The sequence below is a fragment of the Leptidea sinapis genome, chromosome 46, assembly GCF_905404315.1.
Source record: "Leptidea sinapis chromosome 46, ilLepSina1.1, whole genome shotgun sequence".
Classification (NCBI taxonomy): Eukaryota; Metazoa; Arthropoda; class Insecta; order Lepidoptera; family Pieridae; genus Leptidea; species Leptidea sinapis.
Window position 1 is genome coordinate 4,987,733 of NC_066310.1, and position 121,896 is coordinate 5,109,628.

At 35.4% G+C, this 121,896-nt stretch overlaps 3 protein-coding genes across 3 annotated transcripts; 1 reads left to right on the plus strand and 2 right to left on the minus strand.

The window, feature by feature from the left end:
- Positions 1-29,855: 29,855 nt before the first annotated feature.
- On the minus strand, positions 29,856-96,553 carry LOC126977918 (atrial natriuretic peptide receptor 1-like). The gene is made up of 11 exons (XM_050826606.1): positions 96,334-96,553; positions 81,828-81,993; positions 57,118-57,201; positions 55,131-55,293; positions 50,428-50,547; positions 43,589-43,698; positions 41,738-41,926; positions 40,045-40,180; positions 37,221-37,312; positions 36,244-36,385; positions 29,856-29,976 (listed from the first exon to the last, which is right to left on the minus strand). The coding sequence occupies exons 1-11, from the start codon at positions 96,489-96,491 to the stop codon at positions 29,969-29,971; spliced, it is 1,368 nt and encodes a 455-aa protein (XP_050682563.1). The 5' UTR covers positions 96,492-96,553; the 3' UTR covers positions 29,856-29,968.
- A 10,967-nt stretch (positions 96,554-107,520) lies between these two features.
- LOC126978014 (GTP-binding protein Rit2) lies at positions 107,521-115,968 on the minus strand. Its single transcript, XM_050826748.1, has 5 exons — positions 115,527-115,968; positions 114,069-114,142; positions 112,329-112,523; positions 111,539-111,679; positions 107,521-110,646 (listed from the first exon to the last, which is right to left on the minus strand). Exons 1-5 carry the CDS (start codon positions 115,663-115,665, stop codon positions 110,536-110,538), a joined length of 660 nt encoding a protein of 219 aa, XP_050682705.1. The 5' UTR covers positions 115,666-115,968; the 3' UTR covers positions 107,521-110,535.
- A 1,060-nt stretch (positions 115,969-117,028) lies between these two features.
- On the plus strand, positions 117,029-121,304 carry LOC126978006 (WD repeat-containing protein 91). The gene is made up of 4 exons (XM_050826740.1): positions 117,029-117,494; positions 117,571-117,720; positions 119,102-119,307; positions 120,957-121,304. Exons 1-4 carry the CDS (start codon positions 117,251-117,253, stop codon positions 121,185-121,187), a joined length of 831 nt encoding a protein of 276 aa, XP_050682697.1. The 5' UTR covers positions 117,029-117,250; the 3' UTR covers positions 121,188-121,304.
- The last annotated feature ends 592 nt before the right edge of the window (positions 121,305-121,896 follow it).

Genomic DNA, 121,896 nt, shown 5'->3' on the forward strand with positions numbered 1-121,896 from the left:
TCGGGAAGATCGCTGTACGAACATGAATATTTTTATAAGCTCTACAATACTGTCTTTGATACTTTACATATTCTGTAAGCAGTCAGATTTTCAAAAAATTATGTTTCTGTATTTTTTTGAAGAATTAGTGATTTTTAAGTTCATCTCTAAATATAAGGTCTATATTAAATCGACATCGGGTCAAAATCCAAATTCAAGATGGTGCCTATGAAATTTACCAACCTCTCTTCATGGGTGTCATTTTCATGGTTTTCGGGGTCAACAATAACGAATATCGGGTCAAAATCGAAATCCAAGATGGCGCCTATGTATTTTACCAAATTCTCTTCATGGGTGTCATTTTCATGGTTTTCGGGGTCAACAATAACGAATATCGGGTCAAAATCCAAATCCAAGATGGCGCCTATGTATTTTACCAAATTCTCTTCATGGGTGTCATTTTCATGGTTTTCGGGGTCAACAATAACGAATATCGGGTCAAAATCCAAATCCAAGATGGCGCTTATGAAATTTACCAACCTCTCTTCATGGGTGTCATTTGCATGGTTTTTGGGGTCAACAATAACGAATATCAGGTCAAAATCGAAATCCAAGATGGCGCCTATGAAATTTACCAACTTCTCTTCATGGGTGTCATTTTCATGGTTTTCGGGGTCAACAATAACGAATATCGGGTCAAAATCCAAATCCAAGATGGCGCCTATGAAATTTACCAACCTCTCTTCATGGGTATCATTTGCATGGTTTTTGGGGTCAACAATAACGAATATCAGGTCAAAATCGAAACCCAAGCTGGCGCCTATGAAATTTACCAACTTCTCTTCATGGGTGTCATTGCCATGGTTTTCGGGGTCAACAATACGAATATCGGGTCAAAATCCAAATCCAAGATGGCGCCTATGAAATTTACCAACTTCTCTTCATGGGTGTCATTTTCGTGGTTTTCGGAGTCAACAATACGAATATCAGGTCAAAATCCAAATCCAAGATGGCGCCTATGAAATTTACCAACTTCTCTTCATGGGTGTCATTTTCGTGGTTTTCGGAGTCAACAATACGAATATCGGGTCAAAATCCAAATCCAAGATGGCGCCTATGAAATTTACCAACTTCTCTTCATGGGTGTCATTTTCGTGGTTTTCGGGGTCAACTATAACGAATTTCGGGTCAAAATCGAATTTCAAGATGGCGCCTATGAAATTCACCAACTTCTTATCATGGGTGTCATTTTCATGGTTTACGGGATCGAATATAACGAATATCAGGTCAAAATCGAAATCCAAGATGGCGCCTATGAAATTTACCAACTTCTCTTCATGGGTGTAATTTTTAGGGTTTTCGGGGTCAACAATAACGAATATAGGGTCAAAATCGAAATCCAAGATGGTATGAAATTTACCAACTTCTCTTCATGGGTATCATTTTCATGGTTTTCGGGGTCAACAATAACGAATATCGGGTCAAAAATCGAAATCCATGATGGCGCCTATGAAATCTACAAAATTTTCTTCATGGGTGTCATTTACACCGTCAAAATTAGAATTCATTCATTCATTTGAGGTTACTGATCCCGTAACTTTATGATTATTTTAATACTAGATAAAGAAAATAACTAATGCCATATAAAAGTTCAGTGACTATTATAAAACTTTTAAAACTATCAGACTTCAAAGCATATTAAACCTAAATTAGTTTGTTTTTTATTTTATAGAAAAGGAGGACAAATAGCGTACCGGGCACCTGGTGTTAAGTGATCACCGCCGCCCACATTCTCTTGCAACACCAGAGTGATCACAGGAGCGTTGCCGGCCTTTAAGGAAGGTAGCTTAGCTGAAGGTACATTGAAAATTTAAACACTTTAACTAACTTTAACTATTCTTAATCTTGTTTCTCTGCTGCTAGCTAATAATCATCATCATTTAAAATCACTGACCTGAATAAATACCACTGTAGATGTCAGTGTTTAAGACCCATTCAGAGCGATATTTTCCACACAAATAAACAAATTTTCACCACCAACAGGAGTCAAAGGTTTATTCTGGAGAATTGTGTAGCATAAATTGATAATATTTTCTCCGATGCAAACCAAATTAATAAATCATTTTATTTCAGGCTACAAGGCCCATAAAATAAATACCTTATAATCTAACATATATATTTATATATATATTAGATTTATTTATATATAAAATATATATATATATATATATATATATATATATATATATATATATATATATATATATATATAATTTAAATCTACGTTACATTTTCGCGGCGATGTGAGGCGTGGGTTCGGTAATTTCCGGCGGTCGGGGACGTCGGCGATACTTGATGCTTGCGACCCCCTTCGGCCACAGCTTCACGTCCACGAAGGTCGATTCTGTCGGGACGCGAACAACAAAAGAAATAGTCTACTGCGTGACGCATCACCAACTTTTGGACCCCCAACCGGAACCTTGTCTTCTCCACCAAGTACTTAACAATGTCGGACGCCTTGGTGGCGTGGTGAAAGCGAGAGACGTAGATATACGTCGCTGGGACTACGGGACGCAGGAGCTGGTTCTATCCTATCGTTCTGTGACACATTGATTATGACTAGGAGGCCTCCTCTTCTTCCGCTCCACCTTAATTAAAATCTCTCTATTCGAATTCGCTCGAATTAGAATTATTATGATAAATTAACTCATACATGACCTAGTTTATTTCGTCGCTATCTTCACACATGTGTATAAAAAAGACACAATAAACTTGAACACACATTACCTTTCATATTGAAGGCTTTCTTTACTTCAGACATGAAGTGCATAGTAAGTAGTTATAGGTATGCAGTATACTACAATTTTGCTTATCCTATGTAAGTACTGTTAGTTGTTATTGTTTAATAAGTATATATCAGTTTATCAAGCCAGTTTCAATCTTAATCCAGCACCTCTGTACGGAGCAGTCAGATCTCGCAGCCATAATCTTCAGGATGCTGTTGTCACTGTTCGTTAGACGCTGTAGAAGTGAGGGTGCTTTTTGAAAACCATCTGTATGGGAATCAGCAAACTATATACTTACTACAGCATACTATAAAAAATATATACGAAAAGTTAAGTTATTTCTGCCGTGGAGCAGTAATGTGTAAACATTCCTGAGTTTCGGACTGAAGGGCGTCGTAGCTAGTGAAATTACTGGGCAAATACTGAGCTCAGCTGAGCGTCCTGCTCGTCTCGTCCCTTATTTTCATAAAATAATATAAATAAGAATTCTTTAAGACTCACCAGTTATTCTGGCCAGCCTATCTATTAAGCAAAGACAATTTATTTAAATCGTCTAACGCATAGTTTCTCAACCTTAGTTTGCTCACCGCCCACTTTGAGAATATGTTTTCTTCTAGAGTATTTTCGTGTATTTTTTTGCCTTTTTAGACTATATTTTTTAATCTACCCACGCTCCATCTGCGCCATCTTAATGCTCCCTAATTTTCTCTGGGTCTTCTACTGTCCCTCCGAAAGTCTCAAACGCCCACAAGGGGGCGTTATCGCCCACATTGAGAACCTATGGTCTAACGGGTACGCCAAATTACTTAACCCCTAATGGGTCAAATATAGAGCGCTGACACGAAAATAGACGGCCAGAAAGCGGACTCCATTCAAATTCAAATTACAAAGGGTTGCACACGTTAAACATGTAACACCTTTCTTTTAATTCATTGTATAGGATTCTTAGAGTATTGCACGGTTAGGTAGTATTTGACTTTATTCAATAAAATGAAGTATACAGAAAATCGTCTGCCTTGGTGAGCACTGTTTAAATTTGCTTCATTTAATAATTTATTTTTTCTTCCTTATATATTTACACACACACGTTTTTTATAATTTTTGTTTTTGTTATTGTCATTGTTTTTTAGTAACATTTTTTGTAAATCTATTTTTGTATAATATTTATTTTAGTTCCACATTTAATTATATTTTGCTTTTAAAATATTTCAAACGTCACACAATGGGGTCACTGAAAATCAGTGTGCTCATAATGTTTGGACAACTATAACTGAGTGGACTCCAGTTTTGGAAGACCATTGCCACATTAAGTTTTGCTTTTGTTCCTTTGTATTAAGTAAGTTAAGAATGAGATTAAGCATATATTTTTCATTTACTTTTTTGTGTGAATGTGTCAGTTATTCTTCCAACATAAATTCATTTTCAGTTTTAATTTTCAGAAAATCATATTTTCTTTACTCTTATTATAATTTAACACGTTTGGTTAGATACAAAACATTTATCGTACTTAAAATGTATATTGGTATATGCTTCATTATTTTGACTATATTGCATGCCGCAACTTAGTAGAATATGCTTTTATTATGAGTATATATTTTATATCGGTGTGATCTTGATTAATCTTCTGGACGAATAACAAAACAAGATTGATGGTTTTGCTTATTGTGTAAAACGGCTTTCAATATGCTTTAAACAGTTTAATGGTTGCACATAAGTGCAACACAATTATCAGTTGAATTGTAAAAGGGAACGATGAATCATATTTATCTTTCTTTGTGCATTGTATGGCATTGTGCATTTGCCGAGTTATTTTTCACGAAAGAATTAGATAAGGAGGAAGATGTTATTCAAACAGCAATCAAAATAGCAAATGCTAACTTTGATTATAGATTACAAACAGTTGTAATTTCTAAAGATGTGGATAAGGAAGTAGTTGACGAATTCCTTCAACATTACAAAGGAGCTGTTATAGTAGAAATCAAGAGAGACGGCCCGCTTCCCAGTCACGTTGTTATGATCGTGAATACATACTATTCTTTTACATTAAAAACAGATGTATTAAAACCAGATCTAAAGGGGAATAATTTAATTCGGGGCAGTGTGAAATTTTTAATCGTTATTATGACACCTCCATATAAATTGGATAGAATCAATGGGCTTCTTTGGAGTCATCATGCTGCAGACGTAGTTGTAATTGTCAACAACAATAATGGGAAAACAGTATTATATACATTTTTCCCGTATAAAAATGAATCAAATTGTGCAGACGTTGAGCCATATTTAATTGGTTTTTGGGATGACGCTTTAAAGATTGATGAACTATATGCGAATAAAGTGTCCGATATGAAAGGTTGCCCAATGTACATATCAACGAATAAAGTTTATCATCCAGCAACGGAAGCAAAGATTCCGCTACAAGTTACGAGAAGGAATCTTCATAGAATGTTAGGAGATATCATGAATTATAAGAAAAAACTATTAATAAGTGAATATATTAGTATAGATTCCGATAGCGCAAGAAACTGGACCTCATCTCTCAGTGACGTAATCTTAGGAAATGCCAATATATCAACATGCAGCATACCCCTTGGAAGTGAACCAGCATCTTTGTTACACTACACTATGCCATACTTCCGGATAAGATTGGCTTGGTTCGCTCCTCCTACAACCACTGGCTCAATGTGGTGGAAGCTTTTCTCTCCTTTAAACGGATATTTATGGCTAGCAATAATAACAGTTTTATTTTTAGTAAAGTTAATTCCGTTCTTGCGATCACTTCAGAGTGTAAAAAAATTTTGTTCCCGGTATCTTAAAAATGCAAATAATTTACAAGGAGTTCCATTTCGAATATGGGGTGTCTTTGTTGGGCAGCCTATACGAGTTAAACCAAGAAAATTTAGAGATTTTTACGTAATAAGCCTGTGGATATGGTTTACTTTTGTAATCAGAAGTGTTTATCAAATCGTTTTGATTGGAGCTCTAAAAACTGATACCATCGTTGGAAATTTTGCTAACCTTAAAGAAGCTTTTGACGATGGAATAAAATTTGGTGGTAGATCAGGTATTCTACTATATTTTGAATACGATCCACTTATAAGAGAGAATTTCCAAGTCATCAACGAGTCTGCTTTTGAAAAATTATTTCGAAATGTTCTAGAACGTAAAAGTAAATTCATCATTGCTACATCGCTGGAGTACTCTTGGACTTTATGTCTTTCGGAGGCGATAAGTGAGAGTAAATGTGGGTACATTTTACCGGATTCTATATTAATGGTACCTTTAGTAATTTGGACGAGAAATAATTCACCTTTCATTAAATCTCTCTCAATTTGGTTACCAAGAATATTTGAAAGCGGTTTGCTGGAAAAAGATTCGGTTCAGAAACCACTACGTGCCTTATCAATATCACCTGAACCTTCGCCAATAACGCTCAAGCAACTTTCTAGTTGCTTACTGTGTTTATTAATCGGATACATAATATCAATCACTGTGTTTATTTGCGAAGTGTTAAAGCAACAAGTAGATAATAAGAAAAAACAAAATGAACAAAAAACTTATTGCACGCGGCCAAACAATGTACTCAAAGATTATAACTTCTAAGTATTTAATAAGATACAGGGTAGGGATAGATACTAATTGAACTATTTTACCCCAGTTTTGGAGTTTGGCCCAAAAATTTATTTTGATCATCACTATGATGATGTAGGTATTTCATTATTATTGAGATTCTTATTGAAAATATTTAATTTATTTACATAGTCGATTTTATTTTCCTATAAGATGTTCACGTGATGCCGCTCAGGATTTTTGAATATTCAAAATTCTGAGTAGCAATCAGGCATAAGATAATAAATCTCATCAGCCCGGTAAATTCTCTAGCTAGGATCAACTATATTATATTAAATATTATTAGTGCATACCCGTCGGCCCCTTGGTCACACTTAATTCATTCTATGGAACGTCTAATAATGTTGTTGTGATATCATAGTGGGTTTTAAATAAAACAAAAACCTTGTTATTAAACAATAAGTTTATTTCTTATATGATAATTTCTGTATTTATCTATAAAACATATTTATCTTAACTAATTGACTACAAAATGTGTATAATAATATGATATTATCAACACACTGATGCGATGGCTTTATTGTAAATTACGACTTCGGCAGGATTTTGTGTTACAAGGTAGAAAGGAAAATATTAGCGAAAATATGAGTAGCCATTAAGTAGGATTAGAACTTAGCACGACCGCGAGACTACTACACATAATAAATTTTGATTTCGTATAGATAATAAGAAGATAGCGGTCTACTTTGTAATATTATAGTAAATAATAATAAATATCTCTACGTGAACAGATTTTATTTTTGTTTAGCCTGATCATATTTGTATTATCGTACCGACTTTGAGACCTATCAGCATCTATTGAAATACGAGAGTTGGCCAGAACTCAACGCGGGGATATTTCAATTACCATCAGCCATTTGCGGGTTTACCTTAATATTAAAATATTAAGATAATATGATTATTTCATCAATGATACAATATTTATAGTAAAAAGATTGCACTAGTATTATATCATTGTAAATAACATTATAATCATTAGTAATAATTGAACATTCACATAATATTATGTTGTAAAAATACATTTGATTAATTTAAACATTTATTACACAATATTAAAATATTTTTATTATTACATAATATTAAAAATATTTTCATAATATTAAAAATATTTTCAATAAATTTCACCAAGTAACTCCAGTTGAGCTACTTAAAGACAGTTTTAGCTTTCACTCTTAGTCACTACGAATATGTAGTTATTTCCGGGAAATCTTTGCTGAAGGGGGTGATTTTTCAGCCGAATGTTACACAACAAATTAGCGGATCAAAATATAAATAAATATTTGCCCTAAATAAATCTAACTATAACGGCCGTTCCCAATATTCAGTCTAACTCCGGTTGTGGCCTACTTGAGATAAAAATCGTAACTATCGTTGACTTTTCTGTCCCAATAAACTTATCGATGGTAACTCACCTTATCCCGTACACGCTGTCTGTCAATGGGACGATGTATATCTTATCAGCGATAGAAGTTTGGAATTTTTGGATGGAAATTGCAATTCACGCGACCCAATATAAGGCGATAAGAATGACTTATCAGGTATATTGGGACAGCTTTAGATTATTGAGTGATTGATTTTTCTCTACCTGTAGATAGTATATTGGGAACGGCCGTTAATAAACCCTCAATCGCCAATGAATCCTTGTACATGGCACTTGTAATTTAAGAGGATATCTCGTAAGTGAGTAAGTGATTAAGTCAAGCAGCCAGCGTAGGTGGTTCTACTACAAGGTAGGGTGCGTGTATGATAGCCGGCTGGATGGCTGGGAACAGTATGGGGTACTGCGGCTGGGGTTGGGGCTCTTGTACATAGCGCGCTTCGGGCTCCGAGCAGTGCAGCAAGAAGTGGGTGAGCATCCGGCCGCGACCCTTCAGTTCCACCTCCCCCCGACGCTCCACCACGAACGTTCCCCACTGCTCTAACAAAGCGCGCGTACTCTCACTCAGGTGAATGCGGAGAGCTATAATAAAACATACAGGACAATAATCATAATTCTGTCACAAAGCTGAATGCTATTGTGTTACGTTGAACAACCCCCGCGCATTTGAATTAGGATGAAATCTTGTCATTAAAATTATGATTTTATCTTCACCCATGCTTTAAATCCTCTATTAAAGATTCTGAAACAGTTAGCTTATTGCCAACATTAAAACATTGGGTATGTTCTAATAACCATTACATCATCCAAAAGAGTGTTGTAATGTTGTACTGAATTTCATAACAACACTCCTGTTTTTTTTAATCCCTTCATGCGCAAAGAGTTTCAACAGACAGCCACATTCTTATTGCTCGATGCGTGGTATCTGTATGAATTTAAAATAAGAACATTTTCGTTTACGCGCGTTCCACACTACTAGAACGTCGCGCGCCGTAAAAAAAAAGTGGGTTATTCGTGTCCCCGCCATTTTCTTCGATATTTTTATTGTTTTGTTTACAAAAAATGAGCGAATCATTTTAAACGCGCACTGCAAAAGAACAAAATATTCGAGTGAAATTTAATTTTTGCACTATACAAAATGTAAATTACTACTATAATATATAATTGTTTCATTAATACTTACTTTATTTGTATAATCACTACTTATGTACTTTATTTGTATAATCAGTAATGAATGATATTCGGTTACTACTAGGACTGGTATTTTAATGTTAGCAGTAAGCTAAATGTTCCATAATCTTTTAGAGGATTCATATTCTGGGTGTAGATAAAGTCTTGTATGCAACTGTTGATAATTAAAACACTCATGTGATACTATTACCACATTCGTGTTTTAATACCCCTTATTACACAACAGTTGCATAAATAACTATTAAAGAACGAATATTTATTAAAGTCTGCATGACGTCAGCAAGCGATTGCAAACGGTACTTTTGTTTGGTATTTTTGATGTGTACCCACCATCTTAACCTCGAATTCAACAATTTCTTCAAACTCAGTTTTACTTAAACTAGTTCAATAGTCAATCTTGATCTAGATTAAAGACTAACGGCCTCACTAATAAACTAAATATAAAATTATAAACGAGAATAACCCAAGGATATGCAAAATGTTTACAATCGAAAACTTCAGAATTATTGTATTGACAGTGTTGTCAGCGATGTAGTCAATATTTTGCATATTCTTGGTTTATCAGGTTTAACTTTATACCATTATTATTTATGTCAAAGTTTTTGTTACGACACGACAGTGACAGCTCTTGAACGCGATCAAATATGTTAAACGAGCAAAAATCGGCAGTCAGCCTTTAAGCGCGTTTTGGCTAAAACTACGTTTTGTCTGTGTTGATAAAATGCGATTTAAATCTGTGAACTCGTTTTGAGGCGAAAATTTAGTTCAAAGTGTTCTCATCGCGGTCTACTTCAATAGTGAAATCAGCCCTTAGTGACGTCACAAGGGCTGGCTGTTCCGATAACATCGTGAGTGTATCGCTTATGGCTCCAAAAAAGCTTCACGAGTTTTAAAAGAAATCTCTAGAACAAGCTGTGTCTAAATCAAAGCCAAAGGTAGTTTTATTAAGATTACATTACGTCATAAAAAAGTTAACGCATCATTATTAGTGACAGAAGTTATGTGCGGACTAGGTCAACATTAACACCTGGATTTGCAAATCTCTTTTAGTTTTTAAAGCGAGGTCTTAAAATATATATAATCTTACGATGTCCTGTGGATTCCATTCTGCTTGCAGTATTAACGGTATCACCAAAGAGACAATAGTGAGGCATCTTCACACCAACCACCCCTGCGCAAACTGGACCGGAGTGTACTCCCACACGGACCTTATTAATAGATGATAAATTAAAATTCAAGAAACACCCTTATAGCAAAAACAAGGTGGGCCTAAAATGGGACCTTGTGGAACTCCTAGTGAAAATGTATGACAATGCACATTTAAAGCTGAAAGATTTACGACTTCATTACTGCCATTATTACTCATACTATATACATTTTGCTTAGATTTTTATGATTATATGTAATGTTTGAGTATCAAAATTACCAAAAGCATCAGGTAAAAAATTTAAAAATTCACAACATGAAATTATTTATATATTAATACAACGTATTGCATTTTGTATCACGTTAATACCTCAAGTCTATGTGTTGGTCTGTGCCTCACTACAAATGACCGAACAGCGTCAACTATGGCGAGAGCCATGAGACAGATCTCACGAGCATGCTGGTCGCCGTTACGCTCCGGTAGTCCGGATACCACCATGTATGCATCTCCTATTGTCTCCACCTAATATAATATTAATAAAAAAATGTGTTAGTTTTTGTTCGGACCTGTTTTGAGGCAGGAATATATTAGTAACCCGTGACTGTTACGGGCAGATGATCCCGCTTAGTAAAATGTGGGTGGTAGGTTCAGTAAGTAAGAGCGTTCTCGCACTACGTCCGATCCGAATCCGATCCGTACCCGTGAAAACACGGTTCTAAGTAGTCGTAGAACTATTTCTATGATAGTTTACGCACTAGGTCCGGCTTCCGTCATCCGATTTATCTCCGTCAACCGTCAGAAATAGTTCTACGACTACACCGGACCGTTTTTTCACGGGTACGGATCAGACGTACTGCGAAAGCGCTCTTACTCCAAAAAAAACTGAAGGAATATCAAAAACAGTATGCCAGAAAAGTGTCTTTTAAACCATTCATATTTTGATCGGTTTGAGGCCTTTCAAACTCAACAACAGTATAAATAGTCAAATGCATTAATTCTATTAGTAATTTTTAATACAATTAAAACACAAAATAATACCTTGTACACATCATAGAATCCGATGATCCTGTCAAACGTGCTGTACAAATCGTTCAAGAGGTCAACCACTTGCATGGGAGTGGATGCGGCGCATAGTTCCGTAAAGCCGACAATATCGCTGAAGTAGACGGTAACACATTCGAAACTTTCCGGTTGGACAACTTCGCCTGCCATTAGCTGTTGCGCTACTGGTCTGCAAATATAATAATTTACCAGACAAAATTCGAAACGTCGACAGCGAAAATTTAACAAAGTATTAAAAAACTATTTATTAGAAAAGTGCTTCTATGTTATAAATGATTTTGAATTTAAGGCCTGATGAAGTCGCAGCAATCTACTATTTATTAATAAGTTTTAATATGAACCTGGGTAACACTTGATAGAGCAACTCCTCAGACCTCCTCTTCTCTAGAGACAATTGTTCTGTTTTCTCTTCGACCAGTGACTCCAGATTGTTCGCATATTGTTCCATACGACGAAGCAAATCATCCATCAAGTTATCGCAGTAGCCTCTGAAGAATAAACAAGCTCAATTAGATAATGCGGTAACTTTAAAAAAAAATATTTATCACTCATTAATACATTATCGAGAATTTAAAATACTTTCTAAAGTTCTATTTAGTTTATATTGTTTTCATGAATGTAATCATTCATAGGCAGTTCGTGAAACATTTGGATAATTTTAAGAACTTGAGTGGCGGACTAGACGCAGGTTAGGGTAAAAAAATCCAACCTAACTTTAACACTAAACCTCAAGCATAGTAAATATAAGGAAATAATAATAACTCACACCACTAAAGAGCTCAAAAGAGATCATAATTTGACCGTAGTTTATTTTTTTTTTATTTTAATTACTAAATAATAATTGCATTACAAATTTAAATAAATTTTGTTAATTTTTTTACAACTGCGAATATAAGTATTTAAAGTTAAAACTAAGACGTATATAAGCTTTTTATTGGTTTTTTACATTAGTTATTTAGTATGAATTAGCATTAAGTATTTATCCTTTCATTTCGTTTACTTTACAATAAATGTTTAATCCCTTCAATATGTTCTATTTAACTTAATGAAATTATTAAAATCGAAAGCCGAAGTTTCGGTCCGAAACGAAAGCACAATGAACTTCGAATTAAGTCCTATTACCGAAGTGCTTCGGATCCGAATAGCGCGGACAGATTTCGTTTCGGAACCATTTACATAATAAAGTAATAAGTTGTAGTTACGATCATAATAATGTCAAACAACGAAAAAGTAAATGTCTAATCGCGAACTTCGTATCCGAAATACTTTCGTAACAGGAGCCCTATTACAAAAATCGAAATACGAAGTTTCGGTTGACGGATCGTACATTTTTCTATTACGAAAGTGTTTCGAATCCGAAGATCGAAACGAAGTTCGAGATTAGACATTTTGTCTTTCGTTTACCTTATTCCCAAATTCACTCGACACTTACGTTTTCGTTGTTTGACATTTTTATGGTCGTAACAACAACGTCACTTTTAACGACAGACTTATATGTTTCGTTTTAGATAAAACATATTTATTTTATTATAAAATGGCACGTTTTCAATGTACGAAGAGGTCTTCTTGTACGAAGAAAACCTTGAAAGAGCAAGAGAGCGACGTCGACTCCGGCAATATTTATTAAATAAACAAATTCCCGATGGTTGATTCCCTAATTTGTTATGAATTATCGCCATAATCATACTTTATTTGAAAAACTTTGTGAAGAGATTATAGTAATAAAGCCACTATAAAAATACGAGAGGGATTGATCCGTCTATCAAGGTAAGTTATATTAGTTATAAAGGAGCTCCATTACAAGCCAGGAATGGTCGCAAAGATCACAAATCACAATCGCATGTTGTGTTTTACATAACATGTGTGTTCAGTCGGGGAAGATGAAATGCAAAGCAGGATGAACCAATATTTTACTGGACCACCACGCACACGAAATGAGGTAATACAATAATTACTCAACAGAAATTTAAGAATAATAATCTACTAGATATAACTATTATTGCAATCTGCCTGTAAGTGATAAAATAAAAAGATAAGATGAAGACTAGTCTGTTCAATATTCAACAAATTATATTCTAATAAATCATAAAAATTTGTGTATAGTCGTGTAAACACAAAAAAATATTATTTCTTTTGTTGCAGATAAAGAGAGAGATTTTTGTACATATAAATAAAAAAAGGGATTAAATTTATCATATATTATATTTTTAAAATTATTATTTAGTTCTTTTACTTTCGCCCAGGATGCCTTCAAAATTTTTCTGAAATCTATAAGTATTTCTTGTTATATATTAATAATTAAATACTACTATACTAAATAATATTATAAATTGTTTTTTTTTTGTGTGAGTGTTTTTTTTATTGCTAATAAAGTGTTTCTATTCTATTCTAAATAATACTTACTCGCATATAACTTACACATTACTTCTGAAAAAATTTAAACTAAAAAACCGCGAAAGTATGTTAAAGTACCAGAGACTAAATAAAAATATAATGCAGTAGATGACATGATACGGCAAATTTAATTTAACTAATAAAGCATATTTTCTTGCAGTAAAATAGGATTATTTTTTAAATAGATAACTTAAACGGAATATAAAGCAATTCCATTATTTAAATACATGTTAACACAACGAAAAACTTATTTTTAAATTTCTAATTTGTTATCGGTTTTGGCACGATTTACCGGTAATATAAGTATGTACATTCATATCATCTTTGTACAATTTTTTTATGTCTACGGTTCCGAAACGAATTACGTCCGCACTATTCGGATCCGAAGTACTTTGGTAATAGGATTTAAATCGAAGTTCGTCGTTCTTTCGTTTCGGACCGAAACTACGTATTTCGGTTTTCGTAATAGGTGCCCAGAACAATGTACGATCCGTCAACCGAAACTTCGTATTTTGGTTCAATTTTGGTAATACCACACCCGATCATTCCATGTAGCAGTCAAATTCAAATTCAAATATTTTTATTCAAAATAGGATTTATAATCACTTATTGAGCGTCAAAATCTACCACCCATTCAAAAGAGACTGCCTCAGACCTGAGAAGAATGGGCGCAAGAAACTCAGCGGGCTTTTTTTTTTATATAAAATATGGATTACAATGTAATATCGTACAATAAACATTAATAATTAAAGAGCCTGAGGGTGTTCGCTTTAGTCCCAGTCCGTGGTGTCATTAAGAAAATCGTTTATGCTATAATAACCTTTCCCACACAAACGTATTTTAACAATTCTTTTAAATTTCGTAACACATTTGTTTTGTACATTTTCTGGAATCATATTGTAGAAGCATATACATCGCCCAACAAAAGACTTACTAACTCGACCCAACCGAGTAGTAGGCATAACAAGTTTATGTTTGTTCCTCGTGTTAACATTATTATGAATGTCACAGTTTCTAGAAAATTCCTCAATGTGCTTATGAACATACAAAACATTAACGAAAATGTATTGAGAAGCAACAGTCAAAATATTTATTTCTTTAAATTTTTTCTCTTAATGATTCTTTAAGTAAGTCAGTAGTCTTTGAAAGCGATCTGATATATTTATTTTTGCCTATGTATATAAGTCGGTACTATTAATACTCACTTTATGTAATTAGCATTGATAGTATCAAAGGTAGGTCTGTCATCTGGCAGCTCAGCCCAGCAGCGTTCAGCCAACTCCAGCAGTTCAGCGGCAGCACTTCCACCAGAACCAGCGCTCACTTCAGACAGACCCACAACAGGCCGGAATGGAGGTGATTCGTGATTGCATACGCGAGTTACAATATCTAAAGATTGTAATTAGAGTAAGAAAACTTAAGTGGAGTTTGAAAGTCCTAACATTTTAAAGAGAAAAAAATACAGTAGTACAATACCACAATGAAATAAAAAAGAAGGAAATTAGAGAAATTGAAAGTTGAAAAAAAAAAACAGAGAAACTAGCATTTATCACGAAAAATAACAGTGTGACTGATTATGAATATTTCTAAAACAAATAAATATCAAATACTAAAAACAATGAGAAGAGAACCGAAATTTCTCCTTGATTACCTTCGAGCATTTTCCATTATACATTGAAATAAAAGGGTGAAACCCTCAAAGTTTACTAGCAATTGTTCTCGAGACAACAATGTTACGAAATAAATAATGGGACAATGATTTACGAACAAATAATAAAACAATGCCACAGTTATTATATCAAATAAAACTTTGTATTCTGTTTGTTGTCGAGAAAACAGTTTGCAAACATCATAAGAATAGTAATTTATCTGTATAAATATGTATTTTAGGCATGTTATTTTTTATGTATTGAAATCGATAAATGTACAATGATTTCAAATCTAGCAGATTGTGTGATGGTACGTTTATTATCCGAGATTTGGCTCCTCAAGATGTTTATCGATGCATAAAAATTTTGTCCTACCATTTCTGGCTGCTTTAGCACACTTGCAAAATAGGTAAACCTAGCATATTATTGGTTTCTTTTATAACATTTACAAGTTCACTTAATAGTGAAACACCATCTTTGCCTATGGTTCTGGACAGGCTAGATTCAAGTTTACTGTTACAAACTTCGAGAAGACCAATATCTAAGAGATTTAAAGCGAGTTCTTAAAGGGACTTTCAAAATGAGATTTCAAAAGTAAATAATTAAAAGATACTTTTGGAATGCAATATTTTCCATTAGAACTCTAAAAATGATATCTCCCATGTGACCTTGTCTCTCTTGCGTATCTACAGGACCTGGCATAGTTTAAGCAAGAATAATATCTGCTTTCAAAGCTTCGACATTTCAAGAATTATCTTTCTAGACACGTGTTTTCACATGGCCCCAGAGAATGAAGTCTATCAGTGTCAATCAGGATCTTGAAGGCCAATTCGCGTCACCGAATCTGGAAATAATATGGTCTGGATACTTTGTATGCAGTAATTGCAAATTTTCTCGGACTGTAGCCACATCTTGGTGAAACCACATGTCCTCAGTATCAATATTTTCCAGTTGTGACCATCACGATGTCTAGTACCGTGAACGGCTATGGCTCTTCCAACATTACTTTAACAAATTTGGAAAATTTGAAAAAAATCGACCAATCAAACCACCAGACCACAATAAATTATGCTCAACAAACAGTGACTCTTTGTAGATGCGTAGACCTATCTTGGATAACGCGAGGGTTGTCCTCTCCCCAAATACTGTAGTTTTGTTCATTAACGTAGCCACCGATCTAGAAATTGGCATTTTGTTCCAGTATCCAATTTGCAAAGTCTCGACTATGGAATGATCTTGTGGCAGCAAATCTTGTGTCAATTCAACTGCGTAGGCCTTCAAAGCTAAATCTTTGTGCATAATACGCCATAAAATTGACTCAGAAAGTCTATTCTCTCCTCAACGATTGGCACGAGCATACTGACGAATTTATTGATCTTGTCACCAGTTTCTCGAAATTTCCGCACAATATTACCAATTTCTTGTTCAGATGGACGATTGTGTCGACCATTAGCATTGCGTAATTTGCGAAATATATCTTTTAAAAATCGACTTTTCATAAAATAATTCAATAATCTTATTACGCTGTTGTAATGTATATAGAATATGTACAAATAAATACAATATATAGACATATAACATGGGTGCGTCCGATGTTTGAAGTGTGAAGAAGTTACATAGACGCGTAGGTACTTTTCAAAACTCAATTTGAAAGACCCTTTACATCTCAAGAGTTCTGTCTTTTAAATACTTGAGCTTCCTCTATGCTCACAAAGCCTTGCCCTTCAATTGTGATTTCAACCTATTTCTGAGGTTGAAGATTATTTTCCAGGACAGGGTTTCCGTTGTTTAGAATGAAGGGTATTTTATTCTATAGACGCTTACAATATTTTTGCTTTATTATGCTAAATGCCATTAGTTATATCAATTGCGTTGAAAATCATACTTTTTTATTCACTCGTGTATGCGAGGGTTTTTGTTTCCCTTCGGCTGTAAAGGCAATTATTGGCAATAGATTGAAACAGACTTAGCTTAAGCCTGTAATAATCCGTTTCATCTCAATACCAATTACGAAGCAATTTACGTAAGTGACATTAAACATCTTTTCAATTTGTGATTATATTGATGAATTAATTTTAAAGTATTTTTGTGTACACTTTTTATGTTGAAAGCTTGAAGAGTTCATAGTGTTTTTCTTGTAAATATTTTAGATAATATAGTCATAGTATCAAATCTAATCAAATCTTTCAGTATAACTAATAGTGATAAATAGAGAAAAAAGAATAACTTCTACTGAAATCGGATAACTTAATGCTTATAAACCTTTTTAGATTCACAAACAACCTTCAAATTACTACGCAGGGGTTTGTATTTATACTAAGGAAATTTTTTCACCGCAAGAGCTTAAAATAAACGTACAAATTTATTATTCAATAAATAGTAGTTAAAAAAAACTAAAAAACGCCCGTTTATAGAAAACCGAATTAAAAATGAGAAAATCTATTTTGATATTTAAAATTAATATCAATCCCTGCCTTATAGACAATAGATGAAAATGATATAAAGGAGAATGGCGAGAATGCATGTATTTTGGGACCCACTGAAAGAAATAGAAATATAACATTACAAAAATATTATTTTGCAAATTGTAAAATGGAATAATTTTATAAAATTAATGTATTGTCGTCGGTCCTCAATAAATCTATGAAGTTTGAACGAAATCTGGCCGTTTAGAGTGGGTCAAAATCGCGCCCAAATGAGTCGGTTACAAACAAACATACATCCTGTATGTAGCTAATAAAAAGCGTGTAAAAATAGAAAACTCGTTGGACGGCGGCGGAGATCGAGGGACAGACAACTCTATCATTCGTGCCACCGACTCTTGTCTGTTTGAGTTTGTTATCAAATCTATATTTGAGTCCTGTACTAATTCAATTCTTACCTTTCTATCTTTTATCTCTCCTTAATAATTGCTCGAATTATACCTTTACTTATTTAGAAAGAAAGAAAAGTTATTAATTGAAACGTATATCTAGTAGGTACACAATACACATAAGACTTAAAATAAAGTTTTAAAAGAGGCAAAATATAAATAAAAATGTGTGTATATATGCACGCAAGAAGTTATACTTTTTTGGCCTACCGAAGCAAAAATTATCAAAATGATTTATTCCTACGTTTTCGGAAAGAACAATTTTGCAAAGATTGCTTTGACAATTAATTAATAAATAATGAATACGGCTGTATGGGCTTGAACCCTTTGCCTTTTCCCAGTCACTGTTCAGGCATTATCTATAAATAAATTTAAATGTTTATTTACAAAATGGCTCTGTCGTAAATCCTAATACTTCACAGTTGAATATCTAAGTTATCGGACAGCCTGGGACTAGATAATCACTATTTTATAACAATAACAATTACAGTACAATATTGTTTATATTATTAAAAAGAACATAAAAAAAAGAATTACTTTCATCTTTTCTTACCTTTATTAGTCATTGTGGCTGTATAGTGATGAAATGGTCCAGCTCTGAGCACAATTTCCTCCAGAATTATCCCGAAGCTGTACACGTCTCCCTTCAACGAGGAGACAATGCCGGGATATACGCTGCCCGCCACTAACTCCGGAGCAGTCCATAATAATTCTATAAAACATTTAACTTTAAAATATTTATATTTATTCAAACAAAACTCATCATCATCATCATCAGCCGGAAGACTTCCACTGCTTGACAAAGGCCTCCCCCAAAGATCGCCATGACGATCGGTCCTGCGCTGCCCTCATCTAACGTGGTCCTATCTTGACCAGATCGTCAGTCCGTCTTGTGGTGAGCCTACCAACACTACGTCTTCCAGTACGTGGTCGCCATTCGAAGACTCTACTTGCCCAAACGACCATCTGTTCGACGAGCTATGTGCCCTGCCCACTGCCACTTCAGTTTCGCATGAGACACAATCAGGTAAATAGGATTCAACCAACGAGAGAATGAGATAGTAATTGCTTACATTAAAATATTAAACATTTTTTAAGATTGGTGATCTGTTATGTATTTATAAATATACAGTTTACATAAACAGACTGTTTATTTTTTCAATACTTTCAATGACTATTTTTACAGCGGGTACCTTTCAGAAGTTTCACGTCCGCCGTGTGTGAATTGCAACACACACATTTTTTCCTAATCTTAATTGAATAATAAGAAATAATACTTACTGTAGAAATAAGCGTCATCTTTGATGAGATCAGTTGGCGTGCAAAGGGTGTTGAGTCCATAGTCCGAAATCTTGAGCACGAAGCGACCGTCAATGAGACAGTTAGAGGATCGCAGCTTACCGTGGGCGCCCAGACCGCTGTGCAAGTAGCACATACCCTAATGCGGGAAGTTAATAATAATAAGTGTTCATACGAAGTACCAATGTTTGTAAACAACTATCCGATGTTTGTGATAAGTCGCGCCGAATCATGTTACGGATGTACAAGAGATCTTATTATCACAATACACAGGTCGTATTTGATACAGAATACATATTGAATGATCCGTGCGAATAATTCGCTCGCAATATAACGGTCACCACTGAAAGGATCTAACGGTAATAATAGATGGCATTTCCTAAAGTAACAACAAATTATGTTACAACTAGACAAGCTCTGTGGCCTTAAATAATTGTTCACTGAGTTTCAGTTCCTATGCCGCAACTCATTTAGTCCACTGTAATATTCAAAATTTCCCGCCGTTTATTACTGGTTAGTTCCGATGGCACAAACTGGCGCTAGTATCGTGCCCGCATTTGTCAAGTATGAAGTTGGCGTTCTTCTCGTTAGAGTAAAAGTGTTCTGTGGTCCACTGCGAGCAAGCAAGAAGACCAGTGCTCTGTTTTGTAAGCCGTGAGCGTTGTTTTCAACAAACTAACACCGATTTTGTTTAAAGTGACCAATAAAACACTGTCATTATTATTACATATGCGATTGCAAGACATATTCACCATACCTGACATAGCTGACACTGTTTAGAGCATATTGTCAATGTTTCTACACTAAAACTGCACGAAGCAGCATCAGAGTGCAGTATAATAATGCATACCACATCCTGATGAGACTGCCTAAATATTGCAGTGCCGTGGGGCATGTTTGCCGAGCCAGAGTCCCCGATTATTTCGCAGTGATAAGATTACGAATCCTATACTCCATTACTGGCTTTCGGTGCATCGTGACATTAACCGGAAATAGTATTATCAGTACATTACTTTTTGTACGAACCCCCCTTTGTTAAAATTTTAGTTTTAAGTTATTTTATTAAGTAGTCGTGTATAAAATTTTATTTGTTAAGTACATCTTATTCTATTTTATTGAATTTACTGTAATGAGTTTAAAATGCCTGAAATAAATGACATACAATTATTATTATTATACCTTCTCCCCTCTCTGCCCGTCCGCGCGATCCAAAATTGCGACACAATTGTTATTCCAAACTTGTTGTCTAGTAGTATAGAGAAGAAGTACATAGATGTCTTTAGATAACAATACAAAATATAACAAATTATTTGAATGTATCTATAATTATAATTAAAGTAGTGTGCAAACATGAGAAACAATTTACACAGAGTTTTCTTATTGATTGGTTCAAAAGATTTATCCTTCTATATTTTAGTGAACGGATATAAAACATATTGTGCGTTCAGTGATAACCAGCCTAGCGAAACTCTCTAAGAAAAAAGCGATTGTACGAAACGTGCAGTGATTGATAGATTGACAGATGACGGATATAATCTTATTAAAAATGGCGATAGTCGAAATCCACTACGTTTTAAGCAACTGTTCTCTTTTAAACTTAGCCGGATTACACTTCGTCGACCAATGGTAATTACTATTTCAAACTTATGTCAAATCTTACTGCACGTTTCATACTAAACTAAATTTAAATTTATACTTAAGCAGTCCCGCCTCTTTTACGTAATATTTACATCCTCTTTGGACCTAGTCTGTAAATATGAGACTATTTGGTATTAAAGCAACGGCGGCTAGCCTTCACTCGCGCATGTTGTGTTGATGATGGAAGTTTTAACAACTGCGCAAAGTTGCGGTTGACATCGCGCCGCGCGGCGTGCCGCATCTGAGGTTGCCGCCTAGTGCGCATAAGCCCTTAGATTTGAGACAGGCGGGCGCAAAAATCTCAGCGGGCTTGTTTTTTATTAAAATTTCGTAACAATATAATTTCAAACAATTAAATTTATTATTAAATAAGGGTAGTCGCATCATTCCCAATCTGTGGTATCATTTAGAAATTCATTTATTTTAACCTTTAATAAATTAAATTTTGTATGGTATAAACGTCTTGGTCTTTTAGAAATTCTTATAGGTTTAAACAACATTAACACATTTGTTTTGAACATTTTCTGGTATCACGTTGTCAAAGCTTATAATATTACTAGCTGACCCAGCAAACGTTGTATTGCCGATATTAAAATCGCGATACAAAAGTAACTGTTGATCGAAGATGGGTCAAAATTTGAAGTTGTATGTATTTTTTAATGCTGACTCATAATCAAACAAATTTAAAAAAATGTCAAAAAAATTAAAAAAAAAAATTCGTGTGGACCACCCTTTACATTAAGGGGTATGAAAAATAGATGTTGGCCGATTCTCAGACCTACTCAATATGCTCACAAAATTTCATAAGAATTCGTCAAACCGTTTCGGAGGAGTACGGGAACGAACATTGTGACACGAGAATTTTATATATAAGATGTATATTGTTGGTATGGTTTGAAAATTTAACATAACCATAAAGGTACTATAACATAATAGGTCGTATTGCATTTTTGTTGGAAGTGGAACATAATAAATAGGTTCCACTTTAATTTCTCATGTCATTTTTGCTCAAGTAATACAGCCAGACAAAATTCGAAGCGTAAAAGGCAAAAGGCATTTTTTTTCTCAAATTGATTCCCTTAGAATTCTTTTTGATGTCATTTCTAATATACTAGATACTACTACCGCTTCGGAAACAAATGGCGCTCTGAGAGAGTAGAAGCGACTCAAGAAATTCTCCCAGCATTCTTTTTATTGCGCTCTTTTTAATAAAAGTATACAATATTGCACTGTCATTGCTATTGCTATAAAATAATCAAAGCTAGTACCAGGCTGTCCGATCACTTAGATATTCAGCTGTGGAGTAATAGAATTTACGACAGAGCCATTTTATTATAAAACATTTAAATTTATGTATAGATAATGCCTGAACAGTGGCTGGGTCTATTTCATAAAAGTGTATACATTTCCCTTAAAGCTATTATGTATCTTATGAAGCCTACTAGAATTAGGTACAAGCACTGCCTTATTTCTAGTGTTATAATAATAAAAATGACTATTAAGAGCAAACAGGTGACGATTTTTGTGAACGTATATTAAATTTTCATAAATGTACTGACAATGAACAGTCATAATATTTATTTCTTTAAATTTTTCTTTGGGAGAGTGTCTATATTTAGTAGATAACGAAAATTTATTTATCAATATTCTAAAAAACTTTTTACTACTATGCCATTAATGATTTCCAAAACGACTCAAACGAAAAAAGAATATGTGTCTCTGTATGAAAAAAAAATTTGGTCTGTCAAATTGCGACACCCAAACTAGGTATCCATAATAGTGCCTTGTACAATTATAGTATTTACTCCAAATGTTATATTTAAGGAATGTATGGAATTGCAATAAATTTTAATTGAAATTAAAAAAATTAAACAATGCAAGAACTTACGCAAATGATTAAAGCGATTTCACATATTCTATTTAAATACCTGAACAATATCATGAACCAGCGAAGTCCTGAAGTTCCAGTCGAGTTGTAGTTCCTCGTTCGCGAGGACATCCTTCAACGATCCCTTGGGACAATACTCGGTGAGAATGAACACCAGAGGACAGTCCACACAGGCGCCGATGAACCGAGCCGTGTTCTCGTGGGATACGTTGCGAGCCTTCAGAATAATAAATTTAAAGAAAGAAAGAAAAAATGTTTATTGACGTCATTATACATTCTGATAATAGTTCTTAAAGTTATACTAATCTAATTATGATCTAATGACGCCAATGGGCCCCCAACTCAGCATAGTTGTGGTTTCGAAAGAATCCACAACGCTGGTCTTCCGTGGAAACCCAGAGAGCGCTACTAACGCACAGTTCTGTCACACGAAGGTGTACAAACTATTAATTCTCTATGAGCACAAAGCACAAAAAATAGTGAAACTCGGATCTAAAATTAAAACTAACAAAAAATAGGCTATTTTTTCAATTACAAAGACTATGAACTATATTTATGGTTTTAGTATTTTACAAAATAGTATAAAAGATATAATATCCAATACGACCTACATAAATTTAATTTAATTTATGCTATTTTGACAAAGAAGGCTTACTATTGTATCGTAGATTATATAGAGGATAGTGATGCATGGCTCTTAACTGGCCTCTTATAATTGTACAAAATTATATTAAGTAGACCAAGTTTTATAACATTATGATTTAAAAGATGGGCTGGCAGTTTCTTATCTGTTCTTCTCCCCGTGTCAAAGCCCCTTTACGAAACCAAGTCTTCTTTCATTATGCTATGTTATTGTCACTCCCTTTGGTAAATGTATTTAATCAAAACAAATCTTATAACTATATTGACAATACTACGACTCCATAAAATTAAAACTATCATTACGTGGAAGCATACCAAGAATACTGGCAGCATTACCGCGTTGGATAGCAAGGTTGATCCGTTGACCGAAATAGCTGCCAGCTCTTGGATTTCCAGTAGCCTTATTGAGGCGCGAAGAAAGTATTTTGAACATTCTCCGCGCCTCTGGGACCCACGGGCCAAGTGTCTCGACACCAAACGGCACAAAGATGTATGACTCACTGAGACCAACATATTTGCGACGCTTGTTGTCTTCGGCAGTCGAAGCAGCAGCCCCAGCACCAACTGACGTAACTTGGACATGAGAAGGAGCCAGAGTATCGACGCAAGTAGCGTCCCACACCAGCGCCCTTCCCCGTGCCCAAGCCACCAGCGTCATTCCATCAGGACGCTTGCCATCGCGGCGGGTAATACCATATTTGATAAATATTTCAATTTCTCTCTACTAATGCTATTAGTTTCCGAAGCGGTGGCAGCGGATTTTGATTTCGATCGTGCTTTTTTGCTCCACGTCGTTTAAAACTTCTATCTCTTTGTCGATAACAATTATTATTTTGCCCTGTGCTTCGCCGGGGCATAAACAGAATAGGAAAGTCCTAGACCCAATGGTGTCGTAAGAGGCGACTAAGGGTGTTTATCAGTGGGAGGCTTCTTTGCACAGGATGCCGGCTAGATTATGGGTCTTACAACGACGTCTATTTGTGCTGTGAATCATTATTGTGTTTCGGTCTGAAGGGCGCCGTAGCTGGTGAAATGAATAGGCAAATGAACCTTAACATCTTATGTATCAAGGTGAGGAGTGCACTTGTAGGTGCGCTAAGAATCTTTGGGTTTTTCAAGAACCCTGAGTTGCAGCTAAACGTCCTGCTCGTCTCGTTCTTTTTTGTCATAAAATAAATATATTATGAGTTAACAAACCTGCTTAATCTCCCACAGCAGTTTCTTGTTCAAATCGAGTTTCTTGCGGTGTATCTTCTTGACAGCCACTCTATTAGCCTTGTACAGGCCAACAGTGAACGAGGATAGTGTTACGGTACCAACGGCTGAGTTGGTGGTGTTGCGAATGTTCCAACCGAGAGACAGCTAAATTTTGAGTGTTTTAATATTTATGTCTAAGTTATTACATGACTTTATTCAAAACAAAGTAATACTTATAACTTAACTTTATTTATAACTAGCTGACCCGGCAAACGTTGTTTTGCCATATAAATTGTATTGATCTTTTTCTTGCTAGTTGATAAGAGATGGCGCTAGTTGTATTCATTAATAAAAATCACACTTCTTTTATATTTTGTATAATTCACACTATAGTTTTATAAATTATAGCCAATTTGTTATTCTGGTGTGTAAGCTATATTATTGTAAAGTTTCATCAAAATCTATTCAGTAGGTTTTGCGTTAAAGAAGTTCTAACATACATCCAGACATACAAACTTTCACATTTATAATATTATTATATTATACTTAATATGATTAGGTACATGAAATTTATTGAATTAGATAGGCCCTATTTTTATTGAATTTTATTTAATTGAAGTCCATAATTTTCTAAATTTTATGATGTATTTTAACCCCTTAGGCTTAACCCCTTTAAGACAGTCTCTTGATACGCTTTGGCTGAATTTTTCACTCTTTGAGAAAACGAGAGCAGAAAAATTACTACGTTGCTTTGTGTGAAGGTTTTATTATCTTAGTCAAAAGTATACATCTGAACTTTTCACTCGCGTGTCGGAAGGAAGCATTTTCGAGCCAGTCTGCTTAAACTAAAAGAGATTTACTTAGGACTCGTCTTGTATATCGACGAGAAGCACCAGATCTTCTTTCATGGTAATCAACAGTGTCCTAGCGGAAATCTTCATTCTCGTTATCTTATCATCTTTCTATTAATTGCTGTTTACTTCGATAGCCTGAACTATCTCCACTTAAATGATCCATAATGCTTCAATTTTTGGAGTAAAGTTTCATGATGGACGCTGTCGAATGCTTTGGATAGATCAAAAATGTCTTTGATTTAATAAGTCCCTCGTGAAAAGAAATATAATATTTTTTTACTGATGACTGCACTGAAATTTACCTAAAATTGGCAGGATTAAAAGAACAAAGAAAGGATAAAGCATGGCTGATCCGTTGGCCAAAATAGCTATTTGCTATTGTGGCAGCTGCCAGCGTTTCGGTTTTCACTAGCCCTATCGAGACACGTAGTAATATACTTTGTACATTCTTCGCGTCTCTGGATCCCACGCACCAAGTGTCTTAATACCAAACAGCACAAAGACTATTTAATATAAGACTCACTGGGACGTTTGCTGTCTTCGGTGATGGAAGCATGACCCCAGCAGTAATTGAAGTGGCTAACAAATGAGAAGGACCCAAAGTGTCCACGCAAGTCACGTCCCACATCAGCGAACTTCCCCGTGCCTAAGCCACTAGGGTCATTCCATCAGAACGCCTACCAACGCGACGTGTAATCATTTGGCTCTCAAATAGATATATTAAGAGCATTTGTCGCCCTGCTAATAAAATATTTATATGAGTTTAAATACAAAAATTTAGCTTTGGCGTAAGTCTTTGGATTTTGTAAATCAGATATTGACGAGCTTTAGATAGATTCGGTTTCTATTCAATCCACTTTATTTAAGGTCACCGTTAAAACTGCTAAGTATTAATTAATTCATTACCTCTAATACTATACGAATAAACCACGCCAGGTTTATCAAGTTCTGGAACTTGATAACCCTGTAAATCCCTGGGATTTTATTTAGATTCCGATAAGAAATAGATGTGGCTATATGATCTTCTTAATAATTCTCAGTGCGCTACCGCATACATATGAAGTACTTCCGTCAATATACGAATTGTATTCAACATTAAAATCGTTTTAAATATCAATTACTACATAGATACCTAGCACAAGTATTTAATCCTTAAAGGGATACACTAATTATTGCATTAAGCGTTGTTTGTTTTTGTATTGAAGTAATAAACAGCTTTAAATATCAATCATAAGGTGGTGACAAAACCCGGCTTGGTGTGAAAAATTGGAAAAGCCCATTTTCCACTGGTTTAAAAAATTTTCGCACCCAAAAACAATCGTGTAGATTTCATTAAAATTTCTAGTATCGATTCCAAAATACGCAAAAAAAGTGACAATAAATACTGATTTAAATATAAAATATTGATAAAAGTAAATAAACATTTATATCTGATAAACATAGCTAGGTTAAAGCTAATTGGACGAGTTTTCAATTAAGTAACAAGGTCTTCTAGTAATTGGCACAAAGGGAATGATAAAACAGAATGCACTTTCTGGTATCGAAATTAAATTAACTTAACACGCTCGCTTCATATGATCCATCCAATTAATTAACTGAGGCTCTCGTGTTTGTTTTTAACTGTTTTTAATACTCCATAGTGTATTCATGTATAACACATCTATTATATATACTTAATGGAGGGCCGTTTTTTTCTTTCGGTTATACTGCGAAAATAGCTGAACTGATCAGAATAATACATATACCATAAGATGCAGCGTGTTTTCGAAAACGTTTTAGTGTTTGTCTATATTTCAGTCTACCAGTAGGAGGCTCTCTTGCACAGGATGCCGGCTGGATTATGCAAGCAGTAATGTGTAAACATTGTCGTGTCATTGTTGTGTCGTGATACTTATATCTGTTTCAAAATGTATAAACGCAGAAAAAGAATTTGCTTCTGAATTTGAATAATTCTGAAATTCCAACTATCACAAAACCCCTGAATTCCTTACCAAAAGCAGCTTTTGTATTTAGGTCTGAAGGGCGCCGTAGCTAGTGAAATTACTGGGCAAATGAGACATAACATCTAATGTCTCAAGGTGACGAGCAAAGTTGTAGTGCCACTCAGAATTTTTGGGACTATCAAAAATCCTGAGCGGCACTGCATTGATTACAATTTACCTCTTATTTTAATTAAAAAAAAATAATTTATCTTGTTTCCTTATCCGGAACATATATTTTTTGACTAAGTAGTACCTATCTTTATAGCTAGGGAAGGATATTTTGTTACATACGAGTATTAAGACATTTCACACAATAAGCGGGTGTGGGGTACTTAATTTAAGTCGCAAAAAAACGTTTGCTGCGTCATATACTAGTATTGAATATAAATATTTGTTTAATATATAAAGTACAGCCAGGCATAGGCTGCAACTCCACCATGTGTGTATACAGCATGTTTATTAGAAATACTCGTTGTTAAGTAAGTATTTAGGAAACGGGTATGATATGAGTATACCACATACCACAACGGCGCCCATTTCTGCCATGAAGCAATAATCTCTAAACATTACTGTGTATCGGTCTGAAGGGCGCCGCAGCTAGTGGGCAAACGAGACTTAACATCTTAAGGTGACGAGCGTAATTGTAGCGGCGTTCAGAATTCTTAAGGTTTCCAAGAATCCTGAGAGCAGGGCGTATAAATTACCTTCAGCTTAACGTCCTGCTCATCTCATCCCTTATTTTAAATAAAAAAAAAAAACATAATGTGCAAGTCAGATAGTCCACGATTTTCGTGTAACAGGGTGTTGTATTGACGACAAATTGGAATGGAGAAAGGCTGTTCATGTCTTGAAGACCGATTGGGAACTTTTAGATGAATGTCCGAAAAGAGGGTAGTAGAAATTGTGAAAGAATCTCAATGATTATAGTATTATTCGATTATAATGCCACATTAAATCGAAATCCAAGTATCTTCCAAGAATCCTTAATCACACACACACAAAATTGCAGCTAAGTTGGTTTATCACAAACGTTTTAACTTTTCAATTGTTACTAAGCAAAATTATACGTTCACTAATTATAAGATTGCAGCGAGCTCATTCTCCGTCACGAAACAAGATAAGGAGACAGATTTAATTATTTCAATCTGTTACAAAAATAAAGACTTAAAAGTGAGACCTTACTTTGTTTGTTGTTGCCGCCTCAATATAAAGAGTTATCTAATATTTACATAACCCTTTCAGACGGATTATAGAATTCTGGATGAATTTGGTGGCTTATAAGATTTATCAGGAAAAATAAATATTTTGAAGCAACAGAATCTATTTCTCATAAACGTAATTGGTTTTTCCCTTGTTTATTAAAAGATAAAATACAAGCATAGACTGCAATAAAGAAATTGACATGTATGTAAATAGCTACTATAATTTTTTTAAGGTTATCTTTCAAACATTTTTTATGGAATAGGAGGACAAACGTGATCACTTAACACCAGGTGACGTACGCTACGGGTCACCTGGTGTTAAGTGATCACCGCCGCCCACATTCTCTGGCAACACCAACACTGATGAATCACAGGAGCGTTGCCAACCTTAAACTTTAAAAAACATGAAGCAAAGCCACGTTGCACTCCAGTAACGTAGTGTAGTACAAAAATATTTAAAATAAACCTTTAAAATAAAATTAACCTGAAAACTATAGAGTCATTCGATTAATATTGTAAAGAATTGGCAGTCGTTTTCTAATAAATATATATTTTATATTCGTATTGTCTATCTAACAATTGTAAGCGTGTGGATTTTAAAACTTCGCCTTAACTAGGCATTTCTTTTGACCTTGACATATTAAGGCAGATTTTAGTGCTGCCTGTCTTTAGTAAAACTTTGAAAATCGTTTAATTCACAAAATCAATTTGAATTGACTAGGGACTTATCAAGAATTAATGCTTTGACGCTTGGAGAGAGTCACAAAATGCATGAGGCATATTTGGGATTTCTCCAGAGCATTTGACTGAGTCCACAATGATATTTTACTTCTAAACCTGAAGCATTATGTAGTATCTAAGTCGTAATGCTTCAGGTAGTCAGCATAAACGGCAAATAATCATCGGATAAACCTGTAGGAATAGCTGTTACATTCTCGGTCCTTTCTTGTTTCTTATAACTTGTCTGATTAAAGTCGTATCAGGTTTTTCAACTGTTTTGATCAGACTTTTACCATCAGGTAGAACATCTACTATTTTCGTTACCTACGTAAAAATACTAACCTTAATAACTTCATTAATGCTATGCAACGTGGGGCTGGCTCCAATGCCCGTCGCAACTTCCACCAGTACCTCCTCCGGTCTGACCCGCCACGCCGTATTATTTAACTCCGCTTCTATTCTCACCTGTCTGAAATTGCTTTATGATAAAATGAAAAAATACATGCAAAGGTTTTTTTTCTGCATTCAAAATTTCGAAAATCGTATGATTTATAACATAGGAATAAACTTTCGAAAAGGCTTAATTGCAGAAGTGGTATATTATTTCAGTGTACTTCTAAAATTAAATTTCGAATCTAAAAAAATATAATACATAAGAGGCTACAATTTCACTTGTAACTTTAATTTTTATGTCTTGTTTAAGCCTTAATGAAATTTACTATCCATATTTAGAAATTCCTACTGCAGTATACTCAGAGTAAAAGAGAACAAATATATTTTTCCAAATTGTAGTCAATTGTAATAATCACAGAACAGAAACTGTTCCGTGGGTATAAAAATATTAATTTAATGTAAACAGCACATAATTTCAAAACAATGAAATATAAAAGAAGCATTTCTCTGACTATTATAATAAAACTATTAAAAAGTGGCACAAATTGAAATTATATTTTTCTGAATCACTAATGAAAGTCGGAATTTACAACCAGTTCAATGTAGCATGCACAGACATGGTATCAATACAGAGGCGATATGGTTAAAAATTTATAATCATTTATTTACTAGATAATATGTATGGTTAGTTACTTCCTTTATCAAATACACCCACAGTTGGAAAAGCTACTTTTCATTTCTCATACTCGGAAAGTAATGCTGTTTTGATCTGATTATTGGGTGGAAAATGCTGCTTCCGTCCATAGAGAGGGAAAAACTCATACAAATTACTTCCCACCTAAGGGCCGGAATGAACTTTGAAAATAGAACTGTTGTCAGCTGTGTAGAGTTTTATGTAAATACAAACTCATAAAAAAATATGCTGTGGCCATGTGACTTTCTAAACAGCCAGTGTGAACACAGCGTAAAATTCTTTGAGCGGAATAAGCCGCAACAATTACGCGGTGAATTCCATATTTAAAATTTAAAAAGTCGACATAAATTATTGTCCTAATTTGACAACTAATTGTAAATAGGTACTACTAATATTATTATATACTAGCTGACCCGGCAAACGTTGTTTTGCCATATAAAGTATAATTCACGCGATAGTTTTATAAGTAATAAAATATTGCCTATATTATAGCCTGTACATCATTTTGTTCTATTGTCAATAGTTTTTGCAGCGCACGCAAAAATAGGTTTTTGATTTGACACCTTGTGTTACAAAATACCAATTTTATTACGGATCCCTAATTTTGAAAAAAAAAAACATAGCCTATAGCCTTCCTCGATAAATGGACTACCCAACACTGAAAGAATCATTGAAATCGGACCAGTAGTACCAGAGATTAGCGCGTTCAAACAAACAAACAAACAAACGAACAAACGAACAAACACTGCAGCTTTATATATTAGTATAAATTATCAATAAATAGTTTAGATCAACAACTACTTTTATCTTCCTCATATTCGAAATGAAAAGTCAAGTGCCTAACACGGGTAAAAGAATCAATTCCAACTCGGACTATAGCCGCCCTTGTTGCGTTCGGGCGTCTAAATAGGTACCTCATGAATTGATTCTTTCGACCCTAGGTTAACAATCTACTATTTATAGACACTGAGGCATTTCTCATTATTAGCATAGTTAATTCTATGTTATCTAAATGTTATGATTTATCTATAGTGTTCATTCCGCTAGGATTTGGTGGTCTACACGCAGAATGCACCTCCTGCCCGCACTGCTTAGAGTTAGGGGTTATAGTCACAGTACAAGTAATGGAATAGTAGCGTTACTCAGCGGTCTCCTTAAAATTTATATCTACGTCTGGACGGAGCGCTAGGGTTGGTACAGACAAAAATATTAACGACGCGGACGCCGCAGCGCAGGCACTTTTTTTTTTGGAAATAAGGGATGAGACGAGCGAGACGTTGAGTTGATGATAATTGATACGCCCTGCACATTACAAGATACCGCTCAGGATTATTGAAAAATCCAGAAAGTCTGAGCGGCACTACAATTGCGCTAGTCACCTTGAGACAGTCTCATTTGCCCAGTAATTTCACTAGCTACGGCACCCTTCAGACCGAAACACAATAATGCTTACACATTACTGCTTCACGGCAGAAATAGGTGCCGTTGTGGTACCCATAATCTAGCTGGCATCCTGTGCAAAGGAACCTGGACCTTAACCTGGACAGCGACCAGACTCGCTAGATTCCCAAGATTGCTTAGCGGCCGTGTCAATAGTGTGTATGTGTGCGTTCGTCGATTCCATGTGTTCTTGTATACAGTTAAAGTACTGTACATACTGTATTGTGTTCATAGTCCTCCACTTACGAAGCAGCCACCTTAATCCCCGACCGAACGGGGTTTTCTTCAATTAGCCTTGTAACATTAGCCACATTATTTTCGTTGACGGCAGTTGAAGGCCGCCCTTCACGAAATTTGTCATGTAAAGAAACCCGACCTCTCCCGAATTCAGCAAACCATCGCCTCACGGTGCTCAAGCAAGGTGCTTCTCTCCCAAAAGCATTTTGAAGACGAGCGACGGCCGGGTAAGTCGGTAACGTAGACTAACAAATCTTATTCGAATTAACACTTAAAACAACTTATAACATTAAGATAGTTACGGATTTCCGCAAAATAACGCTTAAAGATATAATTGTTATTATATCTATTCTAATAAAGTAGCAGTTTCATTAAATCAACTCAACTGTTAATAACATTGTTATTTCATCGCATTTACATTCGCATCGTAATTAAATTATGTCAACGATTTCAAACGGGCTGCATAGCTTTATGAGCTAGGAGATAATACGCACAGAATTATAATTACGATTTTGTTTACAAACACAAATACATTTTGTTTAGAAACATACAGAATTAATACTTTTTGTTATGCAAAAACGTATATACAAATTGGCGGAGTTATTTTCATGTTATATAGGCTATATATAAAATGAACTAGGACGAGACTATAAGTTGGAAAAGCATGTCTTCACAGACGCAAATTGTCTAGTTACGACCAAAGAAATAAATCAAATCAAATCAAAATCACTTTATTCATGTATGTCACAGAAATGACACTTATGAATGTCAAAAAGATATTTTTCTTATTGAATCTACCGCTACTTCGTAAAGGGTTGAGCTAATGAGAGGAAGTAGCAAGAAACTCATTGCCACTCTTTTATATCAAGATTTACATTTCCATCGATTTGCAAATCATTTCAATTACAATATAATATGCAATGTATAATATAAAATTATGCAACAAACATACTCAAACTATAAATATAAATAAAAAGCCTCCCAGGAGACATACTCCTGCCACCAGTGGGAAAGTACTGTTTTAGTATAATTTGAAACGGCGTACGTGAAACTTAGAGTCACCTTTTGCACAACCTGAAACTATGCCAATCAAAATATTATATTTTAGTCTTTTTGTAACTATTTTTTTTAATGTGGTGGTAGTTTTTGAAGTGCAATCAAAAAAGAGTTGTAAAGGAATCAATTTTGAGGAAATAATTTTGTATGCCTTTTAAAATAAAATATATGATAATCGTTGTTCACAATGAGATTTTTAATTTATACGTATTGCCGTCGCTTTGCTGGATAAGTCCCTCAACATCCAGTATATTACAAGCGTATACGTAGCATTTTAATGTATATGCCTATGGGTATGTTCCGATATGCACTGCGACCACTGTACAGTGAGACGTCAAGTTAGTATACTGTGAAGCCGTTCCTTAATAGCCAGTTATATTGGTTACTATTTAAAACGGAACGCAATCCCGTATACTGTCAGCCGCATTTTTTGTCGCAGCATTGAAATGAGTGCATTAAAGTTTGCTAGTTCATTAAAAATATTTGGGATTAAACTGTAGGTATGGTTTATAAAACGTTAGGCACTCGAGTGGTTTTGACTGATCACGTGATCAAAGTACTGCGAGTACCTTACCTCGAGAACGCCAGTGCTCACAGTAAAATATGGGCACGATTTATGACGTCATATATTTCCCTAGGGTACTGCGGCAGTATACTGGCAGTCCATACGTATTCTTCTACAGTGATAGCACTGGGCAGTGCTCGCAGTGCATATCGGAACATACCCTATATTAAGCAATTGCCCACATCATTTCTATTACCTTTTTATTTATATTTCTATTGGTTATAACCTGGCTATAACCAATTACTTTCTATACATATAGACAAATCAAGTGGTATAAAAACGAAGCCGAAATATGGAAGATACCACAAATTACACCATAATAACCCACGACTACTGCTATATCTATACATTGCCGCATTTACTCCAGTTGCTCAAAACATTCTTGCTCAATAAGCAGCAATGTAAAACATTAATTCACTATATCACATTTACTCACTTTGCATATATTGTATTTGAAATGACTTGACTTAAAAGAGTGGCAATGAGTTTCTTCCTTTTCCTTCTCATTAGCTCAACTCTTTACGAAGTAGCGGTAAATTCAATAAGAAACAATATTTTTTTTTTTTTGACATTCATAAGTGTCATATCCGTGACCTACATGAATAAAGTGTTTTTGAATTTGAATTTGAATATACAGTTCAGCTTAGGTATGTTGAATTTAGAACCCGATTCGGACAGTGACAGTAATTGACACAAGAATAAGGGGTAAAATGTGCTTAGATTGTCTTTAAGCATACTTTTGCCTTTCCGCTTTCAAACTGCAAATGACATGTTGTTATATGTGTATAGTACTCCATTGGTAATAACACTCATGAATAATATATCTATCATTTGTCTACGTCTAACATAATATTGACGATTTCAATTTTTAAATAAAATTTTTTGAATAAATTAAATCGTAATTTTTTATCTGCTAACCGAACCAATCTTTAGGGCGCCCTGATCACTTTATTTCATGTATTGAATGAGACTGAACTGTCCGTCATCTAGTGAAAATGGCACTGGTATTAAAATACGTTTTAATATAATTCGCACGACACGCCACAAGTTAGGATATCATCCTCACCATCTGGATGTGTGGCGGTCCTCCACAGTGCGGTTTTCAAGGAGCTTTCTTCCACGTACTACAAAGCTGTGGAATGAGCTTCCTTGTGCGGTGTTTCCGGGACGATACGACATGGGTACCTTCAAAAAAAGCTTGTACACCTTCCTTAAAGGCCGGCAACGCTCCTGTGATTCCTCTGGTGTTGCAAGAGATTGTGGGCGGCGGTGATCACTTAACAAGAGGTGACCCGTACGCTCGTTTGTCCTCCTATTCCATAAAAAAAAATGGACTGACTGTAATACTAAAAATATTGACACACTTTAACACAAATTTTACACAAACAGGCACATTCTTATGCCTAGTTTGGGGCAATGCCTACTATGGGCACAAGACAGCGATATATTTATGACAATATACTACTTAAACATACAAAAATACATATAAACATCCATGACACGGAGACAAACACACATATTCATCATATAAATATTTGCATCTACCGGGATTCGAACCCTGGATCTCTAAGCAGTAGGCAGGGTCACTACCCACTGGGGTCGTCATATAATATACATATAAAACTATATAATAAAATACTTACTTGTAGGCAAAATATGAGGCCGTAACTGCAAGTGTAAGGAATACAGCCAAGCCAATGAAACAGTATATTATAACTGTCTGCGCCTCTGAGCCGCGTGAAATATCATAATTATTAATTAACCCCGAGCTTCCGAGATAAAACTTATCCAATTAAAATAATTTAATATGGACTTTCTCAGGGATTACGTCACAGCGGCAATACGCATATTGTACAGCAACATTTGTAAGTTTTAACAAGCGGTGTTCATAAGTATTCGCTTTTATTTTTAAGGCTTCTTAGAGCTACGACTTATCAAGTGATCACTTCCATAAAAAAATATGAAATAGCTTTTCTTAAAAAATTTAGTATAAATAAAGATATTTTTGAAATTATGCATCTTTCTACGTAATATGCATAATTTCAAAAATAAAGATATTTTTGAAATTATGCATATTATGCATCTTTGGTACGCTCCCTTTTTTGAACAGAGGAACTCCAATTCATATTAAGTAAACGTAGTTTAAGGGACTTGTTTAGATTTGCCTGTCAGCCAGTGAAAGTTTTGTCATAAGTTCAACCGTTTTGGAGATAAGCCCAAACAAAAAGACGGAGAGTAATTTGGATTACTGTTATAAGTAGATATTTCAATATAAAATACAAGCAATTAATCTATTGTATTATATGATAAGGTAAAGTGTTAGAATGTATATTTTATTTGTTGGCACTTACCACCCTGGCATATCGGGTCCGTCCCCAGGAAACCACATCTCGGCTTATCAGGAGGCGGGGCGCGTCGACCTCCCGGCCAATGTATCGCCTTGCCAGCCACTGGCTTATAACTGCTGTTTAGTCCGTGATAGAAAGCTACCACCTGTTGGGAATTTCCAAGAACATAAGCCAGGGCATAATGATATCGTATTTCACAAATGACACTTTAAACTGAGTTTAATAAAACAGTTTATGTATACGAATTCAAATTAAGTTGCCTTAAATACTATTGGCCAATTTTCGCGGGTTAAGGGGGAGTACAAATAGAAGTATTTAAATATAAATTATTATTTCGATTTTGTTTTGAAGTATTATATATACTTTATTTTAAACTTAATACATATTATTAATTAAGATTATAGTATAGCAAATTTTAATTTATTTAATATAATCTCTAATAGAGCTTTATTAAATATACAATATAATATATACCCACATCCTTAAATAATTTTTGTTCAGATATCAAACTCAAATAATCTTTATGCAAGGGAAATTAAATTAATAATTTATTAATAATTAAAGTATTTTAATAAACACGATGTTTGTGTCCAAACTAAAAGCTAAAAACACAAAATAATAAATTTATTTTTTAATTTCAAAATAATTAGTTCACTTTTTATTTTATATAAATTTATTTTTAAATTTCGAAGCAAAAAATGATTTTTGTTTTTCATGGGATTCCTTCTTATTTTTTTAATTATGTACCTACTCATAATTTTCCACATTAATTATTCTGTTAAAATAAGTGTGACTTTCTTATTTAAGTTTATACAAGATGAATCGATTATAAACATACACTTGGGAATCGAAAATGTATAAATATTTTATGAATTTCAATAGTGACTTATTTGTTCCGCTCAAAATAAATAAAATAAAGTTCAACTACCCGTCGTTACAGAGCTCCTTATTCATGCCATTTCACAAAAATATAGAATTACCTCAAATTTTCCTGTAACAGGATCCAAATCAAGGATAGCATAATCGGCGTCCCGGTCTCCCACTGCGTCGATGCGCACGTGTCCCGTTATTCCTGACGATATTTAAAGAGGAAACTTTCAAACATTTGCATTAGAATCTGGAAATCCCTTAATTATTTACTTAATAAAATCAAGGGACCATTAACACTCAAGAGCATTAGCATTCATCGACATAAAAGCTTATTTCATGTGTAAAGGAAAAGAGAAATTCTCATTATTAAAAATGAGAATTCCTCTTTTTGCATTACGGCACCTTAAAATGTATTTATTCAGTTATAAATATTAACTAGCAACTTTTGTGTGACATATTTCATGTGTCTCAAAAGGAGCTGTATCTATTTGGACTTTAGATAACGTTTTGCTTTTATGTAAAGTTATTTTTATTATGCGAACACAGAAATTAATTATAAATTCTTCATAATGCTTTTTTTAATTCCCTTTCGTAAATAAAACGGCTTTACTTTGGTATATGTTACTTTTGGAACTCATATTTATTTTCCATATCTAAACTATACGTACCTACCTACCAAATAATAATTATAATACTAGGGGTTTAAGTATGAAATTCCCGTTTTATTGTAATAAGTACTTCGAATTGACATAGAACCTTCATGGCTTGAGATTTTTGATTTAAACTTTTTTCACATGCTACTTGCGAAGTTCTTCTTTTAAAAAATATGCGACATTCGATTATCGACTTCCCACGCGGAACTAACGCGGCTGAAACAGCTCGCAACATCAATGTTGAGTTTGTAGAGGGGTCTACTAATTAATGCACCGTGCAATTTTGGTTTACACGCTTTCGTGATGGAAACTTTGATTTGAAGAACGAACCACGAGGAAGAGAGGTGAATAACAATAAAGAGAGAGAAGAGAATAAAGAGAATTATAATATTGACACACTTTAACACAAATTATCTCGCCCCAAATTAGGCATATAGCGAGTGTTAAGGATTGCAAGACAACGACATATTTAATGCAATATACTTACTTAAACATACATAATCACATATAATCATACATAAATACATTTAAACATCCATGACTCGGAGAGAACTTTTTTTAACCTGTTACCTGCCGCCGAATTCCATCTTCGGACGACACGCCACAATTTAGGATATCATCCCCACCATCTGGATGTGTGGCGGTCCTCCACAGTGCGGTTTTCAAGGAGCTTTCTTCCTCGTACTACTAAGCTGTGGAATGAACTTCCTCGTGCGGTGTTTCCGGGACGATAGGACATGGGTACCTTCAAAAAAAGCGCGTAGGTACACCTTCCTTAAACGCCGGCAACGCTCTTGTGATTCCTCTGGTGTTGCAAGAGAATGTAAGCGGCGATGATCACTTAACACCAGGTGACCCGTACGCTCGTTTGTCCTCCTATTCCATAAAAAAAAAATCCATATTCATCATATAAATGCTTGCCCCCTACCGGGATTCGAACCCGGGACCTCTAGCTTAGTAGGTAGGATCGCTAACCACTCGGCGAAATAGGTCGTCATGAATACAATGAATTGAAAGAGATGGTGGAAGCCGATCCGAACCAAACTACCCAGGACTTAGCGGCATAGTTTAACGTTACCTTACCAACAATATTGACTCATTTGCGTCAAATCAATAAAATAAAAAAATATGAAAAATGGGTGCTTCATGATTTGACTGGTCTGCGGAAAGAAAAGCGTGTCGAAACTTGTGTTGCCTTGTTGAATGGATACAGAAATGAAGGAATATTGAGATCGAATTGTGATATGCGATGAAAAATGGATTCTTTACGATAACGGTAAGCGAAAATTGCAATTAGCTGACCCCAGTTCGAACGCCGCAACAGTGTCCTACCAATAAAAAGGTAATGGCAACTGTTTGGTGGTCTCAGCATGGTGTTATTAACTATAGCTTTTTCCAATTTGGTAAAGCAATTACGGCAGATGTCTACTGTGCCGAACTCCGAACAATGATAGCAAAACTAGCAGTGAAACAGCCCAGATCTTCACCATTATTGCTCCATGATAATGAGACCTCAGTACATACATGCACGGGAAAGCGTTTTAACTGTCAATAGTAGAAATCATTCGTTACCCTCCGTATTCGCCAGATCTTGCTTCGTGATTTGGACAATTTTCTACATGATAAATAGTTTTCTTCTCAGGTGGCTTGCTTTCACACAGATTGTCGAATCTAGATCACCACAGTTCTATCGCAAAGGCATAAATGATCTTCCTATTATATGGCAGCAATGTATAGATAGTAATAGTAATTATTTTGATTAAATAAAAAGGTTAAATTACAAAAAAAAACAATTTTTCAGTACAAATTGGCAATTTCATACCTACTTTAACCACTAATATTTAGTTGATACTTAGAATCTAACAAACCCTATTAACCAATTAGAATTTAATTCCATCATAAATTGCCCCAAGAGAATTAGCAGACCTTATTCTTAAAGAAAATATTATTAAAAATCCCGTTATGTTCTCAAATTGAATGGATCGTGCTAAGATTAAGGATTGATCTCCGCTGCGCTCCAACTAGATACCAAAATTCCTAAAAACAATAGCTTTTTCATAACGGCAACTATTAGATGCTTGTGTGCGTGGCATCTTTCAAATTTTGTAACATACGCTTCGTGTTATTTTCCATTGAAATTGATAAAATACAAAATTCTTACTGATGTGGCACGTCAACGTCACACATTGTTCGAGACTGGCTCGAGTACGCCCACTTGGGCGTAGTATTAGTTAGTTAATGGCGCAATGAGAAAGATGAACTAACAGATTACGTAAAATACCGTGAAAATCTCGACCCCACATTCGACGCGTAATGTTCCTTCCGTTCCGGATATCACCGCCTTCTGTCAATGTCTCGTTCAGCGCCATACCAAGCAGATACACGCCGTCGTAAAACGCGCCGATGAAGAAATTTACCTAGAGTAACATTATCTGTAGTAGTAATGATGAATGAATGACGTTCACTGATCTCTACTATCTACCACTGGACTGGCGGCTGTCAAAGTGCTTTTGTGCCTGTTTGATTTGGCGAATATCAATTTGACGCTGTTGGCCATAGCGAGAGTCTGCGGTACTAAAACTAGTGTTGACAACCTCAGCAAACATCGATAGATGGTGGGAAACTATTTACAACAACAAAATTGTGTACTTTATGACGTTGATGCTTGAAGTATAAATAGCACGGAAAACGAACGAAATTAATACAAAATGCAAAAATACTTCAGAGTACTGTACGCTTCTCTCGCAGCCATTTGTATTATACGTCAAAATTAGTTCTCTGGACGCTCGCGAGTGGCGCTTCAAATAGGCACAATAATTTGCTGTCAAATATATGGAACAGCCTGTCCAGTGGTATATAAACAGGTCAGTGATAACGTTCTATACATATAGACAAATCTCCTCGTATAACATATAAACATGCCACAAATTACATCTATACATTGCCTCATTTACTCCAGCTGCTTAAAATATTCTTGGTCAATAAACAGCAGTGTAAAATATTTATTCAAATCAGGTTACGTATGTTGAATTTAGAACCTGATTATTCGGACAGTGACAGTTGACACACGACTGAGGAGAAAAGTGATCTTACATTGTCTTTAAGCACACTTTTGCCGTTCCGTTATCAGACTGCGAATGATATGTCCGTATGTATAGAACGTCATTGTGATGAATCGATAATATTACGATATTTTATTATCTAACTAAAAATTTAACAAAAAGTTTCGATGTTGTAATTCTTTTGGCATGTTAAGGAAACATTGTAAGAGTGACTTTTACACCTATTTAAGGAGCATATTATTAACTGCTGTGATGTCTAACAAAATATAATTGTTGAATTATACTCGTGTTTTACGAATGATATAGTACTGGCACGTAATAATATCAAATAACAATACTTTTAAAGGTACTTAATTATACCTGTATCAATTAATAACAATAACTGTGTTATTAATAAATGCTAAGTAAAGTTATTCCACATTTAAAACTATTTTTCTTTATGTATGTCACTACAGAATTACATGACAAGGAGAAGTAATTTTAAACTTTGAGTAACTTTACATTGCGTGTATGAATAAGACAGTATGTTTACCCACTAAGGGTACGCAGGATAAAACTTTTGGAATTACTGTTTCCGCAATTGCAATTGAAAATAAGGGACGAGACGAGCAGGACGTTCAGCTGATGGTAATTGATACGCCCTGCCCCATTACAATGCAGCAACGCTCAAGATTATTGAAAAACTCAAATCTGAGCGGTACTACAACTGCGCTCGTCACCTTGAGACATAAGGTGTCAAGTCTCATTTGCCCAGTAATTTCACTTGCTAGGGCGCCCTTCAGACCGAACCGCAGTAATGCTTACACATAATTGCTTCACGTCAGAAATAGGCGCCGTTGTGGTACCCATAATCTAGCCGGCATCCTGTGCAAAGGAGCCTGCCACTGGGAAAGCATCCTTTGTTTCACGTACCTCTTCTCCGTCTGAGAAGGTGTAGTTATAATGAAGCCTAGCTCGTGCCCGTACTCTGTCTGCGAACTCATCAAAGCGGTCTCCTGTGGGCAGCTTGAGTGACACCCGCAGCAGGGCCTCGTAGGCCGCTCGGGCTGCAGCGTCACGTTCGTCACCCGCTGCCCATCCAGTCTCCCCCCAGTACCCCCCCTGCATCATAACGGATACATAATAATAATATACCATACCTTATTCCTTACACATCCATCCTTCTCATACCTAAGCGTTATCCGTCTTCACGACCTACTTCACCTGGTGGAAGGCTGGCCAGAGAAAAGCCTCCGGTGCAAGAGCAATGGCAGTTTGTCCATGGCACCACGCGAGTGATCACAACGCCAGTCTGTCTGCGTTGACACACGAAAAAGACACCGCTAATACCACTTGCAAGAGAAGAACAAAGATATACCAGGTAGATCGTTCCGTCCTGTGCTTTAAAAGATTTAATTTCTTAGCACAAAACCGCTCCGCCTTCACGTGGTAATTGCCACACCCCTAAGCACGCACATACATTTGTGGTACACAATAAATACAGCACATTTATAATTTCCTCTCTTAGATTTCCATTCTCATACTGAAATATTCCATATTTAATTCATCATTAAAAAAATTCCGAATAATGAAATGAAGACACAAAATTATTATCATATACAGCGTGGCGCTGCAATGGCGAAATTAAATGAACACAAGCTACTTAACCGTAAAAATAAAAAATAAATAAAATTAAAGTAGGTAATTGACATTTTCAAACAAAGATATTACACATTTAGGAAGCAAAATTTTAATCATCCTTACGTGGGCGCTATTCACCTACGAGTTCTGATGGCTACGGCGCGTCGTGGAAGAATTGTCAGTGCCTACGCTCTCACGTGGGTGCTATTCACCTACGAGTTCTGACGGATACGGCGCGGCGTGGAATAAGTGTCAGTGCCTACGCTCTTACGTGGGCGCTATTCACCTACGAGTTCTGACGGCTACGGCGCGTCGTGGAAGAAGTGACAGTGCCTACGCTCTTACGTGGGTGTTATTCAACCACGAGTTCTGTCGGATACGGCGCGGCGTCGTAGAAGTGTCATTGCCTACGCTCTTACGTGGGTCTTATTCACCTACGAATTCTGACGGCTACGGCGCGCCGTGGAAGAAGTGACAGTGCCTACGCTCTTACGTGGGTGTTATTCAACTACGAGTTCTGTCGGATACGGCGCGGCGTCGTAGAAGTATCATTGCCTACGCTCTTACGTGGGTGTTATTCACCTACGAATTCTGACGGCTACGGCGCGCCGTGGAAGAAGTGACAGTGCCTAAGCTCTTACGTGGGCGTTCTTCACCTACGAGTTTTGTCGGCTACGGCGCGTCGTGGAAGAAGTGTCAGTGCCTACGCTCTTACGTGGGCGCTATTCAGTATTTACCTGCGAGTTCTGACGGCTACGGCGTGGCATGGAAGAAGTGTGTGTACTAGATTACTTATGTGATGTTCCGAAATGATGTTATAATAATTCATCCAATAATATTTCATTACATATGACAATCCATACAATGAGCGGGCGCGGGGTACTTAATTTATATGTGCAAAATAACGTTTACCGGGACAGCACTAGAACCAGAGAACTGTCTGCTTAATACAAAATATCACTGTTGAGTACTTTTGTACATCAGTTAGTGTTATTCACTGCTATTAATTCAACAGCGTATTTTTCATTTTATATTTCACTGCATTTTTTTAAAGTTTGGAATCACTCCTCAGCCACGCTATATCGTTTGATTGTTGTAGACATTTACAAATAATAATCAATAGGTTGCAGTCGCGATCCTCACCTGAAATATCTCCACATCCAGGAAGGCCCATTCTCCACGCGTCATACCCAAGGAGTGAGCAGCCAACAGGAATTCTCGTACCAGCGAACCACGCACGCTTAGTATTACAACTGTACACAAAGATTATAAAATCAGTCATAGATAATAATAACATTCTATTTTTGAATTGAAAACTTCGTTAGCGGCGTTGATTACTTTTCTTGGGATTGGGTATAAAATGTTAAACTCGCGGCAGGACACGTGACCTGATCTAAAATTCGTAAGACAGTCGTTGAAATTATGGATGGAGGTTGATTTATCTGAGACAAAAACTTTTAAATGTTAAATATTTTTTATGTGTTTTAACCACATAAATGCTAATGCTACTTTTATACTTTTTTTTTATGGAATAGGAGGACCAACGAGCGTACGGGTCACCTGGCGTTAAGTGATCACCGCCGCCCACACTCTCCTGCAACACCAGAGGTATCACAAGAGCGTTGCCGGCCTTTAAGGAAGGTGTACGCGCTTTTCTTGAAGGTACCCATGTCGTATCGTCCCGGAAACACCGCACAAGGAAGCTCATTCCACAGCTTCGTGGTACGAGGAAGAAAGCTCCTTGAAAACCGCACTGTGGAGGACCGTGTGCATTCCAAAATATTTAAAAATGCACAACGTTAATGTTCATGTTTTCACTTCTGCCGGCACTCCCGGAGTGCAACCCGTATTTTTTTTATTCAAATAGGCTTTGAAAAGCTCTTTCGTATCTTTATACATTTTCAATATGTCATAAACTTTTTCCTGCAAAAGTCGCCACAAGTGCAAATGTCGGGTTACATAAATAATAAGTAGTTTTATTTATTTCGAGCATTGGTAGTAAGAAGCTCAGACCAAAACACCATAAAAAGAAAATTAAAATCATTTTTCAATACAGGTCAATCATTTTTCAACTACGGTGCCTATTTCTGCCGTAGAGCAGTAATGTGTAAGCATTATTGTGTTTCGGTCTGAAGGGCGCCGTAGCTAGTGAAATTACTGGGCAAATCAGACTTAACATCTTATGACTCAAGGTGACGAGCGCATTTGTAGTGCCGCTCAGAATTTTTGGGGTTTTTCAAGAATCCTGAGCGGTACTGCATTGTAATGGGCAAGGCGTATCAATTACCATAAGCTGAACGTCGTGCTAGTCTCGTCCCTTATTTTCATAAAAAAAAAACCCATTAGGTTTATGAGCAAAAAAATTATTGATGAAGGGTAGGTTATACCTCCATTTTATCACAGTCATAATATAATATCGAAAATATTTTAAGTAACATAAATCAAAAAGATTAACAGTAAGCGACATTCAAGCCGGCCCACATTCTAGCGCTTAACAAAGCGCAGGTCCGGCCACACATGGAGTATTGCTGTCATCTCTGGTCTGGCGTACCCCAGTATCAGCTCGATCCATTTGACCGCGTGCAACGCAGAGCAGCTCGAATTGTCGGGGACCCAGTGCTCTGCGAACGGCTGCATCACTTGGCGTTGCGTAGAGACATCGCTTCATTGTGTGTCTTCTACCGCATTTATCACGGGGAGTGTTCCGAAGAGCTGTTTAACCTGATTCCTGCCGCCAAATTCCACCTTCGCACGACACGCCACAAGTTAGGATATCATCCCCACCATCTGGATGTGTGGCGGTCCTCCACAGTGCGGTTTTCAAGAAGCTTTCTTCCACGTACTACAACGCTGTGAAATGAGCTTCCTTGTGCGGTGTTTCCGGGACGATACGACATGGGTACCTTCAAAAAAAGCGCGTACACCTTCCTAAAAGGCCGGCAACGCTCTTGTGATTCCTCTGATGTTGCAAGAGAATGTGGGCGGCGGTGATCACTTAACACCAGGTGACCCGTACGCTCGTTTGTCCTCCTATTCCATAAAAAATACATGACAATTTTCATAGGTACTAGACTATATCAGGTCTTACGAGGAATATACTAGTGTCTAGACAACCCGACAGCCCGATAATACGAGAACAATTTTGATTTGTTAATGTATGCGTTAGTTAGTGGTTTAGTATTCGAAATACTAAGGAGCTAATTATTCCAAGCGTGGCTGACTTTTTACGACTTTTCAATCATAAAGGGTTACAGTTTAATAGATTAGTTTACTTTTTCTATCTTGCTGTAGCTGCTTTCGTGATGTTCTTCTCTCTCACATGCTTTGTTTGTTCTTTTTTTATGACAATAACGGATGAGACGAACAGGACTTTCATGGGAATTGATACGCCCTGCCCTATAGTATAATGCAGTGCCGCAGGATTCTTGAAAATCCAAAACTTCTGAGTGGAACTACAACTGCGCTCGTCACCTTGAGACATAAGATGTTAAGTCTAATTTGCCCAGTAATTTCACTAGCTACGACCGCGGCGCCCTTCAGACCGAAATACAGTAATGCTTATACATGACTACTTAGCACAGCTGCATAATATAGCCTGTATCCTGTGCAAATGAGCCTCCCTCTGGTCTTTACGCTATTATATTGTAAGTCTGTATATAATATAATCTAAGTACTTAAACAAATCCAATATAATGATTTGGTGTTTCGAATTTACAAAGCAATAACAGGCATAAACAGAGCGACTATTACAAGAGAGATATCTCAAGTCAATTTCCTAATATGCAAATATTGGGGTTGAGCAGGTTATCAACTGTAAAATAGATCCTGTAGATGAAGCCACAACCTGAGAGTTGAACAAAGCATACAAGAATTTACTCGAACTGTTAACTCAGTTTATTTAATCGGCACGGAACGCCGGAGGTAGTGGGTTCGATTCCCGCTTCGTTCATAAGATTTTGTGTTTCAAATTTTATTTGTGTAATAACAGGTATAATATACATATATTCAAAGAAAATTTATTGAATTAGGAGTTACTTTGCGGAAATCCATAATAATACAAATGATTTAAGTTTTCCTTAGTGTTAATTCCGCCAATATTTGTTTTTTTAAAACAATTCGACACGTGTTTCGCCTCCACACGAGGCATCCTCAGGACGTGTTGTCTCGCCAAAATCTGGCACGAGACTGCAATGTATAATTATGGATTTCCGCAAAGTAACGCCTAATTCAATAATAAATGTTCAGTAAGTGATTTTAAATCATATTTTGAATAGAATTATATGAATTTTAATATTATGAACACGTAATTCATATTCTATACCTTATTTAAAAAAAAAAAAAACAAAAAAAAAGCAGTCTCGTGCCAGATTTTGGCGAGACAACACGTCCTGAGGATGCCTCGTGTAGAGGCGAAGCACGTATGGTTGAATGGTTTAAAAAAAACAAATATTGGCGAATTAACACTAAAGACAAATTAAATCATTTGTATATATTCAAAGGTTCTTATTACTCATATATTCAGCATTTATATAGTAAGCTTTGGTTATTAACCTAGATTTACAATTCAATCATCTAAACGCTAAAAATATCAGTTAACTGTTGGCCTATAACCTTGTCTCGCCCACTCAGTGTTAAATTTTAGGTCGAGGTCTATAACGAATTGTAGTGAAAGAAAGCTATGAAAGGAAAGAGAATCATTTTCAAAGGCCTCAAAATGGCGTTCAATGAATGTGAGATCATTTTCGAAATCCAAGATGGCTGCCCCGTACTTAATAATTTTTCTCTACCCCTACCTAGACAATAATTATGCAAAATTTTAAAAACGGTTGAATAGCCAAGGCGGGAAAGCGTAAAAAACAAACCAATTACAGATACTCCAAGTCATCTTGACGCGCGACTCTTATGTGCGTGTGCTTGTAAATATGCAATCCAAAATCTGGCACGAGACTAACACGTCCTGAGGATGCCTCGTGTAGAGGCGAAACACGTGTTGAATTGTTTAAAAACAAATATTGGCGGAATTAACACTAAATAAAACTTAAATCATTTGTATTCCAATTAGCATAACAACATTCAGTTATGATAAAATTAATAGAATCATTTGTAACCTGTTAATATCATACTGTTTTAGTTATTATAATATTTAGTATATTTTTAAAATCTGTTTAAGATCTTAGTGCTGTCACTTTATAATGAAGTTGTCAGTTTCGTATTACTATTAGGTAACTATTACGAATGGCTCTCAGCTATTGGGCACTTCTTTTTGGGACAGTCGAAAGTATCTGACGTGTGCTGGCTGCTGGTCACCCGACCGCCCTATTGTTATAAAACATTTAGCGTTACTTGTATATATTTGTGATTATAGTGAAATAATATAATATACTATATTCCATTCAAGTGGTACGTAAAAGTGTTTTTATACGCTTTATATTAGCTTCACCTGTATGTTTGTAACCGACTTCTTTGGGCGCGATTTTGACCCACTTTAATTGGCTAGATTTCGTTCAAACTTTGTAGATTTATCGAAGACCGATGACATTACACTAATTTGATAAAATTATTAAATTTTTCAATTTGCAAAATATGATTTTTATTAATTTATATAATATTCATCTATAGTCGATAAGGCAGGAATTGATGTTAAAGTACTTAATAGTTTTAAAAATACGCTTTTATAGAAAATTTAACTAAAAAATTAAAACTAAATAATAGTTAAAAAAAACTAAAAAGCATGCTTTATATAAAATTCAACTAAAAAAAAAAATACTGTAAAAAAAGCGTGGGTTGCTTTTTAAGATATTATTAAAATAATAATTCTTCAACACCCCACGCTTTTTTTACAATATTTTTTTTTTACACTATTTTCAATTTAAATTTATTTTCTATTTTTTAATTGAATTTTATATAAAGCGTGCTTTTAGTTTTTTTTTTACTATTATTTTTAGTATAATAGATAGGTTGTTAAAAATGGCCGTAAAAGTATTAATGTATCTTCAGACAGAGATCCAATAACAGTGAGGAAATAACGTTAACGGAGCGAACATTTGTTCATGTCAGTTCATGTTCAATGTCACGCGTACGAAGCATAGCCGTCTGTCTGTTTACACATTACGTACGAACCACTGGACACGGTATTACACTCGCCGATAAATAAATACGATATATTGAAAGGATTATTTGTATTTCAGATTATTATATTACATTTAACAGTGGGAGGCTCATTTACACAGGATGCCGGCTAGATTATGGGTACCACACCGGCGCCTATTTCTGCTGTAAAGCAGTTATTGTGTTTCTGTCTGAAGGGCGCCGTACCTAGTGAAATCACTGGGCAAATGAGACTTAACATTTTATGTCTCAAGATGACAAGCACAATTGTAGTGCCGCTCAGAATTTTTGAGTTTTTTAAGAATCCTGAGCGGCATGCGTTGTAATGGGCAGGGCGTATCAATTACCATCAACTGAACGTCCTGCTCGTCTCGTCCGTTATTTTCATAAATAAAATTTCAGTGATATTGCCGATTTGTCTATCAAAAATGATACACATAGATAAATCAAATTTGTCATTATCGGCCTGTCAGGTGCTTAATACCCTAGTATACTCTAACTCCCTTATTCATAATAGTCTGCTAACTTAAAGCATTGCTAATTCTCACTCTGTCTTCTTCTATTGACCTAAGTCAGAATGAGAAAAAACACTCCTTAGCGGCTGTTTTATGTTAGCGGACCATTATGAATAAGGGGGTAACTGTCTTATTCATGATGAAGTCATCAATCAATGAAGAATCATCCGCTAAGTAGCGGAGATTTAAAAACGTGTCTAACATACGCTTGGTAAGAAATGGTATTCACAATCGCATATTAGAGCTAAAACGCTCTATAGTATAGTACGAAATGGCAACATTGCGTACTATAGAGACGTATTAGTTATGGGAGATTTATCTAACGAATATGAATAAGGAATTTTATCGAACGTTCGATAGGCTTAAAACACGTTTTAACTAATATAGCTTTATACCTTCGAAAAGCGTTTTATTATGAATAAGGCTTACGTTTACAACATTTCTATTATCTTCTTATTTCTATGGTGTAAGCATACGTTTTTTAAGACGCATCCTATTGACCTAAAAACAACGCACAAAGAAACTCATTCCTCAGTTTTGTTGTACGGAGAATAAAGTTCTTTAAAAACTGTACAGTGGACAAAAGCCACATATCCAGGTGTTGCTGGAGTATGAATTGGGTTTGAAGTCGCTATCAAGATATCATTATTGAGGTATCAGTTTTATACCTAAGTTATAGCCCAAACACATGGTCGGATTGGTACGTCCGGAACGACGGACGGTCCGGTGGGCGCAGTCGTCTCGCACCAATAGGTTATATTCTTCGATTTTTTTTTAATATATCCTAAAACGATCGTAAAAATTATATAGCCAATTGGTATTTTTATTTCCTCAAAATAATTCCACTTAATCCTAAGAAAAATTGTATTAAATTTAAACGACAAATATCGCGCTAAAAAGGAAGCCGCCATGATCGTGACGTCACAATAACATAAACAAAGAAACGTCAAATGTACGGCGCAAACTTTATTGAAAATAAAAATGACCTTTCATAGTCCATATCGTTAGTGTGTTGCTAAAAACAAATTGTTTCTTCTATAGTAACGTCACAAAATGGTGGTTGGCGTTTTCGGTCACGTGACATCCAGGATTTTAAATTTGCAAACATTAATAATTCGCATGTTTTTTATAACAAATTAGTATTGAATTTGCATTTGTTATGGTAAAAACTCTATAAATAATATACTTTCATAATTTAATTTTGATGGATGAAACTGACCAATTGGTCTGGCGTGCAATCGTGCAAATTTGCGGTGGACAATACGATATACCGCCGAAAATGGCTCGGCACCACACCGCGTCCAATGGTTCAGCCGGACCAAATCCGACTATGTGTTTAGGCTATTAGTGATTGCTTACCCCGTGCGTACATACTGACATCCCGTAACAAGGCCTCGCACGATTCCCGCTCGTTCCCATCCAACTCTCTGACCGCTTTCAACAATCCCTCTTTCCTTAATCCCCACTCTAAACTTTTACCTGAAAAAACACTTAAATTAATAAACGAACTTGAGCCCATCATCATAATCATCATCAGCCGGAAGACGTCCACTGCTGGACAAAGGCCTCCTCCAAAGATTTCCACGACGATCAGTCCTGCGCTGCCTTCATCCAACGTATAATTTATTGACCAGATCGTCGGTCCATCTTGTGGAGGGCCTACCAGTACAGCGTCTTCCGGTACGTGGTCGCCATTCGAGGACTTTACTGCCCCAACTGCCATCTGTCCGTCGAACTGCCCTGCCCACTGCTACTTCAGTTTCGCAATAATTTGGACTATGTCGGTAACTCTGATTCTTCTCCTCATTTCTGATTCGATCTCGCAGTGAAACTCCGAGCACAGCTCTATTTTCTATTTCTATTAGCTTTAGCCCGCAACTAGGTAAATACTTAAAATCAAATAAATCTTTTAAATAAATAATAGTTAAAAAAGAATAAATAGCACGGCATTATAGAAATTAGGCATTCAAATACATATTATGTGCGAAGAGAATGATGGCTGTGATTGAGGTGCTAGGTGGACCTGTTATATAAAAAATATGTATCTGTTGGGTGCGATTTCTAATTATGACAGTAATCACGACCATCATGTTTACGAAGCATCCAATACAAACAATGTATTCAAGCTCTAAAAAAATATGCTTAGATAATTTATACATCTAGATATAGTTTCTTGCTCTTAGACGACTAATAAAAACTAAGCCTAAAGCCTTTTATAAAGTTTACTTGAAAAATGTCTAACTAACATATAATATCGGTACAGATTCATGATATAATATCCGGACGACCGAGCCTTGCTCGGATTTTTAAGAAGGTACAAAACGTGAACCAAAAAGGACCTAGTAGGACATCTAAATTCTTCAAAAGGTCTTCTGCTTTCCGGATTACCCAATGCCCCATCCGAGCTATTATAGTCTTGTATAAAGTGGTGAAATTTACCTTTGTATTCTAATGTTAATGTAGCAGTTTCTCATTAAAACACAGATTAAACTACATTTTTCAAACCTAGATTAACTAGATTAATTTCTTGTCCCTGAAACTACCTGTATACTAAATTTCATTAAAATCGTAGCAGCCGTTTCCGAGATTCAGATATATATACAAGAATTGCTCGTTTAAAGAAGTAAGATAATAATAAAGTCATTCGTACATCACACACAGCAATTTTATTCGTAAAACGATACGAGACACGTGTACCTGATTTTCCGATACATTTAACATAAAGAAGTCCTTGTTACTCGTTATGTTCAATTTTTGAGAAAGTTTTCAATGTGTCCTATTTCTATATACACATACACTGTATGTGTATATAGAAATAAATAAATATAAATCATCCTGCCTAAAATCGTCAGGCCGTATCAGTCGTCACGCCAGAATTAATGAAGTCATCCGCAGGGCATTTGCCGCTCTTAATATACCAGCTGTTCTAGAGCCAAATGGTATTATCTGCCGCGATGGCAAGCGTCCTGATGGAATGACGCTGGTGGCTTGGGCACGGGGAAGGGCGCTGGTGCGGGACGCCACTTGCGTCGACACTCTGACTCCTTCTCATGTCCAAGTTACGTCAGTTGGTGCTGGGGCTGCTGCTTCGACTGCCAAAGACAGCAAGTGTCGCAAATATGATGGTCTCAGTGAGTCATGCATCTTTGTGCCGTTTGGTGTCAAGACACTTGACCCGTGGGGCCCAGAGGCGCGGAGAATGTTCAAAATACTATCTTCGCGCCTCAATAAGGCTACTGGAAACCCAAGCGCTGGCAGCTATTTCGGTCAACGGATCAGCCTTGCGATCCAACGCGGTAATGCTTCCAGTATTCTTGCCAGATTCTTCCACGTAATGATAGTTTTAATTTTATGTAGTCGTAGTTTGTAAATATAGTTGTAAGATTTGTTTTGTTTGAATAATAAATATACACATTGTACAAATATGAGGATATAAATCTATATCTATACAGTTTCTCAAAGAAAAATTTAATGAAATAAATATTATGACTGTTCATTCTTTTAATGGTGATTTTCATTATTATAACACTAGAAATAAGGGATTGTTTTTAAATCATTCTGGTAGGCTTCATAAGATAGATTAATAGCTTTAAGGGTAAATGTATACACTTTTATAATAAAGTCCCAGCCACTGTTCAAGCAGTATCTATAAATAAATTTAAATAGTTTATAATAAAAATGGCTCTGTCGTAAATCCTACTACTCCTGAATATCTAAGTGATCGGACAGCCTGGGACTAGATCATGATTGTTTTATAGCAAAAGCAATGACAGTACAATATTGTATATTTTATTGAAAAGAGCGCAAAAAAGAATGCTGAAAGGGTTTCTTGCGCCGGTTCTTCTGTCTCAGCGCACCATTTGTATCCGAAACGGTAGTAGTAATAGGAATGACATCAAAAAGAATTCTAAAGGAATCAATTTTGAGAAAATAAATGCCTTGTTAAGCCTTTTAATAATAAGTTACTAGAATTATAGTAAGTATATAGATACACAGCTGTGTTAAACGTATCGCCTCACAGGTTATTTATAGATTTCGCCAGCCTATCAAAACTCTTTAAGGAAAAACTGATTCACACGATTGTATGAAACGCGCAGTCATTGATAGATTGACATATGACAGCTGTAATCTTGTAAAAAACGGAGATAACCTATATCCACTACGTTTTAAGCAACTATTTGCTTTCAAACTTAGCTGGATTATACTTCGTCGCCAATAAATACTACAATTTCAAACTTATATTAAATCACTGCACGTTTCATACTAAGCCAATTTTCAAGTTTTTACTCAGGCAGACCCGCCTCTTATCACGTAGAATTTACATCCTTTTTCAGCGATTATGTAGGTATTAATTTAGTATTAGGTAATCGGACCTGCAAACAACTCGTATATATATTTTGTTACTTCGGAATTTTCCAGAATCTGCAACTATAATCACATTAAATATTATGTTTCATCGTCAAGTCTATTCTAAGTTAGATTTTCTAGCAATTCAACAAATGTGTCTTGATCAAAAAGTAGGTTTATCTACACCCGTGCTTTAAATCCTCTATTAAAGATTTTGAAACAGTTAGCTTATTACCAACATTAAAACACCCAATGTCCTAATAACCATTACATCATCCAAACGAGTGTTGTAATGGTGTACTGAATTTCATAACAACACTCCTTGGTTTTTTTTCGATCCCTTCATGCGCAAAGAGTTTCAACAAACAGCCACATTCTTATTGTTCGATGCGTGATATCTGTATGAATTAATTAAAAAAAAAATGTTTACGCGCGTTCCACACTACCAGAACGTGGCGCGCCGTAAAAAAAAGTAGGTTATTTGAAACCCCGCCATTTTTCTTGAAAAAATGAGAGATTCAAGTTTTGACAGCACACCACCGGATATTTTAAACACTGCAAAAGAACATAATATTCTAGTGAATTTTAATAATTGCACTATACAAAATGTAAATTACTACTAAAATAAATAATTCTTTCATTATTACTTAGTTTATTTGTATATTTAATCAGAAATGGATGATATTAGGTTATTACTAGGACGGGCTGTTTTAATGTTAGCAGTAAGCTAACTGTTTTAGAGGATTCATATTCTGGGTGTAGATAAAGTCTTGTATGCAACTGTTGATAATTAGGTATTTAAACACTTATGTGATACTATTATCACACTCGGCTTCGCCTCGTAAACTAAACCCACATTCGTGTTTTAATACCCCTTATTACACAACAGTTGCATAAATAACTATTACATACCTCGGTACTAGAGTCTAGCAAACGAAAGTACTGGAATTATTTACAAAATTTTGACATGACTTCTCTAACCCAACGTCAACTACAATTTGACAAACAATACGCAATAGTTTCTAATTCACTTCGATTTTTGTTTCATTAAATGAAATGAAATTTGAATTTAAATGAAATATTATTTGCAGGAAACATTGTACTTAAGATGTTAACAATATAATGGATAATCCAATATGTTTCGTCAATTGAAATGCAAAATATGTTACAAAATTGTCTAAACACTACAGTTATACTGAAACATGTCGGATTTCACAATGCTATCATTAATATTTATAAAATTTAAATTTAAAGATATTATTAATATGAGACGTAAATAGAGAGAAAGAGAAAAAAGAAGAATAACTTCTTGCATGCGTACATAAATACTAATACACACACGTTTAGATAGGTTAGGAAGTTCCAGAATAAATCTTAACTATATTTATCATATTAAATTATTTATTAAAGTGAAACTTTTATTACATCGTCTCACACTTTTTCGTCTGTGTGTTGCATGTCGCGTGACGGTCGGGCGGCGCCTATAGTTCGCAGCAGCTGACCGTGTAGTGCATAGACTATTACTCATTTGTGCAAGTGCTCCACGCTATTTCCCATTATCATTCAAATTTTCCAAGTATAAGTACCTTCACTGGAATATTATTCCAAAAATTTTTAGTTAAATGTCTATAATGTGAAAAAAAGTTTCACTTTTACCTTGGTTTCATAAACCGACACAATCATTTATTCATTAGTATTAAAGATAAATAAATTACCGACTGTCAAAGAGAACAGATCAGACTTGTCGAGGAGCAGAGCCACGTGGGTCCAGCCGAACCGCTCGAAGACGCTCGTGAAGACCCGAGGAACACGACACTGGCAGTAAGACATTCTGGTCAGCGTGGGGTACTTCCCCTTGTCGTTGAACAGAGTCTGGGGCTGATGACAAGTAAGAAGGATTTTTTAATGATTTTTTTTATGACAATAAGGGACGAGACGAGCAGGACGTTCAGCTGATGGTAATTGATACGCCCTGCCCAATACAATTCAGTGCCGTTCAGGATTCTTGAAAAACCCAAAAATTCTGAGCAGCACTACAACTGCGCTCGTCACCCTGATACGTGAGATGTTAAATCTCAATTTGCCCAGTAATTTCACTAGCTACGGCACCCTTCAGATCGAAACACAGTAATGCTCACACATTACTGCTTCACGGCAGAAATAGGCGCCGTTGTGGTACCCATAATCTAGCCGGCATCCTGTGCAAATGAGACCTCCTTTGCATAAGCAGATGGCTAACACTACCAGGAAAGCATAGACAGGAGATGCTAAATTAACGGTGTTTGCATACTTGCGTACATAGATAGAAGATGAACAATAGATACGTCACTAAAATAACAAAAGAGACACATAAATTAGATTGATATTGAGAGTAAGCAAGATACACTACAATTGATTTTTTGTTTGGACCCAGTTTATCGGCTCCCAACAAACAATGGCTGCCGTGGTGTAAGACTATTTAATTTAAATTCTGATTGAATAAATCCTGATTGTTAATACGTAATTGAGTGATTTGGTGTGAATTCTGTTATTATTAAAATATGAGAGGTTTTGTCTATTACGTTGAACAAATCGTAAATAACGAAAACATGAAAACATAATACACGTCACAGACTATTGCTATCTCATTTACATACGCTGACAGCGAATCTAGTGTTCATCCTCTATCTTCACTTGCGTATTAATTTTGCTGATCGCTAAAAAGCCGTGCCAAAGGCATATCTTACCACTAATTACCTATACTTGGCAATTTTCGGTTTACTTCGCACCTTTGTTATGTAGTTATCACGTAACCCGTTATGACTGTATTAAGCCCATAAGGAAGAGGTGTCGGAACATTGGTTAGATTTAAAAAAAAATGCATAGTTACAGTGTAATGCTGCTATACACTTATTATACCTTCGACATTAACTTTGTAATGTCTGGCATTTTTGGAAATTCTAACTTACGCATATAATTAAATTTACACGTCGAGACACTTAGCCTTTAGTTCCCAGAGGCACGTAGATAGTAACAAGGTACTTTATACTCAACTTAATAAAATTTAGGCTTGAGGTCAACATATCGGCCTAGATATTCATATCCATCCAGATAGAAAATGCGAAAATTCTGCCAGTATTCTTATTAATTTATTTATATGGATCTCCAACAGTTGTACATATTAACATCTTACATCTACCACATACCTTATAACTAAACATTTGTATGTACTACTAATTATAGGAGAACACATCATTCCATAAAATAACAGTGACTCGAATTTGCATTTAAGGTGACTAAAAACTACTTAAGTATCTTAAAAATAAGTTATATAATTAGTTGGAAGAATATGGTTATCTGAACAATAACAAATGTTGAATATAATAGAAAGTTAAACACTAATTAATTGACCAGAGCTTCGCTACATTTTTTCAGAAAAAGTGGGAGCCTATCACAACCAGTGTTGCTATGTTTTTCACACATTCGTTGTATACGCGTGACAATTACGGGCTGTAGGAGCGTCCTGTCCAAGTTTCGTTCGAGCATTATTAGTTTTAAATTAATTCTTGGTAAACTTCAAGTTCTTAATACGATTATCTTTGGATGAGTATTATAAATTGTTGACAGTTATTAAATAAATTATTTTAAGGTTCAAATAAGATTTGTTCTTAAAACTTGGTAAGGCTATGTGGGTCAGAGTAAACAGAAACAATTATTACGTACCCTTGTTCCCTTCCTCAGATTCCTCAGTCTGTGCATTCGACTCACAACGCTAGCTGGTGCAGCTAACTCTCCTTCTGACGGAGGCTAGGAAAGAAACATAAACATAAATAAGGTGACAATAGAGAAAGATTTTTATTGAAGTGAAAACTTCTTTAGCGGCGCTGAGCACTTTTCTTGGGATGGATTTTTTTTTATGGAATAGGAGGACAAACGAGCGTACGGGTCACCTGTTATTAAGTGATCACCGCCGCCCACAATCTCTTGCAACACCAGAGGAAACACAGGAGCGTTGCCGGCCTTTAAGGAAGGTGTACGCGCTTTTTTTGAAGGTCGTATCGTCCCGGAAACATCGCACAAGGAAGCTCATTCCACAGCTTTGTAGTACGTGGAAGAAAGCTCCTTGAAAACCGCACTGTGGAGGACCGCCACACATCCAGGATATAAAATGTTAAACTGTAAGGTCCATATTGTTATTAGTTATAAGATTTCTGTATTTTTCTTAATTATTATTATTATTAAACTCGCGTCAGGGCTCGCGACCTGATCGAAAATTCGTATGACAGTCGTTGAAAATTATGGATGCAAGTTGATTTTTCTGTGAGATAAACTTGTTAATGTAAAATAGTTAAAATAAAATAAAATCACATTTATTGTTTTCAAAGAAAAAAAAAAGAAAAACATGCATGCTACTCATATAGTTATGTTTTAAAATCTATCATACTATTTATTCTAAGTATATCTAACATATTTATCTGTTACATATTCAGAATATATCACACTATAGTCATGAGTATCTATCCCTACTCTTTGTTCTTTTCTTTGTTTTTCTCCTTTTTTCTATAGTCTTGTTTGTTTGTGTGTGTGTGTGGTGTGTATAATATGGAGATTCAAAAAAAGTGTTTTAGTTTTAAATCTTTTAAGCAAGAGTAGTGAGTTCTGAAGTGTTAATTTTTTTATGTGATATAAATTGTCATTTTAGTGTACGATAGCGCAATAAATGAATATTGTATCTAACCACATAAATACTAGTACTTTTATTCTGATAAATAAAGGAAGTGGTGCGAAATTATTCGCTAAACATCCCAAAATATTCAAAAATGCACAGCGTTAATGTTCAACTTTTCATTTCTGCTTCCACTCCCAGAGTGCAACCCGTTATTTTTTTTAATTTAAATATTTATTTTATTTATTTATTTAAAGCAAACTTTACAGCATTTCTATTCTACAGATTAATACTATAAACTATATACATGTATTGCCTTTAACAAAGTTTGGCAGATTAAATTATAATGAAATACTAACGTTAGCAAATATATGGTAAGTAATTATGTAAAATAAAGAAGAAGAAGTCCTGAATAATGTGTGCTTGTGATACATGATTATTAAATAGATATGTGTATAGTGTGTATGACTATGTGAGAGTGTTATGAGTTGTGAGTAGTGTGTAGTGTTCAGTCTAATGGGCATCGTTCTCAGCTTGGGATATGTGCTCGATCACTGAGTTAATAAATTTATTACGGCTGATGAAAAAATGTCAATATCTTTAAATTTTTTTTCGTATAAATTTACTATCCTGTCCTATAATAATAATAATAATATTGACACACTTTTTTACTCAAATTATCTTGCCCCAAGTTAAGCATATATAGCCTGTGATATGGGTTGCAAGACAACGATATATTTAATACATTATACTTACTTAAACATACATAAATACATATTATAAACATATATAAATACATTTAAACATCCATGACTCGGAAACAAACATCCATATTCGTCATATAAATGCTTGCACCTACCGGGATTCGAACCCAGGACCTCTACCTTAGTAGGTAGGACTATAGTCTTATTCAATCGTCATTATTTCATCGTCATTTAGAAGTTCCGGATAGAAAAGGAAATCGACGTTCTCTTGGTACACTTTGGCAGAAAACCACCGGACGTTGCGTCAAAATGTGAAATTTATTTATTTTATTTACAAAAGCAAACTTTACAGCATTTCTATTCTACAAATTAATATTAAAAACTTTTTGACTGTTGTTTGACAGATTAAATAATAATGAAATAATAACGCTGGTAAATAAATGGTAATTTTATACAAAATAAGAAGAAGTCCTGAATAATGTGTGCTTGTGATACATGATTATTAAATAGATATGCGTATCGTGTGTATGAAGAAATTCATCCTCATTTCGTTGATGGCCTAGTATCACAAGAAATGTTCAGCCTCCCACAGACACATTATATACCGAACCGATACCGAAGACTTTGGGACCTTCAAGTGTAGAGTTAGTTAATAAATCATTGTATTTGATGAAATCACTAATTGTGACAGTAATCACGACCATCATGTTCACGAAGCATCCTTACTCAAACAATGAGTTCAAGCAGTAATGTGTAAGCATTACTGTGTTTCGGTCTGAAGGGCGCCGTAAATAGTGAAATTACTGGGCAAATGAGACTTAACATCTTATGTCTCAAGGTGACGAGCGCAATTGTAGTGACGAGCGCAATTGTAGTGCCTCTCAGAATTTTTGAGTTTTTCAAGAATCGTGAGTGGCACTGTATTGTAATGGGCAGGGCGTATCAAATACCATCAGCTGAACGTCCTGCTCGTCTCGTCCCTTATTATCATAAAAAAAATGGGCGTTGAGTTTCTTATATGTTCTTCTCACGAGCTCAACTTTTACGAACATTTGGTAAATTCAGTAAATTTAGGGAAATATTTATAGTGACAATTCAAAACCGCGTAGTTTAAGCCTCATTTAATTAAGTTTATTTGACTTTAACTGAGAGCATATACTTCCAGCTCAAAGGCCGGCAACGCATCTTGACCTGTCGTATTGCCATAGTGTCCATGGGCAATTAGCTTATCATCAGATGAGTGACGTACCCGAACGATCGTTCTAATATACAAAAGTCTTCGCTCCTTTTTCACAAAAATTAATAATCATCCCGTAAAATCACACTTCGCGAAACATTTAATTGATACCGGTCACTCACTCGGAAACAATAATAATTTTAATATTTTACATACATGTGAAAAAGGATTTCGCTTAAATGTGTTAGAGCAATTAGAAATAATAAAACACAAAAATAACATGTTTACATTGTTGAATGAACAAACAAATTTAGTCCCATCACCTTTGTTACGTATCTCTTCCAGGGTTATACGTCACAACAGCCGACCAATCACAGCGCGTCATTTCATGGGACGAGGGTATAAAACAGCGGCTTCCGGCTCATTTGATTCAGTCTTGTGCCAGATTTTGGCGTGACAACACGTCCTGAGGATGCCTCGTGTATCTTCTGACCTATGGTATTGATCATGAGCAGTCCATGGGCAGCAGAGTAGCTCATCTTATATAAAAAATACGTGTGGGTCTTGGGACGCCCGACAGAAGAGAAAACTTAACACAATCTAAGTTGAACTATTTAATATTGAAATTGTTTAACTTGAGAAAAGCTTAGGTTATTACTTAAATTTTATGTATATTAATATGGTAATGTAAGGAAAGGTTATTTATTAATAAAATCTCTTATCGACTATACTAGAAGTGAGGTAACTGGTAAACTAAGTCTGTGTACAAAAACAAAACAAAATTAATCCAAACAAAAACGATAAAAAGAATCTTTTGGAATTCGGCGCCATATTTAAACATGAGGAATTAGCGCCTTATTGGGTCACATGAGAATTTCTTTTGCTTTAAATAAATATAAATAGCGCCTGCTAATTTAGAATTATTTGTATAATGTTTGCTTTTAATTATAATTATTGAATCGAAAGTCAAAACTCTGTAATAACCTAGAAAATTTTGAAAGCTTTCTATGAGTTCAAAATTTTTAAAATCGGTCCGGAAATGGCCGAGAAACAATTTTAACACAGAAATCAATTGGAGTCACCCGGTGACACCGCTCAGTTTTTTTTTTATGGAATAGGAGGACAAACGAGCGTACCTGTTGTTAAGTGATTACCGCCGCCCACAATCTCTTGCAACACCAGAGGAATCACAGGAGCGTTGCCGGCCTTTAAGAAAGGTGTACGCGCTTTTTTTGAAGGTATGCGCGGTTCTGTGCCCTCCCCAGAATACGAAGGGCAGCCCGAGCTTTTTTAGTACCGCTGTCATATTCGGTTGGAATGGCCACCGGTCCTCGACACTAACCTATGCGAAACATAGCGGCACTAGGCCGCTACTTCACGCCGGTATTCTGTGCGAGTGTGGTACGGTTTTGCTTCGCTTCGCTCAAAAATATATTTTATTTTTATTTAAAATTCTCGAATATGTAAATACCAGTTTCACAATACGTAACATAATATAATACGTAACGTAACGTAACGTAACAACAAAGAAGTAGGTAAGTAAGTACATAATAACTACTCTCGCTTATAAATAAAGTCACATCAAATTTAAATATCTGGAGATTTAAGCTGTCAAACCACGTAGCCAAACAAGGTAATTGAATAAGTCTGGAAAATATTTCGATGTAGAATTTGGTCTACAGTATTAGATTCATAATAAAAATGAGATTATGTCTGACCTAGATAAGAGAATCTTTTTACGCTAAAGTTTTACTAACAAAGTAAGCCTCGTTTGTTAGAGTCCTATAGAAAGACATAATATTTGTATGTACACAATTTGTTATGTTTTTAAAGTGATAACCCTCACTTCTAAGATGAATACCTACGGGAATAAATTTGAAAAAAAAAAAAAAAAACGATTTATAAACGATGTGGGACTCGAACTAACGAACTTTCACGTTCCGTGCGAGTGCTCTTCCAACTTAGCTAACCGTTCGAGTAACAAATTGTTTAGATTTGCAAGAGCGACATCTCAAGTCAATTTCCTAATATGCAAATACTGGGGTTGAGCAGGTTATCAACTGTAAAGTAAATCCTGTAGTTGAAGCCACAACCTGAGAGTTGAACAAAAGCATACAAGATTTTATGACGATACGTCGCTCGAACGGTTAGCTCAGTTGGCAGAGCACTCACACGGAACACGAGAGGTCGTGGTTTCCAGCCCCGCATCTTTCATAAAATTTTGTTTTCAAATTTTATTTGTGTATGTACACAATCTTCCGAATACTTAGATAATTCTTAAGTTTCTTGATTCTCGTTTTATAGTGACACACATTATATTTATGCTATTTTGATTGTTTTCAAATTATATTCCTTCACTATATACGCAGTTTTTGTTTCAGTCTTTCTGAGGGACGTCTTAAATGGCCTCTTGGAACGCATTCGCCGCTTCTTAAATACCTCTTTTTAATTTTTGAATGCGACTATATGGTGGTTGCCAGAGGATCTATATTTGAGGCCTTCAACTTATTCGTTGAAAGAAAAAAGGCAAGAATGTTCTTAATTATTGTTTTTTTTTTTCATTTTACGGCACCACTCAACCAACAATCTTCATCAAGTGCACATTTTCCGAACCAAATTCCAATTAAAGATTACGGAAGTTTCTTGTTTTGTTTCAGCGAAAATCATAAAAAACGATAGCACGAAAGCATTTTCACGAGCTAAATTCATTGCACTGCCGGCAAATAATTTTCAAAACAATGCCACTATATGAAAAAAGACAATCACTCAAACTAAAATGTAACCTACTCTCGGATTGTTCCGTTTTCAAATACCGTAGTTGTTTTTTTAACAATTGTATTGCACATGGCCAGTCCAGAAACTTTCAGTTTGGCCCTCGCAGCATCTAAACTAGTTGAGTATACTCTAATAGTTACAGTGGGAGAGTTCCTTGCACAGGAAGCCAGCTAGGAGGGTACTTCAGGGGCGTCTTTGTCTCACGTAAATAAATAATGTGCTAGCATTATTTTGTCCGGACTTGATGGGCGCCGTTGTTACTGAAGTTACTGGGCTAATGAGTCTAGACATTCAGATGAAAAGCGCTCAACGCGCGTTTTAATAACGCGCGCTTACAACTACATACATTTTATTCAGGCCGTACACATGCTAACGCGCGTTTTCATAAAGCACGCGCTGAACGCTGGGCTAGCGCTCGATTGTTGTCAGCGCGCGTCAACGCGCGCTTTGAGATCATTGGTTTTCTATGTTTTCGTTCAGTTGAGCGCGCGCTTTTGACGCGGATAGACATATTTTAGGGTTCATCTAGTTCGTCCGGAAATCATCCGAAATGGAAACCGAAGCTTTTAATACGCAATTATTAATTGATGAAATAGAGAAACGCCCTGCGATTTGGCACATGACAAGTAGCGATTATTCAGATAAGAATTTAAGAAGACGGGCTTGGAATGAACTCGTTCTTATATTCTGTAAAGGAAATGACTATGAAGAAAAGAAGAAATTGTTTCTACGTCCATTTCCGACAAATGTAGAACTCAAACTGAAACAGGGCGGCACGCATTTAACGCCTGACAAACGCGTAGTATGTGAACACGATACAAAAATTCAACGCGCGTTAAGCGCTTGTCATCTGAACGTGGCCTAAGGCATTTTAACGCATCCTCTTTAAAAACAAAAAAATAACGAGTTGCACTCTGGGAGTGCCGGCAGAAGTGAAAACTTGAACATTAACGTTACACATTTTTGAATATTTTGGAATGGTTAGGGAATAATTTCGCACGAATTGCTTTATTTATCAGTATAAGTGGTTAAATATAATATTCATTAATTGCGCTATCGTACACAAATACAATCACAATATAAATATCGTACACAATTTATATTACATAAAAAAATTAAAACTTCAGAACTCTTACAATTATTTTACATATATATCACCTTAGAGAGAGTCTTCGCTAATTGCAAAGCTCAAAAACCAATTAAATTAAAATGTAAAAATATTTCACAGCTGAGATTCGATCCCTCGACCTCGCGGTGTTTCAGCTTCGCAATCACAATGATTCAACCACTGTTCCAATGGCCATATGATCTTCAAGTTGAAATGGTCGAACTATAATTAGTTAGAAGTATAAATCTTTCATCCATAATTTCAACGACGTCTTACGAATTATCAATCAGGCCACGTGTCCTACCGCGAGTTTCTCATTTTATACCCACCCCAAGAAAAAATGCTTAACGCCGCTAAAGAATTTTCAATTCAAAAATTTACTGATAGGTATCTTGTACATTGTAACTAGTTTTCTATCGAATTAGAAAATACAAATTTGAAGAAACAAAATCAGTATTACCCTCCAAATGTCTGCTTTTTTGCACAAATGGTGCCTGAACTTTGGCCGTTCATAACCTACAATAAAGCTTCTATATAATAAAAAATTGTTTCACAATTTCCTAAGGACTACTCAAAAACACGTATTTCTTGAAAGAAGTTTTATGGAATTACTTCAGACGATTTTTCGTTCAATACTATCGCTTTCTCTTGCTTGTCGTCAACAGGCGGTATGCGTTGGATGAAACAACACGCTTTCGACAAAGTTTGCGTTTACGATAGACGAACCGTGAAGGGCCTTCTCAACATCATAATATGTTTAAAATTTCAAAGAATTTTGGAGGGACCAGTGGGAGGCTCCTTTGCACAGGATGCCGGCTAGATTATAGGTACCACAACTCTTCTGTCGTGAAGAATAATGTGTAAACATTATTGTCTTTCGGTCTGAAGGGCGCCGTAGCAAGTGAAATTACTGGGCAAATGAGACTTAACATTTTATGTCTCAAGATGACGAGCGCAATTGTAGTGCCGCTTAGAATTTTTGGGTTCTTCAAGAATCCTGAGCGGCACTGCATTGTAATGGGTAAGGCGTATCAATTACCATCAGCTGAACGTCCTGCTCATCTCGTCCCTTATTTTCATTAAAAAAAATGTCTCTTCTTGTCTCGTCTGCTTTTCTCATAACAAAGAGTACTTTATCCAGTGATCAAGTTTTATCTTCAATCACATAAATTAGTTCATCAAGGTAATTGAGTAGAGAGTTCAGTTAGTAAAGAACACTTAAGTTGTCTTTAACAAGATTGTCATTGGGGTGCTAATCAACTCCTGATGCTGAAGGTCAAAGTTAAATTGCAGACGCGTGTAGATTAGTTTCTGTACTACTATTAAGAAAACTGAAGCGTTTTTAGAAGTGAAACTTCGTTATCGACGTCACGATTTTCGGTTACCCGCCATGTTGTTATTTTATCCAAGTTCAGCATAGTGACGTAAAGAATAATATATTAGTTTGAAAGTGATAAAATAAAACGATTTATTCGAATTCAAGTGAATTTATAGTAAAAGTGAGAGTGATTATATATTTTGTTCGATAAATCCAACACGTGCGTGATTTTAATATATTTTGTTTGCATGTCTAGTAATAAAAAAAACTACGCTTAAAAAAACCGAGTTCAAAAACTGAATAGTATAAAATAACGTAATAAATATTTAGTTTAATACACCTCTTATGCAAACAATCTCATACCTTTAATATTATTAAAATACTACCTATTGATAGGGTTTAAGTCGGTGCCTGACCGCTTGGGTTGTATGTTCTAGAGTCTAGACGAACCTATCCGGCTCAAAGGTATCTGCTATGACATTCAGCCTGGCACTGACTTGGGACCAAATGGCAAACATTCTGCATGGAACTAGAGATGAATCATGTAAATCGGATCATAAATCTCAGCGTAATCGGTGTACATACATAAAAAAACCGATCAAATTGAGAACCTCCTCCTTTTTGAAGTCGATTAAAAATAGATTTAAATTAATACAGATTTTTTTCTTTCTTAAGCTTTATCTTTTTTTTTTATGGAATAGCAGGACAAACGAGCGTACGGGTCAACTGGTGTTAAGTGATCACCGCCGCCCACATTCTCTTGCAACACCAGAGGAATCACAAGAGCGTTGCCGGCCTTTAAGGAAGGTGTACGCACTTTTTTTGAAGGTACCCATGTCGTATCGTCATTCCACAGCTTTGTAGTACGTGGAAGAAAGCTCCTTGAAAACCGCACTGTGGAGGACCGCAACACATCCAGGTGGTGGGGATGGTAACCTAACTTGTGGCGTGTCGTGCGAAGGTGGAATTCGGCGGCAGGAATCAGGTTAAACAGCTCTTCGGAACACTCCCCGTGATAAATGCGGTAGAAGACACACAATGAAGCGACGTCTCTACGCAACGCCAAGTGATCCAGCCGTTCACAGAGCACTGGGTCCCCGACAATTCGAGCTACTATCTACTCAATTTAGTAGAAAAATAATATGTCAGAAAGAAGTTTCACTTCTTACCTGTGTATACTGGTACACACACATATTTAATTTTGTTTGTTTGTTTGTCCGTACAATCTACTTGAAATTTGAATATTTCTTACATGATAGTTAGATTCATTAATTATCAAGACTTTCGTAAAATATTATCAATCAAGTAATTTTAACGGCGAAACAATCTAGTCAATTTCTGATGCATCGGAGATCCATCGACATATTATAAATAACTTGGAACACTATTCCATGCTAAAAGTTACACTTGAAACCATTCCTAATTGTTTTAAACTACATAATATTCTCAAAAGTATGGTTCATTACACATTACCTTCTTAAATTGACCAAAAGCAATAAAATCTTACGAGCATAGAGGCCATTCTTTTGAGACGTGTTATATAAGATAACGTGTCATTGAATTCGCCGTATTATACGATATAATCTCTTATATATTAAATTCTCGTGTCACAATGTTAGTAACTTTACTCCTCCGAAACGGCTTTACTGATTTTTACCAAATTTTATATGCATATTCAGTAGGTCTGAGAATCGGCTACTATCTATTTTTCATCTCCCTAAATGTTTTTTTTTTTGACGTAATTTTTTGTTTTTATTAAAAAATACATGCAACCCTAAATTTTCAACCTTTTACAATCAACCCCTATTTTTTTATCGCGATTTTTATATTATTCTGTTCCATCCACAAATCCGCTATAGGGTTGCAAGATGGCAATGGATCAATACTTCCAATAATTGTAGTACGATAAATTTGGTAGATCTGAGAATCGGTTGCATCTACTTTTTACACCCCAAGAATTTTTTATTACTTTATATAGCAATACAACGTTTGCTGGGTCAGCTAGTATAAGATATATAAATAGTTGTTTTAACTAAATATACATATTACGTACTTCAGCTGTGGTACGGCTACTTACACTAATAATAAATAGGGCCATACGATCATTTGTGCCCTCATTTCTCGTGCCGTTTTTAAGGCCGTTGCGTTTACAGCTTATACATATTTGATAGAGGGGTGAGTGGGATTACTTCGTGGTCGCACTCCGTGTCGTATAAATTATTAAGACTAAGTCCACCGTATAGAGTATATACTATAGACTATAGGCTATTAAACATAAGCATACACCTCTCAGCGAGCCTACGTATTGATATTACTGATGTAAGTCGAAAGAAAAAATTGCGTGCGAACAAAGTACAGATGTCTGAACTTAAACAATGACAACGCAGTGCATGAACCTCTAAACTGCATATGAAGTCCTGGTACATGTTGTTAAGATGACACATGATTTCAACCGCTATGAAAGACATTACTATCATCGCTACCATATTTATGTTCTCCTGGTATCTATGTAGAAATACGTCGTGCGCTTGACGTCAGAATATATTAAGGTATACTCGCGTCATACATATGACAATCTCTTCATCAACTATGATGTCCTGGTACCAAATCACTGTATAATGCTTCCGTTAAATCTTATGAATTTATATATAAATCTCTTTTTAATGTCGCGCATTTTCGTTTAATCGATTTTCAAATCACAACGATGCTAAACAAGTTTTCAGTTCAAAAAAACTCTTGAAATACATTAACCATGGGTACCCAGGCCGGCAACGCTCTTGTGATTCCTCTGGTGTTGCAAGAGAATGTGGGCGGCGGTGATCACTTAACACCAGGTGACCCGTACGCTAGTTTGTCCTCCTATTCCATAAAAAAACCATTGTTATTGATGAAACGTTAGTATAATGTTCTACAGAGTTCTTATCCTTAGTAATTACATCTAAAGAGTTCAAGAGACCATTTGCCGATTTCGAATAAAATTAATATGCAATGAGAGAATTTATTATACGCGGATGAAACCACAGGGCCCTTAAAAATCAAATTGCCATTTCAAGCAAAATTGCACTTAATCGGCGCGATTGAAAGTTGGAATTACTTTGTGTCCTTCCTTATACGTAACATACTAACACTGCTTAACCGCTAGGGCTGTCCGAAGAGAAATTAAACAGAATTTCTCTGGAGAAATCTTGCGTAACAAGTCGGTAAACAAAAATTGCATAGATTAAAATAAAATGTTTGTACTAGATTCAGTAAATTAGTAACCGGATTTCAGCGAATAAATTTTTATGAGCTTCCTTGTGCGGTGTTTCCGGGACGATACGACATGGGTACCTTCAAAAAAAGCGCGTACACCTTCCTTAAAGGCCGGTAACGCTCCTGTAATTCACCTGGTGTTGCAAGAGATTGGGGGCGGCGGTGATCACTTAAGACCGGGTGACCCGTACGCTCGTTTGTCCTCCTATACCAAAAAAAATTAAATTATTTCAAAGACAAATACGTTATATTATTTGTACTATTTGACTAGCAGTAGCTAACGGAAGACAAGATGTTATACAATTTATTAAATTCGATGTTCCTTATCAAAAATGTCGACCAATCAAATTTCGCAGAGTTATTTTCACAAGAAGTTTGTATATCGAGTATTCTTTGCACAAGGAGGTCAAATAACAATGAGATATAGGTTGAATATATTGGTGTGTTCTAAATACAAACATCAAAATAGTCATTAAAGTGCATTTTAAATTGTAAATACGTCAAGCCATAGATGAATTGAAAAAATTCATAACCAAAACGTTTCATCGGCTGTTGAAATGCCACAGCAGGAAATGGATAAGAATATAATTTCCGACCACCAATTTAGGGTTGCAATTGATTATTATATAAATCGGGCAGACAGAGTTACGTTTATCAGAGTAATTTATACACAATTATACTAGTTGCTTCCCGCTATTTCATCTACGTGAATGATATAAGCAGCAAAAATGCTACGAAAGAAAATTTTTTATGCATTGTAATGGGCAGGGCGTATTAATTACCATCAGCCGAACGTCCTGCTATTCTCGTCCCTTATTATCATAAAAATGTTGAAATGTATAGTAGGTATACATAAATACAAAAGATTTAAAATAAACTTATGATAGAGATAAAGAGATAATAAGATATAAGAGATACGATAAGAGATAAATAAAAAAAAAGATAAACAAACAAAAAACAAGAACCAAAACATTTACCCCCTTATTCATAATAGTCTGCTAACTTAAAGCATTGCTAATTCTCACTCTGTCTTCTTCTATTGACCTAAGTCATTTAAAGTTAGCGGACCGTTATGAATAAGGGGGTTAGTCCATACGTTACAAAAATGGTCCCAACTCAGCATATTTGTTGGTCTGAAAACTAAAGCTGGTCTTCTATTGGGCCATTTGGTGACGTCACGATAAATATCTTATTATATACAAATCCATTGCCCTGATGTTTGTTTCCAGTGAACTCATGAAAGGATTTTAATTGGGGATTACTTCATGGAGTGAAGTTAAGTCCAACTTTTTTTTTTTATGGAATAGGAGGACAAACGAGCGTACGGGTCACCTCACCTGGTGTTAAGTGATCACTGCCGCCCACATTCTCTTGCAACACCAGAGGAATCACAAGAGCGTTGCCGGCCTTTAAGGAAGGTGTACGCGCTTTTTTTGAAGGTACCCATGTCGTATTGTCCCGGAAACACCGCGCAAGGAAGCTCATTCCATAGCTTTGTAGTACGAGGGAGAAAGCTCCTTGAAAACCGCACTGTGGAGGACCGCCACACATCCAGATGGTGGGGATGAAATCCTAACTTGTGCCGTTTCGTGCGTAGGTGGAATTCGGCGGCAGGAATCAGGTTAAACAGCTCTTCGGAACACTCCCCGTGATAAATGCGGTAGAAGACACACAATGATGCGACGTCTCTACGCAATGCCAAGAGATCCAGCCGTTCACAGAGCACTGAGTCCCCGACAATTCGAGCTGCTCTATGTTGCACGCGGTCAAATGGATCGAGCTGATACTGGGGTGCGCCAGACCAGAGATGACAGCAATACTCCATGTGTGGCCGGACCTGCGCTTTGTAGAGCGCTAGAATGTGAGCTGCCGGCTTGAAGTATTGCCGTGCTCTATTGATGACGCCCAGCTTCTTCGAAGCCAATTTGGCTTTGCCCTCCAGATGGCCACGGAATTGGCAATCGCTCGAGATTTCGAGACCCAGTATTCCGATACTAGGCGCGGCTTTAAGAGAAGTGTTCTCGAAGAGCGGTGCACGACATATGGGGTTTTTTTTTTGTGGTAAACGCGCAAACTTGAGTCTTCTGGGGGTTAAATTGGACATGGTTCAATTTACCCCATTCCGCGCCCTTCTCGAGAGTGGACTCGATAGAAGACACAAGTTTCTCCCGGCACTGGTCGACGATTTCCCGAGAGAGACCTGCATGGCCCGTGTATACGGCATCACCAGTGCTGTCGTCTGCATAGCAATGTATGTTGGAGGTGTCCAACATATCATTGATATGCAGAAGAAACAGCGTAGGAGATAGCACACAGCCTTGGGGCACTCCAGCATTCACGGGCTGCGGGTTTGAGCAATATCCGTCGACAACGAGCTGTATGCTACGCCCAGTGAGGAAGCTGGAGGTCCACTTGCACAAGCTCTCGGGAAGCCCAAATGATGGAAGTTTTGAGAGGAGCGCCTTGTGCCATACACGATCAAAGGCCTTCGCTATATCCAGGCTAACTGCCAGGCCTTCCCCCTTGCTTTCAATAGCCGTCGCCCATCTATGTGCTAGGTATACCAGAAGATCACCTGCCGACCGTCCATGGCGAAAGCCGTACTGTCGGTCGTTGATCAACTGGTGACCCTCTAGGTATACTAAAAGCTGGCGGCTTATTATGCTCTCCATGATTTTAGAGAGCAGGGAGGTGATAGCAATAGGCCTGTAGGTCGCCGGATCCGAACTGTCTCCTTTTTTTTGGATCGGATGGACAAGGGCTGACTTCCATGAGTCAGGGACTACGCCTTTGGAATAAGAGTGCCGGAATAAACGCGTTAGCACCGGCGTCAACTCAGGGGCACACGTTCTAAGCACGATTGGAGAAATGCCATCCGGCCCGCTCGACTTCCTGACATCCAACGAAAACAGAGCTCGCCTAACAGTTTTCTGTCTGAACTGTACTTCAGGCATAGAGCTCTGACACCGCGGGATGGTCGGCGGTGTTTTTCTGTTGTCGTCAAGTGTCGAGTTGGAGGCGAAAAGAGCGCACAGGAGCTCTGGCTTTCTCTTTTGCTTTATGGGCCAGGGTGTCATTCCTCATGTGCAACGGCGGCATGGACGGCTGGTTGAAGTTACCAAGAGCAGCTTTCGACAACGACCAGAACTTGCGTGTTCCGGTCGGGTAACTGGAAAGCTGCTCGCCAATTTTGACGACGTGCTTAGACTTCGCACGGGCGATTTGCCGCTTAAAAAATCTGGAGGCACGGTTATATTTCCTCTTAAGAACTTTGCAGTTCGGATCCTTTGTGCCCAGCGCCGCAACCCAAGTTCGATACGCCTGTTTTTTGCTTTCAGATGCTGCTTTAACTGACGCATCAAACCAGGGCTGTGATCTGCCACCGATCGGTACTACAGAGCTTGGTATAAAAATATCCATGCCCTGCAGTATCAACTCGGCTACTGCAACGGCGCAGGCACTAGGAGACGACGAGATAGGATAGTTTTTATTACGATTTGGGTCCCATAATTATTTTTATTTGCAATATTTGTTTTGCATGGATATATTTTCTGTGAGAGAATTTATTGACGCAAGGTTTGACAGTTCTGCTATGAAATAATTTCATAAAATTAAAATTCTATAAAGTATTTTTTATGGCAGAGAAGGATAATCGAATATAAATAAGGGTTACCTGTTAGTAAGTCATCAGTGTGGCCAATACTCTCTTAATAAAAGCTTATATGAATTCAAAAACGGAAAACACATTGGTACGTGGCGGGCGAGGATCGACACTTTTTTAATGCGTGAAATCTCGTGAGTTCGCGTCATCGAAATGCTTAGAGCAGTATATCTGTAGCTATACCGCTGACGTATTGTGCAACATTAGTGCTGTGTATATCATATATTGGAAATTGAATGGATTTAGTGAAAAGTTCAATGTGTATTTATTTTTTATGAAAATAAGGGAGAGACGAACAGGACGTGAAGCTAATGGTACACCTTACCCATAACAATGCAGTGCCGCTCTGGATTCTTGAAAAACCCAAAGATTCTAAACGGCACTACAGTTGCGCTCGTCACCTTGAGACATAAGATGTTAGGTCTCATTTGCCCATTAATTTCACTAGCTACGGCTGCCACGACCTTCAGACCGAAACACTGGAATGTTTACACATTACTGCTTCACGGCAGGAATAGGCATGCTAAAAGGAATAGGCGCCGTTGTGGTACCCATAATCTAGCAGTCATCCTGTACAAAGGAGCCTTCCATTGGTAAATTGCGTGTATATTATTATAGTGTTTAATTGTTTTTGAACTTTATGCAATTTCAATTATTGTTAATACTAAAAGTTTTCACTTCTATCGGCAGTTTTTTTAACAGTTTCAGTCAGTAGTAGTATGTTATCTTTAGATTGGTTATTATACCTATTAGTTTCTGTAACAGAAGTCACCAGGCAAGCTATAGAAAAATCGTGACAGAGATGATCACCTACACATTTGAATTCTCTGAACCAGGAATAAACAGAACAGCGAGATGAAGCTTCGTCACCAAATGCCAATAACTGAAGTCTGTGGCCTTTGATGAATAAGAGGTTCCAAGTCCTGATCATCCGGTTCAGTGAAGATATAGCTGCACGAATCAGGATCAAAGAAGAGCGACTAGCAGTAATTTTTCCAGACTTCCAGAGTATTTTCCAGTTCAGTCACAACCTTTCCCTACGAGTTTTCGATGGTCCATGTTTTAGAACTGACCTTTTTTGTAATTTCACGAATCTTCGAGTGCCAGAGAAGGAACAGCCAGGGATAACTGGCGTAGAATCGTTCGTCGTTCGACGTGACCACGACTGCTCTGTCAAGAGTAAAACGACGAAGAAGAAGAGTGGCCTTTGATAACTTATGCATCTGGATAGAGTCTCTTGCTGTTAGACAACCGATAAAAAAAGGCTGGGAATATTAGTTTTGTGTGCGTGACAAGCTACGTCTTTGTGTTAGTATGCGTAAGTTGCTCAAAATAGAGGTTATTTCTAAACTCCATTTTTTTTCGAAGTTTTCACAGCTGTCATAATCTATCTAGAGGTATAAATGATCTTAGTCTGTAACAATTTCTTGTCCACTAAAGCCTCAACGGATAACCTTAAAAATCATAACGCAAATATTTTCTCGCGAAAAATTCATTGCAATTTTTTAAACGATGCTACTTAGTAAAAACAAATGACAATAACATAAACTAAAATGACTCAAGCACATCTAACCCATGTATGAAGTTACAAACCTACCTAGGCTGACACCGATTCCAAAATTAACTGAAAAGGGCTGCACTCAGAAGACTGTTTGCTGTGTCACTGGTTTGCTTCGAATCCTCGAAAATACCTCTTAACACTCGCGAACCGAACTATTCTCGAAGGACCATGAAAAGGGGTGCACTTAGGGGTAGATATATGTATTGGTTTTATGGTAAAAGTATTTATTTACTTAATGTACTAAACTTATCTATGATACTTGCTAAAATACTATAATGAATGGTTCTACTGGTGAGTACGCGGATCTCTACTATTAATTGGTTAAAATGGTTAAAATGGTTACTCGGACCAGTCCTGTAATGGTTATAGGCAAATGGTCAATGGTAACCAGGACCGGCCAAATCAATGTTCACCCGCGTACTGCCTTACTAAAGGCAACACATGATTTTATTACAATTAATTTTATCTACTAAGCAATATTTGTTATATAATGCTGTTCGATGGATTTACTTCGAACATTAACAAAAATCGTAACTAGAATTAGATTGTATAAAAATACTCAATTATTTTTATACTTTTTAGTGCATATTATATCTATTGTTTTGGAATAGTTTTTATGAGGTCGGTTGTTTTTTGTTAATTTAAATATGTAATTGTATTACAGAGAAACTTTCAATATTGCCATAGCAATATTGTATAAACATTTTGTTGTTGAATAACTAAACACACACATATGCTTAACATCTTTGAAACAGGGCTCGAGCATTCCTTTGCGAATGCAACCCAAATAATAAACATCCTATTTCATTATGTTTACCGGCGCTACATTATCTTATTAAAAGATTTTACGATCCCGAGATTATGCGAAGGATGCTATCACTGCATAGCTTTAATTAAACCTGTATATAAGCTTTGGGTTATGTTTTTTGAACGTAGGTATGTATGTATAATTGTGGATTGGATAGATTTTAGGTAAACGCAGACTGGGTATGACAAAAAAATAGCAAAATGGTGTATTTTCGGCACGCTACAGCTCAATAGATTTTAGCTTCAAAGGTGTCGTTAGATTCGTATTAATTGTGAAAGTGACACCAGTCACCAGCAACGGCCGTTCCCAATATTCAGTCTATCTCTTACTTGAGATAAAAATCGTAACTATCGCTGACTTTTCTGTCCCAATAAACTTATCAACGGTAACTCACCTTATCGGTGCACGACGTATAGCTTACCAGCGATATAAAGTTTGTATGGAAATTGCATATCACGCGTCCCAATATAAGGCGATAAGAATGACTTGTCGGGTATATTGGGACAGCTTCAGATGATTGACAGCTAATTACTGACAGTAGAAGGTAGTAATTTATCTCTATCTGTAGATAGTAAGTGTATAAATTCAGAATCAGAACACATCATAAGCTAAACTCACCATTCAATAATAAAACTGAAAAAAAAGAACGGCAATTGTAAAAACTTAAAAACCCGACTGCGTTTCTGTTTAATTTCGAAATAAAATGACACTAAAACAATAAGGTCGTCATATCCAATTGCACATAACTTAGTAATATAGTATAGTATATATAGTATAGTGTATTTTTAATTTTGCTCTCATTCTCAGACTCTATCTAGTCGTATTAATTATCTAAGGCAGAAACAATTTGCTCCCATCACCGCAGGCACGGGCGTATCAGATCGTCCTGCATGATTACACAACAATCTAATCCCATTACACGACCTCAATGCCAAGTTCGTTCCGAGCTGACATTCCTTCCCTCCCGGCTTTCAAACTGATTTGTTTGTACCCTTGACCATTCGCGTAATGTTATCCGTGTTCAATCGACCGATATATACTTCGATAAATTGTTCTATGACACACTTCTACTTGAGTAGTTTTGAAAGGTAGCTCTCACCACCACTAAAACGATAGTCTACTTCAATATGTTTTGTTTTTTAAAGTGATAACCCTCACTTCCAGGATTAATACACAAATAAAATTTGAAAAAAAAAAAATTGTATGAACGATGCGGGATGCGAACCCACGACCTCCGGCGTTACGTGCCGGTGCTCTAACCAACTTAGCCACTCGTTCGAGTAACGCATAGCTACAAAATCCTTTTTGCTTTGTTCAACTCTCAGGTTGTGGCTTCATCTACAGGATCTACTTTACAGTTGATAACCTGCTCAACCCCAATATTTGCATATTAGGAAATTGACTTGAGATGTCGCTCTTGTAAATCAAAACAATATGTTATGTTTTTTAAAGTGATAACCCTCACTTCCAGGATTAATACACACTATCTTTTTTTTTTAATTTTATTTGCATAGTCTACTTAACATTATTTTAATGAGTAAGGGGAGAAGGGAACTTTCATCTTATCCGACCCAATTGTCAACCTCACCTGCACGCGCCTGATGGCGGCGGAGTGGTGTGTTACCACTCCGTGGTGCTCCTTGCTAGAAAACAGACGAGACAGGCGACCGAGTCAATAGCGGTATAACCATACACCTCACCGGGAAACCGGTTGGAAGAGGCAACAGCGGCCTCGAAGACTAAATAACTTCTGTAATGTCTGGTGCAGAATGCAAGGGGAATCCACTGGACTGTTTTTCCATGATAGTCACGTATGAATATTATTTTAATACCATAGACAATACGAATTCCAAAAAGCAACATCTCAAGTCAATTTCGTAATATGCAAATACTGGGGTTGAATAGGATATCAACTGTAAAGTAGATCCTGTAGATGAAGCCACAACCTGAGATTTGAACAATGCATACAAGACTTTATACGTCACTCGAACGGTTAGCGCAGTTGGAAGAGCACTCGCACGGAACTCGATAGGTCGTGTGTTCGAGTCCCGCATCGTTCATAAAATTTTATTTGAGTATTAATCCTAGAAGTGATAACCCCACTTTAAAAAAATAACAAACCATAGACTATTCTTTTTCTCTAATCTACCTCCTGATAACTTAACCTCCTCTTTACTCAGTTAGTTGATTACTGACGTGTTTAATACAAACGATCAGCAAGCCAGTTGATCAAAGAGGATGTTAATATACTACGTAATAAGAGGCAGTACTGCCTATTGAAATTTAGTTTATTATGAACCGATCAATGAGATTTGACATAAGTTAAAATAGTAATTACAATATGGCGACGAAGTATAATCCGGCTAAGTTTCAAAGCGAAAAAGCTTGGGATTTGTCTGTTCCCCAGTATTTTTGGCCAAGATCCGGGTAAGGGGCCATTCTATATGTGAATGTAGCCTTGAGGAAGGTACTCTTGAACATATTTTTTTCTATTGCCCTAAATTGTCAATTCCTTTAAATGACCTTCTACCGAAGGTTATCCCTCGCCCCATCAACATCCCTTTTCTTTTTACTTTATGCCATTCCCCTTTCATAAAGATTCTTTACAAATTTATTTCACGCAATAATATTAAATTGTAATTTCTATCCTCCATACTTTCTACGCTTCTATTAGGCACATATTCCCGCGTACATTCACACATTTCGTCCTTAAACTTAGATTAGATACTAACAAGGTAGTTAATATTATGGGTGTTTATAACTAACCGTACTAACTCTTGTTGCATATTCTTCAGTTCACAAAAAAAACCACAGCTATATCAACCGATGATTTCCTTTTAAATCAGCTCTTCATATACTTCAATCAGCTAAATTAAAATAAAACATCTCTCCACCTTGACGTTGGCCGAATCGTCGACATTCAGTCGACGGAGCCAGTTAATATAAAAAAAAAACGTAGTGGATTTCGATTATCTCCGTTTTTAACAAGATTTTAGTCGTCATCTGTCAATATATCACTGCACGTTTCATAGAATTGAGTAAATTGCTTTTTTTAAGAGAGTTCCGCTAGGCTGATCAACACTTGACCAGTGTCAACTGTCGTGTTGTGAAGTCATTGTCAATTCGAACAAAGTGCTTATTGTGAAAAAGACTTTTTATTCTATGACCTAAAACTAACTAGCGCAACAATCGAAATAATATGATAATTGAAATGATTGTGCTAATTACGGCCTCTAATAAGAACGGCCATAAATATTCTGTAACTTATTTTATTTATAATTCATATTTGGAACGCGTTTAATATGTCAGATACTTCAATAATTTCCCGCCATATTTTTTTAATAGTTAAAGAAAACAGAATTGCAGTGATCGCCTTGCACAAAAAATAAAGGGTATTTGTACATATATTTGTGTATCGTAACTATAGATATCAACATACTATCGACAAAATTCATTCCTCTTAAGGGCGTGCAGGTATTATAATTACATTATCAGAGACTGTAGCATAGATATAGATTTATTTAATACAACAGTTACGAAATTAAAACACCAGCTCAGAAAAAAAATTCGAATAATATCGACAACAACGCCTAAATTTATAGAACATATTATTAAGTTAAATAAGAATTTATATATATTTATAATTAAGTATAATAGGCATGGTGGCTTGGGCACGGGGAAGGGCGCTGGTGTGGGACGCTACATGCGTCGACACTCTGGCTCCTTCTCATGTCCAAGTTACGTCAGTTGGTGCTGGGGCTGCTGCTTCGACTGCCGAAGACAGCAAGCGTTGCAAATATGTTGGTCTCAGTGAGTCATACATCTTTGTGCCGTTTGGTGTCGAGACACTTGGCCCGTGGGGCCCAGAGGCGCGGAGAATATTTAAAATACTATCTTCACGCCTCGATAAGGCTACTGGAAACCCAAGCGCTGGCAGCTATTTCGGTCAACGGATCAGCCTTGCTATCCAACGCGGTAATGCTGCCGGTATTCTTGGTACGCTTCCACGTAATGAGAGTTTTAATTTTATGTAGTCGTAGTATTGTAAATATAGTTATAACATTTGTACAATTAAACTTATTATTTAGTATAATATAGTGTAGACTGAGGAGTATATGAATAAGAAAAATGTGTGTATGCATGCGTGAAACACATGCGTGTATGCACGTCCGTTTATGTATTAAATTTTTGTGTATAATAGATTAATATTCTTATATAAACTAACGAATCTCATAATGTCACTAGATTAGATTTTTTCTTCTTCGATTTGTACATATTAAACTAGTAATCATTTATTTTGTAATTAGCTAGTAAATATCTGCGAAAACTTGTAAATAGCCTTCTATGTAAATATTTTCCAATCTATTTCTTTATTTAGCTGTAAGTTTTCCAATTATAATAAAATAAAAATAATATACCATAACATATTTTATCAAATAGCATAAAAGATGTAAAAAGTATCCGCTTAGGAAGTTGTGATACATTCCCAATACAAGTGTCTAAGACAACTTTTTTTTTATGGAATAGGAGGACAAACGAGCGTACGGGTCACCTGGTGTTAAGTGATCACCGCCGCCCACATTCTCTTGCAACACCAGAGGAATCACAAGAGCGTTGCCGGCCTTTAAGAAAGGTGTACGCGCTTTTTTTGGAACTTACTGGGAAACCTCAACCAATAAATTGTATATGTGATCTTTGAAATAAACGAATTTTGTTTATTGAAAAGATTGGTGCCGCCGCTTGTGTTCAAATTAAAAATCCTAAGGTAAGGCTGTTAATATTCTTAAAGTGAAAATTTGCTGAAATCCTATAAAGAAAAAATTTATTAATACGACATACGAAAATTCGTATCGCGAAAGAAGACTTGACTGAATTGTCGATTTCTTAATCTTTAGATTTATATATATATATATATATATATATATACATATATACCTAATATATACCTAACCTACCTATATATATATATATATACCTAAAACAATATAAATATTTTTTTTATTATTAAGGAACAATGCAAAATTATAAATAACTAGCTGACCGGACAGACGGAGTTCTGTAGATAATGAAAAAATAATGTTTTATAGGAATTTGCCAATAATATTTCAAAACATCAAGAATTATTTCGTAAAAAATGCTCCCTGTTGTTATAATGAAATTGTTTCACAGCGGAACTGATAAACCGTGCGTCACTAAATTCTCTCATAGAAAATGTGCCCATACGAAACAAATATTGAAAATAAAAATAATTATGGGTCCTAAATCGAAATAAAAACTATCCTATCTCTCAAGTTGGACCAAACTGCACTCCATGAAGTATTAAAATCCGTTCATTAGAGTCCATCGCGGACAAACAACGTGTCACGTAATTTATATATAATATCTGGACGACCGAGCCTTGCTCGGATTTTTATGAAGTTACAAAAAAAAACTAATAGGACATCTGGATTCGAACCGGGGTCTTCTGCTTTCCGGATCACCCAATGTCCCATCTGAGCTATAATAGTCTTGTATATAGTGGCGAAATTTACCTTTGTATTCTAATGTTATTGTAGCTGTTTCTCATTCAAACATGAATAAAACCATTTTTTTTTAAATTGAAACCTAGCTAGTCGATTTATCACCCCCGAAATCCCCTGCATACTTAATTTTATGAAAATCGTTGGAGCCGTTTCCGAGATTCAGATTATATATATACAAGAATTGCTCGTTTAAAGATATAAGATTAAGATATACTAAAACATAACGACCAGAAATAAAACATACTGCAAAAATATTTTCGAAAATATAATTTTTGAAGCTAAACAAGATAAAAGACAATTCAAATATAATTAACATGATAAGATGTTAATTCGTGACTACAGTGAGATTCGTAGCGCCGTAGCAGCCACAAGACTACGTTATAATATTCCGTGACCTTATTTTAATAAGGCTCTACGAATAAGCAGCGTCTACGAAATTCCTTTGCGTAAATTTGACGCACATTTTCCTTTAACAGATTTACTCCCCAGTAATATTTGTTAAAATTTTGAGTTCATTGTCGTCAGTCTCTTTTGTTCCATTCAATGTATTGTATCAAAATCTATGTTTTCAACGAGTCTTTCATTATAATATTGGTGTGGAGAGGTTTAGTAAAGATAAAAACGTGTAATTGCTATTTATTCATCGTTGAAGAAGGCATTACCTATTATTTCGTTTAAATACATAATATTTCGTTGTCTTGCACCCATAGTTGTAGGCTATGCCTTGTTGAGGCAAGATAACTTGTGTTTAAGTGTGTCAATATCATTATAAATATTATTTTGATACTATTTATTACGTTTTAATCTTATTTACTAAATTGATGTATACTGTGTTAAAAAAAACCTTGTACAATATTTGTCACGGATATGAAGTTGAGTGCGGAGAGTCAACTAAAAATAAAATAAAAAATCAAAACACCTCAGATTTAATGCTACGATAAAAAGAACATTTCATATTAAATGTTTTCAAAAATCTTGAGAACCCCTGACTTATTAACTCTACCAGTAAACTAAGGTCATCGCCCTGACCTCGGTCCAATGGCGTATATCTGGCATCAGCTGCGCGGCGCAGCGGCTCAAACCAATAAGGCGGGCGATGTTTATTATTAACACAAAACATTCGTTTTTGCCGCCGTAGCCCGCAGCTCGCACGCCCTTCGCAGGATACATGATTGAAATGGGTGAGTTGGCGAGAAAAATAAAATGGCCGCAGGCAGAGGTGTCCAAACTTTTATAATTGGGTACGCTAATAATCAACTTTTTAATTACTTTTTTTTAATATGCTTATTTCCTGAAAATCAATATATGTATTTATCTCTTTACTTGATGCCAATATGCGCCCAAGATATAGTACAAGATTTTTTAACATCCTGTATATATAGTATATTTATAAAAAACAATGAAATTAATATAAATATAAAAAATAAGAGTCTCGCCGGCGTCGCTTCATGACAATTACGTTATGGTTAAGGCGACAGATTGAGGAACTTCCGCAGGTTGCGTGGTGTTCCCAAAACAGCTGCCTTCTGTATCTGTGACCTTTTACCCAGTTATTTAGCGAGAGCCTCTTGAGAATGAATGGTCGAGGCTCTTAGCTAATAGACCGTTTACTGAATTGACTATCGGGACAATTATTGTTGAATCAACATCCCACATATCAGTAAATTCGTGTGCTATGTGTAGGTACTTCTACAATTTGTCTATCTCAGTTTTCATGAGGTTATCATCGCCTGGATCGGTGATATTATTATTAAGGTAGTAATTCTGCAGCCAGTAATTGATACCTTGCTGAAAGTGGCCGTGCAAGGCAAAAAGTTTTTCGCAAAAGGCGTGGTGAAAAAAAAGGAAAAAGTTTTATACGAAAAAATACTAAAATTGTACCTGATCTCCCATTCCAGTGATGATGGGCGTGTTCCAGTAGGCTGCTAGACGAGCAACAGGCTCCAAGGCGAAGGCGCATGCAGGCCCGATGAACGCGATGACGTCATCCTTGAAGTGCATGTCTGCTGCAAGCCCTGGGGCGACCGCACCAGAGCATGATGGGTAGCTGCACAAGAACAATAAGTAAATTATGGAAAACACCATCGTAATGAAAATAATATCTAATACAAATGATTTAAGTTTTCTTTAGTGTCAATTCCGCCAATATTTGTTTTTAAAACAATTCGACACGTGTTTCGCCTCTACACGAGGCATCCTCAGGACGTGTTGTCTCGCCAAAATCTGGCACGAGACAGAGAGCGAGACACGTGTCGAATTGTTTTAAAAACAAATATTGGCTGAATTAACACTAAAGAAAACTTAAATCATTTGTATAATTATGGATTTCCGCAAAGTAACGCCTACTTCAATAAATAATATCTAAAACTGTTTCAGTTGTATGACATTATTTTTGGAATAAGTGTTCATCCCTACTAATATTATAAAAGTGAATGTAAGATTGTTTGTTACGCTTTTACTCCGGAGCTACTGAACCGGTTTTGATGAAATTTCGTACAGCGATAGACTAGAGCTTAGGAAAGGATTTTATCCCGGAAAAATTAATGGTTCTCGCGGGATTCGTGAAAAATTTTAATTCACGTCGATCAGCTATCACTTCAAAATAAGATTCATATAATATGTAGGGAACGGGAGCGAAAATGGGAACCGGAACTGGAAAAGGACATGGGATAATCATCAATTCTAAACATGCTTATTATTTTTAAAAACCCTTTATCTACGCGGACGAAGTCGCGGGCATAAGCTAGTCTATATATATAAAAATTGATTTCTGTTCGTTAGTCTCGCTAAAACTCGAGAACGGCAGGACCGATGTGACTAATTTTGGACTTGAATTATTTGTGGAAGTCCAGAGAAGGTTTAAAAAAAAACGACAATTTTGTTTTTCCTTTGATGAGTCCCCCGTGGTTCAGAAATCAAATTGAAAGAATAGTTTAAAATGAATAACTAATTAGAATCTTTGTATCTTTCTAACTTTCTCAGGAAGTAAAAAGAAAACTTAATTATAGCTACCTATAGTTGGTAGATTAACTACAGTTTTTAACTATGATGGCAATACAACGTTTTCTGGGTCGCTAGTACTTTATATAATCACACCATTTGCTATGATCTTGATATGTGTTAAACAAGACTACTGAGACGTCTAAGCTATCTGTATATATCACCACATCAGGTGATCGGTGGGTCTGCTCTTTGCACTCGCTCGTTGCATAATTAGTTTCACAATCATCTGATCCATACCTATAAAAAGACTAACTGCTGCTTCTAAATACTCAAACTGAATTTCAATATGTCAATCTTAATTTTCATATCTTCTTTATTATTGCATATTTTATTAAAAAGAGCGCAAAAAAAAGAATGCTGGGAGAATTTCTTGCGCCGCTTCTTCACTCTCAGAGCGCGATTTGTTTCCGAAGCGGTAGTAGTATCCAGTATATTAGAAATGACATCAAAAATAATTCGAAAGGAATCAATTTTGAGAAAATAAATGCCTTTTATGCCTTTTTTAAATAAATCATAAAAAACAGGGTTGGCGCGGGTGGTCCAAATTTTTAATTGAATTAATTATTTAGTTAATTTTATGATGATGTCGACGCCAGATTTACTATTGTCAACTGGATTAAATTAAATTTATTATTATATCGAGCCATACACCTAAACTCATCAAATTACTCTAATATTACTTCATTTACCTACTCTGTCAATCATACTTCATCCTTCATCTAACTGTCAAATATAACATTCATTCATTCATTCATTTCTACTTCAACTACTTGCACACGACACCTGAGCTACACAAGAAACTATTTTATCTTATCCTGTTAAGACAGACGAAATATACATATTTGAGAAGATATCAATCTTCCTTTTGTTCATAGCGAACAGATGAATTGTTTTCGATTTATGACGAAGGATGAAAAAAAAGGCTTTTTCCCTTTTTCATAAGTTTAAGTACCTAATATAATATACGGTTTTTTATTTAAGTAATGAATTGAATTATTTAATTACTTTTATTTTATCTAAGATCCATTCTGTTTTATTATTTAATAATGTAGTGATGGTTTGTCACTAATATTTTTTTTATTCGATACTATTCTATTTTTCTATTAACTTTATGTCACAGTGCGTAGAGCTCAACTAAATTGCGTTGAACAGCACGCGCCAAGGACATTACGAAAGATTTTATCTTCGCCGGATGCTCCCGAAAATATCTTAGCCTTTATGATCTCCAGGTGCTTATGTTGTGTCATAAAAATGAGAAAATGATACTTGGAGTAATTAAGAATGAATAGAGCCTTATCGAGCCCTTGCAGGAAACCAAGCTGATGATAAATTCAATATAAGTATTTTATTTGTACTTTATTTGTATTTTTAATTACTTACAGATGAACTAACCCGCCCAGAGAAGCTTTTTGCGACACTGGGCGGGTGGACATGTGCATAGCGGTATTTATGCCCTACCATAAGAATCTTTAATATTAAATATTGTTATATTTAAGTCTATACTAACATAAATTTAAGTTATTTTACTAACATATCTTGTAGTTTGTATGGATCTCTGTGTATGAAATAAATAAAAATTATTATAATAATTGAGCAAAACAATATACAATTATAGTAAAAAAAATTAAAAACAAAATTTTATGAACGATGCGGGACTCGAACCCACGACCTCCGGCGTTCCGTGCAAAACAAACAAGATTTTATAACGATACGTTACTCGACCGGTTGGCTCAGTTAGTTAGAGCACCGGCACGGAACGCCGGAGGTCATGGGTACGAGTCCCGCATCGTTCATAAAATTATGTCTTTCAAATTTTATTTGTGTATTAATCCTAGAAGTGAGGGTTATCACTTTAAAAAAAACATAACATATATATCAAATAAATGTTTGATAATCTGTGGATATGTTCCAAGTAATTATAACTAATTCATTGTAGTATTGTATAGTAGGAGTGTGTAGTATTGTATAGTAGGAGTGTGTAGTATTGTATAGTAGGAGTGTGTAGTATTGCGTCACTTATATTGCTTGTAATTATTTGTTAATTTGTATTACTTTTGATTTGTGGTTTTAATCTAACCGGTGGTTACCTTTTAACTAAAATTGTCTTATAATTGTTGGAAACTTGAGTGTGGGTGTTTTAAGTTCTGTTAATATTTATCATAATACTGTTTGTTTCCTATACTTATATGAAAATAAACTCTGTGTGTACTTTATACTTATCTTACCCAAGAAGTTATACTTTTTTGGCGTAACAAAGCAAAAATCCTTAAAATTAATTAATCTTGCAAAGATGGCTTTGGCAATTATTTATTAAATAACGAATACGGCTGTATAAGCTTGAACCCTTTCCCTGTCCTAATAATGGAGGAAGAAACCAAAAAAAAATAACGAATGTCGCAAACTTCAGAAAATTTTAGGCACCAACTTCACTCTGTTACGTTTGTGTTATAACGATGCGCGTTCAACTTAAAAGTTCACTCTCATAATTTTTTCATAACGTGCCTAAAGAAGCTAACCTTCAATCTTAAGCCATCTTCAATAAATAATTCGCGCGCGTTGGAAAAGGGATTGAACCTTGTCACATTTATGTCTCAGTGTCGTCTCAAGGCAATCATCAGTTTCCAAACGGTACATCTCTAAGATAGACCCCATTTTATCGTGTGGCATAATACGATAATACTTAAGACTCAAGAATATTTTATAAACACACCCACCACACATTGAACGGAATTGTTTGTTCTTACTTAGACTAATGCTTATCATGACTGAACTGAACATGATGTAATTAGATTAGAAAATTTAATTAATATTAATTAATATCGCCTTAAGAATATTAGTGAGCATCGTCTACGAATTATGATTCACTCAGCTGATGGTAGATATCCAATCAATTCTTCTTCTTCTTTAGCCGTTCTCAACCTCTAAGATATAGGCCTCCTTCAGCTTATGCCACCTTTTCCGATCTTGAGCAGTTCCAACCAATTTGTTCCCGTCAGTCTTTTGATATCGTCGTACCAACGCATCTGCGGTCTTCTTCTCGGGCGATCCTCACTCCACGGTCTCCATTCTATCACTGCCTTGCACCACGAGTCATATTTGCGGACGACATGGCCAGCCCACTTCCATTTCAATTTCCATTATCCAATCAATATTTTCTGTTAATTTATTCTACGTACATCTTCTCGGAAGCTGCCATTGTATTGACAACTAGGCCGAAACTGCGTGTTTTTTTTATATCAACTGTAAATATAACCCATCCCAGGGACCTGATCATACGAATACCAACAAAAATTTATCGATATCATTATGTAGTCGTATATAGCCATTGTGGGCGTCTCGGACGATGTCTCTTGTAGAGAGCTGTTTAGAGAACTAAAAATCATGCCTCTACCTTGCGAGTTGATTTATCAAATAGCACTGTACACGTACAATAATATAAACCTCTTCCGAAAGAAAGGTGTTAATACATCCAGATCTTTACGCAGCGACAATCTCGCATACTTACTGGTCACGCCAGACTGTCAGCTGCGAAAATTGGAGAGATCCAGTATAACATAATGTCTATCTGTGAATAACACGCTGCCGAACTCGATCAAGAAAGATGCAACTTCCACAACGGTGTTTCAAACACAACTTCGAAAGTGGCTTCTCGAACATACGTTTTACTCAGTGGAGGAGTTTTACAATATGCCAGTTATATAACACTTAATAAGTATACTTATTTTACAATACGTAAAAAATATTTATTTTCTTTATATAACATGACAACAATTACATAATAATGTATTATAGTAAGCTAGGTCCTTCCCTACCTATCTAAAATGATAATGATAATTTTTAATTGACTTATTTTTCCTTTGACTTGATTTGATTTGATATATTGTAGCGTGTGGGTCCTCCCTCACACGCGGGATCGTTATGGAATGAAACGACGTTGTTCTTCTAATACTTCTATATTCACTTTCACTTTCTATTAAGGCGAAGAGTAAGCAGAAAACACGCAAACATGGTGTTTTTAGACAAGTTTTGTGGTGAAAGTATAGCATTCCGTGCTATGAACACTACTTAATCCTGTTACACATATCCTTAAGTCTTATTTGTAGGTTGCTAATGCTTGCTGTTGGTTATAGTTAACACTGACGAGCCTTTTTGAACTACCACATTTCTATGAAATTAAACAAGTTTTTTGGCATGGCGTGACGCATTTTATTGGTACTTTTCACAGAAAAGTTATTCTCATAGCTTATACTTTTTTGTGTAGGTTCATTTGTTCAGTTTAGTAGTGAATAACGAGGATTGTAAGCATATAAACTGTTTTCCAAGCAAGAATTTTGAAAATATTGGCTTTGTTACATAGATGGCGGGCCGGCAGCCGTGAACTCAAATCGCTCAAGGTCGCTGGCATTTAGTGTCGCCTTAAGCATACATATAATTTTAAATATTAAATATTAGACTAAAGCCTGACCGTTTTCACTTCTCGTCTTCTAATCTGCGTCAATATTTTAAGTTTGCGTCAATTTGTTACAGTTTTTTGGCATGGCGTGACGCATTTTATTGGTACTTCTCTCAGAAAAGTTATTCTTATAGCTTGTACTTTTTTGTGTAGGTTCATTTGTTCAGATTAGTAGTGAATAACGAGGATTGTAAGCATATAAACTGTTTTCCAAGCAAGAATTTTGAAAATATTGGCTTTGTTACATAGATGGCGGGCCGGCAGCCGTGAACTCAAATCGCTCAAGGTCGCTGGCATTTAGTGTCGCCTTAAGCATACATATAATTTTAAATATTAAATATTAGACTAAAGCCTGACCGTTTTCACTTCTCGTCTTCTAATCTGCGTCAATATTTTAAATTATACAAGAATATTCTATTCTTTAACTTGACGGCCAACCATAGAACAATGAGTTCTTATATGCGGATAAGAACTCCTTGTTACAATATCTAAAGTAACATAATATATTCTAGAAAATTAATTCACAAAAGAATACTAAACTGCGGCATTGATCACCAAAAGTTGAGGAGATTTGACGCGATTCGTACTTTGTATATGAGACGAATCCAAGCTATGTCATTCTCCGTTTCGCTCAAAGTTTAAACGAAAGTAAAAACGCTGAACCAGTTATTTGTTTTCTAACTCCGAACTCGACAGTATAATAACGCAGCGCTAAAAACATTTTTATGAATATTTTTTTTACTTCTATTGTGGTATTGCTGCCTCTATTATTGCCTATTTATTCACTTGAACCTGATTCCTGCCTCTGAATCAACCTTCGCACGACACGCCACAAATTATGATATCATCCCCAACATCTGGATGTGAAGCGTTCCTCCACAGCGTAGTTTTCAAAAAACTTTCTTCCACGTACAACAAGCTATGGAACAAGCTTCCTTGTGCGTAACAACACACATCCGGGACGATGCCACATGCGTACCTCCAAAAACTCGCGTTCACCTTAGAAAAGCCTTTTAAGGCCCGCAACGCTCCTGTAATTACTCTGTTGTTGCGAGTGAATGTAGACGGCGGGGATTACTTTCCATCAGGGAACCCGTAAGCTCGATTGTTCTCTTCTTCCATTAAAAAAAAACTACACGTACTAGGAAAATAAAAAACAAACAGTAAAAAGAAATAGCTTTTCCTACAACTGTTCTGTCCGCTTATTTCTATGAAATAAATGACCCAGTTTCGGGTCAGTTGCCACGACGCGAGCTCACTTTCCGGGAAGGTGTAATACCCAGTCCGGGCAAAGTTATGCTACAAATTAAAATGCATTTATTTTAATGACGTACCTAATGTAATGTTTATAAAACTAATATGTATTTATTTATTCAAGTCTCAGCAATACATGAAAAATAATTCTATTCGAAATAATTACCTTTAGCTTTTATGTAGGCTTTTTATCTATCTGGCCACGAATCTATGTGTCATTTAGAGTGTAGCATATCCTCTTAAACTGACTGTTATTTGTAGTGGTTCAGAACTGGTCTAGTCAAGGGCCAACTTCAGCTCTTACTGGAACGGTGATTATCAGCCTAGCTTGTTTATTTAAATAAAACACTTTTAAAGGATTAAAACGCGTGTAATTGTAACGGTTTTACATTAGATGTTTGCGTAAAAGTTACACCTTTATTTTAGTTAACCGGATGTTTCAAGACCTTATTTATATTTCATAACATCAAGAATTATTTCGTATATATACTCCTTGTTGTTATAATGAAATTATTTCACAGCAGAACTGTCAAACCGTGCGTCAATAAATTCTCTCACAGAAAATATGTCCATACAAAATCCCAAATCGATCTCTCAAGTTGACTAAACTGCACTCCATGAAGTAATCCCCATTTAAATCCGTTCATTAGTTTAGAAGTCCATCGCGGACAAACAACGTGTCACGTAATTTATATATATTAAGATATATACAATGGGAAAACAGATAAGACAAAATAACTAAATCAAATAATGATCCTAGATTTAATACGCTTCTTTAAATATAGGAGTATCAAAATTGATATTATTGTTTCGCTGAAAAATATTGCGTTGAAAGCATTATAGGATTGTCTCATACATTATGTATTTCAATTTTCTCCCTGAATCATTGGATGTTGATTTAAAATAAGCTATTCAATGTTTATTTTATTAAGAAAACGTGCCCAGCTTACACTTAACTCGAGCTTTATTGAGCGATTTTCTGACGATGAGTTGCTGAAGGACTACTTCGAAATCTTGTTACATTATAAGTTATAATAATTTATTCAAACTAAACAAATCTTATACTGTAACAAAGAAATAAAAGACGTGTGGCACTCGGGGACTGCCGCGGTAAAGCTATTGCATAGCATTTTTTTATCAACTTATGCAATTATAATTATTTATTTATTTTATTTGTGCAGTATTTTTTTTTATAAAATTAATTTTAAAAAAAGCAAACGGGAAGTGAGTAAAATATAACTTGCAAGATTTGATTACAGACAGACAACGGGACAGGTGAAACTAAATGAAAATGCTTGTCATAATAATAAAAATTAAAAAAAACGTGATAAAAAAAATCAAGATGTACCCCAGACTCGAACCTGAGGCCTTCTGCACAAAAAGCATACGTGAAACCGCTGTTCAACGGCAACTGTAATGACCGTGCCGAAATATCTATATACATCTAGTAAGTAAGTGTTAGGTTATTTTCGTTACAGAATTTCTGGATTCGGTCTCCACGCTCAAGGCCCGCGATAGAAGCTAAGCAATAGCTGAAAAAAAGGGTGTACGTGTAATCTTTACACGCGATTGAAGTAAACTTAATAATAATTAACTTTAGGATAAGTTAACAGACGCATTAATATATTACATTAAATTTACATTAAATAAAGCCGTGTTACCAACTAAGCAATCTAGTATTACTGAAGAGCTAGGAGCATTGTTAGATTCTTTGCTATTTTTTTTTCTCGAAAAAGCTGACGATATAACTTCATCTTTTGAGTTGGCATTTTCTCTACCTTAAATAAAAAGATGCCTTTATTAATATATAATATCATTAATATTATTTTATCAAGTGAGATTTTATATATTTTACAAAGAATAATATAATGTTATATTTTGATATTATTATTCATCAGAATATAAACACTTACACTTTTTACAGGTCAGGTCATAATCGGGCTCTTAGTTTTGTTTTTTATTCTCATTTATTGATGAAAGTGTAAAATGTTCCTGGGATTCCGCCATTTTATTTGACAGATTATTAATTTCATTATATATTCTATTTATAATTCAGTAATACCATTCGCATATTTTAAAATTTCCACTCATTAATAAAATAATTGATAATAATAAATTGAAGGTAGCATTATTATTAGCACATATATGACGTTGTTATTGAATATTAACAAATATGGCTGTATGGGCTCGAACCATTTGCCTATCCTAATAATGAAAACGAAAAACAAAAACCGAGAACAAATTAACGAATGTCAGAAAATTTCTGAAGACTTATACAGGGTGTTCCAAAGTTATGGGACATGAAGGGAAAGTTTAATTTTTTAAATTTTGTTTTTGAAGTAAAACTGCTTAAGGCGCGATTTGGGGGTAACTCAGATATTTTTTTTTGACGGAAGTAACCCTCTGTACAAAAGTTAATTGAAAGATTTTTTAAACCGTTATAATTTAATGGTTTTAAAATTTTTTTCAAATTGATCAGTAATATTTTTTTAAAATCTCCAAGTGTTTTTATTGTTTATTTATTACTACTATTGCAATAAATAATATACAGGTTGTCCCAAAGTTATGGGACATGAAGGGAAAGTGCCTTAAATATCGAAGATAGACTATTTTACTGAAAGAATACTTTATGTTATTTTTAAAAGTTAGTAATTCTGCATTCAAAGATTTTCTAAAAATTACTTGCCTCGTCTGGGAATCGAACCGACTTAAATGTAAAAAAAAACACCCCTTCTCTTATGATGCCAATCGAAGGAATGGCCAAGAACTATTAACTCTTCTTAAGTAACATAGTATTTTAAAAGAAAGTAGTCAAAAAAGTGGGTAGGGGGTAGTAGTAATAAATAAACAATAAAACACTTGGAGATTTAAAAAAAATATTACTGATCAATTTGAAATATTTTTTAAAACCATTAAATTATAACGGTTTTAAAAATCTTTCAATTAACTTTTGTACAGAGGGTTACTTCCGTCAAAAAAAAATATCTAAGTTACCCCCAAATCGCGCCTTAAGCAGTTTTACTTCAAAAACAAAATTTTCTATTGCAAATAACATTTATTACTTTTACAGTGTGTTAGTTTAATACATACATGTAAAACAATTTAAAATATAAAAAGCTTATTCGAAGTGGTCTCCATTAGCTGCAATACAGTCCTTTAAACGTTGAGGCCAGTTATCAATAGAAGCACGAACTCTTTCCATGGGAAAATTCTTCACTGCCAATCGTACGGATTGTTTTAGGGACTCCAAATTATCATGGCTTATGGCGAGATAAAATCTTTTGCTTTCGGACTGGATTTCTTCGCATTCTTTCCCTTACTGCTTTGACCACCTTTATCGTATGAACGCTACGTGGATTGGCAGATCTTTTTCTGTCACAAACAGAGAAGGTCTCATTGTACCTATTAATAGCCCGGTACACAAACATTTTAGGTATTAATTCCAAGCATATGGAGAGTTTTAAAAATTGCATTTCGCTCCATACCTACTTTGTGTAATGCAATCACAGCGATTTGGTTCTCTTTATTAACCCACTCCATTTTAATATCGCAGAGTACTATGTATTGGCGCCAAAATGAGAAAACTCAATGAACAATCATATAAAAATGTCAGATTCCAAATTCAAATGTAATATTTGTTTATTTTTAATTGTAACAGTATTTATGGCCAGACTAAGTATATTTTTGCAATACTATGACTACATAAAATTAAAACTATCATTACGTGGAAGCGTACCAAGAACACTGGCAGCATTTCCGCGTTGGATAGCTAGGCTGATCCGTTGACCAAAATAGCTGCCAGCGCTTGGGTTTCCTGCTGGAAACCCAAGAGCTTATTGAGGCGCGAAGATAGTACTTTGTACATTCTCCGCGCCTCTGGGCCCCACGGTCGTCACCAAACGGCACAAAGATATGACACACTGAGACCGACAAATTTGCGACGCTTGCTGTCTTCGGCAGCCCAAGCAGCAGCCCCAGTACCAACTGACGTATCTTGGACATGAGAAGGAGCCAGAGTGTCGACGCATATCGCGTCCCACACCAGCGCCTTTCCCCGTGCCCAAGCCACCAGGGATTGGGCACGGGCCCTTGCCATCAGGACGCTAGCCATCGCTTATTAGGTATAATTCACGGCGTACTTACACGGACATGCGATGTACAAGGGTCAATGTGAGGGGCGCGGTGTGTCTCGCATTCGTATTGCGTTAGGCTACACCTTACGTAGTTTTGTGGTGTGTTAAACATAAAACTCAGACCATACTGTAAGTACTGTACCAAACTTTTTAGCAATTCCGATTAAAACGAAATACTGTAAGTACTGTACCAAACTTTTTAGCAATTCCGATTAAAACGAAGTTATGTCGCTTAAATACCATTTCTTGTGGCGATGTCGTGAGCCGAGTCGTTTACTTCCTTAAGAAATATCATACAGTTATGGGAAATTATGGCCGATGATTCCGTCATCAGGAACTCTACTTCATGTTGTTAATTTTTAAAATACTAGCGTAAAGACAAACAAGGCGTAAAAGAGAAAACAACATTTCTAACGGAGATGCAGCAAAGAATTAGAAAAGGAAAGCGAATCTATTGTTACTGTAACCGATTTTGATTGACAAGTCGTAAACAGTCAGCCACGGTTGGCACACCGGCACATGTTACATACTTACTCCTACGCTGCAACGACCCAAAGTGGGACTTGGCCTCGTCCATTTATTTCCGTCCTGTGCGATATCACGCCAATTCATGATGTTCATCTCGCACAGGTCAGCGTTCGTCAGATCATTCCACCTGTATTTAGGGCGACCTACTGGGCGTCTAGTACCAATCCTGAGTATGCCTATCTCATTCCACGATCCTCTCCCATGCGTGCTACATGGCTGAGCTATCGGAGACGATGAGGCCTTAAGTTCTCTAATAACATTGGGGTCAGCCACGAGGTCTTCTATCTCAGTATTCTTGCGGATTCTCCATTCTCCACTTTCTTAGCCCAGGATCATACGTAGGATCTTTCGCTCTGCTACAAGTATTTTGGTCTCCTCATTTTGCGTAAGTGTCCAGGATTCACAACTATATCTTATGATGGTTTCATATATATTACACCAGGAACAAACATAAGCTTATAATGCCTACTACTCGGCTAAGTCGAGTTAGTAATCATTTGTGGGGCTATGTATATGCTTTTACAACAAGATCCCAAAAAATGTTCAAAACAAAAGTATTTCGTTATTCAAAAGAATTGTTAAAAAACGTTGGTGTGGTAAAGGTTACTATAACATAAATGACTTTCTTAATGATACCACAAGTTGGGAATGGAGCGACCGCCCTCAGGCTAATAATAAGTTTAACTGTGTAATATTACTTTGTAAACATATTTTTGATGAAAAAAAAGGCCCGCTGAGTTTGTTGCGCCCATTCTTCTCAGGTCTGAGGCATTCATTTGGAATGGGTGGTAGTTTTTTTTACTTTCAATAAGTGATGTCACATCCTATTTTGAATAAAAATATTTGAATTTGAATTCAGATTTTTGTCCTTCTACTGAGACTGTACACTAGGACCATTTTGTTACATACGATTCGTGTTATTTTACATTAAAATTAATAAAATGCAAATAATTACTGATGATATGAGATCCCAGTGCCTTTCTTATTCTTATAGTATTATTTTTATAAAGGTTTACTACGCAACAATGTCACACATTGTTCGAGACTGGTTCGCGTACACCCACTTGGGCGTAGTATTATTTGCTGCACGTTGCGACTACGTCTGCGGTATATAGTTGGAGTGCAACCGAGACCATTCCTTCATCTAATGTTAGTTTATTCTAAGGCTATTACTGTAACCAACACTAATATTACTCATAAGAAATACAAAACAGATGATTACATAATATGTTTGGTGTTCGAATGAAATACACGTCGAAAAATATGATTTTGATAAATTCACACGTGTCGAATTCACCAAGACTTGAGATGTAGCGATAAAAGTAGAAAAGTTCCTTGCAAACTTTTTTGAGCCGATCTTAGTCGCATGTATTATGTTTGTCGTATTCACACGTTCCAAACGCAAATGATGTAGCAATTATGTATATTCAAATAAAACAAATCTTATAATTATATTTACAATACTACCTATGATTATATTAGATTAAAACGGGGAAGTGTACCAAGAACATTTCCACGCTGGATAGCTAGGCTGATCCGTTGACCGAAATAGCTGACAGCGCTTGGGTTGCCAGTTGCCCTGTTGAAGCGCGTTGATGGTACTTTGCAGGTAATTTTTTTTTATTTACTTTGCTGGGATCCATAATTATACAAATGATTTGAGATTTCTTTAGTGTTAATTCCGCCAATATTTCCGCATATTATTAAATCCCGCACGAGACTCAGGACTTACAACGAGAGTGGCGAGACAACACGTACTGAGGATGGCTCGTGTAGAGGCGAAACACGTGTCGAATTGTTGAAAGACAAATATTGGCGCAATTAACACTAAGGAAAACTCAAATCATTTGTATACTTTGTAGGTACATTAAAAGGCATAAAAGGAATTTATTTTCTCAAAAATGATTCCATTAGAATTCTTTTTGATGTCATTTCTAATACACTAGATACTACTACCGCTTAGGAAACAAATGGCGCTAGTGAAGAAGCGGCGAAAGAAACTCTCCCAACCTTATTTTTTTTCTTTTTTCATTCTCCGCGCCTCTGGGCCCCAAATGTCTCGACACAAAAGCAATTGTAGCAATTTATCAAACAAAATAGCTAAATGTGAACACGACTAAGAAAAAGTATCAATTACTTATCAATGAGATTGAATGATATGAATAGACCTTGTGTAAGAAAGATATTCATATATGTGCAATTAAAATTAAAAAAAAAACCTTACAAGTACAATCGAATTCGTACACCGAGGGGTCCCTATAATTTTTTTTATATTTTATTACAAATGTAGTCTTCAGATTTATTTCTATAAATGCCTGTAGTATAAGACGGTATTTCTTCAAATTTCGTAGTTCTAGACCAACGGAAAATCTTAATATATATAAATCCAGAGTCCTGATATTTATTCCCAGTGAACTCCTAAACTAATGAACGGCTTTTAATGGGGATTACTTCTTACTTAACTTAAGAGATAGGATAGCTTTTATTACGATTATAGACCCATTATTATTTTTATTTTCAATATTTTTTATGTACGCACGGTTTGACAATTCTGCTGTGAAACAATTTCATTATAACAACAGTGAGCATATTTTACGAAATAATTCTTGATGTTATGAAATATTATTGGCAAATTCATAAAAAACAGTATTTTATTTATTATGTACAGAACAATGTCTGTCGGGTCAGCTCTATAAATTTTGATTCCCTTTAGTTTCGTTATATACCTACGTTTTTTGCAGCATTAACAGCCCGGGATCTCTTTACGCGCTTTTTTACGTTTTGTTTTTTTTTTGCGTTCACTTAGATGTTTGATTTTTTGACGGTTTCAAGAAACCTGTGGATATCCTTTTTATTTGAACTCGATATCTCCACGCGTTCCCGAGGAAAACGATTTTCACAGACGGACGGCAGGTCTACAAAATGTTTAAGGGTTCCGTTTTCTTATGAGGTACGAAACCAAGGTGTTTAAGTCATGTAGGTATATTTTACTAGTTATATCTATTAGTTAACTCACCTGCCCTGTACTTTCTGAAGTTCAACACCGTGATGAGCGAGAAATTTCTTGTTGACAACCTCTAATGCAATGTCTACAGCCGGGCCACAGCGCTCTAAATCAAAAGGCGAATCCAAGCGAGATGCCATCAAAACACCTACTTTGTAAATTGTTCGCATTGATAATATATCTCTTAATAATATTGCTATCACAAATAATCTTGAGAGTTTTACGTAAAACATTTCGATACTTAATTTGCAAGCTAGCAAAAGCGCGCGTAATTTGCAGAGACGATAAATACATGAAAAGTTTCTAGCGGGAATGTTCTCGTGTTCGGGGAAGGCGTGCGCCTTTCAGCAGTGTCCAGGAAAACTGACAAGACAAATGTAACTTGCAAGGGGTGATAAGATGGGGTGTGACGCAACAAGTTCCTTTTCCCGCCATTCTCCCCCATTAACCCTTGATGACTGATCGTCAAATTAATGTGTTCGGACCTATTAAATCTTGAATTTATTTTCTAAGCTGTGTTTGTGTACGGAATGTTCTCGAAGAACCTATTGTTGGGTGGCTATTAATATTATTACCCTGTTTATGTTATTGCTTACGTATATTTTAGGTGGTTTATTCAATATATTATTTATTACTTCTATTAAATTTTATACTAATACTTTATTCTTAAGTATCGATCAATGTAAGTATATTATGTTCATATTTTTTTATGATAATAACGGAAGAGGCAAGCAGGACGTTCAGCTGATGGTAATTGATACGCCCTGCCCATAACAATGCAGTTCCGCTCAGGATTATTGATAAACCCCAAAATTCTAAGAGGCACTACAACTGCGCTCGTCACCTTGAGACCTTGTTAAGTCTCATTTGCTCAGTAATTTCACTAGCTACGGCGCCCTCGGTTGGTCTATCTTATGGTTAGGATTGTATATCGATTATCAGTCTATGGTGAAATATGTCCTGCCCATGGCCACTTAACCTTCAGTCTCGGCTTGTGTCAGTGCATCTGAATCTTTCGTTTATGGTCGTATGGTCTCATTAAAAAAAAAAGTAGAATATATTGACACAAAATAATTTTTATGACCGTTTTTTCTCAGACTTATTTGCATAATTATCTGACTACAACGAAAAACTCTTTTCATTCTTCGGGTCAGTATAGCCTCACTCACAAATAATGTGCCTTTCTATTGTTAACAGAATTTACAAAATCAGTTCAGTAGATCCAGAGATTACCTATTACAACCTTAAAAACTTTATCTCTTTATAATAGTAGTTACCATTTTATTTATTCCCAGTAACTTACTAAACAATTACACACAGTTCTTGTTTCTGTATTTCATAAGGATTTGCATAATGCATAAAACAATCTGCGAATAATGTTTGTGGACAGATCATTGTTTTATGGAAGCGTTATTCAGACTTAACGACCTGTCACAAGTACTGTGCGAGATTTGTCTTATACTGCTTTTATGTTTTATACTATACTGGCTGACCCGACACACGTTGTTCAGAAAATAATAAATAAAATACTGTTTTTTTATAAATTTGTCAATAATATTTCATAACATCAAGAATTATTCCGTATAATATGCTCCCTGTTCTTATAATGAAATTGTGTTACAGCAGAACCGCCAATCCGTGCATCAATAAATTTTGTCACAGAAAATATGTCCATGCAAAACAAATATTGCAAAAAAAAGTATGGGTCCCAAATCCCAAATGTTTAGAAAATGAAAAGTGGCTTAATGTAGAAAGTTGCCAATACTTTTATTGTTTTTCGAAGTAATCTCCGTTCCCCTCTACACATCTTCAGATTCGATGGATACTGAGAAAAGCAATGGGCGCATTCTTCCTTAGGGGTCTCTTCTATGGCATTTTCGTATGCTTTCACCGCATCTTCAGGGCTCGTAAAGCGAATACCTCGAATTTTATCTTTAGTCCTTGTGAATAAATAAAACTCGCAAAGGGCCAGGTCAGGACTGTATGGCGGATGACTCATTATCCCGACACCTACTATAGTCAAATATTCAACAGTCCGTTTTGCGGAGTGTGCTAACGCATTGTCGTGGTGAAGGAGGATCCTGTTGTTGTTTTCTTGACTTTCTTGTTTTCCAAGACAACAGGCAAACAACGATTAACATTCCAGTCTGCAGTAACTGTCCTTCCATCTTCTAGCACAACTGTCGCGAAATGACCTTTCCGACCAAAGAATGAGGCAATCATCTTTTTCCCTTGACTTCTTCCTTTCTTTACCTTAGTTGGCCAATCCTCGAAAGGAAACACCCACTGAGCTGATTGTCTTATGGTTTCGGGTTCGTAGCAATATATCCAGCTTTCATCACCTGTGACAATGTCAAATACAGCATTTGAGTCACCGCCGTTGAACATATCTAACATTTGGCGACACCAGCCCATGCGAAGGTGTTTCTGGTAGTCGGTCAAAGTATGGGGAATCCATCTGGTACAAAGCTTCCTGACGCCTAAATGTTCGTATAATATTTTTTGAACTTGACTCATACCAATGCCTAGGCTTGCCCGTATCTGCTGATAGATCACTCTCTTATCTTCCTCTATCATGCGTCGCACATCACTGATGTTATATTCAGTAGTCGCTGTTAAAGGATGTCCCTCACGCGGATCATCATTGAGATTGCTACGTCCACGCTTAAACTTGTTAAAGCAATTGTAAATAGTGGCACGACATGGGGCTTCATTAAGAAATGCTTCTCGCATCCTATCATAGCTTTGTTGTTGAGTAAGCCCACAACGAAAGTCATAATAAATCATTGACCAAAAATTTCGCTATAAGTTCATTTTCACGTGTAAGCGTTTCAAGAGTATTAGATTTGCCGCCAATTCACAAAAAACAAATGACAAATGAATGCAATATACTACATTAGGTTACCAGAGTTCATGAGAAATGTTTCTAACTGGCCAGTTCTAAGCATTTTCAGTGTTACCCACGTAAAAACAATCTATCTATCAAGTTGGACTAAACTGCACTCCATAATTCCCAATTAAAATCCGTTCAATAGTTTAGGAGTTCACTGGAAACAAACATCAGGACACTGGATTTATATATTTATTGTGATATTTGGGTTATAATTATTAATATTGTAACATCTTTTTGAAGTGAAACTTCTTTATCGACGTATGAGAGAAATTTTATAGCAAATCGTCCCGATTTACGGATACGCGCAATATTTTTTTTGTCCAAGGTGGCCGTCGCGCAAAATTATGGTTTCAACATTATGAATATCGCATCCGAGGTTCTCGAGGGTGCAGAGAACGAATTTGGGATCATTTTTGAAATCCAAGATGGTTGCCGCTCAAAATTATGATTTCAACAATTTTGATATCGAAACCGAGGTTCTTGAGGGTGCAGAGAACGAATTTGGGATCATTTTTTAAATCCAAGATGGCCGCCGCGGAAAATTATGATTTCAACAATATGGATATCGTTTTCCGAGGTTCTCAAGGGTTCAACGCGCGGCCACAAAACGTAGAACATCTTCCCCTCTAGCTTTGTATCATGCAGGTTTCGCGCGCGGATGTGAGTAAGTAGAACATCTTCACTCCTAGCGTTGTATCGTGCAGGTTTAGCACGCAGCCGCGAAAAAGTAGAACATCTTCGCTACTAGCGTTGCATCGTGCAGGTTAAGCGCGTGGCCGCGAGTAAGTAGAACATCTAATAAATACTATAGTGACAAAAAACATTTGGTTTAGAGAACAGATTAGAATAATTTATTAATTAATAAACGAGACTAAAAATTATTTTTCCAAAGAAGTTTCACTTCTGACATGTGTACTTTGTACATAGTTACAACATTATTTATTTTTTAATTCAAACTCGAAACGTTTTTATCATCGAAATTTTGATCAATACCCGCCATTCAAATATATATTTCGAAGCTTATATTATATTACAATATTAGAGTTAAAGTAAACAGAATTGCAGTGATTCCCTTGCACAAAGTGGTGGTGGAGCCGTCGGTCGTTATAAAGACAATTAGATATCTAGATATCAGTAATGTTATATCATACTACCGATAGATATAACCAATACTTAGAATAATAACGTTCAGCACGATAGTTTCATTCATACTTCCTGTCAATAGAAGTAACATTTTAATTAATGTGTGCGTGAGCGTCACGTTTCCCCAAAACAGTAAATTGTGTGAAATAGTAGAAATTGGATACGTTTTAATAAATATAAATTATTATTTTATTATAGGATCACGGTAGTTTCGTCTCATGTTTAATGATCACCGCTGCTCGAGCACTCTGGTAAACACCAGAGGGTTCACAGGATCAGGTATCTGATAAATAGTACGTAAACTTGTAATTTGTAAAGAAAGGAACCGAATTCTCGACTAATTATATTATTTTATTAGATATAAAGAAAAATCTTGAATTTATATTATACATGTCAGAAGAGACACACACACCCAATATTTACCTGTTTTCTTATTTTAAGTTTGTACTCTAAGAAATAGATAAACGTTTGGACCTTAAGCCATAAGTTAAACTGAAAGTTTTTTTACTAAAATATTATTTGTAACAATATCCATGTCTTAATCGACCTTGATAAATAACGTTAATTTTTCTTCATTGTAAAGACCTTCGGGCCTTTTGCGCTTTTTATGGTTAGCGGTGAAGTTTAATCATTATTTTCTTTCTTTCTAGTCAGATTAGCCGACTATAAGGTGCGAGATTTAAGGTCTGGCTCCCGAGATTGGCGTGGATTCGAACCCCACACCTTACAGTATTTTTATTACATTATATTTTTACTTTATGAATAAGTAACGCAAAATATATAAGTCATAGTGAAGAACGTCGAGCAGAAAATGATTCGGTATTCGTCTTAGCTCAGGTGTAATCGTCGTGCGGTAAAAGTGCGGGCGAGAGCGAGCGCCGGGCAGGCAGTCGAGGAAGAACTATCAAGCGAGGCAGTTGTGTGGCACGCGAATGCCGGGAACGCCACGTTATTATTACATTATCATAAGACTTTGTGAAGTGTATCTACCATTACGATTCTATTGTTTGTTGCTAATACCGTGTATTTGTAAGATGGTGTTTTACTTACTGTCGTGTGAAATGCCCACATTAATGGACAACCACGAAAATTCTGATCATGTGACCGGCCCTGCCACATCATACATATTTTTTTTGTATTTCTTTCAAATTATTATGCTGATATGTCATTTTATTGAAAAAAGTTTGCCTTGCACCGTGATTAACACTCAAAAACGATAAACCTATTAGGGATTAAAATAAACAACACAAACATATCAACATTACATTTATTCAACAAAACATCTACAAACGAATACATTTCGCATAAAATATAATATTTGTACAAATACATTTTGGTGTTAAGTTGCGTGTACCAGAATATTATAACAGACATTAACCCCCTTATTCATAATGGTCCGCTGACTTTAAACAGCCGCTAAGGAGTGTTTTTTATCATTCTGACTTAGGTCAATAGAAGAAGACAGAGTGAGAATTAGCAATGCTTTAAGTTAGCAGACTCTTATGAATAAGGGGGTTTGACGTTAGAGGAAGCGCGTTAAGTAATCAAGCGCATGAACGGATCGAAAAAACATGGTTTCTTATGGTAGGTAGTTCTAAATAAGTTTTGTATTTATGTTTATACCAGTATATATCTTGTCTTGCGCTTGTTCTATAGCGATGTATTAATATTGCTTTTATACAGACACTTAGCACGATTCTTGTGTATATATATCTATTAATTATTTCTAATATTGCTTGGTAAAAGGCTTACTGATGAGGCTTTGTACAATTTTTTGAAGGAAATATACAAGATATCCCCGAAGAGATCTACTTAACAAAAAGGTTGTAAATACTATGTAATAAGAGGCCGGACTGCCTAAGTAAAAATTGAAATTTAGTTTAGCATGAAATGTGCCGTGATTTGACATAAGTTTGAAATAGTAGTAATTACAGTATGGCGATTGGCGACGAAGTATAATCCGGCTAAGTTTAAAAGCGAACAGTTTCTCAAAACGTAGTGGATTTCGGCTATCTCTGTTTTTTTACAAGATTATAACCGTCATCTGTCAATCTATCAATGACTGCACGTTTCATAGTACAATCGAGTGAATCGCTTTTTTCTTACACGTATTTACAAATAATACTATGCAAGGAACCGCATTTTTATACTTATGCTTTCAAAAGCATAAGTATAAAAAGACGCCATGGGTCCGATGAACGCAAAACGCAATTACAAAAAAAACTGAGAAATTAAAATGTTTGTACATCGACGCCATTGGTCCAAGAGAATTTGACGTAAAAGTATGGACAACAAATGTCAATTTTAACCTTACTTCCCCACATGATTTTTTGTTGATATGAACAATGACGTCACATTACAACCACGTACTCTAAAACGCTGCCATTTTGGCGTACGCGGTTGTACGTTTAGTGTCTGCATCCTTTGGCTAACATTTGCAATATTTTTAAATAAATCAATAATTTTTGCGACATTTTCTGTATTTATTAAAATGGCGATGTACGCAATTGAATTAAAATATAAAAAATAAATATTATATTCTCCTTTATTTACTAACAGAGTCATAGGCAAAGGGTATTCCATTCCGAAGTAAAATCCCAGTAAAAATAACATTTACAACGACATACAATATAAAATTATAGGAATGTTCCTCCTACGATAGAAGTTAATATAAATTAATATGTGTATAATCTTTATCTCAGACGCTACTTATGTCAATTCACGATAAAACACTATTAGGAAACATTACAAGCATAAAAATCTACTGGCAAGTCCTATCTAATGATATGACTTGCTTTTACATTACGCTGTGTATCTAAAAATATTTTTAACAAAATGGCGATTTGCATGACCTGCGAAAGTCTTGTAAAAAAAATGCCGACAAAGTATTTTGTATTTTATTAATTTCAATTGTAAAATAACACGAAGCGTGTGTTGCAAATTTGAAAGGTTCCATTGAGTGTCAATATGCCACGCACACAAGTATCTAATAGTTAAGCCGTAATAAAAAAAAGCTATTGTTCTCAGGTATTGCGGTATCTTGTTGGAGACACTCTGAATCTAAGCGTTTAGTCTACAGTATAGCAGGAGCCAATTCTCGGGTGTTTAGCCCCAAACTCTATTACGTGTGGGCGAACAAAACTTATCGGAACTAACACTAAGGATATTTTTTCATAACATTTAAATGACACTTTGTACATGTTATTACAGCGCTAATTAGAAAAAGTACGTAACGTAAAGTACGGTGCGGTGGGTAAGGCGCGTATTACACTGTAAAACATTTTATAAAATATAGGTTTCATCTGTCATAAAATATTTGAAGAGAATGGTTCTTTTATAAAAGACGTGTGGCTAGAGTTTACACTACGTAAAATATACACGTAAATTGTCAATGTTTTATCAAATATTGGTTTAGTTTGGTTATATAGTTAAGAGTATTAATACTTCATTGAAACTGTTGGTCTAACACTTGTAATCAACATTATAATGAATGATGTAGCCTTATATGCTTGTTTAAGTACATTGAGTGCTATATAATGACTTGTAAGTCCATTTATTTTCTTTTTCACATCTTGAACTGTACAACCAGGTTTAACTACGATTATAAGATCTGCAATGATTTTATAAACATCTTACCGTTTGTTTCTATTTTTATAATCTTCGTGTTTTGTGTTGTATAGCGTAGCGTGGCATTCGTACGCGGAAATCAATAATTTTATTGTTTCAACCGTCCAACTTAACTTATAGCCATTTAGGAATCTACAATAACCTCAAATTCAGTACTTCTTCAAATTCCTTTATAAAATGTAATGCCAACCTATTAAATTTTGCATAAGAAATACTTTATAAAATATTTTATAAAACTTTTATAAAATATGTTTTATAAAATGTTTTACAGTGTAATACGGGCCCAAGGAAAAGCAGCGTCCCACTCCTGTCTGTACCGTTTGTGGTCGTACCGATTCGTTCGGTTGCAAATCGGTATCAATATTCAGGTCATTTACACGAAATCAGCTGCACGCGATTGTTGTTCTCTTCGACTTTACTACTTAGTGAGTATTTACTATTAAATTTGTACTTTTTACTATAAATATGCTTCCCACATGTAAATGTGTAAAGTTTTGTGACAACCCTAGCATATTTTTAGACGTCCGTACGTATTGACGGCAGAAGAAGATAACCCAGTACTTGTTGTGTAAATAATATGTAGCCATAGGGTGTAAGCGGGAAAGAATGATAAGGAACAAATTTAGATTATATTCTCTATTGACCCGGTTCTAATTCGCTACTGAAACAAATAACGTGTTAATTTTAAACGATAAATTAATGTAAAAAGGCTTTATCAATTTACTTACGATAAGATTCTGTTATTTAAAAACAGTAAATAATAACGAATTCAGTAATTGTTCATTTTTTAAAATCACTAATTAATAATATCAAAAAAAAACGTATTTATATAAACATTACTACAGTTAAAAATTTAAAATGGTAAATAACAATAATACCAACTCATTCAACAATATCAATAACTTATTAATAAAATATCAAACAAATTCAATACAACTTAATAACATTATTTAGAGTATGATCGAACGCAGTTAGCCAATTTAATAATTCAAATTTACTATTGTGTGTATTCATATGAAAAGCTTATATTTTAACAATTAATTAATTATAGCCATTATGAGTATAGGAGGCTTGTAATTTTTACAAAGATTCAATATACAGCAGGTTTGGTGACACACTAACGATATAAAAAAATTGTTATTTTTTTAAAGTACCCTCACTTCTGGGATTAATTACACAAATTAAATTTGAACCCGCGAAGCTAAAACCCGTGAGTTGAAACAAAACATATACAAGATCTATCAACGATACGCCACTCGAACGGTTGGCTCAGTGGCAGAGCACTGACACGGAACGCGAGAGGTCGCGGGTTCGAGTCCCGCATCGTTCATAAATTTTATTTGTGTAATAAAAAGATTACGTTCCGTATTAACAAATGCACAATTTTAAAAGAAACTTATCGAAATTTGTGGTATCTCAAAAAATCTCAAAAAAATATACATAATACATTATTCAAATAGAGTTTTATCATAAAATTTAAAACGTAAAAACATTTCAATTAAACAACAGAAATAAAGCAAAGTATGGAATATTTGTGTTTTATTTTTAAGATTTTTTAACAAGACATGAAATAGCTAACTGTAACACTTCTAGAGATTAGTTACGTAATAATAATAATAATTCGGTTTAAAATTATAATTAATAATGTTGGTATTTTAACTGACTTGTAAATGGTGAAAAATTTATACGAGTTAGAAAGATAACATTTAATTTGAATACATTAATTAAACATAACGAATGGTAAATATTATTAATCATAATAAGGAATTAATTTATAGATATACATTTTTATACAAATCAACATTTAAAAATAATGACTAGACGTATAGTTCAATACAATACCTTAGATAATTTATACGTCTAGATAGTCTCTTGCTGTTAGACAATCGATAAAAACAGGTCAGTAATATTAGTTTAGTGTGGGAGAAAAGCTACATCTTACACTCGCGATTTATATGGCACTTTGTGTTAGTGTGCGTGAATTGCTCAAAATAGAGTTAAGATCTAAAGTAAATTTTTTTCGACATTTTTACAGCTCTCAAACTCAATCTAGACGTATAAATGATCTAAATTAGAATACTTATGCGCAAACACAACAATATAATAAAAACGTCCACACACATAAATGATTATTAGATAAAATTTATTGGAGATTGTGAACTACCCACATCGATCGGCTAGCGGTGGACTTATCAAAATGAAGTCATGATTTTTAGTTCAAAATTGAGAAGCACGTTTTCTATATTGATACCCTTTCATCAATAAACAGCAGGTAGTATATCTACGTTATTAGTGAGTATTCTATCCAAATTGAAAGTAAAAATTTTAAATAACATCAGTCATCCTTTTAAAGTGTCCAGCTGTTTCACTTACGCAACGATTTTATCATCCCACTTCTGAAAACAACTGGCACCACTGATAAGCAGACACTATTTCGTATCTACATTTTAAAATAAGCGATGTACCACATGTATCAATGCCTAGCGCACCGATGATTTATTGCACGGCGCACAGTGTTTTATATAAGAATAATGTATAGAATTAACATAACATGGAAAAATTTTGTACTGACTTTAAAAACTTGGATAAAATTGCAAAAGTGATACAGGCCAGAAAGGTAAAAACTGCCTATAGATAGATAGCATAGATTTAATTGAAAATCGAAGTATATCATAAAGAAAAAATGCTATTTGACACTTTTTTATTCCACTCTAGGCATGAGCCTAGAAAAAGATGACTTTTCAAATATTCAAAACGCGCGATTTATATTAGTCGTATAAATATTTAAACAATAGCAGAAGTTATTAACTTAACGATTAGATAAATAGGTACACGACAAATATGACCGCAATTTTAAAAGTACCCTCAAATTACACATTTAAAACTACACTTAATGGCCTACGCAGACCGGGACGGCAAGGCAAGGGATTTTGCCGTGAGTCAGCGCACACTGGCCGCTTAGATACCGCGGCATTCCAGCACTTTGCCACGGCATGCCACGGCGTGCCGCGGCACGACAAAGCACGCCTCAGCGACTCCTGCTGCCTGATACACTTTTAGTCTTCAGTTGCGTTTGATCGAGTGTTGGTGTGCCTCAGTTTTAAAATGGTAGATTGGGATTTGGTGTTGATATCGATTATTGCAGATGAAGAAGAAGGTGCACAGGCTAATAATAGGGATAGAAGAAGATTTTGGGTTGATAATTTATGGAAAGAAAGGGAATCAAAGGGTGAATTCAATAATTTATTTAATGATTTAAAATACGACGTGCAAAAATTTTATGACTATCATAGAATGGATTATGAGAAATCACTACGAGCGCCGGAGTCCGTGGCATGCCGTTGCCTACCGCAGTATGCCACGGCATCCCGCCACGGGAGCCTGTGGCGCGTGTTGCGATAAAATCCCTTTCAATGCCACGGCATCATTTTAAAGCATAGCAATTTATGTCGTATTTCTGTACCAGTACGGTTGAATGTCCATTAGTAAAAATTAAAATCCCTTGCCTTGCCGTCCCGGTCTGCGTAGGCCTTTAATTTGTGCGTATCGACCTAACGTAACAATATCAATTTCACACAACACTAATAAAACACACATTGATTATCATATAATTAGCATATAATATTATGTAAATATAACTCTTTTTTCATCTCTACCTTATTGCTGTCTCTGTCACACAGATTACGAGTAGCTCATTGGATCTCACTTAAATTGTACTCTAAGGTAAAATTTAAATCTACCGAAATGGCAACACTAAATGATCAATAAATTACTAACACGAACTATGCTTAGACTAAAAGAAAAAGGTTTAGGACTCGATAGAAAATTTTATTACGTAAAATGAAAATGCTCCCTGCTGTTATAATGAAATTGACAGCAGAACTGTCAAACTGTGCGGCAATAAATTATCTTAAAGAAAATATGTCCATACAAAACAAATATTGGAAATAAAAAATTATTAAGGTTCCAAATCGAAATAAAAACTATCGTATCTATCAAGTTGGACTAAACTGCACTCTATGAAGTAATCCCCATTAAAATCCGTTCATTAGTTTAGGAGTTCACTGGAAACAAACATCGGGACACTAGATTTATATAATATACTAGCTGACCCAGCAAACGTTGTACGTATTTTTAGTGCTGACTCATAATCAAACAAATTTAAAAAAAAAATGCGTGTACCACCCTTAACATTTAGGGAGATGAAAAATAGATGTTGTCCGATTCTCAGACCTACCCAATATGCACTCAAAATTTCATGAGAATCGGTCAAGCCGTTTCGAAGGAGTTTAACTACAAACACCGCGACATGAGAATTTTATATTTTTGATATATTAAGATTAATTTGATGCCGATATTTCGATCTAATTGCATGAGTCGTGGTCGCGGCGGAACTGCGGAGGCGGCGAGAATCTCTTTTGACACTTGACACTAATAGTACATCAATCTGTCCACGTGGCGCCTAATTCGTTTAGGTCTTTGATTCCCTAATACACGACACACTACTGGCGACGTCCATTCTTTCGGGTCTTTTTGTTGCATTTGTACTGCAGAGAGAGACCACGGGATTCCATGTTTAGTCTAAAACGATCCTCATTATTAAAATTCTTAGGATTTTTTTAATTTTGATAGCTTCTGCATCGGCATCAAAATAATAAAATATATATCGTGAGATACCCGTCATAATAATTAAGTATGTTAAAGTTCCGCGATGATAAAAGTTGAAGCCCTTATCAGTTCTTTTAGTCTAAGAAAAATCGATCAATTTAACAGTTAACTTAATACCTCAATGTAGGTACCTATAATAAATGGGGTTGTTCATATTAAAATCACTAAAACGCGCCTATACGTGTTACTACTGGGCGGATTACGGGACCGCTACTAATGAAATTACTATATTTATCAATTCCGTTTAATCTATATCTAACGCGCAATCGAATGCGTTTACAAAATACTTTTATAAAATTCTAGAAACACTAATGAGACTACAAAAATCGCAAGCAACTGTTATTTTGCCGTGCCAAATATAAATGGATAAAATTTATTTCTCAGTAAATATTCATGGCGTGTAACTAACGCACAAGTTAGATTTCAATATAAGTTATTACAGTAAATACTAGGGATGGGCTGAAATTCGTTTTACATACGGTTTAACCGAACGGCTTGAACAGAACTTCGGCAATCGGCCGAAGTTAGGCTTATTCGGTAGGTAAAAAAACTAATCAAAATATCTGCACTTTTTTTATTGAAAATAATAGAACCTAAAATCTGTCAATCTGTTAAAAAAAACAAACTCTTTGTTGACACTTGCAACAAAAAAAAAGTATTATTTCTCAACGAAATATGTTAAATGTTGAAGTAAAACGCACGCGTCATGAAGATGACCGACCCAGGCTCTCGCGGGGGTGCGGTTGGGGTGTAGCTAACCGCGATGCATAAACAAGACGCGACCTTTCACTCCCGAGAAAGCGCGGCGAAATCCAACCGAACTTCGGCCGAATTTTTAGTTTTTCCGAATGTTTGGCCGAAGTTCGTATTCGGTTCAAACCAAATTCAGCCCATCACTAGTAAAAACGAATAAACTTTTATTGATATCCCAATTATTATAATAATTAAAAATTAAAATTTTCTTCGATACTGACATCCGGAAGACTTTTTCCAGTTACCACAATAAATTGTAAGCCTTTTAAAATTAGATGTTTTACATGTTAATTAAAAAATATTTCTTTAGTAGGCCATTAGTTAGGAAGAATCATAATATATTACTATAGTAACATGTTAATCCGGCCAGGTGTTAATAACCTAAAATTACATAAAAACTCTATTTTTGTGTGACCTTTAAAATAAGGCAAAGGTTGACAGCCAAATTGTTCAAAAGAGTTTTTATGCTGAGTCACAGACAAAAATAACAAGACAACATTCCTATCGAGTATGAATTATATGTTTATATAATCTATATTTAACAGCTAAAAGTCTAATTTCACGGCATACGACAGCTATAAATTATACTAATAACTACTTATGGTAAGTTATATAAACATAAATATGAGGTAGTAAAAGGTACATTATCTAAAAGAATAAGTAACACATTATTATGTATGTAATTAATATTTTATTTCATAATAAAATTTAATTAATCGTTTTATACCAATGTTTTTTTTTTCATTATGACACCTTAATGTTCACTTATATTTCATTTCATATTTAATAAATTATTGTTTTGGTCTTAGGTTGGTCAAAAAAATTAATTTGCTTACAAAATACTGTATTATCTCGAGTTTCCTTATTTACGATTCATGAAGTCACGTAATCTGAATTTATTTTAAAAAGGATTAAAATCCGGTAGTACTTCAATTTAATATGTTGTTTATAGGTGTAATATAATATTATACGATTTTCACTTTTAAGACTTTGTTTCCCCAGAGGAAATCAGAAGACCGTTTCGTGTTAGCCTTCATCGTCGGTGGAAAAAAAACGTATCTCCAACGTTTAAAGCAGAAATGCTGACATATATGATGAGTATATTTTTAATCTCACAATTTACTGCTGAGTCAGGTGGCAGGACGCTTCTTGCGACGAAAGACAAACGCAAATATACTGCGTAGACGACGCCACCGGCGTCTTCCACCACCGCTGGTCACTCCCGCGCCTACCAGCGACGACTGTTGGTCAAACACATCAAATGTGGGTAGTTCAATAAAAATGTGAGAAAGCGTGCATATACAAATTCAATATTCGCTATAAAAAAAATCGGGTCTGCATTAGAAAGTCTCATCATTAGTTAGAGGTTCAGGGGCGGAGAAGTAGGTAGGGGGAGTGATGTATAGTATGTTCCGCTGTACTTGACTTCAAAAGCAAATTTAAAAAAAAAACTAATCTCCACTGGGTGAGAGGGGGTGTCAATTGAAATAGGGATAAAACCTCTACCAAATAAAACCCTTAACAACCCCAAATTATGGATGCCATTTCTAATGCACACCCAAAAATACATTCAAGCACTCAGGGTTCACACCCGAATTTTTTGTATTTAGCAATATTTTATAAAAATTGGATTATACTCTTTATTTGGGCTGCAAGACCTCACTACAAGTCATTTTTATGATTTTAAATCAATGGATTAAAACATAAGGCTTACATAACTCTACGAAAAACGGACAGACCAGCAATGAAATGATCGAGTATTCTATTTTTCTCATGAATGGAGAGCAATTGACGTCTTCAGCCAGTAGTATAATTTGACAGATCTTTCTACGTAACTTTTGTTTTAAAAATAACAGGTATATTATTACTTTTACTAAATTCGCTCCCCAACGCAAAATGAAATCTACACAAAAATCTGAGTTCACACAGAGGACTGCACGCACGCACTACCTACAATACACTTCAACGAAAAATTCAGACCAGCGTCACGCTCTTTGGGTGTTAAATCTCCGTAGCTTAAGTAAATTATTGTAAGTGCTTGCACACTACTTGTTGGCAGAAAAAAGCGCCGCTATACTGTAAATACCTACCGACCTAGGCGGAATCCAGCAAAAAAGATAAATAGTTATATACCTGCCGCTGTCTCTCAAGTCTTCTTATCTCTCTGATAAGCGCGTGGAATGCATCATCGACGAAGTGTCTCAGCGCGGCAGAAGTCTCGAAGAATGGACAGCCCAACTGCGTTGCAAGCGCTTTTCCCTCTTCACTTGTCACCTATAAATTATATAATAGTATAATCTACTATTACACACCTAGGGAATAAATCACTGCCTTACGTTAGGATCGTTTTATTTTAAATAGTAGCCCCACAACACAGGCCAGATAGCTTCTAAGCGAATAACTACCCCGGTACCAGTAAAGGAGACCCGTACGCTCGTTTGTCCTCTCATCCATAAAAAAACACTTCTTCAGGCTCAAATCATTTTACTCCGTAAGAAGCTTTTATTTATTACATACATAATCAAATTTAAAAATAGTTTGTAAGTTTAAATGTTACAGGTAACTTGGAAACATTATTCATCATGTTTGAATTTTGAATACACCAATATTTAGTACAGAATTTCAGGATACAAAGGCATTCGTATATTATAATTAAATAAAATTTTACACAGAGAAATACTAGCTCATAAAATTAGTAGTGCCAAAAAAAATTCAATAATCCTAGTAGTGGCACTCAGTCACATTAAATATTTAAAATCATCTACATAAACTATTCAAGATGCAAGTTAAAGTTTGTCGTATTGAACAAACACAAATAACAAAACAAAATAAATATAGGAACCAAAACCAACGAATCTAAACATACAGCAGTATTAAAGATAAAAACACTTATTATTGATTTATTTATATTATTGTATTTTACCTGTCTAAATCTTGGAGCCAAGTCCAATTTATTCCCTACGAGAACTAACGGCAATCTCTCAGTAGGTCTGGCCTGTGCTAACAATCGCTTGTATTCAGAAGCAGCCCTGAACGACCTCTTGTCAGTTACGGAGTAACAGATCATGAAACCTTCACCACACCGCATGTACTGCTCTCTCATTGCAGTAAATTCAACCTGAACAAAAAAAAAAGAAAATGGTCAAGAACCATATTATATTTTTTTTTTAATTAAATGAATTTTGTTCTGTGGTTTAACAATAAAAAAGAAACATATTCATGTTTAAATAGTAAAGAAATATCTTCGTATATATATAAGGTAACTTTTATTATTTATTTATCACATTCTGGGGAACTCCAGCATTCACGGGCTTCGAGTTCGAGCAATATCCGGCGACACCCTCTATGCTGCACCAGTGAGGAAACTCTCAGGTAGCCCAAATGATGGAAGTTTAGAGAGAGCACCGTGCGCTAAACGTGTTCTAGGGCCTTCGCTATATCCAGAGTAAGTGTCAGACCTTCCGCCTTGTTTTCCATAGCCGCTGCTCATCTATGTTTTAGGTACACCAGAGTATTGCCAGCCGATCGACCATGGCGAAAGACGTAATTTGTAAAAAAATGCAAATCCTTAGAAACAAACATAATATATGGATTGTTTCTTATTTACTTACTAATTATTACTATTACTTACATTTTGTGTTTGTACCTAATATTTTTATATTTTAGGTATTTTTAATAAAAATTTACGTGATCGTCGTGGTTTTTTTTATGACATTAAGGGACGATACGAGCAGGACTTTCAGCTGATGGTAATGGAAACGCCCTGCACTAAAGTCAAGTGAATGGCACTGTATTGTAAACAATACAGGATTCTTGTAAAACGCAAAAACTCTAAGCTGCACTATAATTGCGCTAGTCAGCTTGAGCACCATTGCACAGGATGTCGGCTAGATTATGGGTACCACAATGGCGCCTATTTATGCCGTGAAGCAGTAATGTTTAAGCATTTCATTTAATTGATTTCGGTCTGAAGGGCCCCATAGCTAGTGAAATTACTGGGCAAATGAGACTTTACATCTTATGTCTTAAGATGACTCGCACTCGATGAGTTGTAGTGCCGCTCAAAATTTTTGGGTTTTTCAAGAATCGTATCAATTACTATCAGATTCATCATCAGAACGTCCTACTCGTCCCATCCATTATTGTCATATATATAACCGCCCATGCACATACACAACACCAAGGGTCAAGAGATGCGTAGCCGGCCTTAAGTTTGTAGTTTGCTCTTATCTTGAAGGTGCCTAAGTCGTATCGGTTTGGGAAACCAGCAGCCTAAAAAGCACAGCCACTTTATGCAAAAGATTGCACAAAGTGGCTGTGCGAGGCAAAAATATTTCTAAAAAAAACATGCGGTTATAGAATGCCAAATGTCAACATGAGAATGAGGAATTAGGCTGCTGGCATCAACCCAAGAGACCCTCCTCTCCTCCTCTGTGGTCTCTATGCAATGCCAAAGGATCAATCGGATCTCATATGATCGACAATGGTTCAAATCACTTTTGGTTGTATGCAGTCAAATGGAAGAAACTGGTACTGGAGAGTGTCCGCCCCAAGGTAACAGTACAATATGTGAAGCCAAACTTGTGCAGTATATAGTTGCGCAGCATATAGTTTCTCAAATTATCTTTTTGTAATTATGGACAATTAAAAGCTCTTAACTAACCTGTCCGGCAGTATCCAAAATGTCAAGAAGTGCTGGTTCTCCATCTATAACAGCTTGTTGTTGATATGAATCCTCTGAAATAAAAAACAATCAATTGTTGTTGTGTGTGAAATGAAATCCCTCAAGACAATATAAACAGATACAGTAGAATCCGCTTAATGTGATCACACTTAATATGATTTCGCACATAATATGCCAGTCCCGCAACTTATATACATTACTTAACACTTAATACAATTTGTCATCTCATATATGCCTAAAACGCAAACAACAAAAGAACAAGAACCCCGAACCACTGATACTGCAGGGTATTCCTGGATATTCTTCCATTGATGAGATTGTGGCACCCAATGAAATTCAATTAATTGAAAATCTCACTGAGAATGTAAATAACACACAAAAAGGAACCCTAAGTGAGAATCATCTTTAGCTGGTTTTACTGTAGCATATAATTTTCTGTGTGGATTTTGTTATTATTAAATTAGTAAATAGTTCACACTAACATAATCATAGCTAGATAACTTTTATTCATAATCCAGATTTAAGTTTATGATTAATAATGGTTTGTTTCGGCCCTAAAGCAACATGACATTCACACAACTTGACGCTGACTGGACACTCCAAAAGAATCCCAAGAGGGGAAGATATGGAAAATCACTACTGGTGAAACCAGACAGACCGTGGGTGATTTTTACAAAAAGCAAAATATTTAAAACAGCATAGAGGTCCAGGGACAGCTGAACTGCAGCATAAAATATAGTCACTTCCCTGGTGCGTCAGCATCAGCCAGTGGGTCCCAGAGGATGATGCTGAATGTGACATCCCAATAGACTGGCAAGCCACTCTAAAGACTATGGGCAATTAGTCCTGATGATTCCAGCCCCTGCTAAGAGGATGCAATTTGATGAGAACTTATTGCCCACAGGCAATGCCAAAAGGCAGGCTGTGTCAGTCTCAGTACTCGATTGAAACTTGAGAGTGGTAGCAATAACAGAGTAGCAAAAAGTGAGTCTGGGCATCATCTCTTACTTATCAATTTCTTACAACAGATAAAACTTCTTTATGCTACACCTGAACACAAAATAATTTTATTTGCTGCTTACAACCTACTGCTTGCAGTTTTAAATTTAATTCTATTAAAGAATAAAGGAAAGCTTTTTTAAGATTATTTTTTTCATATTATATATTTACAATTAATGTTCCAAATCAGCTTTTGGGTTAATTGATTGAAGGTTTGGTTTGAAAACACCTTTTTTTTAAATACATGTTAAATTACATCAGTATGCCAAGTTTATAATTTTACTGTCCAAATTAATAGATATGTATTAATTATTCAGAAATATGTTTCTGTATTATATCTTACTTCTGATAAATAATTAATTTAATAATTAAGAAGATGAATTTACATATATATTTTATTTGCTATACTATTTTCAGAAATAAAAGTGTCTTAGGTACCTATTGTAGGATCATGGTAATCCAGAAAACTGTGACTGACAAATTGTAAGGTGACCGCAGATTTGCCAACACCCCCATCTCCGAGAACTACGATTTTGTAGACTCGAAGGCCACGCGACGTGCCCGCAGCCTCGGTCATATCGCCACATGCCTGCGCGCTCGGGGGCCCACCCGAGCCGCGCTCGCTGCGGTCACTCGAGACACTTGAATTCCTCGCCCTCCATCTGCAAAGACCGCTCCCCAACACTACCACTTTACTCAAAATACCACAAATAATCAATTAAACACCATTCTTAACACATTTTATCAAGTAAAAAATGCGTCTGACATTAATTTACATTTTTATCACTTCAAGAATATCTATGGATAATATTATTTTTATTATAATAATTTTGTAAACCAGCTGATAGTGATAGGAACAAGTTAGTGATAAAATATAATGATAGTCAACAAGCAAGGATAAGTAGGTACCTAATCAATGATCAAAATTACAACACAGATGATTGTAATTTATAGTTAGTAAACAAAGAGAATATAATACGTAGTATTATTACATATCCGTGGTCAGTGGTAAGTAAATGTTAAAATCAATGACGTTCTAATAAATATTGCTCAAATAATACGTTAACGACGCAAAAAAAGGTGGTGTCACTTATCTCCGGTAAGTTTACTTTATTCAAATAAGATGGGTTGTCAAGCATCAGAAAAGCTGTCATACCAAGATATGTTGGTGTAAGCTTACACTACAAATTCGTAAAAAAATTCTATGTCAAAGACAAAATTTACGGACACATATTAAACTGAAAACAAGATTTTATGAATTGTAGGCTTTGTTCAACTATAAGTAAAATTACGGAGATAACAGTAACACCAGTACGAGTAGAAAAAACCTAATTGTTCTTTTTAGAACAATTCGGTTAGTATCAAAATGACCTTAAAGCATACCTTTATTTTTAATTTATAGGTTGGTTTCATCCAATAATCAGACGAATAATACCTTTATTCGTCCGTTTGGCGGATGACTAGACAGATCATCCTATAATCGGACGACTAATTAATTTATTTTTGTCTGTTTGGTGGACTACTAGACACATCGTAAAATGAAAGATTCGGTTTGATTTACATCTTCATTTATTTTATGATAGACATTGAAAACAATATTTCTCGCTTGAGCCCGAAGTTGTGTTTTCGACATTTTCACAAAAACAATAAATTTCTAGAAGATTATGATGAAATCTCATCAGCGTTTGACAGACCTCGTTTATTGACGTGTGACTCCAGACATTGCCTGAAAATAACATTTTTTTAATACCATGAGATTTTGTTAAAAATATTCTCTTTCTTTAAGTTAACTTAAACCTACTTTCAATACTTTTTCAACATCTATAGGTCGTCAAGTGACACCAATAAGGGAAAGATATAAAAAAATATTGAATTTTGATATACGACAAATGTGACACTTGACAAGTTGACACTAGACTGTACTAATATATAAACAATAGTCAATACCCAATAGTTATTATTTGTAATAATATTTTATTTAAAATTTAAAAAGTATTGTTACAGTAGAGAACGTTTTACTATAAATATTTACACAAATATTTTGTATTATTTTTGATCGTATGGTATATATCGTATTTAGTATGGCGTAATACGTCGTATCATATTAATTATTATTGCTGCTACACTAAATAAAACGAATTTTCTGTACCTTTACTAATAATATGGCGCATTTACAATTTGTTGATGAGTTAGTGCGTGAATATTTGTTATTCAGAGGTTTTAGTGCTACTGTGAAAACGTTTGAAAATGATTTAAAAGTTGATAAAGATAAAGGTTTTAGGGTAGACAAAATTGTAGAACAAATAATACACTACATAAATGTATCAGACTTAACTGGGCTTAAAGATTATTGGGCACATCTTGACAGCCTAGTGTTCTCGAAACTCGAAGTTCATGTTCAACCTGGTAATGATTTCTAGCTCTTTCACAATAATATAAATCCTAAAATCCCATCTGAATTAATAATATCATTTCATTTCAGCTGTGCGTAAAATAGAGTACAGTTTGTACAAAATCTACCTAGTTACTGCTACACAAAACACCGGTGGTGTCAAGAATGAAAAAGTTGCCGAGTTCCTTTCAAAAATGCTTTCTGAGTTACAAGGGCAACCTGAATGGAGGGACTGGTTTAGTATGTCTCAATTTAAACTAAACTAATCTGTAGTTTTTTTTCTTTTTGTATCATAATATAAATTCAACATTTCTTCACCTGCCTGCCTAATGTATAGCCACTGCGATTGCACCAGCCTTTGACTCCATTAAGTCCTAAATTGTGTAGGTGAGGGGATCAATGGCCATTAGCTCAGGTGCATTATAGATTGAGTTGGGGTTCTAGCATTGGTTCTCCATTGGTGCAATCAGGGGTGTGCATTGGTTTTGTAGCAAGATAGGCACTGTAGATTTGACTAGTCATAGTTGAGCCTGGAGATTGCTTACCGTAGGTATTAGGAAAATTTATAAGTGGAGGATCAATAGAAGTTTGGTAATAAAATAAGGGAACCATCTTAAACTAAATTAACTTTAACACTAGATTTATTTAGGTTCATAACGAGGTACGCACTGCCTAATTGCCCACCCCTGGGTGCAATATACAAACTCACTATTTGTTTATGTTTTGCCTGCAATGGCATTGTCCTGTATGTCATTGGTTAGTATGAGTGGCTTCATTTCTGAGAGAGGGGTTTTCTACAGGATTTGATGTTACAATTGTATTATTGGACATCGGTCATGTCTGGTTATTTGTAACTTTATCTAATATTTTTTATTAAATTGATAATTCATCATCATCAGTAACTAAGCTAGCTTAGGAAAAGTTATATGAGCAATATAATTTGATTATAACTATTATAAAGTAACTTAAGTATTACATCTAATATTAAATTAGTTATAAGTGTAGCAGCTAACAGTAAAAGAAAATGCCATGACATGACAATTTCTGGAGTTGCTCTATCTCACAGCATTGTAAATGTAGTAAAATCTCATTTTTATAAAAATTAATATAAACATATGATTAAATCTATTATTTGTGATTCAACATGCATATATTGTAAATAACACTTCTATTAGCACACCTATATCTACATCTATACATATAAATAAAATTGGAGTGTCTGTTTGTAATATTGAAACAATTGTTTTTTATAACATGTATATGAATATATACTATATGGTACATACATCAAAAATAATTTTTTTCAATTTATGTCTGTCTCTTTGTTCCGGCTAATCTCTGAATGGCTGGACCGATTTTGAGGGGACTTTTATTGGCAGGTAGCTGATGTAACAAGGAGTAACTTAGGCTATGTTTGTTTAAAAAAAAAAGATTTTATTTAAGAAAAATAAAGTAATGTTGCAATGTCCAAGAAACGGTCTAACTCTAAAAATAATTTGTGGCAAAACAACGTTTGCCAGGTCAGCTAGTATACAATTAATTTGATTAAGATTGTGCCACAGGTCTTTGCAGCATAACTATTTTAGCAATAGAACTAATTTATTAAAATATTTTCTTACAGTGCTTCCATATATCCAGAAACCAGAGGATAATCCAATATTCAGTCTTTATTTCACAAGAGGTTGGCAGGACAGTGTGTTAGTCTCACTTCACAATTTGCTATCAACAATATTTATGTGTATGCCTCAGCCGACTCTTACTAGCTATGAAAGTGATGCAGCTATGGTGAAAAGACTGCAGGAAGAACTTGCAGCATTAAAAGGGAAAGTATGTGTAAAAATATTAAGTGTAAAATTACTATTCATATTACTACACTCAAGCAAATGACTGCATTTGCTTTGCTTGTGTGTTCAACTTCGCTTTTGTGGGCAATCGACTACTCACTTTGTTCTTGTTGCATATACTATGTGGTATTACAAATGCTATGACATGTATTATTTCTGACTCCATATTCGTTTTTAAATTTTTGTAACTTATAATTTTATTTTTAATATTAGGTCACCTATAAAAGTTGGTCTTCCTCATAGTCTCAACATAAGTAATTTTTGATATTCAATAAGTGACTTTAAAACCGTATTTTGAATAAAAACATTTAAATTTGAATATTTTTTAGGGAACATAAAACTATTGATAACATAATTGGCACTAATTTACCGACTTCAAAAAAAGCAGGAGGTTCTCAATTCGTCCCCATGTGGTCCCATTCCAGTTTGGTCCAGATCTGACAATGGCAACCATGTGCGCGACAAATTTACCATAAGTCAATATCGCGCCAACTGTTTTTGATAATTATTTTTTTTATTGGAAAGGATATAGGTACTTCAAAGGAAGTTTGGTGCGAGTTTGGTTAGGTTCTGATTATAGGATCCATGACAAAGTAACGGAACTCTTCAATTCTTACGAGCAAAATAACGATATTAGGCCAAATCTTTTTTATGCTACCGGATATTTGGGTCACCTATCGTAGGTACGTCGTTATAGTCACACTTAAATTGACATAATAAAATATGATGATCAATGGAACTCCTTAATGACTTACAGTAAGGGTGCGATCTGTGGCAGAATTTCTAACTGTCCGTAATAAAATTGCAATGCGCTTACGTTCATTGCTGCATTGCAAAATTTTGTAGATGTACACAAATTTAGACAAATTATTGGTGTAGTTCAGATTCACTTAAAATCTAAAAATAAAAAGGACAATAATCGTTACTAGAATTAGATAAAAATACACAATTATTTTAATACTTTTTTATGCATATTATATCTATTGTTTTGGACTATTGTTTTTGGAGTCGGTTGTTTCTTTGTTTTGTTGTTTTTGATAGTATCTATGTCCTTTGTAATCTATCTTTATACCAATAAAATGTTGAGCTGTTAGTCCGCCTTCAAACAATGTAACTGCAATACACGACGAAGCATGTGTAATACCATTTTGCGATCGTTGCCAAAATCAATGATATTAAAAACGTTTTCCAACTCACACCATCGCATCTAAAAAAATCCGCCAGTTCCATCGTTCACTACTTTTATTAGCATACCGTAGGCATAATATTGTTGCTCATTTTAAAGGGGAATGCTTCATTGTACATTACTATATTAGTTTGCAAATTTTGATGTCCTAAGACACTTCTGATATTGTAATATATCTACGGCCATGTGATCTTTATATTTTTTCCATAAATCATTTGGTGTTGATGGGAACCATGTTGACAAAATTATGGAAAGCAATGTTCGTATTTCTTTAGCATTTGACGAAACCAAAGCATCTTTGAGAGTGTGGTCCCAATGAGTGTCTATCAATCCCAAAGATTGACAGGCTTCTCTGTATGTGCCACACCATACACCATCAACAGTTCACAAATGTTGGAATGATGTTGAGCCACATTATTTATTTCTTAACATATTTTACTTTTCAGAACCCACAAAATTTCGAAAAAATATCACCATGTGGACATCAGTCACGCTTAGCTCAGTATTCAGAGCGACTCAGTGGTCCCCTGCCACTCATTGATGACTTCTCAGCAATTCCCGCTGAGCAGCTTGATAGTGGAATAAGAGAGGCACGAGGGCTAAGAGGACTTTTACGACAAATGGGTGGCAGCCCAGTCATGGGGAGGAAGTCTGGGAGATCTCAAAGTCAAAATTAATCAATTATACGTATTTACATATTTTTAATTTAATTATTTTAAGGTTAACTTGTAATTGTGTAATTATTAAGTATCTGTTGATTAAGTTTTAAATTAAACTGAAAAGATAAATACACATTCTGTTCTTATTATTTATGAAACTAATTCGTCTGCGTTGAATAGTTCCTTTTAGCTATTTTTTTAAGCGACTTGAAAAAGGAGGGGATTAGTAATTCGATCTGTATTTTTTTATGTATGTACACCGATTACTCTGATATTTATGATCCGATTTACATAATTTTTCTTTAGTTCGATGCCATTTGGTCCCATAAAAAATTGACATAGTTTGGCCCAGTAGTTTTCATTTTATGAAAATTTTTGTTTACCTCGATGATATAATTGTTTTTTGTGTACGGCTTTTTTAGGAGTTTTCATTCAGGTTGATTATATATTATAATTATTAACAGACACTAAAAAGTAAAAAAAACTACGTTTAAAAAAACCGTCTTTAAAAAACTGAAAACTACGAAATAATTCTTGATGTTTTGAAATATTATTGGCAAATTCCTATAAAAAATTATTTTTTATTATCTACAGAACTCCGTCTGTCGGGGCAGCTAGTATAATATAATGAATTATATGAAAGAATGACTGAATGAGAATGTGTAGCATAGGCCATAGACTTAGAATAAACTAGAGTAAAGTCAACTTAACAGGCCGATAATCGTGA

What these genes read in the sequence shown, in the direction of transcription:
- LOC126978014 (XM_050826748.1), bottom strand. Translation starts at nt 115,665, where the DNA reads ATGACCGAGGCTGCGGGCACGTCGCGTGGCCTTCGAGTCTACAAAATC. An exon ending in TTACCATGATCCTACAATAG is followed by an intron (nt 114,143 to 115,526) that starts GTACCTAAGACA and finishes TTTTTATTTCAG; the next exon opens with AGGATTCATATCAACAACAA. An exon ending in GACTTGAGAGACAGCGGCAG is followed by an intron (nt 110,647 to 111,538) that starts GTATATAACTAT and finishes TTTGACCAACAG; the next exon opens with TCGTCGCTGGTAGGCGCGGG.
- LOC126977918 (XM_050826606.1), bottom strand. Translation starts at nt 96,491, where the DNA reads ATGCGAACAATTTACAAAGTAGGTGTTTTGATGGCATCTCGCTTGGAT. An exon ending in ATCTGAGGAAGGGAACAAGG is followed by an intron (nt 55,294 to 57,117) that starts GTACGTAATAAT and finishes ACTTGTCATCAG; the next exon opens with CCCCAGACTCTGTTCAACGA. An exon ending in GTGGGGTCGAGATTTTCACG is followed by an intron (nt 37,313 to 40,044) that starts GTATTTTACGTA and finishes AAATATCGTCAG; the next exon opens with GAATAACGGGACACGTGCGC.
- LOC126978006 (XM_050826740.1), top strand. Translation starts at nt 117,251, where the DNA reads ATGGCGCATTTACAATTTGTTGATGAGTTAGTGCGTGAATATTTGTTA. An exon ending in CGAAGTTCATGTTCAACCTG is followed by an intron (nt 117,495 to 117,570) that starts GTAATGATTTCT and finishes ATTTCATTTCAG; the next exon opens with CTGTGCGTAAAATAGAGTAC. An exon ending in TGAATGGAGGGACTGGTTTA is followed by an intron (nt 117,721 to 119,101) that starts GTATGTCTCAAT and finishes ATTTTCTTACAG; the next exon opens with TGCTTCCATATATCCAGAAA.